We start from the raw sequence: 110,034 nt of genomic DNA on the forward strand, positions 1-110,034 counted from the left end.
ACATAAATTACATGGGAGGGTTTTTAATGCCCCTTGTGACCAGAGAATCCAGAAATTTCCTCTGTCTCAGATGAGTCCTGTGCATTCCTGCTGATTACTGAAGATGTGTTACTTTTACACAGAATTCAACAACCCTGGGACACTAAGATGGGAAGTGCAAAAATTTGAGTGATACATTTCAAAGAAAAACAATGACTCAAAACTCAGTGCGCACTTGGAGATGAGCAAGGCTTGAAACTACAGCTCTGAGACATTTTTTATTTTAAAGTATTTCCTCACTTGTCAGGATCCTACTTTGCCTTTGCCATTCTGGCATCTCCCAGCCCTCCCAGTTGTTTTCAGCTGCTGTCACAAGCACTCATCATGCTCGCTCAGTCATGCTAAATTTTAGGTCAATATGATGCAGGCCAGCAGAGTTGCTACTTCTCATTTAAAGTGCAGATGAAATGGCAATTATATGTGCTCAGGTATTGCTTGGTCATCATTAAATAATGAAATTTAACAAGGATTATGAAGCATAAAGCAGTTTTTAACCCCAGTTTGCAGACAAGAGTATTCACCTCTACTCAGGACATCAGGTGTACAATTTTTGGAGCAAATTTTGCATCCAGCTTAGTCTCCATCTCCCAATGTGAGGTAACTGCATGTGATAGTGAAAATGGAGAGCAGAGGGGAACTGGGGGTCTTACCTCTATGGAAGTAGCTGTTTGCCAGCATCTATTTTCCTCCCTGAAACTTTGTTACTTGGTTTTATTTTAAATTGCTGGAAAACTTCCCCAAACAGTCCTATTTGTGTTGTCTTCCCGTCCAACTGCCCTGGTGTGGTTGTTTTCCTTTCCTTATACTTAGTGCTGAAGTCGAATCTTAAGAATTTTTCTAGCTTCTCTCCCTCCCAGTAATGGTCTTCGTGCCCAGAGCAGTCATCTGTCACTGTGACTCTGTGAATGGAAATAGTTAAAAAGGCTGCAGAAAGGCATCTGAGTTGAGGTCTGAGCTTGTCTGGTTTGTGTCTTTAAAGAGATATTTTAATGGCAATTCTTCATCATAAACAAATGTGTGTTATATGTGAAATAATAGCCAGGGTCCTTCACAGAACACTTTGAGATTTATGTAGAAGAAATGGCTTCATTAGCTAAGATAAATTTGATATTGTTCTGTTTGTTTTCCAAGCTGCAGTGAGATCTTTTGATCTAACTCAGGCATTCCCAAATATTTATGTCTCACTTTATGTTTTAGTTTACAGAAGTAAGAAAGAGGCTTTGCTTTTACGGTGCCTCAGAAAGCTTTGGATATTTTGGTTACACGACTCTTTAGTGTCTCTCACTGGTTTTTCTGCTACACTCTTCATATGTGTTCTTACTTTACTTTGCAAATCTTGTGATGAGAGTTAATTAAATTAATACTGGCTGAGTTCATTGAGGGGACCTGAGTGGGCAGTGCCTGAAATGAGTACCAGCTTTTCTGTGAGTGGTTTGAGGCCATGTGCCTGGATGGGAGATGGCTTCTCTGTCCATTTGGGAGAGCTGTTTGTGGGGACACCCTGAGTGACATCCCTGGATGAGAGATGTGCAGGTGTGCCAATTCCCACCCCGAGTATGATGGTTTATTCAGGAGATCATGGAAACTGGCGAGAAACCCTTCATTCATTTATTGCTTTCTGATGGTGAGGGGAAGACTGGGGAATGGTGCAGGGCTGGAGAATCCTTGGAGTGTTTAATGAGCAGCTTTATGTACTTATAGATGAGACTGCCTAAGACTGAAACCGTCCAGGAGACACAAAAGGTTGCTTCTCATTGGATTTAAAAGGAGAATAACTTTGATCATTTCAAAAGCAATGAAGCCTGATGCTCCAGCGAGAAAGGAGAGTGGTAATTTATAGCTGCCATTAAGGAAACAAAGACAAAGACTGAGGGAAAGTTTCATTCTGAAGATTTACTAATGTGTATAAACCGCCCTTGCAACTAGAAACAGCTCGGTATTTCTCACAGAACAAAACAAAAGAGAGAGGGCAGTGAAATGGGGATGGGAGGGAGGGGTGGAGAAGAATACTGCCTGCTTTTGCTCCCAGCCCGAAAGGTCAGACATTATTTAGGAAATGATAATTTCAGTGAATAATGCATGAGCCAATTTTACCTGCCAAAGGAGCGACAGCTGTGAGAAATCCCTGGCTGGGAATGGAGGTGGGCTGGGGCTGCGCTGGGGGTGGCGTGATGCGTGGGCCTTCAGCCGGGGATTCACGCTCTGCAGTGGGCTGTAATTACCCGGTAAAAACCTCAGTATTGTACTGCACCGACCCAACGGAGGCCGGAGCGCCTCGCGTGTGCCGGGCAGCCACATGCTCCGTGCTCAGGGATGCTTCCCGGGCGGCGTGCGCGGCATTCCCGCCCCGCGGGCACCTGCGGTCGGGGCGGGCAGGTGTGCGAGCGCCGGGGCGGGGCCGGGGGAGGCCGCCCAGCCCTCGCCTGCTGCTCCTGCTGCTGCCCGCGCCGGCCGGCCCCGCCGCGCTGCCCCTGCCCGGTGAGTGCCCCCTGCCCGGTGAGTGCCCCCGCTCCCTTCCCCTGCCCGGTGAGTGCCCCCTGCCCGGTGAGTGCTCCTTGCCCCGCTCCCTGCCCGGTGAGCGGCCCCGGTCCCCTGCTCGCCCCGCGGGCACCGCTCGCTCCCGGCTCTCCTCTCCGGCCCGGTGCCGGTGTGAGGTGCGGCCGTGGCGGTGGGGCTGCCCGAGTGCTGCCAACGCCGCGTTCCCGGCGGTTCCCGCTGCTCTGGGAGCGGGGAGAGCCCCGGGACCGCGGGTGGAGCTGCCTTCGGAGCCCGCGGAACCAGCCCCGGGACTCTCCCGCCGCCGCCGCCTCCTGCCAAGTTGAAGGCTGCGGTGTTTGCTCGCAGTCTCGTTCCCCCAGGGTCTCTCTTCTGCTCGTGGTACTGTCACTGCAAGGGGAAATACCTCTCCGTGTGCCTAGGATTTTTCCAAGCCCTTATTCCACGCCTTTGCATGCATTAGTGATGCGGCTTCTTGTTGCGGTTCTTCACCGCACGCTGCGGATCACAGAGGGGCGGTGTAAAATAACCCAGCTGAGCCACGAGCTCTGCTTGATGTCTCTGTGTCCTGCCTTAGAGGGAAGCCCCCTCCTTGCCATGTGTTTTCTGGGACCCCTCTTGCCGGGGCAGGTCTGTGCCCCTGGCTCGGGCAGGGCAGAGCTGACGGTGCCAGGGCACACCGTCTGCTCGTGTGGCTGCTGCTCCTTTATGGCTGTCTGTCCTTCCCTGCCCATCCCTTCTGTCTGCCCCACTAGCTGGAGACCCCTCAGCTATTGCCCGCGCCCTTCCTTGCATGACTCCTTCAATTCACTGCCTCCCACATTTTTTAATGGCTTTACTTCCCTCCCTTGAGAAGAAGCCAATTCTGCTGCTCTTCCCAGCTGCTTCCCACTGTTTGGCACCTTCTCCTCTCTTGCTGGTGGCAGTATGTGGGGACCCCATCGCTGCTGCTGGAGCTGTGTGCACCTGAGAGCCAGGAGGGCACTGCTGCTCCAGCACTGGCTCTTTGCCTTGTTTCCCACTGCCAAACCCCATTAGGAGTTAAAACCAAGTGAACACTTTCTGCAGTTGGCAGCTGCTGCAGTACCTACAGGCATATTTTGTGATTGGGGGAAAGGAAAAAAAAAAAAAAGAGCAGGATGAATGCTATAATTGTAAATGGGAGAAGTGCTGGCTGAAATTTCCATTTGGAAAGTGATCCCCACCATAAAAAGTGGCTGACTATTGAAGTAGTCTCTTTCTGCTGATACTCATGCACTACTTCGTGTTTTAGGAGGCACTTCTTGTACCTGCATGGGGTGTTGCTCCTACAATTATCCCTTTTAGCCAGTTGCTGGAAATCTTCCTGTTTCCATGCTTCAGTTTTCTTCTGCTGTGTGAAAAACTTGTCCTGATGTCTTCTACTGCCTGTAACTTTTCTTCCTCTTCTGTCTACACTTCTTCATCTCCAGGACTTCTTCCTGTTGGTGTTTCTCTTTCTCTTCATTTCCTCTTCTCTGAAGTTTCCACCTGGATATTTTGCTTCAGTTTGCTGTGCTATGAGATGGCTGGCCAGGTGATTTGGCAGTGCTGCTCCCCAGATACAATTCTTGTATTAAAAACAATTATTTTACAATTGTACATCTGTTTAATGGTAAGTCAGTCTTTTAATTTGTTGGTGGTGACTTTGAAATAAATTTCAATCCTCTCCCCTTGTTATTTTCAAAATCCTTGGGCTTTCTGCAGGTGATGCATGGATGTGATCAAGAACTCTTTCAGTGACTGTTTTTTTTAATCAGAAAGATTAACAATCTCTGATGAATCTCTGTGAAACTATCAGCTGAATTTCATAGAGTATCCAGTCCTTATCAGATTGTTTTGGATGCATTTATAAACATGCACAACAGCTTGCCCTGGGCTCATCTGAATTGCATGCAAATATATCCGTCTGCAGGTAGAATGTGACAGAAGTTGCAGTGCAGATGCTGTCTCTGCCTCTGTCTGTCCTGACACCCAAAACCACACGATATTCTCGTGGGCAGCACAGAGAGGTGCTCAGCCCTGTCATCTCCTCAGGGATGTGCTCAGGGCACACGCCCTGTTCTCCTCCTGCTGGCATCCCTCCTGAGCCTGCTGTCTTTTCACAGATGTGGACGAGTGTGCCCTGGGGCTGGATGACTGCCACCCAGATGCCATTTGCCAAAACACCCCCAAGCTGTACAAGTGCACCTGCAAAATGGGCTACACCGGCGAAGGGAGGAAATGTGAAGGTAAAGGGACCAAGCACAGCGCTCTGTCTGTGCCAGCCTGGAGCATTTCTAAGGAAATAGAGCCACTGAAAATAACAAAGGATGATTTAAAAATCAAAATAGTGATTGTTTCATCACGCGATATACTTCTTGTTTACAAAATCAAAGGCAAACCTTGTATGGATTTTCACCTGTTCATTTCACTCAGCCTGATAATGAGTTTGTTGTTTATGGCCTTAAAAAACATAAGGTAAGGCTGCAAGGGGGTTTCAGGGTGTTTTCTCAGTGATTCAGCAAGAAATGCATTAAATATAGTGTGTTTGCAAGACAATGATGATTTTGGACAGCAGTTGCTCACATTTAGGCAGACACATCCCTGTCTGTAACACTCAGGCATCCATCATACTGACTTTTGCTTTATTCCTCAGACATTGATGAATGTGACAACGACTTCAATGGGGGCTGTGTCCACGAGTGTTTCAACATTCCAGGGAATTACCGCTGCACTTGCTACGACGGCTTCATGCTGGCTCATGATGGCCACAACTGCCTGGGTAAGGAGTGTGTGCTGTGGATCTCAGCCCTGTGGCTGCACACATGGGGAACCCCATGCCATCTCTTGGGCTCAGTCAGCTCAGAGAGACAGAATGTTGCTGGTGAGTCCAAGGATTTTCAGGTACTGAGGTGTCATCCCAGTGTGGCTCTTTCCCCCATCTGTAAGTGAGGATAACTGTGCTATATTTCTGTGGAGTGCTTTGGGTTTAAGTGTGCCAAATGCCATCTATTATTATGCTGAGTGAGTTTATATAAAGGAACGTGTGCTATCACTGTCCTCTCTGTCCCACAGTTAGGTTAGGATCAGTTGTCAGGTGTGTTTCCAGGCTTAGGGATCTTCTCTCTCAAATCTGTCTGTAATGTGGGGGCTTTCACTGTGAATATTCCCAAAAGGAGAGGATGTTGGGAGTGTGCAGTAGCTGTGTATGATGGAGGCCATTGAAGAGCAGAGGGGCTAAGCCTCAGGCTGGTGAAGCTGTCCTGCTCCCTGGACCCCAGCTGGGCAGTGGCTCACCCTGTGCCACCCGTGCCATTTGCTTTTTCAGGGATGGCTCAGTTTTCCTCTCCTGCTGCACCCCGTGTGGATGTGACTGGACACACCTCCACACCCATGGCAGTCAGAGGGAACCTTGCCCTCCCTGCAAAATTGGAGCTAGTTTGGCTGGCTATTTCCCACTGGTGTGTGGCACATCAGGTGGGGCTCAGACCATCCCCAGGCTGTCTCTTCTGCTGGGACAAATCAGAAAACTCTGGAATATTCAGTGGTTTTGTGCTGGGTTTTACCTGCTGGGAACCTGTTGCATGCCCAGCTTTCTGCAGTGTAGGTGGAGGAGAGGGAGAACTCCACTCCCCAGGTTCCAAATATTTAAATAAAGTAGAGAGGGAAACAAAATATCTGCGGATGCTTTAAAATAACAGATCATCCATCTTATTTTTGCGTAAACACAGAGTGGAGTTCAGCTGAGGTTACCATGAAGGGTGGATGTGAAGGAGCACACTGCCTCCAACAATGGCACCAAAAGGCATGTGTGCATTCTCTTTGTAGCCAGGGCATTCTTCAGCTGGGCTGTTTGTGACCACTGACACAACTTAGACCAAAATCTACCACCTGCTGTGTCACTGGGAAGCTGCTCAGCATTGCATGGCAGACCTATAAAATAAAATAAAACAAAATGTCATTGACATACAGTGAGGTTTTTTACCACTGATGTGCCAATTTCGAGTTGCGATGTAAACGTTAAATAAATATTTTGGCATGCAGCAAATTGGATCACATCTTCTCTTAATCTGTTTATTTACTTTGTTCACGCCAGGGTTGCCCTCCTCTCACCCTTATTTTTGAAGATCTCTGCTGTGTGCCTGGGTTTAAGCCAAATAGACAATTACTTGTTGGAAAGAGATGATTTTTTTGAAAGCTTTCCAAGGTCTGTAAGACAGAAACATCTGCTGGAGTTCAAATCTGTAGCACTAAAGACTCGTGGTGGCTGTTTATTCATGATTGTTTGCACATTCACATCACTGCAGAACTCTAAAATACTCAGCTTCTTTGTGATGGAGATATGTCAGCCGCTCTTTTTCTCCAGCAGGTCACATTCTTTTGCATCCAATTGGCTTACTCACTGCCTTCAGTGGACATTAAATCTGTTGTAATACTATGTTATGCTTCTTACTAAAAGCCTCTCTTTCTCCTTTTTTTTTAAAAGACAGCTGTTTTCTGCCAGAAATGCTACAATGTTAAATTAAAAACATTGTACTATTAGCCAGGAACAATGAACAGAAGAGGGAGCAAACATGGTGTTACAGATGAATTTGCAAATGAGACCAGTGCTTTGCCTCAGCAGAGTTTTGTTCTGTTTTCAAGGAACTGAGTGTTTTTTAGTTCCTATTAAAATTTCTGAAAATTAGGCTAGGAGAAGTATTTGGCACTTGTGATTACGAAAACCTGTGCTTATTAAGGGGTAAAATTCCCAAGAATTGGAGATTGGGATTGGCATCCTGTTATTCAGAGGCTTAGCTGAAGTTTTCCTACTCTTTGGTTATCCAAGCAGAGCCCTTCTGTGTTCTCTGGTGTTGTTGAGACTCTGAATGTGGCAAAACCAAGATTAAATCTGCTTCCAGAACTTCTGCTCTTGTCCTTGACTGCAGTCAGTCAGCACAGCAGCAGCCCTGATGATGAGTGATGATGTCCTAGGCTTGAGGGAGGAGGATGACAAACCAAGCAGCAGAAGAGATGTGGTGTGTGAATTCTAGCTAGGGTGAAATAAGGAGCAGGGGCTTTAGCTGAATTTCTTTTGAGGCTTGTATTTCTCTTCTTCCACCTTTGCTTTAGGATGTGGAGCTTCCTGGGGAAAAAAAATAATCTCAAATTAATGAACCAAAAGCACTACAACCTTTAAAGCCCGGATGGGTTTGGGAGCAAAGGGTGGCTGTCCCATTGAGGCAGCCGTGTGGTTGCTGAGCTGGGTGTGCGGGGCTGTGGGGTGCACTGGGGACAGGGAATGTTCCCCTGGGTGCTGGGCTGGCTCTGCCGAGGCTGTGGGGTGCACTGGGGACAGGGAATGTTCCCCTGAGTGCTGGGCTGGCTCTGCCAAGGCTGCGGGGTGCACTGGGGACAGGGAATGTTCCCCTGAGTGCTGGGCTGGCTCTGCCAAGGCTGTGGCCATCAGCTGTGCTTGGGAGCCCTGTGCCTCGGGCTGCACACACGGCAGGAGCAGCAGCAGGAATGCCCTTGGCAGGGGTGACAGCACCCACAGGACAGCCGGGGTGTCCCAGCCCAGCTGATGTCTGTCTGTGCCGCGCACTGGTGACGGCACAAAGCTCATCTCCATCTTCCCCCCGCTCTCTCTCAGACACAGACGAGTGCATGTTCAACAACGGCGGCTGCCAGCACGTTTGTGTCAACACCGTGGGGAGCTACGAGTGCCGCTGCAAGGATGGCTTCTTCCTCAGCGACAACCAGCACACCTGCATCCACCGCTCCGAAGGTACCGCCCGCCCGGCGCCGGGCTCTGCCGGCGGCAAGAGCTCCACACCGCCTTCAAAAGTATCTCTGGGCTGATGTTTTCAAAGCTGTGAAGGGTCTTGAAGTCCTCGCCGCTTTTGAAAAGGAGCGGTGTGTCAGGATCTTCTAAGCGGCTTTGAAGGCGCTGCATCCCTTCCTGCCCTTTGATCCCGGCTGCGTGGTCTGTCAAAGGCTGGGCTGCTGCACCCCTGGTGCTCTGCTGGGCAGCAAAACCCTGTCCCAACCCAGGGGATGGCCACAAACACAATTCTGGGCATTTTCACTGCCTTTAGTTATGGGGCAGTAGCTGCACTGCCTTCAGATACCTTTCAGATTCCCTGTACAATGTTTAGGTTTCAGCTAGGAGATTTATTGTTTGTCAGCCCCAAAGGTATTCAAATCTCCTGCTTTGTTTTGAGTGAAACCTTTGTGAAGCGACCTTTGAGAGATCAGAGTCTTGGATATCTAATTAGACATCAGATGGAACAAAATTATTTTGGATGCCCTTAGGGAATGCTTTAAAGTGGTTGCTCAGATCAGGGAGTTGTCCATTGAACTGTACAGTGAAAATCTTAGTAAGAAGTGCTTAGAGCTGCGAGGCTTTCTTTAATCTATGGCTTATTGTTGGCATAACTATAAGAGGAATCTGAGCATGAATAAACAAATCTTACTCTAAAAATCCCCAAAGTGAAGAGATCAACATTTACAGACATATATGGCCATCCAGAGATGAGGGTGCTGAGGTGGCTGTCATCTGACAGAGCTGAACTGCTCTTCTGTTTGGACTGAGAATTTGTGTCCTCAGCTCCTCTGGCCCTGGGCTTGGTCTCACAGGGCTCTGGTGGCTCCTTGGGCCATGGCTCAGGTTGCCACTGCAGGGCTGGGCCAGGCAGGGGGGCAGCAGTGGGGGGACAAGGCACAGCAGGGATGTGAGTTTGTGCACCCCTGGAGGAGTCTGAGGACTGAACCTGGTTGCTTGAACTCCTTGTCTTGTCTGATGCCAAGAGAGGAAAAACTTCCAAATCTTTTTTCATACTTGCTGCTACTTGAGTACCTTCTGCTCTCTTGAACTGACAGCAGCAGCATTCCCCGTCACCAATATTTACTCCCTTCTTTGTACCTTTGGAATTCTGTCTCCCTTTTTAAAGATGCATTTAATTTCTCTTAATATTTTTTTTCCCTAAAAGGCCCTTTTTCCATAGCACCAAACATCAACTAAACATAGGTATTTTTCCTTGAAAAGGAAAACAAAGAGGACCTTCCCCCCCCCAAAAATGGACATTTTCTCCCCATAAAATCTATCTAATAAAATACATCTTGATCAAAAACAGGCTTAAGAAAAAACCTCAGCACACTGTTTTGCCTGATACCTTTTTTTTCTTCTTAGAACATTGAAGTGCTTGTTTTGCTTTCTTTAAAAGCCATTTTTTCAGGTTTCATGCTGTGACTGTTTCACTTCTACCTTTCCCCCTCCCCCCTTCATTACTGTAAAGTGCTGCTCAGGATTCCCCACCTTTTTTTAAACTTTTTTTTTCCCCTTGGGTGGGCATGTCTGTTGTAAGCCAAATCTCTCTTCTTTATCTTTCCCCTCACTTTGTTCTCTGCTTTTCTGCTCATTTCTGGGACTTCTGTTCTCCGCCTTGTGTATGCATGGCTCAGTGTTTGTACTTTGCTGGTTCTGAGACCTCACAGCATTGATCAAAGCAGATTTTGGCTCCCATTGCCTAGACCATCTACTCAGTTTTGCTTCTTATCTGTAAAATGAGGGAACATTTCCTTCCCTGTCTCCCAGCCCCATTAAGATTCTTCATATATCACTGCCTGAGAGCTGCAATCTTCAATCCCTGTGGGCTGCAATATTGGCCTTTAAATACACAGAAGCAGTGACCTGGAGTTTAAACCACAGGAAATGAAGGTGTTCTGGGAAGTTGTGCACAGTCCTGGTTTTTATCCTTGCTTTCCTGCTGGAATGAGCTGCTCTTCATCTGTGTGGAAGAAGGAATTACCTAGGGAAGCTGTTGAAGTAGCTGGCAGGGCAGCCATGCATGTGCACCTTGTTTCTGGGTTCCACTTGCTCCATGTTAGGGAATACAAAAACTTGAGGGGAAACAGATTTTTTTTGTGAGTAAACACCAAGTGCATCTTTGTGGCTGCTGTTGCTCTGCATGGCAAATCTTGCTGCTCTCCCTTGTGGAATCTCACAGTCATAGCTCTGCTGGCTGGGCTGAATTGGTGGGAATGAAGGGTCTGGGGGATGAAAACCACCTTTGAATCCTGTGTGAGCTCACACACAGGGCACCATCCCAGTGCCACTCTTGGAGCCTTGGCTGCAGAGGACAGGGATAGCTGGAGAGCTTTGGGGAAAAAGTTCCCTTAGCACAAAGATGTAGACAGCATGATGAAAGACCAAAGCATTCCTGGGGTGTCCTGCTCTGCTGGCTGTGCTGGTGCTCCTCACCGTTTTTCTGTTCTCTCAGAATGCCTGGTAGCTCTTTGTACCATTGCCTCCTCTCTCTCTGTCCTACAGTGCTTGAACCTGCCCTAAATGGAGCCTTAGTGCTCTTAGCAGATTGGGAATATTGTCCTGACACCTTCTGTGCAAAAAAATATAAATATTTAAACCCAGATCATATATGTAAGAGATTAATTTAGTGTGACCTGATAGGGAAATGCTGCTGGCTTGTTTTACCAGTGGCAGGAGTGCTCAGATCTCAGGTTTGCTGGGTAACTTCAAGAAGGTCCAGCCAGAAATGTCCCATCTGGCTCAGGAACTGTTCAAGCATGTAGGCACTGGGTTCACCTCTCTTGGCTGAGTGGGACAATCCAGAGCCATCCATCCCAAGACATTTGTGGGTCAGTAGGCCAGGGTACAATAGAAATTGTGTGTCTGGGAAGCGTGTGGGGAGATTTGACCAAAATTTCCCTGGGTTTTGTTTCTGGAACACAGTCTGCCATTGCAACAGCTCTGGAACAATGTGATCTGGGAGACCCTGTGTCCACCAAGGAGTTTGCAGCCACACAGCATTTATGGCTTTACAGACATCTCTTTAATACATCCTTGTAAAACAGGGCTGAGAGAGATCTACCAGCTTGGGAAACAAGCAGCAGTCCCAAAGTAAATGCTGGAATGGGTGGATGTGTGTATCTTCTATGAAACTGCCTTTTAGGTCAGCTGGATTTTGGTGGGTTTGGTGGAGTTCCTTGTTCCACAATGGATACCTTATTATTAAAATGCATCCTGGTCTGGAAAGCAGTTTTAGCTTTCTGTGGAGTCCTGATTGAAGCCTGCTCACTCAGAATGGAACAATCCCAAATGGAGCATATAAACCATTTGTTTGGTGCCAGTGAACTTTACCAAAGTACCTGCTTGAACAGTTTCCTCTTTGGTAGCTCAATAGAGACAAAAGAATAACTCTGTTGACAGAAACTAAGCTGATAATTCTCTTAATGCTCTCTAACCCCTCTGAGCTAACAGACCAAACTATACTGCATGCTTAAGACCAGAACTTTCACAAAAACACCAGAGCTAATGAGGCTAATTTGTGGCCTCAAAAGTTGTCTCCTTCCTTGACTGACACAATAATGGGTGATAGCTTTCCTGTGGGCTCCTTGGGCTGTGCCTGTGTGCTGCAGGATTTGAAGTCTCATTGTCTTGTGGGACTTCTGGAGAGCCCTCACTGTGGGAAAGGAATCAAAAAGCCAGTAGAGCAGAATAATCTGGGCTCTGCAATGTCCATTCTTTTGTTGCTTAAAGCTGTCTTAATAGAGAAAGGGTCCTGTAGCTGGTGCTGCAGGGGGTGAGAATAGCAGTGTGGAAAAAGGACCTAATTGAAGTGAGTGGAATAATGGTGGTGAGCTGACCTCTGCCTCACAGTGCAGTGGGCTTGTTTCACTCAGTAGAAAGGCTGGAAAAAGGGCTGTGTAAGTTTAAAAAATATATAGGGTGTGGAATTGACAGTCCCTTTTCTGCAGCGTGGTCACCTTTGCTCTTCTGCTCCTGATTGTGCATCTGCTCAGCTCCAGAGATGTTCACTGGGGTGGTGTGGGATGAGCCCTTGCAGCCAAAGAATGTTCCCCTTGGTCTTCATAAATGGAATGTTCTCACTGGGAAAAAAAATAACATTTTGGTGTAACTTGTCCTTTCAAAGCCAAATGTGCCCAGGCAGAGAATTTGATGGTAAGGGTGTGCTCTCTGTACACCCAAAGAGAGCATTCAGACCTCTTCTCTTTCCTGGTTTTGTAGCACTGTAGAGGACTTCATCAAAAACCTGTGGTATTCTTTTAAAAGAAAACCTGTTTGTTTAATTTGGTCAGTTGATCCCATTGGGTAACTCAGGCAGCTGCCCGGTGTTTTGTGTTGTGTGTGCACAGGCTGTGCCACCTTCCTGCAAATGGCCAAGACACTGATTTGTGTCTGAACCATGGAGCAAGAGGAAAGAAGCTTTTGCAATAATTTTAGAAACTATTCCTCCCTGTTTAATTTGCTTTATATTTTTTGCAAGGGTCAGGAAAACACTCTGGCAGTCGAGTGCTGTGCAAGAGCTGGCAGAGATAAAAATGACAGAATGCTTTAGGAGGTGTAGCAAAAGAAATCCAGTCATTAGTGTCACACTGGTTCTTCATTTGGCTAAAGCAGACACTGGCACTAAATTCTATCTAACTGGGAAAGTGTGTAGAAATACAGAACACTGTGATAAAACTCAGTGAGGTTATCTCGGGTGGTGTGGACTGAAATCAGGAAAAAAAAATGAAAACAAAATTGTTAACAATAAAGAGAATTAATGTACAGCGTGTGAGCAATCTGCACATTGGCATGGTCTGAGACAGGACCCAGCACTTGGTCACAGCTGAGATAGGTTATGACTCTGGGAATCTGCTTTGTAAGCCAGGAATTGAAATTGGGATGACCCTTGTGATTGCTGTTCTAAACATTTCTGTGTATGCTGGCTGTTGTTTTAAGTAGAGAAATAAGAACTTCATTTTAGACTTGGACACTGCCACTTTTATAAAAGAAATGAGGGGGTTTTATGAACATCTAAAAGTATAAAGTGAGAGCATTGGATGAGAATGCAGGTGCTGTACAAATCTGTGAGTGTTGCTCTTTGGCCTTGCAGTCAAAGAACAGGCACAGAAAAGGTCACAGAAGGAGAAATCTTGGGGCCGGGACTGGACTTGCTGCCTTTCCTCTCTGTAAGCTGAAACTTCTTGTCCCAACCCTGCAGAGTCTTCCCAGAGCTAGAGGCTTAGTCTGTGTGAGTGTGTTGAACTGACCTGGTTGCCTGCACCCAGAGCCCTTGGGGCCGGGACTGCACTCGCTGCCTTTCCTCTCTGTAAGCTGAAATTTCTTGTCCCAACCCTGCAGAGTCTTTCCAGAGCTAGAGGCTTAGTCTGTGTGTGTTGAACTGACCTGGTTGCCTGCACCCAGAGCTGCTGAGGATGCTGATGCTCTTGTACCTTTCCTGTTTCACAGAAGGCATGAGCTGCATGAACAAAGACCATGGCTGTGCCCACATCTGCAGAGAAACACCCAAAGGAGGAGTTGCCTGTGAATGCCGACCAGGATTTGAGCTGTCCAAGAACCAGAGGAGCTGCATTTGTAGGCAACATTCTGCATATGCTTATGGTTTCCCAAAGTGAACAAACAGCGTTCTGTTTGCAGTGAGATGGGACTTGGGGTGTTTTAGCTAACGTGGGATGGCACCCCTGGACTGTGTGTGTTTGAACTGAACCAGAGTTGGTGTGTTTTCTGGACACTGTCACACAGGTCTGTTGATTGCTGCAGTGTCTGCAGTTTGGGAGTTGTGCCATCATCCATAACCACTGAAGCTCAGCTCCGCGAAGAGCTGTGCAGTGTCTCACTCTCACAGAGCCCTTCAGGACGGGGGCACCTTAGGAGGGTGCATTGGATGTTCAGGACTGCACACTGTCCTTCAGGGGTGCTGGAAGGGCTTGTGAGAGTGCCCTGTGTTTTCTCCCTAGTGACGTGCAACCACGGGAACGGGGGCTGCCAGCACACGTGTGACGATGCTGACAGCGGGCCCGTCTGCGGCTGCCACCCCAAGTACGTCATGCACCTGGATGGCAAAACCTGCCTGGGTCAGTATGCTCTGCAGGGAAGTCCTTTGCTGTGGATGGCCAGCTCCAGGGGGTGTGCTGCTGCTGTGTGGGCACAATTAATGCTCCTCGTAACTGTGGCTAGAAAATGTCAAGGAGTGCAAAATTAAGGAACTTGCTGATTCCAGGCAAGTTATGCTTCCCTATTTAAGTAGCTACCTAATGCTGTTGCAACCTGTAATTATCACTGGTCCCCCTGAAACAGGAGGCCTGTCACTGACCAAAGCAGGCTTCCTTCCCTCTGGGATACTTTAGGTTCAGTTTCTTCAGCAGCATGAGCCAGAGGGTGTAAGCAAGGAGTAATCTGTAAAAACTGGGACTCTGAAATCAATTAATGTATAGTTTTGGCAAGGCAGTTATCTAGTAAAGAAAGCACTTAAGATTTATAACTCTTCCAGTCGCTGGAAGAGTTTGTTGTCTGTTGATTGAAATCAAATGCTCAGGCATGACTGGCTGGTTGCTGTAATTAGCCTGGGATGGATGGTGACAGTGCACTCCTAACAGAGCAGTTCAGTTAGCTCTTTCATCTTGCTGCTCTTTACTGCATCTGCAGCACATCTTTTGTTTTGTTAAGGATACTGAAGCAAACATGACTTGTAAGGAAGCCACAAAAGCAAAACATTCTCATGGTTTTGACTGAAGGGTCTTCACGATTTTTATTACTACTTGCCCTTTAAAAATAGCTTATTTCTGCCTGATCAGTTCTGATTGTCTCTAATTCAGTGTGTGATGCAGCTGGTTGTGTGTGTTGGATGTCAGATGAGGGTTCTGGTCAGGGCACCTTTACTCACTTGCTTTTTTCATGTTCCTTACAGAGAGGGAAGAAGCTGTTGAAGTTTCTGAGGGAAACACCACAGCAGCAGCTGATGTGGACAAGAGAGTGAAGCGACGCTTGCTTATGGGTAAAAGTGCTGATCCAAAATAATTCTGCTGCTCGTTGAAACCTTTTAGATTGATGAATTAGTGGGGGGCTTTTTTTTTTGTTTTTTTTTTTTTTTTTTTAATGGTAACCTTCAGCTCTGGGCTGAATTCTGCCTGAGATGATCGACTTTCACTTCAGGAAATAGTATTATTCCCTAGTGTTCAGACATGTAATGAATAGCTTTATTTTCAAAAAGAATGGCAGAGGAAGAAAGAAGATGCACTGTGTATTCTCTTGGAGGTTGGGCACAGCCTGCCAATACTGTGTGTGAGATGAGAGACAGGGAGGGAATAAACCAGTAAAGCTCTCAAAACTTGACAATAAGTAGCATCTGTTTGATGCTGCAGAAAACAAGCATACAGAGCTAGAAGAAAGTAGATTTCAAAAAGCAGACATTAAAAAAGCGTTCTTTGCAGCTCTCTCAATCAACACATGCCATGTAAAATTGTATTTGTCCAGCCAGTAAAAAGGCTGTTAGCCTGACTGAGGTGGTTAGACTGATGACAAGAGGATGAATGCCAAAGAGTGAGTTATTTCTGTTTGTAGGATGTGTAGAACTGTGTTTTAGGAGTGGTCACTAGCAAGGTTTGGTGAGATTTAGGCATAGCTTGCATAGCAGGGAGTTAGAGGAGCAAACTTTGGTTGGAATGGCACCTGGGTTCTCAGGCTGAGGGAATGCTCAGTGAGGGTGTTACCCACCATGACTGGGAGCACAGGTAGTAGGGAAGATGAGTCAGGAGGGATTTAAGAAAACTCATTTAGTAGTGCTGAGTGTAATCAGGTGTCTCGTTGGTGGGAAGTGTCAGGGCATCAGCCAGGATTCACTGTGGGTGTAAGGAAACTGACTGGCAGTAACAGATTCATCATCAAGGAGCAGGGATTTGTGTTTAAGACACAAATGGAATACCCAGAAGACAGCATTTTGGTTTGTAGAGTTTCCACAAAAAGCCTGGAAATAGCTGAGGCAGGGATTGTGCCAACACGTGTATTTAGCAGTTGCGCGTGTGTTCTAGGCTGAATGTTTGAACAGCAGTGTGCTTGGGGCTGTGCCTTGTATCCCATGATGTTTTTGGTCCTGATTTCCCCGGGGAAACCTGAGCTCTGTGTCGTTGCCAGAAACGTGCGCGGTGAACAACGGCGGCTGCGACCGCACCTGCAAGGACACCTCCACCGGAGTGCACTGCAGCTGCCCCGTGGGGTTCACCCTCCAGTTCGATGGCAAGACCTGCAAAGGTGGGCTGCATACTCCCGCACACCCATCAGGTGTTACCAGGTCCTGTAAGACACAAATCTCCAAACAGGGGCAGCCCAGTGTCCAGGGGGAAGCCGGTGTGTGCAGTCTGACCGCAGGAAGGACTGCACCAGGGTGGAGGCTGTGGTTTCCTTCACATCAGGTGTATCACGTGCAGAGAATCTCTTCTTCTCTGCCTCCCTGCTCTCCACTTCCACCTCCCGTGCCTCGTTTTCCAGAGGTGAGGTTTGGGAGAGCTAAACCAGCTCTGTGTTTGAGCACTGAGGCTGGCAGGTGTGTGGGTGCTCACAGGTACCCAGCCCAACAGCCTGGCTGGGCATCAGGAGCCGTGGTAAATAAACACCCGTGTGTAAACAGGGATGTGTTTCATAAACATACACTGCTCCAAGCAGCTCTAATGAGAGCTCTGGCAAGGAGCAAAGGCACGGTTAAGTTGTATATTATATTGCTTTTCCAGTAATTAGATGTTAAGGCTGCTCTGCTAAGTAAAAATGATGAAATCCCCAGGCCTGAGTCAATTAATATTAGATAAAGGCCTCATTCTAATGTTGCCATGAAAAGGACAGGGTAGTGCAGGAAGTCTCTGTCTGAGATTTCTGCAGGGCTTACAGAAAGGAAATGGAGAGAATGTTTAAAATACTAAAACCTCTTAGAGAGCCTTGGAGCCAAAGTGTTTCCAAACAGAACTTAGGGAATGGTCTTTTATGAATGCATTGCCCAAATGCAACTGACAGGGATACATTAAATGAGAACAAATAACTGTCCTGGGGCTGAATGGGCTGGATCATTCTTAAGAGTTGGATCTGATCTTCCTTCCTTCCTTACTTTGTGGTAGTCTCACTAGATTTTGTTTCTGGGCTCCTCCAGCTGACTGGACGTGACTATTTTCTGAATCTGGCAGTGGGAGTAGGTTGTGTGCTGAAGCTCTGTGTTAATTTGCTGAAGGCTTTTTATTTTTTTATGTTCCAGATATTGATGAATGCCAGTCCAATAATGGAGGCTGTGATCATTTCTGTAAAAACACTGTTGGCAGTTTTGATTGCAGCTGCAGAAAAGGATTTAAATTATTAACAGATGAGAAGTCCTGTCAAGGTATGTGCACTGGAGAGACAATGGTACAACAAAAGTAGGACAAATCAGCGTGGCTTGGACATCTACAACAATGATGAAGTGATAATGCACTCCAGAATCATTTCCATTCCTCAGATAAGATTTTTTTCTTCTGAAACAGCTGTTGAGTTAATACAGTTGGCTTGATGCTATTGTAGTAAATAAGTTTAATGGCACAGTGAGCTATTATCTGGAAGAGACAGAGGCAGCATCGTATCAAAACCTCTCTATGAGGTTAATGCTTCCCCCTGCCTTGATGATCTTAAAATAATTTACAGGGAAAATTAGGCAATGTATCTCTCTCAGTCTTTCTGACTGATTCACCATTGCAGTGAAAGTATTATTTCTTAATGGGATATTTAGTTGCCATGAGCTCATTATTAAAGGAAAAAGATATAACGTGACCTCTGAAATTATAGGTCTGTAGACAGACTGGAATCTGTTCCCTAAAACACCACGGAGCATTTGCTCTTGAGGATGACATGGATTTCTCCTGTGAGACCTACAAAGCATGTTTGCTTTGCTCTATAGTGGTTTGTACATATAGATTTAGCAAGTCTATTTAAGCTGCTTAAATGCAGAAAAAATCAAATGGTCTGTGGTTGTGGAAAAGCAACAGGCTGAAACAATGTCAATTCAGTCAGCCAAATGGTGAATTATGTGATTTCCTAGGAAACCAGCTGACATTGAAGGTGACTTTCAGAAAACTTAACTGACCAAGAGAAAGTAATTTTCACCTGGGTTTTTTTGGTGCATTTTTATCCTTTATAAATAGGCAAAGAAGGCCAACTATTTATATGGAAAAAACTTACTGTACAAACATCTGATTTTCAAGATAGTTTGGGGTTTTATTTAAATGAAATCTGTTTATGAATGCATCTTAAAATCTTGCACTCCTTTTTGCCCTTTTGCAACCTCTGTTTCTTTCCCTTGTTTCAAAAGTGATATCATGCTGCATGTCCAAGAAAAAAGACTGATGAAAAGTGCTAATGAAGTTGATGTGAACTTTTTTTTGTCTTGCAACATTTTTACCTGGCATGCAAAATGTAATGGCACAGAAATTTTAGGTGCTTTTGATGGTATAATGAATGTTCATTCTCAGAGAACACTGTGATTTTCAGCAGACCTAAATCAGGTGCTGGACATTAATACAGAGCTTCATTTAGGGAGGAAAAAACAAAGGCAATGCTTTCCTTCATACAGTTAATTTCAATGGAGAGTAATCCTAATGAAATAAGAGTTTTCTCAGCAGTTTTCTTCTCCCACAGAAGAGAAATAATTCGATTTAAACATAATTGTAAAAACGTAACAGCAGTGTTTGTGCTTGCCAAGGAAAAGCTTGTTTGGCAAACCGAGCATTCTTTAAAAACTGTCATTTCATTATGTTACACGACGTGCTCTGAAAGGATCTGCCTGGCTCACACAAATCTGCACATCCCTGCAGTGGCTGGCTCCTCAGGGCTCCCTGGGCAGCCCGAGGGGTGCTGATGGCTCCCTTTACACCTTGCAGACATTGACGAGTGCTCCTTCGAGCGGGCGTGCGACCACACGTGCACCAACCACCCCGGCACCTTCCAGTGCTCCTGCAACAAGGGCTACGCCCTGTACGGCTTCACCCACTGTGCAGGTGAGTCACACACACTGCCCAGCCCCCTGGCCTGCTCACAGTCCCTGCAGGACACAGACTGAGGCAGAGCCAGAGTAAATTTTACACCTGGCTGTGATAATGAGACCCAGGGAAAGGAGAAACTGATCCTGCTTATTCCTGTCTTTGCCCAAGTGATTTTGAGCATGCAAAAGGGACCTGTAACTATTAGGACAAACTGATGGAGTTTGTTCTTGGATCTGAAGTCCATAATTCAATACAATTTCCACATGCAAGAAGAGTCACTAACTTGGGTAAAAAGTCATAAAGTAGGGCTTGAAGAACATGAAGCTCTGAACAACTCTGAAAGCTGCAGTTCTGCAGGTGCACATGTCAGATGCTCATGTGATGTAGGTTGGAATGCAGTTGATGTAGTGCCACTTTGCACTGGCCAAGGTTAATACTCTTAAATTTTTATGTCTTTCCTACAAGGAAGGAGAAAGTTGTTCGTAGAAGCTCGACATTTGACAAGTTCCCAGAATTAACATGAGGAAACGTGAATAACTGGGACACTAAATGGAATCAAGCTTTAGGCAAGACCTTACTGAGTCCAAATTTTACTCAATTCTGAGTAAGACCTGTTTATTTCTGAGGCAGAATGAGCACAGTTGGAGATAACAATTCAGAAATCCCTGTGTGCCTGTCTGTTCTACCCTCTGCCTCTAGAAATTCTGCAAATGAGGTTACAGAGCTATAACATCACTGTGTTTTATCCTGATGAACATGGGAACTTATCTGGATGTGGAATAACACTGTGATGTGCACTACTTAGTAAAAGACAACTTCTGATTAATTCCTCTGCATTAATTCAATTTCTTTTGGCTACCAGTGAGGAAAATGAGCTGTAATTTTGCTGTTGGCTGCTAACTGGCCTTTTCTTGTCATGCAGAAGATCCTAATTAATCCTCATACCACAGTAAGTCCCTCGCTGACTGGCAAATCACAGGCTGGTCAGAGCTGATAGGACACTGAGAATACACCTTCTGACCTCTGGGGGAGAAGTCAGTAAGTGTTGTAGATAAGAGGTTGGCATCCTAAGAAAAGGTCAATGAAAACCAAAGATTTGTGGCATTTTAGGCAGCAGTACCAGTTTAAGGTGTTGTCTTCTTTCTACATTATTCCTCTGCTGCCTCAGTTCTGTTAAAAGTACATTTCCCCCCCAAATCAGACTGGTTTTGTAACGTGCTTCACAGTGTTTTCTAACAAATTGTTACTTAGAGGGTGTCTAGTCTGGGGACAGCAGTGACAAGAACTTACTAGCATTGAGATAAGTGTGTGTGGCAGTAGGCACCCTCAGATGAACAAACTTGATGGGACTTTCAACAGGTTTCCTGATGGCAGCTTTCTGGGTTTATGTACACTTAAAGCCATAAAGCTCTGGGAGAGAAGTGAAGCCCTCCTCAGGGCTGAGGAGGATCTGAGCAGCAAAGACAGAGACCTTTGCATTTCCCTTTGTTGAAATTCATGAGATTCCTATTGACCCATTTCTCCAGGCAGTCAAGGTCCCTCTGAATAGTGGCACAACCATCTGGTGCATCAGCCACTCCTCCCAGTTTTGTCTCATCTCTGACCTTGCTGAGGGTGAACTCTTGTCCCACCATCCAGGTTTAATGAAGAGGATAAATAGTTTTGGCCCCAGTGCTGACCCTGGGCTGCAGCACTGCTGAATGGTGCATTCTGCATCAGCATGCAAGTGTGCACCAGAGGCAGCATGTGCTGTGTTGGTAATTTCTACTCCTGTTGGCATTTACTGGGCAGGACAAGGCTCCAAAATTGGATAATTGGCCAAAAGAGACAAGGGGGACACAATGGTGGTGTTTGGTCCCAGAGCCAAAGTGTTACACAGTAATTGCACCTATCAGAGCACTTTGGAGCATTGGTCAGTATGAATCCTGCCCTGTTCTCTGTTTTTATTTAAAATTAGAAATATTAATTAACCAGACAAAATGCAACACAGACTTAACTTGGTCTGCTTTTCTTAATGTTGATTTGTTATCATATTGCTGAGGCTGGATATTGTTTAATTATGAGCCACCAGTGTTTGGTCTGCTTTGACATTTATCAAGGGATTTCCATGAAGACAAACTGATTCAAGCTGGGTGTCCAGGTAGCATCCCTGAAGTTTTTCAAGACTCTACTGAGTAGTATTTATGTCCACACTTACCTAGTGCAGTTGGAGTGCATAACTTCATGAAGAGCAACTTTAAAAAATGTCTTTACCTTTCCTCTGCAGATATTAATGAATGCAGCATCAACAATGGTGGTTGCCAGCAGCTGTGTGTGAACACGCTGGGAGATTATGAATGCCTGTGTCAGTCTAACTACAAGCTACACTGGAATAAAAAGGACTGTGTTGGTAAGGTGTCTAATAAATACATTTCTACTCCTGATGTGTCTGGTGGGCCATATGGTTACAGTCAAATTTGGTGGTCTGTCCAGTTAAGTGGTATGAGTCATTGTTCCTGGTATTCTGCTTTCATTTTTAGCAAGGCATGATGGTAGTGATGTTGAAACTCGTAAAAACAAACAGCAAACCAACCCAAAAACAGGAGATACTTTGAGGGATTTTGATGCTTTCTTTCCTGTGCTTTTATCTAGCTGTTCTTCTATTTCCTTTTGTTCCTCTGCATGAGAAGGCTTGCTCATGATAAAGGAAGTTACTTTTGTGGTGTGATCTTCCAGTGATTTTATTTGGCTTGAATTTTCTGTCTAAACAGCATAATAATTGCATGGGTGCTCTCAGGTACTGGCTACAAAAGCAGCTGTGTGCTGATTTATTGGTAGGGTGAAGGTAGATGTTTTAATGCTGTGAGTGTTTGTTTTATCCTGTTTAGAGACAAAAGATCCCTTGTCTGACAGTGTGTCACCCAAGGTGTTGCTGCACTGCATTAAGAGTGGTGGGAGTGATAGATGCTTTTTGAGCTGCTCTCCAGATGTCCAGGTATTCTCTGGTAAGTCCCAGCTAACAGAACTGAGCACAGAGGGTAAGGGTGGCCAACCTCCTCACTGTCAAGAAAGCCCCAAGAAGCAGTCAATAAACAGAGACCTTTCCTCTTTCACTGCAGATAATAAAGGGCCATATCCCTGGCAGTGTCCAGGAAAGCCCCTCTTTCCTTGTCTTTTATAACCACTCTACCCTCAGATTCCCTTCTCACAACAAGTCTCTTTTTGAAGCTGGGGAGGACAGGGAAGAATTCTCTGTGCTCCCTGGGCCATTCCTTAATTGGCCCTGAGAGGCACTGGTGAATGGGCAAAGGCATTCCAGCCCTGCGTGGGGTCTGGGATTGTGCCCACACAGCCCCTCCATCCCACAGGACTCAGCTGCTGCTTGTGGGACTGATGCTTTCTCTTCCTGAATCCTTTGAGTGGCTTAGGAAGAGGCAAGCTCTAATGTGGAGTATTTTATGAACAGCATTGTGTGTTGATGCCAGTCAACAAGTTTAAAATGTGTTTTATGCTACAGGAGTCCTCAGTGTGTGCACTGTGCCTGTGTCTTTACTGTCTGTCTGTCTGTTAGGAACACAAGATGCCTACACCCTCACCTGTGGCAGGTCCTCTCAGCTTAAGAAAAAACAGCAAAATGCAAATGCTTCCAGCTGGCTGGGTAATCACCATATTTACTGTTACATAGTTTACTGTTTTATTTTCATTGATAACTGTGAAACAAAGGTATTTCTGTTGACTTCCCCCCTCCCCCCTTATAATTTATCACTTTTTTCTTCCTTGTGATTGTAGCTCATTATTGCTGCAGAAAATTCCCTTATGTTGCTTCATAAGCATCATTCAAACTGAGTCTTAAAAATAAAGAAAAAGATCAGTAGTGAAATAAACACTTAGCCCAGGAATTATGTCTCCTTTTAGTCATCCAAACCTGGACAGTGTTGGCAACACACAGTGTGTTTAGGTTGAGCTGTTGGACAGTAATGTTTAGAAGGCATTTACAGCCATAGACATAAACTACTTTCTGAAATTACTTGAAATACCTCCTTTGATTTCAGCCAATAGTAGATCTGGTCTTGATCTCCTTTCTCTGTCTCTCTCTCTCTTTTTCCCCCCCCTTATAAAATGTACTACACTTCATTCTCATTCCAGTTGTGAACTAACTTCACAGCAGGAGGATTCTGACATCTCATTAGGTTTTCTGTGATGATCACTTCATGTCGGCATACTTTTTGTTGTCATCATTGTGGTGTGACATTAGGGCTATCTCAGTTTTCTACTCCTTTTTAAAAAATAACGTGTTTCATTGTTTCTTCCTGAAGATGCTTCAGCCATCAAGATAAGCGTAACCTTTAAATTAAATGAAGGAAAATGTAGTTTGAAAAAGACTGAGATGTTTCAAGAAGGTCTGGAGCAGATGATACCAGGTATGAATATAAAAATGAGGTAAGCAGGTTAGAGCCATAACTCAGGGGTTAAGTGCTTTCCAGATAAGAAGAACACCACAAACAAAGCACAGAGGACTGATGGTTTTCTGTTCTTCACTTCTTCCTGCTTGGCCATGACTCCTGCAACAGTTATTTCAGATCCCAGGATTTCCTTGTGGCATCCTCACAGTCTTGCTAGGAAAGCCCTTATCATTTTTTTGTTTGTAATACTGCTAGTAAATTCTCAGTAAAATCAACCATTCTTTTTATTAATTTGATTCCTTCTTTTTCTTCCTCTTTTTGTCTTTCTCTTCTTTCCTTTCTCACCTGCTCCTTACTGTCTGGTGCCTCGTTGAAAAATCTCCTGACCTTTATGCTGACTCTATTGTCATAGGGTTATTCCTCTTGTCTCTTGTCTTCCTTTCATACTTCAGCAGCCCCAGATGGATGCAGTGAGGTCAGCTCTTCCATCTGTTCCAAAGCAGAAAGAATAGCCTGGGAATTTACAAAGTCAGCAGAAAATGAGGAGGAGTATGTAAAAAAAAAAAAAAAAAAAAAAAAAAAAAAATGGGGCAAGGAGTCATTAGACAATATGACGAATCAGTGTGTCTGATTGTTTGTCCTTAGCAGAGTGACAGTGAGGGACTGAGCTGAATGCTCAGTGACAAGTTATGTCCTCCAGAACCAGAGCTTGTTCTGGGTGTTTCCTTTACCTAAACCTTATCTCCTCATTGAAACCAGGAGAATGGCCATGACTCTGTGTGAGGGGGCACCAGGTGAGAGACTGCCCAAGCTGCTCTTTCACTGGCCTGTGGAGGTTTGCTCCTCTTTAACTCTTCACGATAACCCACGTGCTGAGCACCGGTGAACGTCCAATAACAGACCTGGCCAAGCTTTTGCTTCCTTTGGTTTTGTTCATACAGAGAGACAAAACTCAGTAATGGAGAGCTTCCACTATGTAAACCTAACATGCAGCTCTGGCAAGAAAGTTCATGGAGCCCTCAGTAGACTGGCAGCGACTAGAGAGATTTTTATCACTGCGGACTTTGAGCTGGAAACGAGCCGGAAGGAGGTGACAGGTTGGTTGGAAAATAATTCCAGGTGCGCTTTGAAGCTTCTTGCCATTTGCTCCTTGATTTCTGTATTTTTCACTTCTGTCTGTATGCAAAATTATGAGAAAAAGTATCTCCTGTTTTGAACACTAATTTCACTGTTTCAGGAAGAGTGAGGGATGGAGATAGCTCCAAAGGTCAAAGAGCTGCTCAGTGTATTTGTCCTTGAGGATTTCAGACTTGTTCCCAGAAGTCGCTTTCTCAGTGATTTGAGTTGGTTGGTGGGAGCTGGGCGGGATTTTGTGCACGGTCACTTAGGGCAGCTTTCACCCCTGGTGCCTTTCAGACACGTGCGACGTGCGCTGCGCCCGCAAGAAGACGGAGAAGCGGTTCCGGAAAACCATCCGCACCCTGCGGAAGACGGTCAGCAGGGACCAGTTCCGCATCCGCCTCTCGGGCACGGACCACGAGCTGGCCAGGAAGGCCCTCAAGCCCTCAGAGCCACAGCAGTCCTGTGGCGTGGGACAGCTGCACCCGGGGGCCAGATGTGGTGAGTTGTGAGGGAGCTGGGATGGAGCACCTCGTGTGTTCCACGGTTGTGCTCAGGCATCTCACAGGGATCAGGGTTCTCCCATCCAGGAGAGAGCAGGGCTGGGTGTGCACAGAGGGGTGCTGTTAGTGCTGCTGAAATTCTCTCTGTGAGTTTATTGTTGGCAGTTGATGTGTTACAGAGTAGAGCAAGGGCTCACTGCACTGCACTGCAGCTGATGCACAGCCTGCAACAAGCTCGAAGCCAGAAATCCTGGGAATAACATCAGGCACCGATGGCCTTGGCATCACCAATGTTACTTTTAAGACTACATTTAGTATACTTTATTAATTTAGTAATGCTGTGTTCTTGAGCTTGTGCACAGCTCACTTCTCCCTCGTCCCAAGGAAAAGGCTGCTCAGAATTTGATACAGTCACACTCACTTTGCTGATTAAGCTCAGAGTCCCAGAGAATCTTCATGACAGAGTTATAAATTCATGGTGATTTTATGGGCCATCACTGAGAAAAGTCTTAATTATCATGGCACTGGAGGGCACCACCATAATGCAGCCAACAGTAAGTGCTTCCAGAGCACAAAAGTTAAGGAGAAGGGTCAGATGTTACATCTCCACAGAGGCCTAACAACCATGACAGCTAATTCAGGCTGCACGGGGTAGGCAGCGTGTAGGTGGATTGTGAATCAGCAAGCCTTTAAAATGCTTGTCACAGTGAATTAGTACGTCTTCCAGCAGCAGCATTTGGCCTAAGAATAGATTTTCCAATCCAGTTTTGCTAACTCTAGAAAAACTTGGGTTCGTAGAACAGGCAAATAGTTTAAAACATCTGTGCAAGCAAGCAAGGAATTACTCAGGAGATCTCAGAAAAAGCTGTAAGAGTTCTTTTTTCTTTTTTCTTGGAACATTGCAATAAATCTGAAAGATTTTGGAAAGTTCACCAAGATGAGTTTACAAGGATATTTTCAAGCTAATTTGTTGGATGCTAGAGAAAGGCTTTGAAAAAAATCTGTCATTCCAATTGTACAGAGCACAGTATGACTCCAAAGATATTTGTGATTTCATCTGGAGAAAACAGCAATGAGTAAGCTAAAAATGTTGCAGGTGGAGAAGGCAATGTGAATTGCAATTAGAAATTGGAACAGAGAATAAGCACAATTTTTTTTAGATAGCTGCAGAATCAGTTTAATGTCGCAGCACAAACGAGAAGCATACGTGGCATTTCTGTGCTAGTTCAGAGAGAAAAGCGAATTTTGGGCAATGCCTGCTCAGAAGGCTCTTTGGTGGGGTGAGCACAAACAACCTGCCCATGGTTAAACCAGAGCCACTGAGCATATGAAGATGAAGGTTTTGAAGAACAATTTGTAGAAGTCAGGCCTCTTCTGTTGCCGAATTGGTGCCCCAGTTTGTTCTGGACACCCTAACAGGTGTGAGCAGTGGAATGATCCTGTGTGTCTTATGGTTTGATTTGCTCGTGCTTAGCAAGGTGCAAGCACTAAATGAACCTTCCTTTCTTCAGCTGAGTTACTCATTCCATGTCCTTGTGCAGATTCCCAGTGATCAAACAGGAGGTGAAGCTCACACCGCAGCCTTTCCCTTGCACCGATGTTAAGGGCTCTCTCCTTGCACTCGTTCCCCTGCTTATTTTCATTAAATGTACAGAAAATTAGTATCTTTGAAACCTCCCTACACCGCTTGTCAGGCTGCTGGGAGCTGGGCAGACAGCTCCCTGTTGCTGAGAGGACATAAAAGCACATGCAGGGACAGCGTTGTTAGGAACGCCTCATTTCCCTGGAAAAGGCTGATTGTCCCAGGCTGAATGGCTAAGGTGGGACTGGGGGCTGTGCTGCTTGGGCTGCCAGGCAGAAGGAGCTGAGAGACAGGCTGGGGAGAGGAGAATAGAGTGGGAATAGTGGGAAGAAAGGCAAGAAGCTAGTGCAGGGATCTGTGTGGGAGAGGATGTTGTGGTTTTTGTTGCTTTGTTTTGATCTGATGGTTTTGCAGAGCTGCTTCTGGATGGGATTGAGGCTCTGCTTACCTACACGTGCTGGTGGTTCTGGGCAGAAAGTGGCTCCACAGCAGGAGATGCTGGTCAGCAGATGGATTCAGTGCAGGTGGTGGATGTGGCCTCTGGACAGCAAAGGACTTTTGCTCAGTCTGGCCAGAGGAGTAGGAAGCAGTGAGGGAACAACGCAAGTCAAGGGACTTAGAAGTCGTCTTTGATGCAGTTACTGAGTAAAATGCAGGTTTTAGTTTATTGTTTTCAAATACTTGGAGAATGGCTAGGTTAGATACAGTTTTGGTCCTCCTGTAGAATTCCCCTGGCACAGCACTGCCTGAAACATTATTTATATTTGAGCAGTGTCAGAGGGAAAGTCTAGCTTCTGCTCTGGTAACTTTTGTGCTGGGTAATTGGCCTGCAATTGCAGCAGCAAGATAAATTTCATTTGGTTTCACACTTCTGGTGAGGTAGTTCTATCCCTGATTTTCCTGTCTTAACTCCTATAGTCTTGAGTTGGGCACAGCACAGAAGAAAATCTTTAGAAAGACAGCAGGAACAAATTGCATGTGGTTTCCAGGGTATTTTATCATTGTTAATGTGCTGGATGCTTGCACTTGTGTGCCTGCTGTTCTTTAAGTGGCTGTTGATGGTAAAAGGGAAATCACTGCTGATTGCAAGGGATAGTGTGGTTTATTTCAACTTCACTGTTTATTGTACAGTTCTGTTTGTGATTTTCTGATGCTTTAGAGGCTCAAATGTTGCATTTTTCTACCTTGTTATGTGTGAGTTATGTATCTATGATGAGCCCTTTCAGCACTGGCTCATGTTGGTTAATCCCATGAAGTCCTGAGTGTGGCTTCCAAGGAGCAACCAGTGATAGGTCCATAACCATGGATATTCCATAAAATGCAAAATGGAACTTTCATCAGCCTTCCCAGAGACCTGGACTCTCTTAGCAGAAGTATGATTTTTCTGCCTTGAAGTAGATCTTAAGGAAACAGAGATCCCTTTTGGAATGTCAGTGCATCAAGTCTATGTGTGACCCCTCTGAGCATGCTGGAAATGCTACATGCTGCCTTGAAAGGACATTTGTCTTGGGGAGAATGCAGTCTCACTCACTAGCCAGGCTACAAGTGTTCCTGCTCCACCATGAGCTTGACTTCAGAGAGATTTAGCAGCCAAAGACCAATTGTTCCTTTTCAGAAAGTGATTTGCCAGAAACCTCTGTACTGAAAGAAAATAAGTTCAAAGAACACGCACTTTAGCTGCCCTTCCAGTGCTTAAAACTCTGTCATACCTTGATCACATCCATGGTGCCAAAAGCACACCTTGCCTGTCCTATTTTTTTTCTTTTTTTTTTTTTTTTTCTGTGTTGGCCACACCAATACTTTCAGAGGTGGAAGGAGGCACTGGGAATTACCATTTCCTGAAATGGATGCACAAAAGGATATGACAGCATATCCTTGCACCACAGTAGTTGCAAATGGGTTTCCCCAAAGAGCTGTCACCTCAGAAAACAGCAGGCATGAGCAGCACTGGCACAGGCACTGCTCTGATGGAAATGATGAGCAGCTTCATCTTGTGTGGGAGGTGTCAGTGCATTTCATTGCTCAGCATTCAGCAGCTTTGTCCCCTCAGCTGAGAGGATGCAAACAAGATAATGCAATTTCATCCAAAATGATGAACCATGGTCTGAAAGGTTTGTATGTGGTATGATACTGGCATTATAAAAGTATGAGAGAGGAAGCTAAAAGGAAAAGCAAAGTGCTGTCTGCCTTTGCAGTCGTTATAATTAATAGTTGTGTTGCACAATTGTTGTTTGGGTTTTTTTTTTTTTAATTTTATGAAAATCCTTTATAATTAATAGTTGTGTTGCACAACTGTTGTTTGGGGTTTTTTTTTATTTTTTTTTTTTAATTTTATGAAAATCCAAGAAGAAGAAATTAATTTATCAAATGGGGGAAAATGGGACTGTTTTTCCTGGTAACCTGTTTGCCCTGAAAATCATAGACTGAAGGCATAAATCCTTCGCGTGCGAAACCATCTCATGTGACCTAAATGTGTGACCTGCTCCAGCACAATAACTTAAAGGATGCCGCTTCAGAATCCATTTGCATCACTTGTTGGTGATTTTCCTTATAAAGTCAAGGCATCATTCTTAAGAAAATGGTGAATTGGTGGATCATGACCTCCTTTATGAGGTTCACCTTCTCAGCCCCTGAGATACTACAGTGTTTGTCTATAGGAGCAAATGCTCAAAGGCTAATGTGCTGAAAAGAGGGGAAGAGCCTTTAAATGTCTTTGTAACTGTTAATCCTGGTTCCCTGTGGGCCCCTCTCTTCCCCCCCACCCCCCTTTTCTTCTTGTTTTTGCATCAGAAAAGCTTTCACTTTTTTTTCCCCTTTAAAACAGCTGCATGAGACTCAAGACCAGGTTTTTAATGGGCATTGAAGATAAACAAAGACAGTGGCTGCAGAAATGAAGTCTACTAGAGGCAATTGGTTCTTTTGTTCATTTGGAGAAAAAACAATCAAGTTTCTGAAAAAAAGAGCAAAGCCAGCCAGTGGAATTGTGATTTAATGTCATTATTTGCAAATCTTCAGATGTGGTTCTGACTGGGTATTTCCCACATGTCACATGGGAGCATGCAGTTTCTAATTTTGAGAAATGAAGATCATAAACTTCTGTACTTGTTTTCTTTAAGCAAATATCTGGAGAAGTTTAACTTCCTAGAGGTGTTTCTTGCGGATTTTTGGTTTTTGTTAATTTTGTTTGGCTTCCTTTTAAGAGAAGGTTCATCCTAATTTTATGCACAGTCCTATGGATCTCGGTGGGATGATTTCTGGGTTGAAATAACGCCCCTATTATTAATGTTACTATAATTGAATGTAACACTAAGTCTTATTTGTTATGCTAAATTGGGCCCCTGTGACTGCTGTGAGTTTCTGAACAGGCTTTCCTCACTACCCCAGCTCTGTGCTGCAGTGGGGCTGGATGAGTGGCCTGTCTGAAACATTTCTAGGTGGAAGATGAGGAGGAACTGGGAGCAGTTTACAGGGAATGTGTTTATGGATTGAACTGTCTGGACACTTCTACCACTGCGCCTGATTTGATGTAGTCATGTGAAGAAACAGATATATTTGTGAGTTTGAGGCATTAAAACTTGGACATGGCATGGAGAAATCATGATATTAGCATTGAATATTGAATAGTTGTTAGACTGTAAATAGCAAAATCTGTATGTGGCTATACTGACCTCTCTTCTCAAATGCACAGAGGATCAATCAGAGCCTGAAGTGTTTGGTGTGTCTCAGAAGTCAGAGCTTTTTCCAGTTGGTTTTGAACACCCTGTTATAGTGGTGCAGTGGTGGTAGCTAGACAGCCTTTTTTCTGTCTGTTGTTGCTACCTCTCAGGAAAATCAGAAGGAAATACTTGACTCAAATGGTTCAGATTTAATGGAAAAGTTCTCCTTTGGCCCAGATGGAGGATCTCAGTGATGTCTGAGGAGATTTTTTTTAAGCTTACTTACGCAGTGCAAATTTTCAAAAATTAGGCACTTTTTGCTAAATAACCCAAGAAGATTTAGATTAACTCAGTTGTGTTCCACAGGGACCTCCACAGTTTTAACAACATATGGTTTCAAGACAAGTAAGATACAGATGGCAAAGTTGTCAAGAGAGATCTGATGGGATAAGTTCTCAAATGCAACATTTGCACACAAGTTGTGGGTTTGATTCCTGCCCGGGGCAGGTTTCCTTTGAGCTCTGATAGATGTCCTGCTGTTCTGCTGGACTCTGAGCAAGTCTAGGAAACCTAAAGTACAGTTTTAAGACTGAATTTGTAGGGTTAGTGTTTCCGTTTGAAGCACAGAACAGACACACCCCTTCTCCCAAATGCAAAAACAAAACCAAACCCAAACTAAAAAACCCCAAACTTGACATGTGGTTAAAGTGAATGGAAAAAGACAAGCTAAGGGGAGAGAGCAGGTATTTTCTAGCCAGGCCACTGAGAGCATTGATTACCCCTAGAGCCATGGAGTTATATGAGGGAAGGAGATTTGCTCAGGTCTTTCCATTTCTTCCAGGTTTCTGAAGTCAGTAGGCACTTTTCAGGATCACCCTTCCTAACCCTGAATTGTCTTTCCTTGTCATGGAATTGTAAATAGTGCTCTTTCCTTACCTTATTAGGAGTGCTGCAATGAAAGCTTGAATTCATTCATGTTTGTGGAAGTGCACAAATTGTACAGAGATGAGTGTTCTGTAGGAATGTTTATAAAATGGAGAAAGGCTTGAAAAGTGTGGGAGCAAATGAATGTGTGGCCTTATGAGGGCAGAAGTGATGTGTGGTGGAAAAAGTTGGAACCAGGAGCTCAGACTTCCTCACAAGCTTTCATTGATAAGCCCCAGAGCATTGCTTAACCTGCTGCATTTTATTTTTAAGCCAAGGAGGAGCACTCAACGATTCCTCCTGGTGTATCAGCCATAAACAAAACTCTTCATCATTGATCATGACCGGTAGTTAATGCCCTGCTTGTTGTTAGTCATATATCCTGAAACGAAGCCAAGGCCAATTTAACTTCCTAACAAAACAGCTATTCACCGAGTGATTTATTGGAGCTATAAACTAAAACTAACAGTTTATTATCGTAACAGGTCTTAAAAGGACAGAATTTTTCAGCACAGCTGAACAACTGCAACAGTGTTTTGTGCCTTTCCAGAGCAGGGTAATTATTAAATACTGGCACTGAAGCCAGTTCTTTTGTGAAGAGCTTGAAAACCAGAACTTCTCAAAGATACTCATGAATATTGCTGAGCTTGCTAGATAATACTGAGGTGTGTGATGAAGTAAAATCAGTCAGTTTGGGTTAGTGCTGTCTGTGCACCATGCAGAACGCAGCAGCCCAGTGCACAGATAATCATTACCTAAGATTATCAGAGGAATGGTAAGAGTATTTTTGCTTTAAAAGTCTTTGAGACATAATGTTTGGTTTATTGAATTTGCACAATTACTTGCTGCACTTGAGGTTTTCACACAGTTAGTAATAGTAATGGCCATGAAATATGGATATTCAATAATAAGATTAAAGTACTTACAGAAGTCTGGAAGTATGTTTTTGGCATCTTAGGTTCAATACTAAATTATTTTATTTGGGAGGAATTCAAGAGCTCTCTAGCTGGACTGAGGAGATAATCACTACATAATTGCACTGTAGAGAGGAGCAGAGAGCCCTGGACAGGATGAGTGTCCAGTGTGAAATCCGTCCCAGCTCCCAGAAGGGCTCCCTGGCCCCCAAGGCTGTCAGTGTCTGCTGCACAGTGCACTGGAGGTATAAAGCTCCAGCTGTTGCCTGTGCAGGCTCACTGACACTCCTCCATCTCTAATGTGTGCTCTCCCTCTCCTAGATCAGTGCTCCCCTGGGGAATACTCTCCCGATGGCTTCAAGCCCTGCCTGCCATGTCCCCTTGGCACGTACCAGCCTGAGGCTGGCAGAGTGTCCTGCTTTCCCTGTGGAGGAGCTCTCACCACGAGGCACAGCGGGGCTTCCTTCTTTCAGGACTGTGAGACCAAAGGTGAGGCCGGGGTTTGTCTGGTGAACTGCACTGATCCGGGCCAGACTGAAATGCTGCTGCTCAGGTGGGGCATTCAGAGAAGGTCCTTTCTCCTCCTGAGGGGCAGTCCTTCCAGGAGTCCCACAGCAGGTTGGCCTGGCCTGGCTGCCAGGAAATTCAGTAAAACCTCAATTCTTTCTAAAAGTGATTACCAAAAGCGTGGGTAAAAGAAAATTGCGTATATAAATCAGAAGGGAACAAAGTCTTTAACAGAAAATCTACTGCTGCAGAGCAGAAATAAGGGATAGAAATAAGGTCCTGATGCAAACATTTGGTAGTGGTTTGGATGAAGAGATCTCTCTCATTTCAGTTGATATGTTTATTGAGAATTACAACATATTGTAAGAATTCAGCAGTATCATTGAAGAATTAATATTACTGGTAGTAGTGTGATATCTAATAGTTTCCTTCAGTGTAGAATCACTGAACCCACAAACACTGCTTTTTCATACTTAATTTTGTGAAATTGAAATACTAAAAAACGATGTTAAAACTCTGGATCAAGATAAGAGGAGCTGATTTCAGTTTTATTTAACATAAACAAAAACAAGTCTATAAATGAGGTTCAGTTTTCAAATTGGAGTGGAGATTAAAGGAATTCTTTCTATTAACTGGAATGAAGAGCTCAGGAATTTGCATGTGGAAGAGGCCACATGAGACGTGGAATCACAGATGCAAGAACTATTTGGAGCTTATCTGAAGCATTTGGGTTGGGGCAGCATGTAGGGAAGGACTCCTGGCTGAGCTAGCTTCCAAAACATAGCAAGAATTATTTGGGAGTAAGCAGAGCTTGAAATGAATAGGAAAAAAAAGGGACTGTGCAGCATAGAAAACTACATTTGATAGTAGATCTTTTTAACTTGCACAAAATAACCTGATAAACTGAAGTTGTTTTGTTTCCCTTGTTGTTTATTACTGTGGTTTTATTTCTGCTTTCACATAGAACCACTCTACAGTGTTCATTTGGGAACTTTGAACCTGCACAGAATTATTTGATTAACTAAAATTACCTCTTTTTTGTTACCCCCACAGTTTACAAATATGGCATTTCAGTTTTTGAGATTACACTAGGTCTTGCACAAATGTATAAAAGCATATTCTAGTATTGCCTCTTTTAAACCATGATTATCTAATTACTGTCCAGTTCAGTGTTCTCCTGGCCATTTTTACAACACCACAACTCACCGATGTATTCGCTGTGCAATTGGGACATACCAGCCTGAGTTTGGACAAAATTACTGCATTTCCTGCCCTGGAAACACCACTACTGATTTTGATGGGTCAACAAACATAACACAGTGCAAAAGTAAGTACGGCAAGATGGTTTTGATCCTCTCTTGCAAATAAAAAGACTGGGCCATTAATGTTTGGAGCGGCCCTAAGGGCAAAACTCAGCTTTGCTCCAGGGAGCTGGAGAGAAGGCAGAGCTTGCTCCTCTTTGGCTGCCTGCATCTCACCCCACATGGCTCACTGAGGTCTGTGAGAGACCATTTCTGCAGACTGGCTCCATCAGCCTTGTCAAGGTCAGGGATGGCTGTGTTCTACCACTTGGTGCTGGATTACTTGGGGTAATTGCTATTAAATCTTTTCTCTCTTGATGGAGCAGAGTTTGTGTTCGCAGCACCCCGATTTGTTCCCTCCTATTAAGAGGAATGGAAGCTGGCTCACAAAACTTAATAGCTCTAGTAACCATTTCTTGTTAATATCAACCTTTGAAAGAGTCCATTACAAAGGGAGCCACTGTTCTGGATTTATGGTAGCTGAGGGCAAATTAAAGAGGGAGAATGGAGGGCAGAGAGGTGACTGCTCAGAAGCACCTCTGGAGTGCCTACACACACACAGACACATGTAAACACACCCACACAGGAATGTCAGAGGCTGGCAAGGAGACCTGTACCTGCAGCAGATGCAAAAAGGGAAATGTGACTGTCACCCGTGCAGGAGGGCTGTGGGGTGTCCTCTCTTTGCCTTGTCCTGCATAGTGTGCTCCTTTTCCAGACAGGCAGTGTGGAGGGGAGCTGGGAGATTACACTGGATATATTGAATCACCCAACTACCCTGGGGACTACCCTGCAAACACCGAGTGCACTTGGAACATCAACCCACCGCCCAAGCGCCGCATCCTGATCGTGGTCCCAGAAATATTCCTGCCCATCGAAGACGAGTGTGGAGACTACCTGGTGATGAGAAAAAGCTGTGAGTCTGAAACACCCACTGGGGCACAGCTCAGGGGGAAACACAGGGCTCTCACAGGCATTGCTGTTTGCAGAAACTGAATGTAGCCTGCCTGGCCTCTATTTAAGAGCAGAAATTTCTTTAATGGCAAATGAAGAAGTCCTATTTGGCAATGCTGCCCCAGAGTTTTCAGTGAAATTCAGAGGGTGCAAGGCCACGATGTGCCAGTGAACTGAGAGAAATATTCTTAAGAAGGGGTGGATGGTTCAAACTAACCAGTCATGCATTATGCTAAGCAGTTCTAGGCTGGGTTAGCAAAGAGGAAATGCTTGCTAATCCTTACAGGTGCCTGATGTGTGGATAAACAACCTCAGTTTCTAGTGTAGGCACGTCCTTCCAACAGTAGACTGTTATTTTAGGAAAAAGGAAAATATTCCCTCACCAAGAAGTCCCTCATTGATGGCCTGCCATCCACTGATGGCCTGCTACATTTTGGGGAGTTTTCTTAACACCAGCAAGCATTTTTCTCATGGTAACAGAGAAAACAGCTCTGACATCTCTTGAGAGGGAAGCATTGTCACAGAGCTGCCTGTTGTGTGTTTGCTTTGAAAGCCTCTTCCAACTCGGTGACCACGTATGAGACCTGCCAGACCTACGAGCGCCCCATAGCCTTCACTTCCAGGTCCAAGAAACTGTGGATCCAGTTCAAGTCCAATGAAGGGAACAGTGCCAAAGGATTCCAAGTTCCCTATGTAACCTACGATGGTAAGTGGGAGGGAGCAGCTGGGCTGATGTGGGCTGCTGCAGCTGCAGCAGGGCAGAGCTCCCCTCCCTAAGCAGCAGGGCAGCCCAGTGCTCCCAGCAGTGTCACCAGCAGCTGCTTCCAGGAGCTGCTCCACTGAAACCTAGTCTAAGGAATTCTGCAGTGCACTGCAGTCTTTTAAGTGCCACCATTGTCTTTCAAACAAAAATCTGGGGTTCTGGGCTCTGGGCTGCAAACTACAGAGCTCAGACATAGAATCTAAGTTTCATGCACTTCTGTGCCTTTCATTTTCATTCGTGTGGCCCCAGTTAGGAATTAGGTAGAGCCAAAGTACCTGTGTTTTATGGTGTTTGTGCTACCACTTGTGGCTTAGAATCAGATGGCAAAATATCTATATTGGAAAGAAGCTTGAGGGGAAAGATTTTCACCTCACCCTTGTCAGAATCACGAGGTGTGAAACTGGAGCTGAGGATTTGCACTTCAGCATAAGTGAAGTGATATTGTATGTCCTGCTCACACTGGATTTACTGTGAGGGAGTCATCCCTGCTGTGGTCTGCAGAGTTTCACTAGTGGTGGAAAAGTAATTTTTCAGGGGAGACCTCTCCTTTTGAAGAATTTCAGGTTATGATTGACCAGGGGGATTGCTTTTAAGAAAGCATCCTCTTACATAATATTTTTATTCTTTCTTCCTGTAGAAAGAAGTCAGTAACAGGTTGTGGGTTCCTGCAGTTCAGCTGGTTTGAAGAAGGTTACTTGGTTACCATATACACTCCAGTCTTGGGTGCTTTATGATTTCCTTTGCTTTTGACAGATTGATGCTGAGCAGCTCAGCAGAGTACACTGCTCTCATAATAAAAAGAGAAGTGTTAGGAATAATTTCTGACTGCCAATATGAGAGTAAATTACTACTGTTTCGTCTGAGGGCAGGGCTTCTGTGTGTAAGCACAGGAGGTATTGAGTATGTAAGTGAAGTGAAGCTGCAAATTACTCTTTTGTGCATTCCCTACAGAGGATTACCAAGAGCTAATAGAAGACATTGTTCGGGATGGCAGACTTTATGCATCTGAAAATCATCAAGAAATACTTAAGGTACATTCCTTCCACTAAGCATGTTGGTTTTGGTTGGAAGTCATGTTATTTGGTGCAAGTGAGTTTGCTTCCTGCTCTGCATCAGGTCTGTTCCTTGGTGCACCAGGCATGAGCTGCTCCAGGGAAATGGGGAGCATCAGCAGTTCCTGGTTGTGCAGAGCAGTGGATATAGGGCACCCTTTGCTCAGGGGGACTCAAGGTGGATCAGAGCTACCAGGGAAACTGATTTATTGGGAAAGCACTTGGTGCTGCTCCTTGTATCCTGTAGATTAGCAAAGGCTTTTCCTCCCTAGGCAAAGCAACCTCTTTGTGAATTTCTCCGACCTTGGTTAGGGGACTTCCATAGGCAAGTTGAGTGCATGCCTTTGTTTGCTGGATATCAGCTCAAGTGTGGGTTCATTTTGTGGTTTGTTTGCTGTTCTTGGATGTATGAGGAGGGAAGAAATTCTGGAGCTGCTGATGTGGAACACCAGTGACTTCCCAGGAGCCTGAAAGTCAGCCTTGCTCTGCTATGTTTCCAAGCCCCTGAAACAATTGAAAAGTAAAATGCACCATTATCTTTTTAGAGTCAGACAGGCATTAAACTTTGGTAATGCTGACCATAACTCCTCTGTGGAGCTGATGTAAAATCTGCTTCCCTTTTCCCAGGACAAGAAGCTGATAAAAGCACTGTTTGACGTGTTGGCACACCCGCAGAACTACTTCAAGTACACAGCCCAAGAATCCAGAGAGATGTTCCCAAGATCCTTCATTCGGCTGCTGCGCTCCAAAGTTTCCAGATTTTTGAGGCCTTACAAATAGTTGGCACTGAACTTAAAGCTAAACCAGCCCTGGGCATGCACAGAGGGGCTGTGGTAGGTGGGGCTGCTCTCTGTGCTTTACACACTGGCAGAGACACTCCAGGGAAGCTCGCCAGCTCCCTTCTTGGCAGAGTTTGGCTTTCTCAGCTAATATAAATATTTTGGTGAACAGAATTTTGATTCCTTTCCAGATAATACCTTTTGGGTACCAAGGGATACCTCACGGGTCCCTGAATTGGAGACTGACCATGATTTCTGTAACTGAAGGGCGCCAAGCAGAAGTTTGTGGAGCTCTGCCCCGTTGCTTCATCAGCACCTGTAAAAGCTCCTGAGGACAGACAGGCTAAGCAGTGTGGTTTGGGATGAACCCTGGGCTGCCATTAATGCATGTTACCTCAACAAAGCTGGGTTCATGCTGGGTCTCACTGAAAGTGAGAGCAGGATGGATGACTCTCTTAATGTTTGCTACGCAGGAAATTCAGAGCTAAGGCTGACATAGTTTTAATTCAAACCAGTGAGGCCAAGAGCTGCACAAGGTGCACATTTTCTCTGAACTACACGTGGCATGAAGCAAAGGGTTGAACTTCAGCTTGAATGTTCAGGGTCTGGCTCACACAGTGTCTATGCTAGTGACCTATTGGCTTACGTGGAGTGATACCAGAATAAACTGTGGGCACCACAGCAGTGGGAAACAGGCTCTGACTCACGGGACATTTCCATTTTGGGCTGTCTGCAGCTGTTAGAGCAGATCAAAGTATTTCCTAAATCCCAGTTTTGTCCCCATGCACAGGCCTGGGACAGCAAAAGGCATTTTCCAAGTTGTGTAAAATTCTGCCCTCTGAGCACCTGCAGGTGGACATAGAAGCCCCATTTTAAATGCAGGCTTTGCATAGATGATGCTCTTGGTACAACGCTGTTTAAAGCTGATAAGGTTACTGTATGAGCCCCAGCTGTCATATTCTCTACCTTTTCTGAGCACCTTGCAATGGCCTTGTGGAGCAGAGAAGAGCTGCTTTCCCTGTCTGGCTGGAGAGAAGGAGAGGTACAATTCAGCCAGACTGTGGCCACAAAAGCTGTCTATGGCAAATTGTTCCTCAGGATCCCCAGGCTGTGTCCTTCTCCTCTGGCTGTGTTTCCTACTGGAGACAAGGCCTGATAGGGCCTGTAGGGAAACCTGTGCTGCTCAAAATGTTGTCTCAGTGCTATTCTGCCCATACCTACATCTCCTCTGGCCATACAATCCATTCTCTCTGAGCAATGTACCTTGAGGACCTTCTGCCTTGAAGGGAGATAGCCACAGTCCCATCCATTTGGAAATGGACTCAGGACTTCTGTCCTTTGGTCACTGGCCATGCCAAGGGGTGCAGTGGGCACCAAACTCCCTCTCTGTGCCATCTTAGGAGCAGTACTTACATTTCACAGGGTAGCCAGGAGCAGTGCTCCCTTTCCCAGGATGTGGAGTGAGTTTCCCTGCCTTGGCACGTGGTATTGAACTGCTGAACGTGAATAACACCAGTCCACAGTGTGACAGCAGGAGCTGGGCTCTGAATCTCTGAGCAAATGGGTGCTCCTGACTCAGCCTTGCTGAGCTGCTGTGCCACGCTGCGTGTGGGGCAAGGACACATCCTGGCCGTGGTGTGACAGGGAGGGACAATGGCTTTGGCCACAGCTGGGGAGCAGAGCCCCTCAGGATGGGGCTGCGGGGTGCTGTGCCCCTCTTGCTGCTGGGGAGGAGTTGCCTCAGCCTGGCCAGAGGTGGGAAATGGTTTGTGCTGCTGCCAGGAGGGAGAGCTGTGTCCCCCTGCTGCACTGGGGCATGGCTGGGCAGGGCAGGGAGTGCCCACCCCAGGCACAGGGCTGCTGCAGGAGCAGCGAGGCACAGGGAGAGCTGGCAGGGCAGAGGAGGAGGAACACACTCCTCATGTGTTCCTGCAGCTGTGCTGCATCCCAAACAGGGCCCTGCTGCTGCCTCTGGAGTGGGGAGCAGAGGACAGGGACACCTGGCAGAGGGAGGGAAATGGCTGAGGAAGGCCAGAACAGGAGGAGGGGTGGTGAGAGGCTTTGCTGCCTCCCTGCTGGAGTGTACTGCTGTGCAGAGAGCCAGGAAAGCATTCCCAGAGGGTTTCCCTTTGGCTGCACAGCCCCTAGCCCACGCTGTTGGAGGCTCCCCGTGCCAGAAGCAGCGTGCCAGCGAGCCACAGCCACCTCTGTGTGGCACTGGAGCACTCTGGAGTGGCCAGGGTGCTGCAGTCCTGCTCTGTGGTGGGTGGGCACTGTGGGCAGAGGCCATGCTGTGCCAGGTTCTGGGCCAAGCCCAGCAGAGGGGCTTTGCTGGCTGGCTGCCAGGGAAAACAGGGCAGTTCTTGGAGTGCTCCCTGCCAGGGAGGCTGCAGGGGTGAGCAGCCCTGCCCTGTGCTGCTGCGGGACACACAGCAGTGGTTGGTTTCAACCAGGGCTCGAGGAAGCCAAAGTTGTGAAGCATCCCAATGTTTCTAATGGGTGAAACTGGGCTGTGCTGCTCTGTGTGTGAGTTACTGATCTGGGTTTGTCACACTGCAGCTCCCCTCCTAGTCCTGCTCTGCACAGCTCTGCAGAGCTGCCTGGGACCCACAGGGATCTCAGCCTTGCTTCTCCTGCCCCACCAGCACAGGCCATTTTCACTGCTGGGAGGAGAGGAGTGTGCCTGCTCTGAGGCTGAGGAGACAGCCTGCCCTTCCTCAGAGGAGAATCCTCATTGTTCCACAGCCCTGCTCGCTTCCTACTTACATAGCAAATGACTCAGAAGCACTTCTGTTACCCTTGACCTGACATTGTGGATCAAAATTTCCCCTTTTACTGTAATTCCTGTGTGTACAGTAAAAAGTGAAGAGGGAATTTTTGCTGCCTTGAATGCTGGGAGGAGTGATAACTCGCAGAATGTTGTAAACACTTGGCATTGTATCTTCATAGTGATGGTAGTGGCTCTGTAGAAATTTCGATTTCTACTTTCTGTGTGATTGTAGACTGATGATGTGTTTTGGCAACAAATGACTTAAAAATGTTTAACCTTATAAAACAAGATGGAATTTTTGGAATAATGATTAGCGCTAACTGGATGACTCAGTGTCACCTGTGTGAAATAAACATAAGGATCTCTTTGATGATTGTAAATTAATGTAAAATATTTCAGACTGTTATTCTTGATAAGAGAAATAAACCAGTGAACTTTTAGCTGCATTAAGTTCTTGGGTAATATTTTTAGTTATCTTTCTGTGCTAAATAACAGTTTTGACAAATTTAATGGTTGTTTAACAAGTTATTGCACATCAGATACACTTTATCCTGGGAACATCTGCTTACCACAGCATTCTGTTTCATGTAATACATTACTAGCCTGCATCTATACACATAAAGACACAATTCTTCACATATTTAATGGTGCACATAATTCTGGCCAGTAAAATACCAGAACTATCATGGTATTAATTCTAAAAATTATTCTAAAAATGTCTCCTATATGATGAGCTGGAGTCAGTTAGTCTGTTGTAACAAGCTGCATGAAGATAGGATAAACAACTTAAAGTACTCCAAAGTGTTTCATTACTTTGTAGATCCATCTGATTATTTTTCCTAAAAAACAAAACCAAAAAAACCCCACACAAACAAAAAACCCACACACAAACAAAAAAAACCAGCCCAACCCCAAACCACATGGTTTAAAATGAAAAATAATTAAAAAAACCCCAAACCAAGGAAAACAAGGTGAAAGCCTATGTTAAGACACAAGTTGCCAGAATGCTTTTAAGATTATACCACAGTGTCGTTGAAGTCACTGGCTTAATTTCTTAGAAATGAAAAGTAGAATTAGGTCATAGGAAACTGAAAATAAGTCAATCTATAATAATTTTAATACTGTTTTTCTGGGGTTTTTTTGTTGGTTTTTTAAAATTTTAATATTCTGTTCAGATTTTTAGGTTTAGTCAGTCTATCAAACTTTTATAAAAGTAATCCAAATATCTTCTCCTGAATTTATTCAACTGCCTGTTTGACCCTTAGCTTCCTTTGATCACAGTGACAAGAACTGATTTGTATTTCACTGAACGTGTCCACCCAGGCTCATTTGGTGTGGTTTTGGAAGACACAGCTGTGTCACTCAGCTGTTTGCTGTGGAAAGCTGATGGTTTATGTGGCAAGGAGTGAATGACATGCAGGAGTATAGAGGTCCTGGAAGAGTATGGTGGCTACAGGCTGATCACAGCAGAAAACTCTGTTATCCAAATATTCTCTCTGGTTCTGGAAATGCTGCCAGTGCTGGTCTGCAGTGATGGACACGAGTGCTCAGACACCCCCTGGGACAGGGAATGTCAGTATGAGCTATCCTGGGAACTCCTGAAATTCTGACTGAGACCTTGTGATGTTCATATAACAGAAACAATTAATAGGGGAATTATTGGAGCTTGGAGAGCAAGACTTGAAGCTTATTTAAATCCAAGGAACCAGAGGAGGTCTGGTGTGGGTAAATAGGAAAGAACAGCATTATGATAATCCTTTGTAACAGAATGCTGCAAGCATAGTGATCCACAAATATTTCTAAATTAACAACCTGAAATGCAAATTCTTTTCCTCTGATGCATATAGGTGGCATCATGTAAATGCAACAGATGTGGACTGAAAAACCTGTCACAACAAAAATGTCAACCCTTCCACTCCTCCTTTGGATGCTGCTCCACCCAAACCACGTTTGTGCCAGGCTGCTGCTGGAGGAGACAAACAAGTGTTTCTTAAGGAACTGGAGCCAAAGTTGGGTTTGTTTCTGGGGATCCCTGGAGAAAACCCATCCCACAGCACCTCTTGCTGCTGCCCGTTTAATTTGAACAAACCTTTTGCACAGAGGCAGATTTTCCTTCTCCCTTGTGGAAGTCTGCTTTCCACAGGGCATGTTCTGTGGGAATGTAGGGAACAGCCAGGAGCAGCGATGGAAATGAAGCACCCGTAGGGACAGCAGGAGCCAGAGAGCTCAAGGGACACATTCCACTCAGTAGGTAAGTCCACCTAATTTTTCTCTAAGTCAGAGCAAATCATATATGACATTCTTATGCTGCTCTTATTAAATCACTTTAGGTGTTAAAAAAAGGAAAAAAAAAGTATCCTTCTCTGTTTAAATATATGTTAGTGGAGCTTTTTCTTTGATTAAGCACATTTTGAAGAGTAGGTTTTCTGAATTCCATGAAGCAAAGCCTGTTTAGTACACAGTGAGAAAAAAATAGGTAAGAAAAAAAGACCTTGAAATCTTTTTTTATTATTGGAGAGGTGTATAATTACAGAATTCATAAAGGAAACTCCCTCACACTGTCCAGCTGATAAACTTGATCTGATGTAACCCAAGCCTTCTTTTTTTTCCCACTGGGAAATTTATTCAACAGGCTATGTAGGCTTACAAATCATATACCATGGAATCTCAGTTTTGTCATGAATCTGGGGATTAGAACATCAAGGGATCATAGTTTTAAGGAGAGAAAAATTGACTTTGGAAGCTGAAATATTCTGAAGTAGTCACTTGAGGTGCAATTTGTTGTTTAGTTCAGGTGTTGCCTGTTGTGCACACTGCAAACAGCCATGAAACACTTCTGTACTGGACAAGTTTATGCCTGACAGGAGGAAGCCACATCCTCCTCTGTGCCACAGTCAAATACAAGAGTGGCAGCTGTCACCTGGCTCCTGGAGGGGCTGCCCAGAGTAAAACCCATCCACAGAAAGGGCAAAGGAGGGGATGGTGATTTTTGTGATGTTTAATGTGGAAATTGAGGAAGCATTCCAGAAAAGTGGGAGTTCAGGATCTCTGTGTCCAGTGCACAAGCCTGTGTGTGACACATTATGTTTAAAGTGGAAATTGAGGAAGCATTCCAGAAATCAGGATCAGTTTTTCTGAATTCCAGTTCAGGATCTCTGTGTCCAGTGCACAAGCCTGTGTGTGACACAGCACTGCTCCTGGATTTTGGGTGGCCCCAGTTTGCTGTTCCTGGTGCAGTGCTGGTGTGAGGGGCTGTGTGGAAAAGCTGAGACCAGTTACTAAAAACAGGACTACAGAAAAGTGCTCGGGGGGCCTGTCTGGCTTACATAGCACAGCTATTGTGCCCTGGCTCCCGTAGGTGCTAATTCTCTCAGCAAACTTACAAAAATAAAACCCTGAAAAGGCTCATCCATGCTGAGAACAGCAACCTTATTCAGTGGCAGAAGGAAACTTAGCTCTAGGAAGGGAGTGCTCCACACTGGAGGCATTGCTGTCTTCCCCTGGGCTGTGCAGAAAGCCCTGCAGCCAGTGTTGCTGGTGTGAGAGGGATGCAGCCCTGCTGGAATAAACACATCCCAAATGCCTGTCCAGCTCTGTGCAGGACACGAGTCCAACCATTTGCCAATGGAGTGGATAAAAGAGGCCCATCCATCCCAGCAGCATGTTTCCTCAGGCAGGACTGGAGAAGCCAAACCCCATGAAGAAGACAGTCTGGCTTAGGGATGCTCTGGCATAACTTCATGTGAGATGCTGGAGGCTCATCCCTCCCTCGGACACCTCTCAGGGTCTCTTCTTGCCTGGGCTGTTGGGAAGGGGCTCAGATAAGGAGGTTTTTGAGGGTCTGGGGAGCTGAGGCAGGGGGGCTGTGCTGGTGTGTGAGCTCCCTGTGGTGCTGTGTCTGGGTACCATCCTCAGGGATTCATTCCCACGAGAGGGCAGCATGTGGCCCCAGCAAAACAGATCCTGCTCCAGTCCCTGCTGCAAGCAGCGAGGGGGGTCTGTGGGGCTTCTGCAGCAGCACCCCTAAAGCAGAGTCGGCTGAAACTGGGGCTTGGCAGCTCTTGGGCCTCACCACAGCCTCTGATCAGTGCTTTTGGAGGGGATGGGGTGATTCATAAATGACCTTGTACTTTGAGTTAATGTGTTTTTACAAGAGGCAAATATGGGGCCTGGAAGGACCTGTGCTGCTGCCACTTCAGCTTGGAGTGAGAGGAGACCTTCTGAACTGAGTTCTGACCACTGGTCAGGGCTGTTCCCCATCTCTTCCAAATTACTGGTGAGGAAATGTGTGGGTTGAAAGCTGTTGATTTCCAGGCAGAATAAACCTCCAAGGAAGCTGGAGGAAATGGGCCGTGAACGTGTAACTTCAGTTCTGTTTGCTTTGAGAACAGTGAGCCATCCTGGCACTCTGCCTGGCCCCATCACCCTGCGACTCAGTCCTCACAGGTGTCAATAACGGACTTTGAACATTTGTCTTTGCAAATGAAGTTGTGTGTGTGGTAGTCAGCTACTGATTCCCTACATCGTTTGGTTGCTCAGCTTGATCACAGTTTGACTCCTGTCGGTGGCTGGACAGATGATCCTGCAGGAAATGACCCCCAAGGCAGGGCAGAAACACCCCCAAGTGCTGTGTGCCTCATCATTCCTGCCCACAGTGCTCATGCTCCTGCTCTGCTGGGGCAGCTGCCTTCCCTTTGGGGCACAGTGTGAGCTCCAGGGTCCATCAGCTGCCTGGACTTGAAGGTGGAGGCATTTAACCAAATCACAACATGGCAAACACAACCTCTGTGTTAGGAGAGCTGCATTGAAGCCCTGTTGATGATTTTGTATGTAAGCAAATATTAGCCCTGAGTATCCAGTAACATTTCTGACTGATTCTCACCCGGCAGGAGCTGCTGCAGCTCTGCATGGGCTGTGGCAGGAGGGCACAACGGGAGCTCACTTGTGCTGGAGAGCCCTGGAGTCCTGACTTCATAAAATAAACATGAGGGCTCCACAGAGGTGAGAGATCCTGTGTTTGACTAACACTGTGGGGACCCTCCCTCTAATGATGATGGAAAAAATATTTTTATCTTAAATGGGCGCTGCAAATATCTTGGGTTCAGATTTGGATTTATCTCAAAGTTCCAAAAGAAAGGTGTTTCGATGCTTTCGATGAACTCAGGATTTGAATGTTTTAAATTCCAAAATTTATGTGTCTTTAGCTTATAGCATTTAAACCCTGAGTCCATTGAATATTAGTCTGTTGTGAAACCAGATCAATTTCAGACTTCACATACAAAACAAGCTGCCCCCTTCTCTTCTCCTCTGCAGGAAAGGTGCAAAGCTGTCCTAGATCCAAGCTCCATAAGAAGGTGGAAATATCTGTCAAATGAAATCCTTCTATGAATACTCCTTTAACTGGCAGTGGCAGGAAAGGTTCACAGTCAGTCTTTTAAAGAGCATAGTAAGAATGTTGTTCCTTGGTGAATCCCACTTTGGCATGAGTTGAAATAAGCACCTGTTCTTGGGGCTTTTGCAAGAGAGCTGGGAAATTCCAGTTTTGTTCAGCTCGCTTGCTTACTGCATCACTGGAGTTTGTTATTTTTGTCACAATCACCTGGTGAACTGGGTAAGCCATAGAGGAACCCTTCAAAAGGCAGCTCTGTTTCAGAGCTGACCTGAATTCATCCTGTTCCAGAGGCAGAGTGATCTTATTTTTGCAAGGTTTTAAATTATGTTCTGAGATTTGTCTTCTCCATGAGGTAAATTCCACAGGGTTTGCTTGAGGAGTTCCCCCTCCCTCTCCCCAAATACTGCTGTTTAGGAATCATTCCACTCCAAAGCATCTGGAACGAGAAATGCCTCTGCAGCAGATTTATACTTGGCCAGAGGGAAGTTCTCTGGCTAGAAAGCCAGAAAAAGCAGAAGGCTTTTAAAGACTTTGCATAACTCCTTTCAGGACTGAGAGTTCCCCCCTGTGGCAGGGAGCTTTCAGATACCTGTGCCAGCCCTAAACTTGTCACTCAGAGGCAGGAGATGTACAGGACCCTTTCTGCTGTGTAAGCTGCTGGACTTTCCTGATCTTGCTCCTGCTCAGGCTGCCTTGGCTTGCTCTCATTCCCAACTCAGGTTTCTGCAGTTGCTTCAGTTGTGGAGAGGGCAGAGCACTGAGTCTGTGGCCTCACACACTCCACAGCTCCCATCTTTTATCCTAGAGCCAGTGTGCATTTCACACTGATGAAGACACAGGGTTATGGAAAAGAAAACCTTGGATATAAGCACCTGGGCTAGCAGGATCCCAGTGGAAAATGATTGTGGTGTGATGTTCTCCTGGTCCATTGTGGGCATCTGCTCATGGCTCCAGTTGTTTCTGAGGATAATTTATTGGTTTGAGGAGAAAGTAAAAGGGAGAAAATGACAACCAGTGTTCCATGCTTGCACCAATCAGGGGGTAATTATTTAAAACATCTTGCTGCCAAGTTAGGATGGGGTTAGGGAACTACTTCTGTGTCTGCAGCTAGGCAGGGATGTCATTGTGGGCACCATGCATCCTCACTGTACCTCCACTAATGCTCAAGGTGTTGACTCAAGGAAAAGTTTGGCCAGCTGCCTTATGGTTGATTAGCCACACAAATGTAAAAGCAAACACAGATGTCCCAAGTATCCAAGAGAAATGTATACCTACTGCACATGATTTGGTGTGCATACTGATATTTTATTTACTAAGGAATGACTTTTCACCATGCTGGGAGGGAGAAATTTTCATATTCTCAAAAGCATTTAAGCAGGTGCTTAAGTGAGTTGGTGAATAGAAATGGATTGTTGTACTGAAGCATTTAGACCAAGACTGGACTCCTTTGTATCCAGAAATCATGGTGCTAGCATGGCTGGGTTTTGTCCTGAGTGCTGTGCACAGCCTTTGTCCCTCAGGCAGAAGAAAGGGCAAAAATTACTAATGGGACAAGGAAAGTATGGGTGAAAACCATGGCACGTCTCTGTTGGAGAAAACTGGGTGCTGCTCTTGCTCCTGCAGTGGCTGTTTCTGCACGTCTCTGGTTAGGTGACATTAGTCCAGTGGCTAATGACACTGAAAGCATCCTGCAAGCTCCCCTGATGGGGAGAGCCCATAATCCCTTTGGTAGGGACAGCTGGGAACTATTTCAAGAAGAAACCAGGAGCAGCCTCAGCAAGATTCTGCCTGTGGGGTGGCTGCTGTTCAGGAGGTTGGGTAAAAAACACCTCTGGTTTTCACAGCTCGTTGTGAAGCTCTGCTTTGTCGAGGTCTGGGGAAAGACACTGCAGCAATCCCACAGCAGCATTCTTGGCTCTAGGATGAGCCAGGAAATCCCAGCCCCATTGCTTGAGCCCACCTGTGATCTTTTTCACTGCAGAGCCCAGCGGTGAGCCTGTGTCTCCTGTGTCTCCCTGCCCTCTCCCACCCCTCAGAGCCAGGATCTCAGCCCAGCAGCCGCTGCTTTTCCAGAGCAACAGGCCCCCGGGTATTTCTTAGCAGCTCCTGCTGGACTGACATAGAACCTGATGGGAAGAAGAGCAGCGCCCTCTTCCTCCTGGCTTCCAGAGCTCAGAAATCCCGAGCAGCAGAGGCTTTCCTGAGTGTCCTGCCTTGCTCCTCCTTGGTCTCCAGATGTCAGGCTTCTGGAAAGTTAGACAGGAGTGAGAAAACTGTGTTTGTGTAGTGTGAAGTGACTCGCCCTGGTTTAGCCTTAACAAGATCCCTCCTATATATTTAATGACCTGAATGTAAAATTTATGGCTTGGAATGCCCCAGCAGCAGAGGAAGCCTTCAGCACACAAGCTGCCTTTTGCAGGGCAGGAGAAGTGAAATCCCCTGAGGTCTGGGAAGTCTGAGTGATGTAGTTATGGTTGGCACTTTGAATATATGTGTAGACTACTTCAAAATAAATATTTGCAGTTCAACTCTAACATACATCTGGGAAGGTGAGAACTAGCATGTATTAATGTTTCTTCAAATTAATAATTTTGAAAATTTTACACTGAAATAATTTTGCTGTTGCACATAATAAACAGAGGTTGGTGTGGGTACATACTGGAGAGAAAATCACCTGCTCTCTATGCACACCATTTCCTCCTGTTTTAAAGAGAATCAGCACTTCTCACATTTCAGCCTCTTTAAAGAAGGGAAAACAAAGTAAGGGAGCTCTTGCAAGACGTGCCATTTTAATCTCTTGTTTCGACATGTGCAGCTTTAGTGCTGCTGAAACTCTCGTTCACCTGCTGCCTCTGTGTATGAGAGATAAATTCACTTCAGTCTCCTGGGAAGCCATGCAATGTCTGATTCCTCTCCCAGTGTCATCTGTGCCTCTGCTCCGTGCTTGATGCCACCAGCTCAGGCACTGCACAGACACACACTGGGCAAGGAGGCTGGAGCTGCACCCAGGATAAACACGGAGAGATGCCCTGGGAATAGTTGTGTCCATGAAATGCCTGTGATGGGGCCCAGATCCCAGCCCAGGAGGTCCTTTCCCTTGGTCAGCACTGGAAACACAGAAGGTGAATGTGGAGCTGCTGAACAAGATGGGCTACATTTCTCAGGAACCTCAACCTGACCTCTACCTTTGGTTGTTAGAGAGTTTCTCCAGCTCTATCCATAGTCTTTGTCTAGCTATAGATGATAATTAAGTAGCTCAGTAAATGCTTCTGGATTTTTGTATCCAACGTTTTTAGAAAGGACTGGTTTGTGGTCTCCAAATTATTCCAGTTGTTTTCTTGATTATGCTAGAACTGACCCTTACTAATGCACTGATGGACTGAAAGCTCATTTTAATACAACAATTATTGTGATTTCATTTTCTTAAGCTCTCCACAGTCTTTCCTCTGGAAATGGATTCTCTAAAATTTTCTCTTTGTGCTGTGTAAATTATTCCTTTCAGACCTACTGACTGCTGCTGTTTCTGTTAAATTATACCACTCTGTCCTTTCTTCAGAGTTTTCTGGGGCATCTCTGCATTTCTTCACGATATCTGTTTCTGTTAAATTATACCACTCAGAGTTTTCTGGGGCATCTCTGCATTTCTTCACGATATGGCAACCACTAACAAATCACTTGTTTTTACGGAAAGATGGGAAATCAAAGAAAAGGAGAAAAAAAAAAAAAAAAAAAAAGGACCGACGACCCACTTCCTGCGTTGCCTGCTGCTGCTTTGGTGCTTTCATCTTCACCGGGAGGGGCGGTGGGACCGGGCTGTGAACCGGAGTCCGCAGCTCCTCTTCCCTCGCTCTCATAAAGCTGCAGGCGTGACTGGAGACTGAGGCAGCACAAACCGGCTGGAAACAGGGATATACCCATCGGAGGTAAAGGAAATGCCATTTGAAAGCAGGGCATTGTCTGCCCTGGACAGTGGCTGACAAGGTTATCAAAGTTGTGCATCCTCTCCCCTCCCTCCAAGGGCAGCCGCGCTGCCTTCCCTGCCCAAAGGGCACCCTGGAAATGCCACCACCGTGTCCCTCTGTTTGCTCCTTGCAGTGGGTTTGGCCACCGAGGGGGGAAAAGCTCTGGGGAAGATGCCCGGGCAGGGGACAGAGCCCATTGCACTGCTGCAGCTGTGCTGGCAGCTGGCAGGGCCAGCAGGCTCCGCTGTCCTGCAGCCTGTGCCTGTCCCTGTGCCTGTCCTGTGCCTGCCCTGGCACCTCGGCTTCCCTCAGGGCCAGGCTGGACAGGGTTTCTCCAGCACAGCCCTGAGAAGACTCTTTTTGACACCGGAATTGATTTTATATGGAGGTGAGGAGGAACATTCCGTGCTGCTCTGGAGGCGGGAAAGAGCAAGAAAAGTGGGTTTGTCACTTGGAGCTTTTCTTGAGTAAGGGACAGTGTCACACACAGGGTTGTCTCCGGTGAGTGGATGGAAATTTTTCTGAAATGTGCCCCTATTTAGATACATTATAAGGGAAGGAGGAGAAATACCACCAGCTAATCTGTGCAAACAAGTGATTTAGCCACTTAACCAGCTTAACCCCAGGGTCTGAGCTGTCCAAACTGGGCCCCTCCTTCAGTGTGGATCCTGCATCATTTGAGCAGATGATTTACTGCTTCTTCCCCTTTCCTCTTTCTCAGGATTAAAAACCAAGAGAGGAATTAGGCTTTTATCTCATTTGTTACTCTTGAATATTGAGCAGATTTTCCTCAGAGCTGTTGGCACAAAGTGCATTTGTAACATACAGCAGAAGTGAAATTACAGAGCTCAGATAAAATGCTTGTGTGCTGAATGGAAACCCAGGCTGCAGCCTCGGAGCTGCAGTGTGAGGGGGCTTTTCATGCTCCACCTGTGCTTGCAGCTTTAGTCCTTGTGAAATAAGCCAGAGCTGACTGGGCATTTGTTAATACATTGGGCAGAGTGCTTCTACTCCATGAAGCTTTTATACTAAAAATTGCCTCCTGGTTTCAGTGTCAGCCCTTTTGCTTCCTCCTTGCCTTTGGGAGAGCATGGATGCAGTCGTATATCTTTATTTAATCAGCTGGAAAAGTGCCAAATAGCTCCCAAGGTGAAAAACAAGGTGCTTTTATCCTCCTGGCCCCGTGTGCCAGAGTGGAACAATGGTCCTGTCGTGTAATGAGCTGAGTCAGCATAGGGAATAAAAATTATATCTCCCCTTCAGACTGTCAGCCCTGTTATCCTTCTGCAGGCTGACACGTTCACTGAGCTGGGCTGGCTCTGTGTCGTGGCCCTTATGTGAGCCTGTGAAATTTTGTGCTCGGGTTTTATGGCATTCTGACTCATCAGCTGATTTTTTTCCCCTCCTCTCTCCCAGGTCACATGAGAAGGGGCTGAACACACATGGTCTGTCCTGGCTGCAGAGCTCAGGTGTGTAAGTTCACCCACAGGGGTTTGCTGCTCTGGCATCAGCCCTGCTCTGTGCCAGCCCCACTCCCCAGGCCAGGAGCAGGGGCTGCAGGGTGCCAGTGGTGTCTTGGGATGCAGAAAGTGTGAGCCCAGGCTCAATTGGTGGGGGAGAGCAAAGGAGAATCACTGTCTCAGCTCTGGAAGGCAGGCAGTGCCCTAGAATCTGGCTTGGCATAAATGCTGGGCTAAGCTCTGCTTTTCTCGTGCTTTGCCTAGCACATCGAAGGTCTCTCTTGGTTTAATAAGAACCAAACCCATGTGCAGTGTTTACAGACCTGTACTATCTCTCTGAGGCAGAGCTGCATTTCTTCTGCACCTATTCCACACAATAAATTACTTGGAAAGCAGGAAGTTCAGGGAAGCACCTGCTGCCCTCACCTGCTGTTGCAGTGAGTGAAACCCAAGTATGCTATGAATTCTGATAACAAAATTACCTTCTGTAACTATTACATTAATCAACCTCTATAGTATGAAACTCTATTAAAATGGTTTGTTAATGCGTGTTAGTTCATATTGTACACTGTAATGGAAAGAGGTATGGGAATTTTACTGGAGACTTTTGTTTCATGCTTAAATAAAACAAGTTAAAGGACAGGACAGTCCCAGAAAAAGGGACTTTGCTTCTGGGAAGCCTAGAGCTGCCCATGAAGAATAAAGGGCACCTCTAGCGAGCCGAGGTAGTGCCAGCATCCTCTAACACATCTCCCAGCTTTGTCTGGGATCAGAGGCAAGTAACTACAGCAACAGCTGGGTCATTAGGCAAGCAGCACAAAAGCTGTAAAACCATAGCTGCTTTTCCAAGTTTTGCTCTGATTAACAATCACTTGTGTGGGTGTTGGTGATTAGTCACATTGTGCTGTTCCTGGACATTTGATGGGTACAGAAACCCCGTGTAAGACCACATTTAAGGTGCCCCAGTTTGGCTGGGACAACTTTTGAGACAGTTTTCCTGGGCACTTGAGTGGGCAGTGATGATCCAGATTGCTGCTAGCCATGCTGGAAGGAGACTTAAGGCAGTGTCTATTTCTTTCTTCATGCTGTTTTTTCTGTTAGGAGGAGTTGGTTGCGTGTGGAAACTGAGTGTAAAAAATGCAACTTTTGTATGTAAATGGAAGGGAGTAGAAACATGAGGGTAGTTATAGCGTGTAAATGGAAGGGAGTAGAAACATGAGGGTAGTTATAGCGTGTAAATGGAAGGGAGTAGAAACATGATGGTAGTTATAACCACAGTTGTTTTCTTCTAGTAAGTACTTTTAGATGCCTGGCATTCAGAGTAAATAGCATTTAGTTTCTTTTTTTAATTTTTATTATTTTTAAGTTTTGCATGAAAATGGCACTCTGTTTGCAGTACAAAATTCCTCTCTGGGTCAGAGCAAGTCAAAATGGCTTCATACAATGCATACGTACTCACACATGTTGGCCTGTGATCTACAGATACACACAACACATAATCATAGCGATTCAGTGAAGTGTGCTCACTGGTATTTCAAATATAAAACTCTCAAGATCGCACCGTGGCCAGTGGGGCTGCATGACCCCGGCCGGGGGAGCAGCCAGGAGCGCAGGGGTGTGTGCCGGGCAGTGTCACCTGCGGCGACACCTGGGCTCCTGCGGGCAGGGCAGTGCCTGCGGGCGGCTCTCGCAGCCCGGCTCCGCGGCTCTGCTGTCCGTGCGGTCTCCGCCGGCGGCAGGAAGGGCGGGGATGTGCCGCGGGCTGTGCTTTCCCCGCGGAGCTCCCCGCGCTCCCCGCGTCACCGCGCTCGGCTATAAAGCGCAGGCGGAGCGCATCCCCCGGCAGCAGAGATGTTCTACTCGGGCATCCTCACGGAGCCCAGCAGGAAAGAAGTGGAGATGAGGGAAGCGGCGTCTCTCCGGCAGCAGAGGAGGATGAAGCAGGCGGTTCAGTTTATCCACAAGGATTCGGCGGATCTCCTCCCTCTGGACGGGCTGAAGAAGCTGGGGACGTCCAAGGATACTGTAAGGCTCTATTGTGTTTATTGGAAGGAGACTTAAGGAGCTGGTAGGGCAGCATCTATTTCTTTATTCACGCTGTTTTTCTGTTAGGAGAAGTTGGTTGCGTGTGGAAACTGATTGTGAAAAATGGGACTGTTGTATGTAAAAGGGAGTAGAAACATGATGGTAGTTATAGCGTGTAAATGGAAGGGAGTAGAAACATGATGGTAGTTATAACAGAGTTGTTTTCTCCTAGTAAGTACTTTTGGATGCCTGGCATTCAGAGTAAATAGCATTTAATTTATCTTTTTTTAATTTTTTTTTTAACTTTTGCATGAAAATTGCACTCTGTTTGCAGTACAAAAATTCCTCTCCGGGTCAGAGTAAGTCAAAATGGCTTCATACAATGCATACGTACTCACACATGTTGGCCTGTGATCTACAGATACACACAACACCTAATCATAGAGAGTCAGTGTAGTCACTGGTATTTCAAAATGTAAAACTCTCAAGATCACACTTCAAAGAAGGGTAATGCATATATGGGGGTTTTTAAACTGAAGAGACATAGTTTTAGGTTTAAATATTTACATATGCAATGATCTATGTGATCCTGTACTTGGTGTTATTCACCATGTCTGGGGGCTGGAGAGCATTTCTAAATACTGTACAAATGTTTCAGCTTTCTCTACTGGGAAAGGATACTTCAATGTTACATCAAAAGTTCTGACAGAAGAACTAAAATTTAGAAAACATATCTACCAGGGAAAGCTCCTTTAGCTTTTTTTTGCCCACGTGTTGAAAAAAATCTTGCACCTTGTATAACAATATTTGGTTTTTTTTCCAGTGCTTGATATGGGTTTTATTGAAAACCAAAGTCAATCTTTTTATTTTTAGTGTTTTGTTTTGTCAGAGCCTTGCTGCTCAGCTGGGTTAGGCTTGTCTCTGCCTGCCTGAGACCAGTGGAGTGAGTTGGCTGTTCTCTGCAGAGCACATGGAGGTGATTTTTTTTGATATCCCAAGGGTTTTGCAATTGTAGGAAGTGAAGCTCCTGCACAGGGAAAGGCTCAGAAGGAGCTTTCCTGGTCACTTCTGAATTGCAGCTCTCCAGCAGGGAGTTGAAGTGCTTTTCAGGGAGGGATGGCATTATTACTGTTTTCAGCAGATTCTAAAGGACATTTTGTGGCTCTGTGACCCCCAGGGAGCAGGACTGAGTCCCTGACGTGGGTTCTGCTCTGCCCAGACAAGAACCAACAGGCAGCAGGAGCCAGGGGCACTGAGCACTGAACTCCCCTGCCCTGCAGAGTGAGGACCAGGGGCAGAGCACGGGGCTCCTTGACAGCCCCTTGGACACAGAAGTGTCACGCGAGGTGTCCTCCCTGCTCCTGTGCCATGGCTGCAGCACCATCCCTGCTGCACCTGCAGCCCTGCAAGGGGGATCTGCACGGGGGCTCTCTCCAGGGATGTGCCAAAGCCCTGGGAAGGGCTACAGCTCCCAGTCCCCTCCAAGAACAAAAAAGAAGGTGCAATGTGGCAAGGGTGAGACGCCCATCTGGCTGGTGGGGTGAGGTGAGACCCCAGCTGCTCTGGGCCACCCCACTGCAAAATGCCCCTTGTCCCCATGCCACAGTGAGGGTGATGGCACATGTGGCCAGGGCTCCCTTGGCCACAGCCTGCTGCCCCATGGGGTGTGCAGGGAGTCCCCAGAGTGGGAGCACTGGCACTGGGCTGTTCCCACAGCCACTGAGAGGATCCTGTGGATTTCAGAGACGTGTCCCTGGGGTGTGTTGCAGTGAAGTGATGCTGCCACACTCACCCCTCACACAGCCAGGGTGGGAAAGGGCACTGCTGAGAGGACACACTGTGTGTCCCCACTGCCATGGCTGCCTGGATGTCACAAGGGCTGTCCCCAGGAGGAGCAGGAGATTGTGCATCTCTGAGACTGGACACCCTCCAGAATATGGGACTTCACTTTGGCGTGGCCCCAGATTGAGAGGCCCGTGCCCAGACGGACTGAGCTGCATGATCAGGAGGCCCAGGGCATCAGAGCTCTTGGCCCAAGGTGTTTGCATGGCTTCCTTGAGGATGATTGTGCACGTGCCCCCCAGCAGCAGGTTCCTGTGCCCAGAGCTGTGTGGCAGCCGTGCTGACGTGCACGGAGGGGCTCCTGGCGTGCCCGTGGTTATTAATGCAGGGTTTCCCCTGAGGGTTTTCCAACAGCCTTGGCAGGAGCAGAGATGAGGGAACAGCTCCTCAGAGATGGCGACAGGTGGTGAGAACAGATCCTGTCTGTCACTGTGGCAGCTGGCAGCAAGCACTGCAGTTTTGGGGAGAAATCCCCTTCCTTGTGACCTGGTGCGGGGGTACTGAGCACAGCGAAGCTGCAGCAGCTCACCAGGGTGGGTGTGCTGGCATCCCCCAGTCTGTGTGCCACCACCCAGCTCTCCTGGCGATGCTGTGCACAGGCAGGTTTGAGAAATGCTTCTTGTGATCATCCATTTCAATGCTGTCATCATTCCCAGTGAATGACTCTGGCTCAGAACTCCAGCTCCTCACTCCCTTTATGTACTCCCCTCTGTCCAGTATGACACCAAGCTATTGCAAAGCATAAACTGAATTAGGCAAATGTTATGCTGGATATAGAGAACAGAAATGGCTTTGTTTTGATGACTCTTCCCTCTATTAGCCTTTTTCCTGAAGCCCAAAAAACTGGCACGAGATGGTGTTTAGCTGGGATGGGGGCTCCCTGACAGGGTAACCATGGCCCCCTTCCCAGCCTGGACAGGCTGTGCTGGCTCTTGCAGCTCCTCCTGGTGCTCTGACACTTGTCCCTTGCCCCCAGAGCCACCAGACCAGTTTGGAGCAGCTTTATCTGGAGCAGTCCCGCATCATTTGACAACCTGGGAAGCAGAGTTATAAATAGTGGCAAAAGCAGCAACAGCAACAAAGCATTTCCCATTTCCATCATGCCCTCAGACCTCCCCTGGGCACCCTCAGCACAACACTGGGTGTCCCATGGCCCAGCCCCAGCTCCCCATGGCTGGGGCAGCACTGGATGAGCTGCAGCATGGTCGGGTGTCCCCACTCCCCTGCTGTGCACTCCCAGAGTTTGGTGAGAATAGCCTGGAATGCACAAAGATGTGCTGCTGTGTGCTCTGCCTGCTGTGCTGCTGTGTGCTCTGCCTGGGCACACGGGGGCAGGGGGCAGCTCTGCCCCCCTCATCACCCTAAGAGAGGGGCTGACAGCACAGGATGCTGTCAGGGACATGTGAGTTTGGGTGAAGGACGGGAAGAAAAGAGAGAAATTGATTATTTATTGGGATTAGCTCTGTCAATGCATTAAAACTCTTTTTTCCCTCCCCCCCACTGTCTAGGTACAGAAGAAAGGGCAAACCTCCAGAGATGGGTTTGTGGAGGAGGGGAGCTGGTGTCTTCCCTTTCACCTCCACCTCAGTGCAATTGTTGATGGGTCTTGTTATCCCCAGATTTAGAAGCCAAATAGAGGGAAGCCTGCCAGAGAAATGAATACTGCAAGCTGCAGCAATGCACTTGCTTACAAATCACAGAGGAACAAAGCTGGGCAGAATTATTTGTGCTTTTGACAGGCAGTGGTAAATAAGGTCAGCAATAGATGGTGTCTCCAGTCACTTCTTTAGGTTTTCACTGTGACACTTTTAGGGGATCATAGCTATTTGCAAATCTTGGGGTTGGAAATTGATCTATCTTATGAAAAAATTCTGATTTGTATTTATGCAGTGCTGAATGATACAAGGAAAACTTCTTTTCTAGCTGAGACAATGAAATGTAACATTCTATACTTTTATAAAACTTTCAAGAGTTTTTTGCAATGCAAAGGAATATTGTACCAGCTGATCTGGGTTCCTTCAAGCACTGCCAGGCCCACACTGGAGGGAGAACACAGCTGCCTTCCCCACTGCTCTCAGGAGGAGGTTTTCCCCCTCTCCCTCCCTCCCAGACACGGTCTGCTTGCAGTTTGCCAGCAAAATATGCATTTGCAAATGTCCCCTGGCAAATTATCCATCTACCAAGTACGTATCCATCACTTGAGTCATGTCCGTGACTAACGTCCCTCACTGTGGTGCACATGAGAGTCAAGGGAAATCCAAGTTAAAGCAAAGTAATTAATAGCCTGAGACAGGATGGTGCTGCAGGGAACCTTTTCAGCCCTGTCCTGCCAGATTATTGCTGTATTGGAGCACAGCATAAGGAATATTTGTCTCCCTAGAGGCAGAATTTGCTGTGGTTTTCAGAAGGGCAAGTGTCAACAAAAGACAATCCCATTTGTGCTGGTGACTTGTGACTGCTGAGTGATGGATTTTTTCCTTTTGGTGATGGATCCCATGTAAGATTCATAAAAACCAGGGCTTGAGAAAACCCAGATATGCTACTGATTAACAATCCATAGGAGAACTTGTAGTTAAATATAAATAGGTTGAATTCAATGGTATGTGCCAGTTAAAACAGCAGTGAGGAAGGTGCTGGAGATTGAGGCCAGGCAGATCAGAAGAGCACCCACTGTCCTGGATGGCATTCAGGAATTTCTCTTGGTGCTGCCTGAGTGGGGCTGGGCACAAGGAGGTGACCACTGTGTGACAGGCTGTCTTCTGGGTGAACCTCATCATTTACTCCTACACTCCCCTATCCTTCCTTTTGTTGTTTTTAAATGATGTGAAGAATTACTGTTCCAGCTGCGTTCCTGAGCTGCAGCCAAACCTAAAGTGTGAAAAGGACATCCCATCCACTGTCAGAAAACCCTGGCCTGCATTTTTGCTCTGGTGAGGAGCACTGGAGGTGATCACAGTGCTCACTGTGCACCTACTGCTTCTGCCTCACACAAGGGAGCCCTCGCTTCCAAACTGATCTGTTTGTCCCTCCACACAGGGCTCAGCAGCAGTGCAGCCTGCCTGCTTTTAGTCCAGTTAAGTACTACTGGTTTCTGCTGTTTGGCCTCACTGGGAAGGCAGCACAGAGTCAGTTCTGATTCCTCCCCACCAGGAGTTACTGCTTAGACTCAGGGCGTGCTCAGTAGCAGGCTGGTCAGACACATCACCTGCAACCCAAAATGGCCATGGGATTTTATTTCAAGCAGAAGAAAGCAGGAGGGTGGAAAGTGGGGATGCGAGGAGCTGAAGTGTCCCAGTGACCACTGGTGCTGCTGCAGCTGCCCCAGCCCATCAGCCTGGCCCGGCTCTGCTGCCTGCGCTGCGCCCACAGCGCGATCTGAAGCACCAGCCTGGCTGCAGTTATTTTAGGATGGTGCCAGGTTGCATCAGACTCCTGGAAGTGGTGTTATTTAACATGCTGTGCACAAGGGTGGGCACTGGCCAACATGGGGAGCCACGTTCTGAGGTTTTTAAAGTTATCCTGACTCTGATATTCCCTTGGGATAAGGAGGTTTGCTGGTTCAGATGTTTCTGCAGACACACAGGCAGGTTTAACATAAATGCAAAAAATCAGGGATAAGCCAGTAAAAATGTCTCACCATGGAGAAATTAAAATCAGAAGGAAAGGCATTAATGGGGAGGGCAGATTAGCCAGGCAGAGAAATGAGCAGATAATCAGGCAGACTCATTTCACCTCCAGCAGAGTGTGTGCATCCATCTGCAATGAACATTAAACATTAAAAAGGCTTTTGGGAAAGAGGTTGGAGGAGATCTTGAGAGGCAACATGCTTCTGTCAGAGCAAATGGAAATAACAGAGGAAGAGAGAAGTGTTGGGAATTCTGGGAGGATACCTACCTGCCTCAGATGAGCTCACCTCTTTCCTTCCTCTCCCTTTCCTCTTGTGGTATGACACTCAGGATTGGTCCCATTTAGCAGCTAAATAAAAGTACAGGGAAAAGAGGCACAGAGGGCAATTTTAGACTTTCTTCATACTTGGGTGGTGAATATCATTGGAAAGGTGATTTGTTACATCCTAATTTTTCAGATCACTACCGAATTCCCAATGTCAAGAGATGAAGGCAGTTGTGGTTGAAACACCAGCTTGAAAAGGCCAGACTTGTTTGGATTCCTATCTGCAATCGAACCTTGAATTTGAGTTTGGTAAAAGAAAGGCATCCCTCCAAGGTCTCAGAGGTTAACAGTTTGAAAGTATTATTTTCTTTGCAAAACAAAGTTCTTTTTAGTCAAAGACAGGTAAGCCAGACCTAGCTAGGAAGAACAGCTGTAGTCTGGGAATTAGGGAGAGTGAGACCTCACAGCCTCCCCCCTGTGAGAGCAGCGCTGGCCCGTGGGCACCACAGGCAGTCTGGTGGCACAGGCCACTGTGTGCCTTTCCTCTGACTTCACCCTGCTCTTCTGTGTGTGTTCTTCCCTAAAGCAACCACATAACATCCTGCAGAAGCGCCTGCTGGAGACAAATTTATCCAAGTTCCGAGGCAGCCGAGGCAGCTGGGCTCCCAAGGGTGATCTCTCTTCACAGACCAACAAGCTGAACCAAACCAAACTGGGCAGCTCGGGCAAAACTGAGGATGAAGAGCTCATAGTGGTGAGCTGCCAGGTAATAGTCCCTCCACAGCCTTTTGTGGGTTTTTTCTGCAGATTTTATTTCCCACAGTCTCAGGCTGTGCTTTTGTTCTCCATGTTTCCCAGTCAGGTTTGTGCTCCCACAGGACTGTCACAGCTCTGGGGATACACTCTCTCTGTAGCTCCAGGCTGCTGTGGCAGAGATGCCCACCAGGGAATCACAGAGAAAACTGGTGTGATGGGTGTCTTCCCTTACATATCAGGGCAGAGGGGATAGCTAAGCTGGGGCAGCATGCTGAAATGCTGGGGTATAATCCCATGGCAATTTTTGTGTTTTTTTTTTTCTGCAGATTTTATTTCCCACAGTCTCAGGCTGTGCTCTTGTTCTCCATGTTTCCCAGCTGGGTTTGTGCTCCCACAGCTCTGGGGATACACTCCCTCTGCAGCTCCAGACTGCTGTGGTGGAGATGCCCACCAGGGAATCACAGAGAAAACTGGTGTGATGGGTGTCTTCCCTTACACATCAGGGCAGAGGGGATAGCTAAACTGGGGCAGCATGCTGAAATGCTGGGGTATAATCCCATGGCAAATCCCTGCGCTCACAGACTGCTTGTTTTCCTCAAGTGCCATCACTATTTTCTTTGCTCAAGGACAGTTTCACATTTCTATTCCTTAGCCCCATGCTCATTTGTTTTTCCCACTCTCCACAGCATTCCCTCCTGCCTGGGCTGCCCCATCTGCTCTCTGCAGGGGCAAATGAGCCAGGAAGGGCTCAGGACCCCACGTGCATCTGAGCATGCAGGGGGGCAGGGATGAGCTGGCATGAGGAGAGCTCATGGGCACCAGAGTTCCTGGACACTCTGGTGCTCATCCTGCATCCCACACATCATTTCCCATCTCTTCTTGCTCTTGCAGTGTGCGGGGAAGGAGCTGAAGGCCGTGGTGGACACCGGCTCGCAGCACAACCTCATGTCATCTGCCTGCCTGGACAGGCTAGGGTAAATATCCAGCTGGATTTCTGTTCTGCAGGAGCATGGCACCTGGCAGCACAGGCAGCATCCTGGGGCTGGGGCTCTGCCCATGTCACTGATGGTCATTCTAGAAGGGCTGGGCAAGCCCCTGCCCCTCCTGTTACAACCAAAAACTGCCCCAACCTTAAATGGCAGGGAGGTGGGATGGAGTAGGGTGCCACCCTACTCACCTCTGAGGGAATCCCATCAGAGGGTTGGATGCATTTGTATTTTTTCACTGCCTGCTTGTCACTCAGTGCCTCATGAAACAACAGAACCTTCCCCAGCCTTCTGTGTCCCCAGGGCAGCCCAGCCCAGCTCCTGTAGGCTCCCGTGGCAGGGCAGGGACCAAGCTGCTGAACATGCCCCCAGCCTGCTGGCCCAGGAATGTATTTACATTTTCCAATGTAAAGAAGCTGTGTTCTCAGAACTGGGTGTCTGATGCTGCTCCCAATTACAAATTTCTCCTGGTTGAAAGAAAAGGAAAGGCATTTAGGGATTAGAGGTGACTGACAGCCATTTGCAGCAAAACTCTCTGTCATCTCTGAGGAACAGGACGGGCATCAGTTCACAGGATATCAAGGAGGTTTTGGCAGTTTGTTCCCATGGAGTCATTGCTTTTTGCAGCTAACTTGCAACAATTATGAAAAAAAAAATTACCCCTGCTCACTGAGCACTACTGCACGGCCCTGACTGAATGGTGCCTGTTCCTGCCCTAACATTAATTACCTCATTGCACAACAGTGCTCAGTGACTGGAAGGTGGCTGTGCTTAATACAACCTTGTCACAACCTGTGGAGCAGCTCAGGCAAGCTCAGGATGGCCACACGATGGCATTTGGAGGCATTTCATGCTCTGGGACAGTTCCTCTGCTCCCTGTGTTACATGTGTCCAGTGCAGTTCTTGCTCTGCTGCAGCAGCCCTGTCCTTCAAAAAGCACTGAAGAAAGAGGTCAGAGCCTGTTTTTTCTGCTGCCCAGGTCTCGGGGCACCTGATGCCTCAAAGCAGCACTTGTGTCTCTGACGCTCAGGCTCAATTCCTCCTTTCTTTTTCAAAATTTTTTTTGTGTCTTGTCATGATGCCAGTGACTCTCTCCCCCTCACCCTGAGGAAAGCAGTGGAGTAGGCTCACAGCTTGCCAGCATGAGAAATCCCCTGTGGAGCTGTAGGAGGTGCAGGAGGCGGCCAAGGAACTCATGAACTTCTGGTTGATTCAGAAGTTGATTCAGTGTTCCTGCTGATTTTTAAGGCCAGACTCCAAGAAAGCAGCAGAGGGGATCCAGCTCCTTTTCCCTGCCACCCCTCACAGTCCTTGCACCTTGCTAAAGGGTGTGGGCAATGCTCACCTCAGTCCTGGAGCCTCTGAGGGGGCTGGCCCCCAGGACAGATGGACAGACAGACACGCACAAGCACTGCTGCAATGCGGCTCAGCAGAAAGCTACCTCAAATAGCTGAAACTTGATCTGGCTTTTATCTGAGAGAGAGATCAGCGCCTCAAACGGCCTTTCCATTAGATTCTTGCTCGGTTTAAAAGAGAAACTGAAGCTAAATATTTAATTAGTATTGTCAGACTGCTTCAAAGGGTCTAGATAGAAACTGTACCCGAGGCATCTCTGACACCCTTTTTTCTTTTCTTTGGGCTGAATGTGATTGATCTGTCCCCATTTCCTCAGAACAAAGCCAGCAGCAGCAGCTAACAAACATGGATTGGGCCACCCTGGATGTGAGCCATGTTTGGCATGGAGAAAAGGGGACCCAGGGGGTGCCTTATTGCTCTCTACAACTGCCCAAAAGGATGCTCAAGTGAGGTACTGAGTGACAGGACCAGAGGAAATGGTTTCAGGTTGTGTCATGTGAGGTTTAGTGTGGGTATCAGGAAAAATTTCTTCCCTGCAAGGGTGGTCAGGCCTTGGAAGAAGCTGCTTAGTGAAGTGGTGGCACCACCCTGCCTGGAAGTGCTCAAAAGATGTGTGGGTGTGGCACCTGAGGACACAGCTGGGCTCGATGACCTTAGAGGTCTGTTCCAACCTCAGCATCTCTATGATGCCATGGGGACACAGTGTCAGCTCCACTCGAGGAAGCTGGAGTGAGCTAACCCTTCCTCACACCCACACTGCATTAGAAGCAATTCTGTATTCCCCATGTCTCAGGAAAATGTAGGAAAAAAGATTCCCCTGCTAAAACAAAAATGCAGCACAGAACTGTGCTTGGGCAGCTCTGTGGGTCATGCTGTGATCTGCTGGCTGCCTGCAGAGCAGCCACACAGAACCTGCCAGGGAAGCAGCTTTCCAACAACAGCAAATGAGCAAGCTAAGAGCACTTCAGCTGTAAGCACCCTCCAAACACCAACTGCTCCTTGCTGCAGCAGCCAAGCCATGGCCATTTGATGTTAGGAGTGTTCTCAATGCCCACAGGTTAAAGGAGCATCTCAAAGCACTCCCTGTGGAAGAGGAGCTGGTTTCCTTGCCCAACAAGGTGAAAGCCATCGGGCAGATCGAGTGTCTGTCCCTCACGGTGGGAGCCGTCCCCGTGGAGTGCGCTGCCCTCGTCGTGGGTGAGTGCACAGCCCTCTGCTCCTCCACCCTGGGCTGGGGTCTGCTTCCTCTCACCCCAGCAGGAAAACAGAGCTTTAGGAAGATGTTAAAATTAAACAAAAAAATTAAAATTCTTGTTTGGCCCCCCAGAGGGAAGGGGGAGGATGTGTTCACAAGCTTGGCTTTGCCATGCTGATGGAGAAACCACTGCAGGCACATCTGCCTGCCCTCCTGTGCCCTCCTGTTCTCCTTTGAGTCAGTCCCTTTATAAACAGGGTTTTGTTTAGCAGAGCAACCCCGATGGAATCACTGACAAAAAGCCCAGGAGGGCATTTTGAATGTATAAATCTGAAATGTCCTGTTTTTTTCAGAAGACATCGACCAACCCTTTTCCTTTGGGCTGCAGACACTGAAGTCTCTGAAGGTAGGAGTTTTCCAGCAGGATGCTGATGGGGGGAGCTGGAACCACTCTAACTTGCAGTTTTCCCTCTTACCTAAAGTCATTTATTCTCTACAGTGTGTCATAAACATGGAGAAGCACCACCTGGTTCTGGGGCAGATGGACAGGGAAGAAATCCCATTTGTGGGCGTTGACAGTGCTGAGGCAGGAGAGCAGTAAGTCTGGGGAGGTGAGCTGCATGTGCATCCCTCAGCCTGCTGCCAGTGCCCCCTGGCAGGGCCACACAGAGCTGCCAGACCCTTTACTGGAGGTGCATGAGAGGTCAATGGCCCTGGCAGAAATTGTTTGCATCAGCTCATCAAATTTTGAAAAGGAGTCCTGAGTTTTCGGCAGGCTTTGTCAGCTTTTACTGTTTTTTTTTTCCTAGTAAACATTGTGCATCAAAGCGGGTGTCTGACAAGACATGCACAGGGGAATGCCTTAGGAAATGTACTTTTTGGAGGTCACCAAAAAGACTCCTTGATGCTGCTTTGACAGCATTCGCAAACAATTTTTTGTCTGGAAAATATTTTTGAAGCAAGGCCAACAAACCCTCATAAATGTTTGAGAGAGAGATCCTGCCTGGAGATAACGGTGTTGCCACTTCCTCCCCATTACCCCAGCAGCCCTCCTGCCAGCTCCTCCTGGTGTCCCAGATTTTTCCAGCCTTATCACACTAAAGAAAGATAAATGTGTGCTGCACCTCTTAAATGTGTGTAGCCGTGGTGGCTGATTCTGCAGGCAGGACAAATCCTTCCTCCCAGGCACTGCACGGGGAGCCACGCAGGAACCCAGGCTGGGCTCCCTGTCTCCTTTGAAACAGAGATGGACAAGCACAGTGCGGCTCTGTTACCACTGCACTGATAAATTATTTCTTAGAACTGCTTTCAAGGCCAAATTATGATTTTTTTTTTTTCCATGAAAAGCACCTGTTTTACTAAATGTCTTTTCCTTCCAGTTTCAGCAGCTTGGAGGCATAAAGAGAAATTGAAACACCATCCCCACGCAGGAGCTTGATATCAAAGAAATCCTGTGCAGCTGTTCCAGATGAAACAGCAACGTGCTGCTTTGAAAACATTTATACTAGGCTACAGCTTGAGTAGAGCTAAATGAAATCCTGTTTGTAGCCAGTAATTTAGAGATATTGTCATGTTTATCTATGGGTTTTAAGAAACAAATGTGTTCTTATTTTCTGGACTTTTCTATATTGTGTCCTCTTTATTACAAACAGTTGGGAAAACCTTATAAATTTCTTCTGATCAGAAAAATACTTTTTATAGTGGCCTCATATGAGTAATTATACTTAGCTGAGATTAGAGGCTATCAGAATGAGATTTTTATTAATGATTTTTCCAGGGGCTAAGCATTTATATTCACTTAATTGATATTGCCACATTCAAATGGCCATTACCAGGAAGTTACTCAGAGTAAAATAACAATGTTAATACCAGCTAGGAATTATAGCTCATCCTGTTAGCATAGTATTGTTGCCACGTAATTATGGATGCAACTGCTGGCTTGATGACAAAGAGCAATTGCAGAATTATTAATGGTTACAGGCTTCTCTGCAGTGGCGTGGCAGAAGCACAGGGACAGGGTCTGGGAAGGCTCCCAGGGTGATCTCCCAGTGTGGGGTTGGCACCAGTGCTGGGGCTCAAAACCCTCTGAGCAGGGATCCTCTGGGCAAGTCTTGGCTGCCTTCCTGTGGGGGTAGTCAAGTAAATCAATCATTACACGGGGCCAAAAAGCAACAAAGGAGCACAGAGGTGTGCTGTCTGGAAAGCAGCAGATGCAGTGCCCTTGGCTGTCCCTGCCACCAGGAGCTGTGCCTCTCCCTGCCCACCCAGCAGGGAGAGTGAAGCCCCTGCAGCACCCCTAATTGTATTTGTGGGGTTCCCAGACGAAGTGAGGAATGATGAATCTGACACCATGTTCTCAGAAGGCCAATTTATTATTTTATCTATGTTACATTAAAGAATACTAAGCTCAACTATACTAAAGAATACCGAAAAGATACAGACAGAAAGCTAAAAGAAACTAATGAAACTCGTGACTCTCCAGAGTCCAACACAGCTTGGCCATCATTGGCCAATAAGTCAAAACAATTCACATGAAACCAATGAAACAATCACCTGTTGGAAAACAACCTCCAAACACATTCCACAGGAGCAAAACACAGGAGAAGCAAATCAGATAATTATTGTTTTCCTTTTTCTCTGAGGCTTCTCAGCTTCCCAGCTGAGCAAAATCCTGGGAGAAGGGATTTTTCCAGAAAACATGACTGTGACATGCCCGGCTGGTGCAGGTTATTGACTCCAGCTGCACTGCAGTGCTGCTGCCAGAAATGCCATGTTTTTTATACCTATCTACAAATCGCTTGGGTTCTCAAGTGCAACCCCTGATGACGCTCAGGGGAGGTGGGAGTTTTTGCCAGGAGAAGCACTTCATTTGGTGTCACTGCCCTGGAGCAGCAGGGTTGCTGCTTCCCCTGCCACACGGTATTGCCTGGGGGAGCCTGGCCTCACAAAAGCAGCTTTTTATGTTTTCAAAACCTGCTGGGAATGAGTCGCTGTCATCCGCTGAAGAGGCATCTTTAAAATTCAGAATAACCTGCTTGTGATGATGTGAACTGCTGATGGCCAGTCCTGCTGGATCCTTAAGGGATGCATTGTGCTGCTCTGGCAGCTCTGACTTACCAAAAGCGCTTTGGCCCCGGATCAGCCGCAAGCACCGCCGGCATTCCCGGCATCCTCTTGATGGTTCTGGCTGAGAATCAGAAGGTTCTGTCATCTCATGGCCTTTGGCAGCCAGGCTCCTGCCAGCTGATCCAGTGTGTGCCCACCCTGCCATCCCATGCCTGCCAGAGCATCTCAGCTGGAGTTTTATCTCCTGCAGTGGGTTTGAACCTCTTTTCCATATTGCGTCTATCCAGCAAACCTGAACTATCTGTATTTTGAGCTATTTTCTATTTTGGTGATAAGTTTCAGTGCTTTCTCTACATACAGTATTTTATATAATACAGCTATAAATATAAAAATATATATATATTTACAGGGTTGGGCTGCCCAGGGTAGTCCCACTGATGTGTTGTAGAAATATTTCACTAAATATTAAATATATTTGATTATTTTATATGCTATGAGTTTGGTATTTTGGTACTTTTTTCTTTCTGTGCATATTACTGTGCTAAATGTCAAATTAAATCTAAATAAAGTTACACCATTATCGCTGTTTATTTGCTTGTGTGCTAGATAGGCTGGTTTGGTTTTTTTGTTTTCAGTGCATGTCTCCGTTAAGAAAAGGATTTGTTTTATTCTTAGATCTGTTGGGGCTCTACAGTGCTTTTGGAAATGCTGTTGGGAATTGCCATTGAACTGAGGGAGAGTGGCATTTGGGATGAATTAACCAGGGCAGGTTAAAAGGCACACAGCACTTGGGCTAAAAGGTGAGCACTTCTCAACCTTCTGTGGCCATGGCTGTCCCTCCCGAGGGAGGAATGAGATCTATGAGATCCTGCTGCTTCCAGGTTTACCCTTTGGACAGCTGTTTAGGTGTTTATGCTGTGTTCAGCTAGCTTGCAGGATGGATATGAGAGTCCTTTGTGAACTCTGGAAAGCTGGGAAAAGAAACAACATGAGAGAACACGAGAGGTGAGGCATGAATACAACAGCTATGTGACCACAGGCAGAGGTCAGGGTCTTCCCCCAAAGCTTTGAGTCCAGATTTAGGGACTCCTGTCTCTGCCTGGATGGGCTTTAGGATGCTTCAGCAGCAGTTGAGTTCTGTCTTACTGATGAGAAATTATCCTTTCACCCACTCCAAGTCCCACAGCAATAACTTTTGGTGGAGCAGGAATATTCCACACCCAGTGAAATTGGTCCTCCTCAATGCTGGACTGGTATTTTCTCTGAGCATGGAAAGAAACCAGGCTCCAGAAATAAAATGGAGGAAAAAATGAGAAGAATCAATGTACAGGCAAAAATAGTGTCTCATGCTTCCTGGAGCTGCTACAGGATTCTGGATTTATTCATGGTGCTAGAGAGCAGAGTCCCAGCACACACAAACAGAACATCAATGGGCAAAATTCCATCCTTTCTGCACAGTGGGGCTAGCTCTGGACTGGGGGCCCTTCAGAGGTGGCTCCTGTGAACAGGATAAGACAGGAGAGCTGCTATGGGAGACAGGCATTCACCTCAGTCTAGAGGGATTATAGAATAGGAGAAGTGATATCAGATCTCTGTGTCAAGCACTTGCATGGTCACAGGGCTAAATGGTACAGCAGCTGAGTGATGCAGACCAGCTCCATAAGCCCTGGGTGCCTGCTCCTGCTCCTCTTCAGCAGAGGTGTGTGCCTGTGCCCCTCTGGCAGCCTCTCCCTGGCATAGGTTTGCAGGAAGGCCTTGCAACCAAGGGACCTTGGCAGGAGGCAGGGGCAGAGAAGAGGCAATGCCTGCAGCCATGTGGGACGAGGAGGACTCAGGAGATAAAGACACAGCTGTAAGAGGACATTATGAGAAGCCTCTGGGGTGGGAGAGGGTTTTGTTGAATGTTTTACTCAGCTGGTTAATGTCACCATGCTGCACACAAACACCTCACAGGTGAGGCGAAGCACAATCCCCTTCCCAAGCAGCCTCAGGGAAAGTGAGCCAGCTGCTCCTTGGCCAAAGCACTGTCCCTTGTGCTCATGTGGTCAGCAGAATGGGGTGGGACAGAGTGCCTCTGCTCCCTCCAAAGACATCTTGTCTTTGTTTTGGTCATGCTTAAAGCCAAGACAAAGCACTCAAAGAAAAAGACGTTAAACAGAACCCTGGTGAGCCCATTGCAGAGCTTCAAAAGCTGGTGGAACATGCAGGATCTTGATGCTTGGGCCCTTGCAATTAAGATGGCCCATGTGGGCAAGGCATCAACACTTGCTGAAAATTTTAGAGACCTGGAGATCCGGTGGAGAGTGGCTGTCAGGCTCCCAACCCATGTCATTGCAAGTGATGCAGCCGAGGGCATGTGGGCAGGCAGCAACAGAGGAGGAGCACCCTGGGGCTGCAGAGAGGGGGTCACCCCCCAACCCCACCTCCTTCCACCACATTTGCTACTAAACTCCTTCTGGGCTGGCCACTCTGCAGTGGAAAGTCAGAGGCCATTACCAGGAGCAGCCCTACAGCCATCACTTACATGTACTTTGGGTCCTGCTGAGATCCACTAACATTTGCTCATCACCAGCAGGGCAGCTGACTAGATGAGAGCTGCTGGGGTGTCTCTTCACAGTTATCTCCAGGGTAATCTGTTATCTAATGGCTCTCCAGGGAGGTTGTTTTTACAGGCTTTTCTATTACTGATGATGCAGTGATGCTCAACATGTTGTGAAAACAAATCTAATTCTTATGTCTCAGAAGCAAATAACTTGATGACTTATTTCTATATAAACATGTGTCTTGGGGCTGTATATTGCTGGGTTTATTTTATGGGACAAACATCAGCTGAGGCCTGTATTGCTTTTTCAGCTGCTGCTTAATAGATGGAGGTAAAGTATCAGGTTTCCATTAACTGAAAGTCTGCTGCTTTTCCTAAGCTGAGATTCCTCTAGTTTCTCTTTTCCATGGGCCCTGCACTGCTGGCAATAGCTCAGCCATGTGCTGGTCTCCTCCTCCTCCTCTGTTAACAACCACATGGCTGAGGAGAGGCTGCAGGCTCTGGAGATGACACTGCAGGTATCAGTGACATTTCACCAGAGATGCTTTGCTGCAAAGGCAATTGATTTAATGATTTTGTTACTAGAGCGCTGCTGCAACCACTTCCCCGGGATGAGATCTCATCACTCCCAAAGTGGGTGAGAAGACAGTCGACAGCCTAAAAATATAGTGAGTTTAGGAATAACAGGAAGCCATGGCAGCAGGAGAACTAGCTGGGGAGAAAGCTGCAGGGACTTTCTCTCCTGCTTTTGGCTGTGGTGGGATCGATGGATGCCCGGAGCTCGTGGCTGCCCCCGCAGGAAGATGCAGTTGGATTCTCCAGAAAAGCACCTTGGCTCACTCAACGAGAGGTGGTGTAAAGTCATGGCTCTTTAAACCTAATCCTGCCCAGAACCCAGACGCAGGTGGGGGATCTGCAGAAGGTGGGGAGCTCTTAGTGCTGTTTCAGCCTGTTGTGTTCACAAGCCCTCTGAAAAGAGAGAGATGTAGCTTTCTTAGATTTCTCCTGAGAGATGCTGTGAGGGAAGCAGAGAAAAGAATTATCAAAACAATTCTTATCTCATTTGCTGCTCCTGTGTTTGTGCCCATGTGGAATGTGTTCTGGAGATTGTTTACCCGAGGTGATTGCTTGATTGGATTCTGGTGATGGTGTTTTGGATTCATTGACCAATTGGAACCATGTGTGTGTGTTGAGACTCTCCGGCAGAGAGTCACGGGTTTTCTAGTTAGTTAGTGATAGTCCTTGTTAGTGTAATATAGTTATAGTATCATATAGTATAATAAAGTAATTAATTAGCCTTCTGATGTCATGGAGCTCTGCACATCATTCTTCCTGCCCGTCGGGCATCACAACACCGATATCAGCCCCTTGTGCCTCCACCTGCTCCCTCTGGACAGTGCCAGGGCCAGCACTGATTTACTGCTCAGCACCTCTCACCTCTCTGGGAGACCAGGAGAAACAACCTTGTCCCTCCGGTGGAGCTGCTGCAATTGAGGAAACCACTGCCCAACACCTCGAGGTGCCTCTGGGGTTTCACTGCCTGTGGGGCAGGCACAGCCCCTGTGCTCTGGAACCCAGCCAGAGCACAGGGACCATGCTGGGGGCCATGGGCTCTGCTGTCCCCATGCTCTGGCTGGCAGCAGCCCCACAGGTGGCACGGGGGCTGCAGAGAGCCAGTGCCCTGCCTGGTTCTCCTACCAAGGGATGAAGCACTAAGAGTGGACTGCCAGCAAGACTGGGGAAGGAGACCAGGAGCCAGCCATCTAAAAACTCTCTCTGCTGTAAGGAGAAGGTAGGAGGGTCAAGTACCTCTGTACCTGCAACCCAGGGAGGCACAGCTGGCCATGGAATTTTCCAGGTGTTGCCAGCTGGGAAGCATCTCAATGGCAATGCTGGCAAAGGCAGCATTGAAAAATGCTGTGTAAGGGAAGGAACAATATTGAGATCTCAGTGAGAAAAACCAATATATTTTAAAGTGTTGCTATAAATCTCAGTCCTCTGTTTCTCCACAAACAAAATCACATGGAGAGATCAGGAGAGTGATCAGGCACTTGACAGATTCAAAACATACTGAGTCATGGAGAACAGGGGCAAAGAGAAACTGTGCAACACCAGACGGCACTGGCTATTAATTTGAAAATAAAAATGTAATTGGGAGTTAATCATTGGTCTTTCCTAGATCACAAAACAAAAACCATTTCAAAATCCCTGGGTGGAAGACCAAGCCCAGGATGAATGAGTTGCAGCCCAGTGACCTGGTTTTATCCAGGCCAGTAGTGATCAGGACAGATAAAAATGCTCAGGACTTTGCCACTAGCCTTTTTGATTGCTGGTGGGGAAGTAGAAAACCCAAAATTGGGCAAAATGTGGCTTGGAGCTGGAGTAACAAAGAAACCGGGCCTCAACAGTGCAGTCATATGAGAATCCAGGGAAATGGGTCTGCTGTGAGAGGTGCCCTGGGAAGCCTGTTCAGCCTTCTGGTTTGGCAGGCTTGGAGAGGAAATCTGTGGATTTTAAGCTCCTACTCACAGAGAGCTTCTCTACTGAGAGCATCGTGATGCTTCTTGGTTTAGACTTCAATGGCATTTTTCAGACTGACTTTTAAGCCTAACAGAAGGGGAAATGGGCTCTTGTTCCTTCAGGAGATGACAGTGTATTTTTAAAAACAATTTATGCATGAGGACTAATTAACTTGGCATTTACAGCTTAGCATTCTCCTGGTTAAATCTGCTCCAACTGAGACCACATTTTGTTGCAAGAAAACTTCTGCCTGGCATTTCCTTCCTTCCTTCCCCCTGCTGCTTCATATGCTGTGACATTAAGGTCATGAGTCACCTTCCAATGTCCTGTTCAGTGACTTCTAATGAAGGAGTGAGTAGAGTGAAGATTTCAGGTTTGGCTGAGCCATGTCTCAGTGGGGACATCTCTCTCATGGTTCTGGTCAATGTTTTAACAACAAGAAAGTTCCTACTGGGTTCACCTGTACCTATCCAGAGGGCATCTGGGCACAGTGGCAGCTGCAGAAAAGCTACTTGGAGAAAGCTCCAGCACAATGAATCCCTGCAGTCTGTGCAAAGGGAGTTAATAGGATGCTCTCATTCACAAATTGTATTAGAAGACACTGATGACAATGAGCCCACATCAGCTGCTCACGCTGCACTTCCGCTCTCTGCCATCCCAAATCAAGTTAAGGTGATCTAGGTGTGCCTCTTACTGCTTCAGGAGGAAAATGTGTCCTGTTTGCTCCTGGGGGGTCACAGGTAACCAACACAGCAGAGGCCAGGCACAGCAAAGGCACAGCCCCATCCCTGGCACTGTGAACTGCCACGCTGGCAGGGAGGTCAGTGGGTCAGTCCCAAGGGCCAACCCCCAAAGCCCAGCTTCAGGAGAGAAGCTCTCAGGGCTCTGCAGGACAGGATGAAGGGATAACATGCACCAGCCTTAAGACTGGTTTGTGGGAGGGCTGCAGGTCTACATCACGATGTGCTCATGTGAAAACACAAACCTTGAGTTTCTCTCACTCTTTTAGATTCTTTTATCTTGATTTTTAAGCCTGAACTGACAAATCTTTGCCCAGCAAGGGCAGTTATTCTTCTTCCCTATAATTCCTACAATATGAAACTATAAACATAAGTGGTGGTGGTGGGTAAACAACCAGATCCAAAGGACACAAACACAAGTCCCAAACAAAACCCTCAGTTGCTGTAAAGCTCAGAAGCTGTAACCAGGGGTCCAGTGTGTTAAACATAATACAAATGGAAGGGACTCAGTGTCCAGATTTTGAGGCAGATGAGTTAAAATTAGGGCAACTTGGAGGATGCAAAGGAGAGGCAGGATGGCAAAAGGAAGGACACGAGGTTTTGGCAGAATTAACTGTGTGCTAAAATAATCCTTAGGAGACTGGTATTAGTAACCAACTCTCCTTTGCATGGAATATGCTGCTCACCCATCACAGCTGCATTTAGGTGTAGGAGCAGCCTCCCAGGGAGCACTGCTCAGAATGGAGGGAAGCCTCCAGGTAAGTCCAACTCTATGTGAGGAAAAGCAAGGCTGTGTATTTAGTTGAATCACCTGCATGCACTTACTGACCTCCCCAGAGATCCTGGCTGCTCACCAGAACTAAGCCACAGGCTGGCCCAAATGGCTTGCAAAGAAAGCCACCCAACTCTCTTTGAATAAGGCCCCAGATTTTAATCTTTTAATTGTTGCAGCAAATCTCTTTTCTGCCCTTGAGCTGAAAGAAGTGGGTGCTCTTGTCAGGCAGAGAACAACCAGAAGCACATCTCAGAAGCACACGATGTACTGAACTCTCTGGAGACTGCTAATGATGTTTGATTAATTTTCATTATCAGTGTGAGCAAGCTTTGAGCTCTCTCTGCATCTGTCTTATTTAGAGTTGTCTTTTCTTTCTTAGTTAAATAGCAGCTTCTACAGACAGTGATCTAATTGTTCCTCAGCACCTGCTTGAAGCCATCCAAGTTAAGGATGGACATTGTGTAATTTGCAGCACATGTGATTTGGTCTTTAAGGCTCAGATCAAATAAAATGGAATAGCAAATGAGGCAGTAACTGAGTTAGGGGGAAGGTACTGTGCAGGCTGATGCTGGGGTCACAGAAATGCTTGGGCTGGACAACAATGACAATGGAACAAATCAAAACACGTGTGTTGTGGCCACCCAGCAGCAGGATGAACAGCCTTCCAGTGGATATCCTGAACTCAGTAACCCACAGAATTTTCTGTCTACCAGGGCAACTGGCTTTTGTAGTGGATTTTATTCTGAGTCTTTGCTGTGTTTCAGAACTCTTCAGCCAGGGCCCAGTGAGTTCAGGTGCTGCTGTTAAGTGCCCAGGATGAGCTGTGTGCTGTCACCTGTGGGCCTGTTACCACCCTCAGGTGCAGTGCAGGGAGTCCCTGTCACTCACACCTCCCAAAACTTGTCCTGGGTATGGCCATGGCCATGCCAGGACAGAGAACTTCATGGTCACAGAGCTGTTCATGTGGCAGGAAGGGGATAGATAACTCTATCAGCACTCAGCTGCAAGCTCCTCTCAGTTGTGCAGTCCTGGAGGAGTCCTTTTGTGGGTCCTTTGGTGAGCCCTAGTAAGGATCTCAGCTATCTTTTGGTTATCAAGCCTAATTTTGATTCCCTCCTAGCCAGATAACGACATGCATGTTGAGGCAAATATGGAGCAATTCGGAGTGGTACAGCCAAGCCACAGACTGAGCTCTCAGTCTGCATATGAAAGCTTATGATCTGTACAGTAAGAAAAGTTTGGTTTTTTTTTTTAAATATCATCCTCTACCTCACTACAGCATAACACTGGACTGGAAGGCAGGAAAACTTATCCTACTTTCTTCCACCCAGCTTCAATGCCCTGAACTTATCTTTATGCTCCATATTTCTCATCTGCTCCTGCTCATTTGCCTGGCTTGATCAGTCTCAAAGTTTTGCTCATGGAATGCCAGAAGGCACCCAGCTTTTGGACGACTGGCAGGATAAGGCTCAGCCCCAAGAAAAGCAGATTGTTTTGTTCAGGACATTAGTCCAAGCAACTATTTGCCATCTACTACACGAAATCGAGTTACGTGAAGTGCTGTTAGATATTAATTCACTTCAGCACGCAAGGAGAAGCAGCACTAATGAAGAAAAGAATATAGTCCTGGAGCCAAGCCACAAGTCATTCCTGATTACATTCCCGAGGAGCAGCGTGCAGCAGGAATGGCAAACCAAACTCAGCCTTTCTCCCTGTGTCTGGGTGCTGGGGAGCTTAATACCTCTGCTCTGACGATCAAAACACCATTTGCTATTTCAAACAGATCTTTCCTCCTCGGAAAAAGCTTTTGGCAATTAAAGGAGGAGGCGTTGTCTGGGTTGAAAGCCGGAGCCTGGGCACGCTGTCGGGCGCGATGAGGCAGTCAGGGGGAAGCTGGCAGGAGCTGCTTTGCAGGGTGTTGTCATGGGAACAGAGCAAGTAGGGCAGGAGCTGCTCCGCATCCTCCTCCCAGGCGCGGTGGCACAAAATCGATGCTGTTTGCAGCGCCGGCACAGCCAGCTCTCTGGTTGTCTTCAGCAGGGATTGAACCTGAATGAAATCTCTGGCAAAGGGCAGAATCTCCCTTTGTGAGGAAGTGGTGTCACTCCTGATTTGAGTGGAAGACTTTGGTGCACGTTTTAGCTGCATCCATAATGGTCAGTGGCAGCAGACAAAGGGTTGACCTTGGTCAGCGAGTGCATCACCACGGTGGGCAAACTCAGAATATAAAATATTGCTATAATGTCAATGTTTGTGGTCATCTGAAGTACCAGACTCACCTTGCACAATGCTGCCTTTGAATGCAGCTTACTTCCTCTGTGCAGGTCTGTGTATGTGGAATTGTTGGAATTTTCTTTATGAGAAATACTTTGTGTGATGCTGTGGTTGCTAGGGACAAACAATGGTAGTGAACGGTTTCCTGGATAAAGAAGAATGCAGAGATTCCTGCTCTTTCAATTATTAGGAATATGTAAATAAAAGGAAAAGAATACTGTTAATGTGGCACCAGTGGAAGCAGAATTAAATGCAATATGTAAGAAAAGATCTGACAAAGGATGAAAATGCTAACAGAAAAAAAGAGCAAAATGTAATTCATTGCCTCCAAGATTTCATTTTACCCAGGTCTGCTGGCAAAGGAAAGGTCTCCTAATTAAAGCAGGCATCTGCAGGGTGACTGCATTGCTGCCACTGACCCAGACCAGCAAGGTGCTGAGTGAACACTCCTCATTTCCTATCCACAGCCAAGTGTGAATGAGGGGCCCGCAGCTGTCCAGGGCTTGCTTGATAGACGCTTTGGAAAAGTGACCAAAATAGCAGGCAAAGGAAGAAAATGGAGCCAGTGCATGGAGGGCTTCCCAGTTTGCTTGTTGAGGTCATTGAAAGCCCCCTCTGCTTAGCAACAAGTTTGCTGCAAGTAATGATAAACTTAGTCACAAAAAAGCTTGGAGTTGTATCATAAACATAACCTTACCTTGCCTTTAACCTCCCTCTCCCTGGCTCTGGTGTTTCCATGCAGGCTGCAGCCAAGGCTGGAGTGAAATGGCTGGCACTGGGCAGAGCACATTCTGGATGCACAGTGACTTTATTCTAGTGCTGATCCCTTTGAACATAAAACAGGAAGCATGAATGTATTAGAGCAATCCTCGTGGATTACTCTGTATGAGGAAGAAACTGTGGTTCCTTTTTGGGCATGTTTGCCTCCGTGCCTCTAGCAAAAGCTCTCTGGGGTGGAACAAGGAGCAGCAAAGTGTGTGGAGCAGCACTGACCTTGTCTCCCCCAGGAGCAATACATGCAGGGCATCTGAGGTCTTGCTGGGTCAGGGCTGGCAGAGGCTATTTATAAGTTTTGGATTAAACAAACAAATGCAGAAGCTGTTATTTGTGCTGCAAGGGATGAAGCCAGAGTTGTGGACTTAGAGATTGTGGTTAAAGAGCTGAAGCCCCTGTCTCAGCTACAAGCTGCTGTTCCTTGTATTTGCAGCATTGTCCTTTGTTGAAGGAAGGGGAATGCAGCAGGAATTGCACTGATAAGGGCATGACATATGTCACAAATTGAAAACATACACAGAACAGGGCATTCTCTCCATGTGTGTGATGTGGGGACTCAGCTGCTGCAGTGTGTAAGAGCCCTGACTGACCTTGCATTAGCAGAGAGGGACCTTGAACTCTTACAGCCTGCAGAAAAGTCAGGAGTGGATTCACTGAGACAGAAAGATAAAATAAATGCACGTCTCTTTCAGCACTTCCCTCCATTTGCTTCATATCATAAATATCAATACAAATATAGAAATACAGAGGTAAACAGTTTGCCCAGCCTGCCCTTTCCATATGCATGCATTTCTGCTGTGAAAGGCTTTATGTAACTCCTGACAGCAGATTGCAAAATAATGCCTCGGTTATGGAAGGAAGCCATGAGCCATTACATTGCATTACTCTAATGTAATGGGTCCCTGAGATGAACCAGATTTGGAGAGCTTGCTTTTATTGCAAACCTTGTACCCCATCCAGCCCACTGGCACTGATTTCTCTGTTTTCTCCAGGGATCAAAGACCACGAGGCCAGAATAGCAGCTAGACCGGAACTGAGCCACTGGGGTTTTGGCCCCAAACAGAAGCTCATGAGACAAAACTGCGCTGTTTATTTGAAGGGATGCAATTCCAGTGACAGAACTTCTTCAGGTGGATGCTTCTGACCAATCTGCTGAAAGGTGAATTTCTCATTAGCCTAGAGAACTGACATTGTAATAATTAATCTCTTCCTATGTTTCTTTGCTAAGTAAAGGCTGCTGTGACAAGTGCTGCCATCATTTTAATTTTTCAACTGAACGTAGGGAATAGACAAAAAAAGAATCTGTATTTACTTTGTTTTTCTCCTGTGCAAATGTCACACCACTTTCATGTTGGCAGTAAATGCAGAAATGCTGATTCAATCACTTATTTGCATAATCCCTTCAGATTTTTCTTTTATATCATTGTTGATAATGAAAAGATTTTCTCAGCTGGGAAAACAAAGAGAAGCAGGCAAGTTCTGAATGTGAATAGGGTGAAGTGACACAAAAAGATGGTAATTTGCATTAGTAAAAATGATCAGAATGTGGATGATTGAAATGATGGCAAATAGCATCTATCCCTACCTACCCTGAGGAACATCCACCCCGTGGCAGCTCAGCTGCAGCGTGTGGAGCAGCCCTATACGAATTGAGTCCAGTGTAATTAGCACAGAGCATGAAGGAACTTTGCAGGGAACCCTTTTAAAATACCCACATTCACATGTGAATCAGTGCAGCACAGGAAGGAGGAGCAGAGGCACAGCTCAGGGCACTGCTGGCTACAGAGACTGTGTGCATTTGGGAAGGCTCCTGCAACAGGGAAGGAAATGCAGGAGCTCGCTCTGCACACACAGTGCCTGGAAACATAGAGCTCTTGAGAAGCTATTTTTGTGAGATGACTGAGCAGGAAAGATGTGGCCCTGGAGCAGCTGCCCTGCCTAGAGATGCAGTCTGTGCTGTGTTTTTGTTGCACAGCCTCGGCTCTTGTTCCCAAAAGCCCGGCTCAGGCTGTGCCCAGCAGCTCAGGAGGATGCACCTACATGGCTGGGGGATACCAGGGCTGCCTCCTCCCCAGAGCCTCGGAGGCAGAGCCCTTGAATGACCAAAGACACTCCAGCAGCTCTTGGGGGCACTTGGTGTGTGAGGATTGCTAATGGAGACAAACATGAGTGCAAGTACCAAAGTGTCAAACCTGACACAGCACGCTCACAGCAAAATGCAAGGTTTAGCTTAGAGAGACCTAAGAGCTACAACTCTCAAACAAATCTTTTTATTAAAGCAGGGTGTGGGTTATTTTTAAAAAGCAAACTGGATGAGAGAGCTCAGCTCCATTAACTTGAAGAGGATTGGTCCAGTAAGGAGAGAGTTAGCAGTACAGGGAGCAGCCTGCTGCCACTGAAGCTCAGACTCTGATAATCCAGTGAGAGCTCTGGAAGATGAAACACATCTTCAGCCCTTCTGGAAGATTAGCAAGCTGGAAAGCAATTATAGTCACCACAGTGATTTAATAATTTCCTTAAAATCAAATTAGTATACATTTTTTAGCTGTCTCTCCCCTTTTAAAAAACTGTAGTTTAACAGTATTGCTTCTGATACTGGTGTGCTGACAAATACATTAACAATTTAATTGAAACAAAGCTGAAAAAAATCTAAATGTTAAGACAGAAACTCCCAGTGTTCTTTTCTTAATAATTCTTTCAGGAGCTTTGCTTACCTAATTAATTATTATTGTTTTCTAGGGGAAGAATGGACTCATCTTCTGGAAAATGTAACCTTTACCTCCTGCAGCACCAAGAACCTGTGGCCCACAAGATCCTGTTTCGTTTTTTTTTTTGGTGTTTCTGACTTTGAGGAAGCTCCAAGACTGGGCTTGAAGGTCCCAAAGGCTGTTCCAGCCACCTAAATAAAAGCACATTTATTACCTGTGCATCAGAACTCTCTGAGTGGATAACAAAAAGTTGAGTTTATCAGGCTCTCTTTTCCTACACCAAACTCTTCCAAAGGCAGTGATGCCTCTGAAACTGTGTATTGTTTACTTCAGCTCAAAATGTGATCTGTGTTTTTCTAAAGATTCAGCATGTTTTTCAACTAAGCAGTCAATCTGCCCATTGTAGACTGTGGCTGTGGGTGGTGGGGAAGACACAGAGCCACGTTCACATTTCAAAACACTTCCATTGCAGACCCAGCCATTAAACAGACAAATTGTTTGGCTCAGGCTGAAACCTGATGTACTCTCATTAAAGTCTGCTGGCAATTTTCCCTGAATTTTAAAGAAAGGTGTTTTGTGTTTCCATAGTAACTCCAGCTCCTTTCCTGAGCTGTCTGATGCACTGCTGGTATTACACAACCTATTGTATGAGGAGGGAGTGAAGAGCAGTGTGGAAAAGTCTACTGAATTTCAGGATTATGAAATTACAGCCACTGAGTGGGGGCTGGGGAGGGAGAGGGAAAACAGAGCAGCTTTTGGCCATGTTTTGTTACTTGGGAGTTCAGACAGAGAACCATGGAATTGTAGAATGGTTTTGGTTGGAAGGGACCTTGAAGATCCTCCTAGTCCCAATTCCCCTGCCATGGGACAGGACAACTTCTACTAGAGCAGGCTGCTCAGAGCCCCATCCAACCTGGCCTTGAGCACTGCCAGGGATGAGGCATCCACAGCTTGTCTGAACAACCTGTTCCAGCCTCTCAACACCTTCACAGTAAAGAATTTCTTCCTGATATCTCATCTAAACCTATTCTCAGTCTGAAGCCATCCCTTTGTCACTGCTCCTGTGAAGAGTCCCTCTCCACTTGTCGTGTAGGCTCCCTTCTGCTGCAGGAATGGCTGCAAGAAAGACAGAAGGAATGGAAAGGAGGAGAAGGAATAAGCAGGCTGAGCTACAGTGCCTGCTGCTCCTCTGTGGAGCTCTCAGAGGGGCTGAGATGAGCCCGAGCTGTTCCCCAGGCTGGGCTCAAACCTTTGCTCAGCAGTGCCAGGGTCCAGCCCTGGCAGGGCCAGGTGGGTTTGGGGTCCCTTGACAAGGAGGGAAAGTCATAGATGGCTTCATCTGCCACTCCTGGGGAGCACAGCTGGAAATGCTGCCTCTCACCAAGGCTGCCTGCCCTCTGCAAGAGGCAGATCACAGCTCCTGGGTGGAAATAATTAATCACCTGACAAACGAGGAACATTGCTGGATTGTAGGGATATCTTCTCAGAGAAACAGCTGTCTGTAAAACGCATGAAGATTTATATAACTGTGTGTCCAGAAGTGTAAAAAGTGGATTATGTGCTGCTCACACACCTCGTAGAGTGGTACATAATCACTTCTTGGATTAAACCCATTCCAGCAGGGCCAAGATCAGGGGAGCTATGGAGCAGTCAGCCCTACCTCTCTTTAAAAAAAGACATGTTGATATAAAGTGTGTCCAGAGAAGGGTAATATGGCTACTGAAAGGAAACAAGTCTTCAAAAATGTGTTTTATGAGGAGGGAGCTGGGTTTGTTTAGCCTGGAGGAGGCTGAGGGGAGAGTTTTTCACTCTTTACACCTGCCTGGATGGAGGCTGCAGGGAGGCGGGGGCTGGTCTCTCCTGCAGCGAGAGGACTCCCAGAAATGGCCTTAAGCTGAGACAGGGGATATTCAGTTTACAAACAAATTCTTTCGCTGTCAGCGTGGCCAGGCACTGCAATAGGTTGCCCAGGGAGGCGGCGGAGTCACCATCCCTGGAGATGTTCAAGGGGTTTCTGGATCTGGCTCTGCGTGACACGGTTTGGTGGTCACAGGGCTGCATCGGTGGTTGGACTGGACGACCTCGTAAGTCCCTTCCATCCCTGACGATCCCAGGAATATTTCCAGGAATATTTCTGTGCCGGCCGGCCCGGAACCATGGTGCGGCGCCGCCGTTCCCGCGGGGACGCGGCCACGCGCGGACGGCGCCTCACGTGAGGGCGGCGGCCGGCGGAAGTGATGGCGGCGGGGCCCCGGCGCGGCGGCGCCAAGGTGAGGGGTGGTCACGGTGGTGCTCCCGGTACCGGGCCCTCCCGCCGGCCGCTCGGCTCCCGCGGGTGGTTCCGCCTTCCCGGCCCCGCGGCTGCAGGGGAAGGCCGGAGCCGGTGGTTTCGTGCGGGCGCTGCCCTGCCGCGCCCGGCGGAGGAGCGGGGCCTGCCCCGGTCCCCGCGCTCCCCGGCAGCTCGCAGCTGTCGATGTCGCTCTGCCGCGGTGCCCGGGACACCGTCACGCACAGCTGCGAGCGGAGCTGCCGGGGCTGGGCTCCGCTCGCTGCCCGGCTGAGTGCGAGCCCTCCCTGCCGCGGCCGAGGCGGGGACTGTCACGGCGGGCAGGGAGCAGCGGCTCTGCCTTTGGCTCTCCCCAAACACGCGTGGATGTTCTCCCTATTAATGGGAATCAGCGGCTTGACTCCTCCGCGGGGAGAGCAGCAGGTTTGGCGTGGGCTGGGGTACCCGGTGTGGGGTGGATTCTCTCTGCTCTCCTGAGACCCCCCCTGCACCCCGCTCTGGCTCCCCAGCACAGCCAGGACGTGGAGCTGCTGGAGCCAGTCCCAAGGAGGCCGTGGAAGGGATCCCAGGGCTGGAGCACCTCTGCTGTGGGGAAAGGCTGAGGGAATTGGGATTGTTTGGTCTGGAGAAGAGGTGACCTAATGCAGTACCTGAAACCCTTGCAGTACCTGAAACCTGTAAGAGAGATGGGGAAGAGCTGATTACATGGGCAGGTAGTGTCAGGACAAAGTTTTACACTGAAAGAGGGTAGGGTTAGGTTGGACATCAGGAAGAATGATGTCTTCTCTGTGATGAGGGTGGTGAGGCACTGGCTCAGGCTGCCCAGAGAAGCTGTGGGTGCCCTGAGCCTGGCAGTGTTCCAGGCAGCTTGGACAGGGCTTTGAGCAGCCTGGGATAGTGGGAGCTGTCCCTGCCTGTGGCAGGGGAGTTGGAACTGGGTGATCCCTTCCAGCCCAAAGCTTTCTGTGATTCTGTGCAGTGCAGTCAGGGTTTCCCAACTGACCTGTGCTCGGTGTTACTCTGCCTTGGCTGCTCAGTGTAGGAGTTCATTACCAATACTTGTTCACACATTCCTTTGTAATGCCACTAGAAATTGCCTTGAACTTTAGATAAGCCACTTTTATCCTTTGTCTCTTATTATTTGCTAAAATAAACTTAGCATTCTTTCATCCCTTTTAACCTCCTCACTTTGTCTGACAAGCAGCTGTCCTTGTAAGCTGAGCAGCTGAGTAATCAACATCAGCAATTTCTGCATGTGTGGTTTTTCTTGGAAAGAGGAATGAGCTCAAACTCCATTTTTTCCCCTCAAGAATGTGTTTCTATCTCAAACAGTAATGTTACTTGACAAATTGCTCTGCTCGCTTGGTAATTCTGAAGGGTTGTTCTTAAACTTGTAGGAAGTCCTGAGTAAGACTGTTCAGAGGTACTTGCAAGTTATTTGTGTTAAATATTTCCAGTCATATGTGAAGATAATATAAATTATATGAAATATAAATGTAATATAAATTATATAATAAGACTATTTGTTCTAAGTGTGTTGTTTGCTTCACTTCTAGAACTCTGAGGATGTCCGGTGTAAATGCATCTGCCCTCCTTACAAGGACCACTCAGGCCATATTTACAACAAAAATGTTTCACAGAAAGACTGGTGAGTGTGTGTGGCACATAGAAAATGATAATAAATAAATAATCTTACTGGTTAAAGCCTTGTTCTGTAGAGATTACATATGAATCTCCTGTGGTGGTGCCAGGACAAAGCAGAGCATTCCCATAACTTACTGGAGCTTTTCTTTCAGAAGTACTCCAGAATTCAGCTCTGGCAAGGGACAAGGCTTAATCCCTGTAGTTTTTGTCCTGTCTTCTCTTTTGGTTTGCTTGCTTGCATGTTTAATTGTTTATTTAGATTTGGGAGGGGCAGAAGGGAAGAAAGTGATGGGTTTTGAATCCAGTGACTTGGAATGGTGTAAAGGCAAGGGAGCACAAACCTGGAACTGGGGCTTGGGAGTATTGTGTTTGCTTGCTCTACTCTTGAAAACCAGCCCATCATTTAGGAACTGTTGTTTCTGGGCTTTGGTGAGGTTCCAGTAGATTTTGCCCTTTCTAGCAACTTGGAGAAGAAAAAATGCTGATATTAATATTTCTTATATTCTCAGTAAGAGACTTACTCGTGTACTTAACCAACATGCAAGATTTCTGCAGTACTTGGGCAGTGTGTTGATACAGTCTTTCAGTCACAGATTGCACAGATTGTGCCTGGCATGTAGTTTTGATTTTTGTAGCTTGGATGCTGCATTCTTCCACAGAGCAAAATGTAGCTCTGCTTTCACATAAATGAGACAAACAAACCCTCCACTCCCCTCCAGAGGCTGTGAGGTGGCACTCAGCAGTTGCAGCTGTGAAGATGAAGTACAGAGAAGACAGAAGAGATGAGCTGGTGCCTGGCTGAGTGTTTGCAGCATTTAGCCCAGTCAAGTGTTGGGTCCCAGGCTGCTGCTGTCACTTCAGGCCTTGTGTTTCACTACCTGCTGCTGCCTGTGCCAGCACTGAGGTTACCAGGAGAAAGGTGAATCAGGATTCTGGTTCTGTCAGTGCTCTGCAGGGGCCCCAGGGCTCTGAACTCTGAATAAGAGCCTGACTCAGCAGGAAGACCAGCATTATGTAAGTGGTTGATGGAAGCAGTTGTTTCATGGCAGCTGGGTTTTAATGCTGTGCTATAGACAGCCCATAATATTGTCAACCACACTTTTGCACAGGGGACTGACTTATGTTTGGTAATCTTTTAAGTCAAATGCTCTTTATTCACTATCCTGCTGCTTAGAGAAACAATCCATCTGACTTCCTTTTTTCCCCCCAATGTCTGTACCTTGTGATGACAAGAAAAAAGAAATACAGTTCATGAATGTCAGAGAGAGGCTAATCTCCCTTCAGACAGTGAAAGGATGGAATAAGGCTCTTCTGAGTATGGTGAAGAAAGAAGGGGAATTAGTAGCTGAAATTTACTTTTATCCTTAATGTCAGTGTCAAATGATGCATTGTGCTGGATTCATATCCTTGGATTTGTTCTGCTAAAAGCTTTAATACCTTCTCTGAAAAATGAAGGCATTGTATTGAGTTAGGAAGATCTTAAATCTTGTTTAGCATCTTGTCAGTAGCTGAATTTCTCGTTTAAGTGACATAACTGTGGTGTAATGATTTATTTGTACCTGCAGTTTAGAGCAACTGAACTTAAGCAAACTGAGCTTCTCAGCTCCTGCAGCAGAGTGGAACAGCTCAGCTAAAGCCAGCTCAAAACTGACTGGGCAGTTTCTGTGTTTCCTCAGTGATTGTCTCCATGTGGTGGAGCCTATGCCTGTTCCTGGACCTGATGTAGAAGCTTATTGCTTACGTTGTGAGTGCAAATATGAGGAGAGAAGCTCAGTCACAATTAAGGTAAGAAGTGTAATTCTGTTGGCATATATTAAAGACTTCAGCTGTTTAGTAAACATGTCTGTTGTCTTTTAGAGAAATGGTATTTTTAAAGGGAAAACTGTTCCAAGGCAGTCTAAAATGTCACTTTTTTTGTAGTTGTTGTTCACAATCTTGAGCAGTAACAATAGCATCAACCTTTAGCTGAAGAGACCCTTTATTGAAGATCTCCACTTCTGAGATCAGACTTTACACCTTGCTAAAATTCCGAGTGTTTTAAGACATTTTATCAGGCTTTGGGCTCTGTTTTCCTTATAGTTTCAGTGGGCCTCTCATTGCACAGCTGCCTTATTTCTTCCTATAAATTTTCTTTATCTGTGTTTGTACTAACAGATGTTTTCTGTGCTCTTCACATTCTTGTCCCATTGGAGCCATTGGGGCCTGGACTGCTGTGAATAGACTGCGGAATGTCTTTTGGTTTTTGACAACACAGACTACTTTTTTTTTGAATTTTAGAAGTTTGGTGTTTTGTTTTGCTTGGCGACTGAATTTGGGTCTGTGCTAGACAGTGAGAGATCAGTGAGGGATGCCCCAGATTTGTCACTTGTTTAATGGTCAGGCTGAGCAGTTGTCTTGGTGAAAGTGAGAGTCATAACACTGAATTGTTTAAAGAGGCATAGCATAAGATTCTTTGCAAGGTCTTACTGTTTCAAGCTACCCCAAACCCTTTTTAATACCATGTTGTAGTTAGTTTTCCTGTCTTTCTGGGTTTAAATCATCTGGTGACACTACCAAAGATCAAACTTCGCCTTGTACTCATCTTTTGGTCTTTGCTTCCTGTTGTGAGACGTGGGGGGAAATGTCACAATCTTGGCATAAACTGTGCTTGCATTATGTAGGTGACAATCATCATATACCTGTCCATTTTGGGCCTGCTTCTTCTGTACATGGTGTACCTTACCCTGGTGGAACCCATCCTGAAGAGGCGCCTCCTTGGACATTCACAGCTCATACAAAGTGATGAAGACATTGGGGTGAGTTCACCAGAGTCTTTGTGCACTTAGTTAGCATGAAAATTGGGGTGGTTTGTTGATAATTAATTATTTGGGGTGAGCAGCTTTTTTGCCAGGCAGTGTAAATGCCTTTCCTGCTGGGAGAGGAAAAGAAATGACTTCTGTGAAGCCACTCTTTCATTTTTCTCTGGGCTGGAAAGCAGTGAGAACTGCTTCAGTTACGCCAGCTCTAGGCACAGATTATTTCCACAGAGAAGAAACAGTGTAGGAATGGAGGTAAGAATATACAGGAGTACAGCTTTTTTGGAGTTAATGATCCAGCATTGCCAGGCATCATTTTTATGGGAAGTGTTTACTGCTTAGTTTACCCTCTACAAAAAGACAGTATGGACATTGCATCTTCTATTGTTCCAACTGGAGTTTCTTCATGCTAAAACTTCAAGGAGAAATTGCTATAATGAAGCAGAATAGTAATGGATGATGACATAATTTCTTAGTATTACAGCCAGAAATCAAAATGTGACAGTATATTCCAACAGGTCAGAAGAGCTTTTTTTGGGAGAAGAAGGGGAGCAGTCCAGTAGTGACAGGATTTTCTGTCATTACTGGCCTTTCCAGTCTCTAGCACTGGGTAATAATCACATATTTTTGTTATGAAAGCAGGGTACATAAAGCATAGCTGATAAAAACTATTATCTGGGAAATTGCTGGATTTTGAATACTTAATTATCTCCTTAGCAAACAAAAACACCTTTTTAAGTGGAGATTGTCCCACTGTTTCTGAAATTCCCTGTGTATTACATGTAGACATGTTTCAACTGTCTTTGTATTGACAAAGTAAGATTTTCCCAGTCACCTCTAGGAGGACTTTGGGTTTTGTTGGGGTTTTTTATTTATTTTAAATTTTTTTTTAAATGAAGTATTTGAATGACTCTTCCTCTGTGTGCATTCTTGTAGCAAATTGGACAGCTCCTGCTTGAATTAAGTGAGCTTGTGCTGTATGCTATATCTCAAACAAATGTATAGCTTAGATAAACTATCTTAATGCCTCCAAATGTGATTTAGTCTTTTGATTGTAGATGGAAGAAGTGAAATAAGTCCCATGGCAGAGTTCAGGTTAACTGCAGAATGGATTTACCTCAAAGTCTGGGTCCATCTCAACCAATGTTATGTTTTGCTGTAGCTTTTCTGTGAACATAACATAATTTGAGGTCCCTTATGAGTTATCCCCATTCTTGCCTTCCCTCTTGCAAGTTCTTGAGATATTCTTGTCACACTTCAAAACGACCATGTCCATGGATTTTGTGGCTGAATTTCAAGGCAGTATGTTCACTCTTTCTTGTTGCCCATTGGTGACAGTGGCAACTGATGAACGTAAGCCACTTCCTTGGTCCTTTTGCTTCTTAAATTATTTTTTCCTCTTTGTGTCACATAGAAATTGGCAGTATCTAGCCTTGGAGCTGAGAATTTTGTTTGTGAGGAAGACCAGTATGATCTAGACTGTCCTGTGCTCTCCCATGTGTTTTACAGTAGCAAACCATGTGTTGTTATTATGATTTTTTTCCCCTGTGAATGAAATGACCTGTCCCCTGTTAAATGCCCATTCTAGATATATCCAATTGTATATATTTTTTTGTGAGATGACTGTCTGTTGTTCTCTATAGGAATATTTCTTTAATGCTCATTGTGGCTTTGGGACTCAGAGCAATCATTTCAATAGATATCATTAATGCTAATCTATGTAGAGCTGACACTTGGCATTGAGCTGCTCTGCACAGTCATATCACAAAGTATCCATTGATATAAATGTCTTCAGAAATGTTCTGGAAAAAAAAAACAGAATGTGAAATGTAGGGATAGAAAAAGACAGTTATTTAATATAGGAAATAACAATGTTATTTTTCATTATGCATATGATACTTTCTGATGTAGCTTTAGCAGCATGACTTTGATCAAACAGTTTAATAGCTAAACGAGAAGTTCAGTTCCAACTCTCTCTGTTTACACCTTGGCTATATTTGCTAGCAGAAAATAAAGCCTTGCAGGTACTGTTAGAAAACAGAGAGAGTAAACATTAAACAAGCACTGGACTCTTATTGAGCTCTGTCACTTAAACAGCTGTATTGACACTGTGCTTTCAGACAGCTCAGCACAATAGGCTTAGTTTGGTAAACATCAGGGTGTGTTGGTTTGGTATAGAAGCTGTGTGTGAACATCCTGAACTGCCTGGCAGAAAGGGCCAGGAGCTGGCAGGGAACTGACCCCAGTTCAGTTGTGAAGTGCATTCATCACAGTCACGGGGGTGCTTGGGTCTGCTCTGGGCTGCACATGGATGCAGGACTGCTGTGATCCTGCAGCTTACCTGTGCAGCACCTAATTGACAGTACAATGAAGTGTGGTCTGTTGAGAAGTCTGTGGAAGTTCCTGTCAGTGAGAAATCAAAGTACAGTTCCCACAATTCAAAAACCTCCTTGGTCATTGTCACTGACCAGCTTGTTGGGACATTTCATTTACCTTAAAGAAAGACAAAACCAAACCAGCCCCTGAGTGGTGTGGAACATAAGGACCCAGCAGGCTCGGGGCTGGACCTTGTGAGCAGTGACAGTGGCTTTTTGCCCTTGCAGGACCACCAGCCCTTCGCCAACGCCCACGACGTGCTGGCGCGCTCGCGCAGCCGCGCCAACGTGCTCAACAAGGTGGAGTACGCGCAGCAGCGCTGGAAGCTGCAGGTGCAGGAGCAGCGCAAGTCCGTCTTCGACCGGCACGTCGTGCTCAGCTAAGCGGGGCTCGGGCAAGGAGCCCCGGGGATGCAAAGAGCTGACAGAAGTCTTCCTGATCCTGCCAATTCAGAAGAGTTTTCTTGAATGATTTGTTATTGATTTAAAAAAAAAAACAAAAAGCAAACAACAAATTAAAGGAGTGTTTGAACTTTGGAGGGATGTACTGGAGTGGAAGGAGTTTAAACGGATTAGTTAATCAAAAGCTTAAATCTTTACGTTTTCAAATGGCTTTTACTAACAAAACTGAAAAGAAAACAAACCCTAAGATACCTTGGGTTGCCACTGTGGTACATTATTTACAGTTGTGACTTTATGGTGATTTTTAACTATATATTTCTCTCTATTTATGTGGTTAAAAAGTACCTGGGAACACAGTAATAACTTGCAACTCACTAATCACTTTATGTAAAGACCTTTTGTAAATATACTTGGATTTTCTGCTGATTGATGCTAGGTACTGGAAATCAAAATCTTACAGTGCAGTGTTGGTCTCAGAGAATGAAACCCTGCTGGCTGTGTTCATTTGGTTTCTTGCACTCATACTTTCAAGATGCTTGTATGGCAAGTGATGTCTGCAGACTTGAGGCAAAACATAAGTGGACACTGACTCCTGGAGCTGCATATTTCAAGTACTGTGATGTAGATAAATTCAAATGCAGTGCACATTCAAGCCAGTGTTGATATTTTGTTCTATTTTGCTTTAACAGCTTAATATATTGTAGGTGTATGATAGCTCTTATAAAATCTTTCCCTTTCTTTTCATGGGTAAAGTCTCAGGAGTTAGTATAAGATGAAATATTTATTATAAAAACCTTCCTGCATTTGTTTGGATTGATGGTGTAAGGCACATACTTTCTCTAGCACCTGTCATCTTGGGAGTTAGGTGTATTTTTTTATCTGTGACTCTGTACTCATCTCTCTTCAGAGGTTATACAGTTGCTGGATGACTAACTTTCATATATCCCCTTTGGAATGTAACAATTAAAGATAAAACTGATTTTTGAAAAATGGATCTGCATTATCAGTTTGTCATCATTTTTCTCCCTCATTATCCTGCATGTAAATCCATCTATAAAAGTGCTGTAAACACACTTCAGAGAAGAAATGTGCACTTCTTCAATGATTAGGTGAAGAAAGGCTCATCAGATTGTTAATTGAAATAAGTTTTTAATCCCTGACTCAAGTGTAGCTGTGCATATGTAGTTGCATTATTGTGTGACAGTTTTCAGTTCGGTGTGGAAGGAGGTGGTCCATGGATGAATACTCTGTTTCTGGGTAAGTTTTGGCTTGCTTAGTCCATGCCTGGTACAGGGCTTTGTTTCCATGTCAGTCCTGTAGACTTCCAAACCTGACTTAACCTGGAGTGATTTAAAGCAGGTGGTGAATTGGTGGATCCACAGGATTCTTGCTTTAAATTAAAAAAAACCAAAAAACCACAAGGATTGACAGGTCAAGAAAAATAAATTCAGGCTTGGATTCAGTTTTGGTGTTCAGCATGGCCCCAGTGAGTGGGAAGTGTTTAGTTGTGCTGTTCAATTACTGGTTGTGACACTTAGGGTCTACTAAAGAAAAAGAATGCAACTTGTTGGTGGAATACATGCCTTGATTGTTGAGTATCCCAGTCCTGGGAGTTGTTCTACCTCTTGGCTGCCTTTCCCATCAGGTCTGAAGCTGGTGTGGGAAGGGGGATGTTGGATACAGCACTGTGGCTCACACAGGGGCAGCAGAAGGTGAAGCTTTCTTTCCTTGATGGGTGACAGTCACAAGAAGCAGGACTGAATGTATGTCCCTCTTTTGCTAGAAGTATTTCTGATCTTACAGTTATAAGCTAAACTGGTTCAGGTTTGAATTTTTTTGTGTGGTTTTATTTTGATTGATAGAAGAGCCAAACCATGAGATAGTCCTAAGTGTCAATCCCGTAAAATGTGGGAATTCTGAAGATAGGTGTCTGTTTTCTTGCAGCTGTAGAATTGGACAGCTATACACTGATATATGTAGCATCTAAGTACATGTATACATTGCATTATCGATTCTGTACTGTCTGTCTTTCTAAGCAAAACTTGTGCTGCTGCTGTTGGCTCACTGTTTTCAAATCTTCTCTTATATATATTCACCTTTTATATGGTGTTACACTCAACTCTAAAAGAATTTCCCAAAATTACAGGTATAATGATTAAATTTAAAGGCCTTAAGCTGGCTAATAATATGTGTCCTCATCTGTAGTGGAGAGAAATCTATCACAAATTTCTAAATAAATTCTGTTTTTCTGTGTTTAAAATGAAGCTATGGAAATTAGTTTGCTTATGCCTTGACAGTGAATATTTACCTAAATTCTAGCCAATTGTTCTATTTAGATATTAGAGTACAAAATACCAATAAATGAAAATACTGCTCTGTATTTTCAGTACTATACTGTAGGAGTCTGCAGCAGAAGGCAAACAGGAAGTGAACAAACCACATTCCTGATTACTTTTTCAGGTAATCTGGATATGTTCAATAGCAGTTTCAAAATTTCTAGCCCTTAATGCCAAGTTTTGTTGCCATCATAGCTGTGGTGTGGGTGGAAAAGCCCAACCAGAAATGAGCAGATCTAACTGTAAGCTACTTTGCATGTTGTCAATTGACTATAAATTGCAGCAGTCATTGACTCAGTGGAACAAGCTACATAATTCAGGTAAGAGACCTGCATGTTGCTGTATCTAGCCATAGATCTTCTCTGAATATCAATGTTCTTGTAAATCACTTCTACCAGCCATTTACTAACAGTGTTCTCATAGCTTTTTAATGAATCTTGTTTAGTGTGATCTCTTATTTAATAAGGTGTAAGAAAAAATGGAATGTTAACATCTTTTTTTTAATATCACTCAGATATTTTCAGGTATTCATCACTCTTTAAACGGCACATCTTGTTATCCTGGATTTTACTTTCATCTGAAGATTGGTGAGTCTCTAGCCTAACAAGAAAATGTTCCTAACACTTTGTGCAGGTGTTGAGGCAGCAGGTAACTGTTCTATGTAACCTTGTTGCACAGCAGAAGTGTTGGTACTAAGTAACAAATACTGCAAGTATCTCTTCTTGAGGGGTTCTGTTGGTTGTGGTTTCTTCTCTAGAGTGATATTGTACCATAATTTTTTTTTTTTGCTATGTGGCAGACTTCTCTTCCTCAGTGTTTTTAAGTTGTTAGCAGCAGAAAGCTTTTTTGGGCAATAAGCCAACCTGTATAAGTAGAAAAGGGAAAGTTGACTGTCTACTATTTTCATTTTATGAGGACTGTATATTCACATATGTAAAAATATGTGAGTTTTTTGCATGCATATTAATGTGAAATACCACATTCAATATATCATCTTAATAAAATGGAAAACCTGTGCAGAGGATGGATTTCAATCTTAATTCCATATCTGTCAGGTGTTACGTCCACTCACACAAAGATTTACAAGAAGTTTAGAGATGAGAAATTTCCATGTGTGTTCATGCTTTTAGCCTACCTACAGAAGTACCTGTTTAAGATGCATGGGACTCCCACTCATGCCTAACAGCTGTAAATTAATTCTTCACTCACAGGATTTCTGTTTTGAAATCTATGTGCATTAGAAAAAGAGAAAACTCTGCATACAGAGGCATTTTGACACACTATGTTGTGAGAACAGGTCCATACCAATAAATATTCTCTGTGTAAATGTGGCAGGTATGAAGTCGTTAGGAAACATTACATTATCCCTGTATCCTTGTGAAGGATTTATGTTATGGAACTGTGATTGGAACATCTGAAGCTTTGCCAGATTTTTGTGAGTATGGAATCCAGCAGTTTCTGGTAATCTAGTTTATTGTTCAGGTGTGGATTCCATTTTAGAGGATGCAGTAGAGTCTAAGTGCTTTAGACAACAATGTAGGGATGTACAAGTAGATGGTGAGTAAGAGCATTTTTGGATCAACTCTGTGTAGTCAAGTATTGGTTGCAACCTGTGAGGGTGGCTCACAGTGGTTCTTTAAAAATCAGCTGGTTATTTCAAATGTATTTAAAGAAGCTATTAGGTAACAGTCATTACATTCTCAGCAGTTAGGCTGATGTTTAGCTGTTTGAATAATGATATTGGGAAGGCACCACAATGCAGCTTCTTATAAACCACTGCAAGAGTATCTTTGTGATTAATGTGTCAGGGAGATTTGAGTAGTTAGACCTGCTGTAATGCTGCTCTGAAGAGAGGGTGTGAGGGTAGGCCAGTCTGACTTACAGGTTCCCAGCAGGGCCCCAACAGCTGTGTGCCATCCCTTCTTTGTATTAGTAGGACATGCATTTGTCCTTTAATAAAGTGTCCATTTCATAAATATGAAATATTTAATGTTTAATTTCTAGCAACAGGATTGTTTTTAGTATTTCATGTCTGTGTTTAATCTGAAGGTAGGTGGAGAAGGAATGTGAGGAGGACCCAAGGAGGTGTTAGATTTAGTGGAAATTCTCTTGTCTCTCTAAACTTCTTGTAAATCTTTGTGTGAGTGGATGTAATACCTTTCAGACATGGAATTAATATTGAAATCCATTCTCTGCACAGGTTTTCCATTTTGTTAAGATGATGTATTGAAGCAAATCAAGTGAATAGACAGAAAAATAATTTGTCTTTGAAGGCTCTTTGGTATGAACAGGGGGTCTTTTACTGGAATTGTAGATGTAGTTTTTTTCAGGGATGGGAAGGGAGTGGGGAGAATGCCACAGATGTTGGCCTGCTTTATTTTTTGTTTGTAAGTTTTGGTGGATTTGGAGCAAGCTAGAACTATGGGAAATGCATGTACGTAGAGTCTCTTAATTTCTAAAGCTGAGGTGAAAGGAGGCTGCTTTCTCTTTCCTTCAGAGTCTTTTACTGGAACTGTAGGTGTAGTTTTTTTCAGGGATGGGAAGGAAGTGGGGAGAATGCCTCAGATGTTGGCCTGCTTTATTTGTTTGTAAGTTTTGGTGGGTTTGGAGCAAGCTAGACCTATGTGGAATGCATGTAGGTAGTCTCTTAATTTCTAAAGCTGAGGTGAAAGGAGACTGCTTTCTCTTTCCTTCAGGAAACTTTAGTGGCTTTATATTAATATCTGTTGTGTATTAATTTAATCAGTGTGACCGACTTGCACTTTCTTGTACTTTTCAAATGGGATGTCTTGTTCTACCTGGTCTTCTTACATCATTCTGAAATGTCACAAATGCATTAAAAAAATCTCTTCTGGAAAATGTCAGCAAGGTCTAGAGTTGCTAAGTCCAGGTGAGTTTTTTATACTGCTCAGTGTGAGTTGGTTTAAGTATTCTGTAATTATGTGTTCCCAGGCTAAATGCAGAACCTGATGGATGGCAAAAGCTACTGTAACCTCATCTGTGCTGAGGCTCAGCACATCCAGCTGGCAAGGCCTTTCTGTGCAGACCCACTGGTCACGTTTCACGTGTACCCAGAAACACCAAACCAGGTCCCTTTGGCTGAAGATTTGGCATTCCTTCCTTTCATGTCGGAGCATCTCATCACAGAGACCTTCTACAGCGAGCCCTGCCCCTTTCCCTACCAAATGCCCCATTCCAGTCTCCACAAAAGTGAGTATGGGTCAGCTTTCATCAGGAAGAGGAATGAGAGGGAAAGGCAGCGTGTGAAGTGTGTCAATGAAGGCTACGCCAAGCTGAGGCACCACCTGCCCAAGGAGTACTTGGAGAAACGGCTCAGCAAAGTGGAGACCCTCCGTGCTGCTATAAAATACATCAGGTACCTGCAGTCTGTGCTGTGCTCTGACTCTCTGGTGGCTGGGAAAGGTGTCACGGAGCCAAACCAAGCACCTAAAGCCAAACCAACCCAGTTTTTGAAGACCATCTGAAGTGTTCCAAAGGCATCCTGTCTGGGAATGTAGTAGCCGCTGTGTCAGTGACGTGTGTGTTCCTGGCACTTCTTGGGAGCAGATCGTGGCGCACGTCAGTATCAGCCCACACAAGAGCTTTAACGTTGCAGATAGTTACTACACTTAGATATCAGAGGGACAACTGGGAAAATCTCAGCTGAATGACTTAAGTTAATTCATGAAAATCAGAACGACTTTCTAAATTTGTCACCAAGCTAAAAATGTGACAGCTATATGTGTGAAGTAACTGTATGTATCATCACAACTTCATTGCTTTAAAATAAAATCTCTCTGCTTATGGGACTGAGATTCTTCTCATTTTCTGTCATGTTATTGGTTTACTCTCACATGCACTTTCTTAAAATATTCACTCTAATTGCCAGTGTTTCTTTTAAAATGCCTTTTTAAAGGTTCCAAGGAGGGTTGTTAGATACCAAAAGAAAGGATAATTTAGTTTAAAACTGAGAAAAATAGAGTAGGGTAGGAGCTCTCTGAAGTACAGTTACTGAACATAGGAAAAGCATAAAGTTTAGTGAGTGCTCTTCCATCATTTTCTTATTAGTGAACATTTTAATCACATTGAAAACTTTTTGACATTGAGAAATTTCTATTGAAAATTGGATTGTTGTACAGATGCCAGTGCCCTTAAAAAATACTAGGACTGCTTACAAAATACTCTAAACAGGACTAGCAAGGTTTTAGTCATCATCATAAAAATAACCTGCCATATAAATTTTTTTGGCCTTTGATAATGGTCGAGGTCTGGAGTGGTCTTCCCCAACCTCCCAGTCGGTTCCTCTGTACTGCTGATGGTTTCAGTTAAGTGTGATAAAATAGAACTGTGTGAAGATGATGAAGAGAGATTAGCTCATAACCAATAAAATGTCTTAACATTTACTCTGTGCGAGGGAATCATTGATGCTAAATAATTCTGCTGATAGCATGAGAGCTTGTAAGCTGTCTGTGCAGCAGAAGGCACAAAAAAATGGTTACAGACTTCCCAGGTGATGTATCCTTTTCCCTTACTGCAGTTATCCCACCCTGTTACTTGTTTTTATAGCAGTGAGTTGAAACATGCCTAAAAAAAGGCAATTAAGTGTTCCAAGTACCACCTTCCCCCACAAAAAAACACAAACAAAACCAACCAAACAAAAAATCAACAAATGTCAACTTTTTGTCTTTCTTTTAAGGAGGATGTGAAAATTAGGGATCTCAGCAGAGATTAACAGGTAGGTTTCTGCATTATAATATGACATAATTTTGATAGGCACTTTGTAAGAGAGGTGTAGAATTCATTAATCCTTCCCACTTATTGTGAAAGGAGAAAGTTGTAAAGTGGTTTGACCTTGGTTTGTCTCAGCTTCAACCTTTCTGTGCACATTTCAGACATGTTTATTTGTCACACCCTGTGGTGGGAAGCTTTTTTTAAGATTTTCCTTAACCTGAGCTGTAACTTTGATGTTGGTTTTTGCCCTGCAATCATAGGCAGGAGCCTAGAGGACACTGAGCTATCTTAAAATTGCTTCCCTGTGGTGCAGGAGATCCACGGGGAGCTGAAAATTGAGCGAATGTGTGGCAGTCAGGCGGTCCTCTCTGAAGTCACATTCTGCTGGGTTTTAACCAGTCAGGTCAGGATGTCGTCCAGCCCTGGGGATAACAGCTGTGGCAACCTCCCTAGCAACTGGGAAACACTGGCAGCAAAAGGCTCCCTGTGTCCAACAGGCAAAAGGGTGGCATTTCTGCATTCAGGCTAAATCCAGGTGGTGTATTGTTACCAATAGCTGGTAAGTATAAAATACTGCTGTGCCAAAGTACTTGGAGTTATCCAGAACAAGCAGCTTAATTGCCTTTGTCAGTGCACTGGTTTGTGTAGAAACAGAGGTGTTAAAATGTGCTTTAATGTAGAAATGATAGTTGCCTTTCTTTGCAAGGTATTACTGATTCCATCCTGTTTTGGTTTATAACAGCAGTTTGTGCAGTCATGAAATAAATTGATATATTGTGCTGATTTTCTGACTTAAATATGAATTTTGCAGCAGTTAATCCACTCTTCTTGCTGGATTTGCTGTGCTAGTTTTCTGAAATTATGTATCTATCTGGGAGTCTCCATAAAAAAGTCTTCCAGATCATATTTCTTAGATAAGAGACAAAATACCATCTAAACATGAGTGCTTAAACTGCATTTTGTAAAATAAATTAAGCACTTAAATTTTATAGGTTGTTGAATTTCCATGCAAGTGTTGTCATAAGTGTTTCTAAGCAATATTTAAAAAGAAAAAAATTAATGGAAGCTTGTCTACTACATCTTTTGAAATTACCAGAGATAGCATCACATCATTGATCTTACTGTGACAGCCTCTGAATAGTTATCACTTGTCACATCTGAGCATCTCATTCTTTCTTGTTGCAAGCCATAATCCTACTGTTAATAAAACATGACAGGACAGCTGAAAGATCAAAATATTTCCTCTTAATACATCATTATAAATAAATAACAGGGAAATGTAATCTAACATCAAGTTCAAAACCTGTCACGTTTACTCAGCTTGTCAACTTCAGCTGTAATTTGTGTCTCAGCTTGTAAAACAGGGAAGGTTTGGCTGGCTCTGTACAAGAAAGCTTTAAAGGAAGAATGTATGTATAAGAAAAGAGAGCTGGAAACAAAGAGGGAAACAAATGTTGGAGGGAGGTGAAAGTTATTATTTTCCTGGGGATTTTCACAGCATTTATAGTTTCCTTGAGTGTTTCTGCCCTTTTTCCAGGTTAGGATTTGGGTCAGTGAAGATCACTGAAGTTAGTCATGTGGGCTCATCTGGCCAAATGCCAGTCTGAATATTTTGAATTCAGTGCTTTTAAACAAAAATAAACAATTAACCAAAATTACTGTGTTCTGAGGTACACTGGCCAGCTCTTGCTTGTCTCTTTTCTTCCAACAGGTCACGGCTGAGTCCTGCAGGCAGCAGCTTTTCCAAGTATGGCTCGTTTGGAAGGGTCCCTGCCCAGGGGTCACAGGTATTGCAGTGTGAGGCCAGCTTTGGACAAGTTTTCATGTTCCACTGTCATATCCACAATTAATCCCTGCTGCAGGAACTCTTTTGTTGTGTATCCTGCCTGGATTGCTGAGCACCTTGACCCCAAAAGGTAAAATCAAGTTCCTGCTTAAGTCTGTGATTTGCTTTTTGTTTATCTAAAGGGATAAACCAGGCTGGTATATCAGATTAATAAATTAGCAGCTTGAACATCATTTGAGCTTTCCCACCCCTGCACTGGCAGTTTTTTAAATGTATTAACTAAAGTTATTTGCTGCCTTGGAGATTATGAAGAGCAAAACCTGAGTAAGCCTCCTGTCAAAGAAACATTCCTTTAATATTATTGGGATAAATAAAAGCATCTTGCCCTAACAGTCATCTTCCATGAAATGTTGCCAATGCTTTGTGACAGGGGATTATTTTCCCAGTTTTGAACTAGAAGCTGTCATCAACCAGCAGCTTTGTTGTTTACTTCTCTGCTTTGCTGTTCCCTGAATGCTGCAGTGTAAACCATCAGCTCCAGCACTCTGGAGTGCACCTACGCTGTGCTCTGTGCTGCAGATGGATCTTTTCTCCTCATCTGAAGGGTTGCATTGTCTTGCCAGGTAAACAGCAAAAGGGCTGGTGCAAGTAATGCTGACCAGGGTACCAGCATGCTCCTGGTTCACTTCCTGTAAACCCTAAAGCAAAGAAATCTGATTAAAATTGGGCACTGATGTGTTTTTCCCTGGATCAGGGAATTATCCCAGCACAAACAAGTTTTCTGTTTCTTCCCACACTATTTGGCCTGTGGGAGTGCTACAAAATGAGGTGGAGTGTTCCAGTTCTTAAACCTTACAAGATGATTTTTTTCATGACCTGCAGAATCTATTTCTTTCAGGGCTGACCCGTTTTCTTTTCTTCGAGGTGCCAATGGATCAGCCACTGCCTTCCCTCCCTTGGCCCAGCATGGAAGAGCCTGGGGGACTCAGGGGGCACAGACTGCAACGTGCCTGTGCTGGCTAGAGGGGAACAAGATGGATTTTATTACCCTGGAACAGTAAAAGAGGAGATAGAGGTGAGTGATGGTTGCTGTGTGGGCATGTGTAACAGGGAGCAGCCCTCACACACCACCTGAGTTCAGTGTAGCAGGTTTTGGTTCGGTTTTTGATAAGATTAGAGTACAGCTCACCAGGGCAGCAGCCTTGTGCTGGCTACTGAGGCAGACTGAATCAGCCCCAGTGCTGCTGCCAGCAGTGTCGGGGCTGCTGTTGTGTGTAGACACAGAAACAAACAGCACAGGAAAAGGGTTTGTGTTTTATGTACACATGTCCAGCTTGAGTCAGCCACAGACCAGGCTCAGGGTCTTTCCAGAAGGGGTAGTGAAAGCTTTAATTAATTGGTTTGTTAGCACTTCAAACTTAAACACAGAAAGGAGCCTGTTCTTTCTCAAGAACAGGGAAGTACCTCATCTCATTGTTGATGGAAAGCCTCTTGACAGGCCTTAATAGAAAATAAAAAAATAGAAAAATAGAAAACAGAAAATAAAAATTCCCAACAACCCCTCAAGAAGTAGAGCCAGTGTTGTATGTAATGAGGAAGGACTTGGGCATGAGAGATGAACAGGTCTGAATGGCTTTAGTGACCCCTGTTCCTTGGCACACACAGCATGGTTTGGGAAATACACTTGTCTATAGCTTTTTCTCTTGGGAAAGAAAATACAGTGGTGTGAATCTTGCTTTCAGTCATCTTGCTTTCAGTCATATTGCTTTCAGGTGAGCCTCACTGAGCTTTTTTTGGGCTGTCTCAATGCTGAACTAACACCACACACCCTAGCTGCTGTTCAGGCTTGTTTTGCCCTGGTCATATAGGCCCAGGATGGTCTCCCAGCAAAAGCTGCATTACCTGGCACATTATGGAGTGTTTTTCAGTGGAATTGTTATTTTTTTTCCTGGTAACAGAGTGAAAGAGGCATGTTCCTAGTAGAGTTTGCCAAACCACTAGTGTCACGTGGAAGGCATCCAGTGTGTGTGCAAAAAAACAGCCCAGGATGGCATCCTGGAATATGTGAATGGGATGAAGCACTCCTTGCTCCCTGGAGACAGAGTGCTGGCACCCTGGGAGCCAGACAGGGCCAGGTATGGCCCAGGAACTGTCCTCAGAGGCATTGAGACAAGGGATCCCTTACGAGGTAAGAAAAGTGCTGCTCTCTTCCTCCTCTTGTTCCTCTGGAGCACCAGTGAGGATCAACTCCTGTCAGGGTGCTGCTGCCAGAGAAATAACAGAGCACAGACTACAGCTCAGTGTTGCTCCAAGCTTGCAGGGGCTGATGGATATCTGTGTGTAACCACACCAGTGTGACCCTAAGGAGGCTGTGACTCAAAAATGTCATCATCTTTGTCCATGGGTGTAGCTGGGACAAGGCTGTGGCTGCCATGTGCAGGACTGTGGCCTTTTCATGACAGACACAAGTGAGACAGCTTCCAGGAAGCATTCATCTGAGCTTAAATGCTCACATTTGTACCAAATGGTACATCTGGGGGTGATTTTATCACCCAGACGTAGGAGCTTTCAGCAGCTCATTCATTTTCCCTGTGTCTGACAGTCAAGCTCCACTGACATACCAAAATACCATTCTCAGAGCAGTACTGCTAAATTTGGCAGCAACAACAAAAATTACTGTCACAGTTTTCTTGTTCCTCTGATGACAAATTGGGAGGAAAGATGCTGCCAGGCCTGTTGTTTTAGCCACGGTGTCCAGGCTACCCACTCACCTCTGTGACACTGTGGTGGGGTGTTAGAGAAGGGCAAGAGTTGATCCTGCCTCTTGACAGGAGTAGAAAGTGCATAAAGCTGCAAAGCCTGATCTGTCTGTGTGCACTGCCCAGGCAGGCCAGCTGCTTAAGGCTGCTTGCTTTTTCTCTTAACAGCCTCAGAAGATGAAGAAATTACAGTCCAGTTCTGGAATGACAAGCAAGTGAAACTCCCACGTGGTGTGGCTCTGTGGATCCCTCCTAGCCTGTGGGAGAGGATTGTGGAGATGATCCACATGCCCTTCACCAGCAGGCTGAAGCCCAGACCAAGCCAGGACTCTAACTCTTCTATTTTCCCCTGCAGTCCTAAGGCAGCCCTGATTCCTGTTTGTGCTCTGTGTAGCCTTGCCAAGCACTGCTTGCTCTGCTCTCCCTGCTGGCCACATTTCCACCACCATTGTGCTGGTGGTGTCTGCTGTTCATTAGCCTGGGGAAGGTGCATCTGCTGCTGCCACCCCTGTGCTGCTGCCTGGTGGCCTCTTCCCTCCAGGTCTCTGGTCTTTCAGGACAAAGCTGAAGAGGCAGAGTCCAGCAGTGAGCTCTCTCCAGGCCTTCTAGAACTGAAAGGCACAAAAGAAGGAGAAGCTGCAGCTGTGGCAACATCTTCTCCCTCTTCTGATTCAGAGAGGGACCTGAAGCCATCACCCACTAAGAGTACTCTGGGGGACAGTGCTGCTAACACAGGCTCCAGCTGTCTTGAAAAGTCCAGGCTAAGGAATTCTGCCAGACCTGAGGGGGAATACTGGAAAAAAAACCACTACAAGTCCCATTCCAGTAATTCAGGTACCTTCAAACAACCCCACAGGGAAGCAGATGTGGAGGGAACAAAACCAAAGGCTTCTGGGCAGGGCAGTCACTTTGCAGGTTATTTGTATTGATACTGTAAATTTGCATATCAGACTGATAAAATTCTTCCCCCTCCTCGGTGTTTCTGCTGCCTCATCTGGCTCTTCTTTTGGCCACTCATCCCATGGAAAACTACCAGAACAATTAACTGCATTTGGAAGCACAGCTATTCCTCTCTGTTTCTTGTGATTTTATGCCTTTTATGATGCTAACATCTTCATTAACCTGCACAGCTCACCCATTCAGAATAACCAGAAAAAATTCCTTTCAGGTTTAAAGTGCATTTTTCTCTCTTCTGAAATGAATGTTTCTCCATTTCAGTTCTGGTTTCACTCTTAGATACAATTTCATTCCTTCCCAGGACCTGGAAGTTGTACAAAGGACCATCTGGAATCCAAAGTCATCTCCACTGGGGACATGTCCAGTGTGGCCCCAGCTCAGCAGAGTGCAATGTTTGAAACCACTGAGCAGACTCCCAGAGGGCAACTTACACGGAAAAAAATCCTAAGAAACCAAGATTTCAAGCCATCATTGAGGGTAAGATAATCTGTATTAATTCTGTAGTTATGTAAGCAGGAGGTTTGTTTGGATGGAAAAAAATCTTGTAAATGGTTTGGAACCTGGCAAGAAAAAGGCATTGTTTGTAACTGCTTCCTGAGGCCATCCACCAGTTCTGTGATGGGTAGGAAAGTTCTCCACTAATGAAACCCAAACAAAAATCCCCAAGCCTTAAGGAAGGGCTGAAGCTACTTGGTAAAATGGAAACAAATGTCAGTAGCCATGTAAGCATTCAATAATACAGATTTCAATTCAGAAACCTGCCAAATGTCCACTGACATCTATCCAAAGTAGTCCTGTGTTAAATCCATGGAAAGGTGCTGAGCTCTGCCTATCAAATTGTGATAGTCACAATTTCTGTCTCAGAGATAAAAGCAGATTCTTTGGTAAACAGTCTTTGCTGAGTTCTTCTCTTCCTCACTAGAGGCAAGCAGTTTAAACGGCAGATTCCTGCTGTGAAGGTGGGGGATACAGAGTAAGAAAACTGTGTCACAGCTAGGAACAGCACCACCACCCTGGTTTTTAGGCTGGTTTCCCTCATGCTTTAGAAAAACTTGAAAAAAAATCATACCATAAATGCTAAAAAAAGCAAACACAGAATGAAGAAAAACCTTACAAGAAGAAGGGGAAGATGAAAGAGAATGTCAGGATGAAGAGAAACAGTGCTCTGCGCAAGAGCATCAGGGTAGAATTAATAAATTATATTCATGAAATCAAATATTAGCTTCTCTGTACCTTCATGCTCTTGGCACTGTGAGCTGACTGCAAAGTAAAACTTGAAATGTGCTAAACATGCATGTTTAGAGATGAATCCATTAATAACATGTCTTGGTGAACAGAGAATATACAGGAATGCATCTTGTATTCTCACAATTGCACTCATTCATTTTAAGCAGATGCCAACTTATCAACTGTATGGTTCCTACTTTCTATTCTACTTTATTGGTTAAATAATCTTAGTTACGTAACTACACACCTTTGTAATTGATTTCCTAGGAATTTTCAGGCCAGTATGGAGCTCCAGGCAGGCATGCTCTATGTAAGCAGTGGCAGAGCTGTGCACTGAAGTGACATGAGTTGCCTTTTGGTAAAACTAATAAGAAAGCAGAATTGTTTCATTCCAGCCCCAAAGCAGCAGCATGAATCACAGTAGTGGATGCAACGTGGCAATACAGGGCATAATGACAGAATTTTATTCCTGTAAAATAGCCCCTTGGTGATTTTAAACCCAGAAGATCCATTGCTACTCTGAGATAGCTGAAGCAGTTTTATCACATGCTGCAGGCTGCATCAGAAATGGCTTGCAGCAAACAAGTGGAGTGACAGGACAGGCTTCCCAGAGGTACTCTCTGGGGGGCTGATGCCCCCTCACTGCAGTCAACAAAATCCTGACTTCTGAAGTAGAAAAGTTTTAAATCAAAGCCTAGCAGCTTCTGAAAAATCCTTTGGTCTTGCTGTCCAATTGTGTGTTTCAGCAGTAAAGTTTGTGCCAGCCCAGAAAATAGACCAGTATTAAAGCTATGTGAGGCAGAGGTACAGCCAGCAAAGCAGCAGTTAACAAAGACACTGATGCTTTTTTTAGACCAGACTTCTGAGGGATTTGTTTTCTGTCCTCCAGGAAGGCTTTGCAGCATCAGAAGAACAAAGATACAAAGCAGCATCAGATGATAAATGTGAAGTGACTTGTGCTGGAGCTGACAAACCTGATGTTACAGAATCTGTCAGAGCTCACTTGCAGCAAAGCAGAGAGAGACATGATCAACCAGAATTCAGTACATATACTACTGATCAAGTCAGGGGCTGAAATTTCAGGTAAACTGCTTCTACTCTATCAGTGTTATATTTTTTAAACAAATCAAGTTCTGCTTTAGGTACTGTCTCAGTAGAATATCTTTATGGATGACTATATAATTTTAATAAGTGAGAAACTCTGCTTTTACCCACATTAAACTTGAGCATCCTCATTCTTTATTCCAAAGTGCTACAATAAATTCCTAACTATTTGGACTTGACTTTACAATTCTGGAGAGATCAGATGAGCTGGTAGGAGCACTAAAAGCCTGAATAGATGCACAGCCAGAGTCCAATAAACCTCCCATTTGTCTACAGTTCTCTGGAGTGAGCCACAGAAATTCATCAAAGCAGTTTCTGTTTGTAGAAAGCCAGGAGGAATGGAGAAACAATACAAGCTGACAGCTGAAAGATTTTTTTTTTGGGGAATAAAGCACAAGCAAAAGTAGCCAGAGGCTAAAGGACCTGCTACTGTAGATATGAACAACAAAATGATTAGCATTCAAGCTACTGATTTTTATATTCTGATGAAAATGAATGGAAACCTTAATACTATCGGCTACAAAAAGATGACAGATTACATCACTAGTTCTAAACATGGAATCTGGTCCTTTGGCAAAGTTCAGCATCCAGGGAGTTTTGTTATGGGGACTGCTTGTGTTTAAAGCATATGAACTTGGCCATGAGATGCAATTTACTGCTAAGATGCTTAGCAGTAAATTGGAGAATTTAGGGTACCTCACAGCCCCCAGAAAAGGGGTTTAGCATGGTCTGCAAAGAGACAGAACCTGAATCAATAGCTCATGTGCCTAGACTGAACACCTGACAAATATTTCAGCACCTTTCTGAATTGGGGCTCTAGGCAGTGAATTCCATTTGCATTTCATTTCTTTACCTAGAAAAAGTACAGATAGGAGAGTGGCTTGTGAGCCAGCTGCTCTAAAATCAGTGCCAGCCTACAGAAGCTAATGTGCACCCATATTCATATCACATGGATCATGCTCTCTCTGGTCAACACTGTGACATTGGGGTTCTTTCTGAGGATAATACAACAGAAACTGTCATCACAAAGGCTTGATCATATATTTTATTTCACTGATTGTATCTTTAATTGTTTAGAGCAGAAGAATCTGGAATTACACAGTCACATAATTGGATTTAAAAGGCACACAATGTACAAATATTTATAAAAATCAGTGTACAAAGTGAGCTGCATATAATTGCATTAGCTAGAAAACAAATATACAGGCCATAAAAATGGAGTCCCAAAGAGGAAGGTACTATTAAAGTGCTAACAAGAAAAAGATATTTATAGCTCATTACACTCATTAAAAAAAGCCTCATGTTTTATTCCTGCTATTGCCAGGAAACAACAAACATCACAGAACAAAAGTTAAATCAACACTTTGTCCTGCATTGACATCTACTATATGGGTTTGTTCCACCATGTCTTCTGAGATTGCTGTGACAGAATAGATGCCAGGAGAAACTTCAATGTAGAAATCTTTGGAAGGTCTTCTAGGCTTTAATTAAAAAAAAAGAAAGAAAAAAAAAGCTATGTTATTGGTTAGTTATATTAGATTTCCCAAAAATAATTGTGTTTGGGTAAAAAAATTACATTTCAGCTGCTACATAAATATATGAAGATTTTTCTAAATATACAGAAGGTAGTGCAAACAAAACTGTGGAATGTTTCTATCAGTACAAAAATTAGCAAGTGCCATACTCAAAGTATTCCAGCTAATGTTTCAATTGGTGCAAGTGATCACTGTGCTGTAATTTATGTCTTACAAAACTGAAATGTACCAGCCTAGACAGTTCTGAACATTAACCGGGGAATTCCCATTCCCTATACCAAAGGTGCTCTCACTAATTAATACTGTGGTACAGATTCAGTGTTTCTCAACTTTTGTGGCTTAGAAGTTCCTGAAATTGATTAGCTGAGGTGTTAGGCTTTGAAAAATAAAACCAGTTTTCTTCTCCTTGAGGAACAGGAGTCTTCAGAGAGCCTGTGGGAGGGCCAAGTGCAAGAAACAATCTGGTTTCTAACAAATTGTGCAAGTCTCTGTATGGCCATTTGCCTGTACATATATTCTGATTGTGAATGCACCACTGGTTAATCTTCTGTGCCATCAAGGTCTCCAGATCTGTCACAATTTCTAACAAGCTTGATTCAAAATGATAAAAGAAATGCTAGCAAATACCTCCACTTAAAACCAAAGTGTTCTATACACTTACCCTTTGCTGGCAAGTTTGAGCTTGACTAGGTTCTACAGAACCTTCAGTCCCCTGGGAAGAAAAAGAGAATTATTTTCTAATGATCCAGCACACAATGCAAATCCAAGAGAGGGGATGCTTTAGGTGCATGAAGTTTTCCCCTCCACAAAAGGATGGATAGGACACTGACTGGTGCCACAAGAAGTGACTCCGCCTTTCCCCAACCCAGCACAGGCTTGGATCAGTCCAGGTGTTTTTGTGTCATAAGGTCAACTCACACCCATGAGTCACAGACATCAGGGGGATAACAAATGCCCCACAGCAAGGGAAGGAATAACCTTGCATCAAAACCAGAAGTACCTACTTACCTCTTCTTCTGTGGGATCCATCTTTCTTTCTACTGACTTGCCATGGTATTTGCAGAAGTGTTTGATTTCATTCTCCTTGCACTTGTTGGCTGCCATAGACTCATAGCACTTCTGGACAGAAACAGAAAATATCATGTGGGAGGTATCAAACCATACTTGCAGCCACTGCAGATTACAATTGAAAGTAGAACTACACGATTACTGATGCTGTGTACTAATTGGCTGGTTTGTTCTCTCTGAGGGTGAAAACTATGCCTGTACCTCCAAAGGCCACCTGCCTTCTGCTACAGGACTCTCCCAAACAGGCCTGATTTTAGACACCTGATTCCTAACACAATATGTAGGGCAGGGACTCTTGACACCTCAGAACTGAATTAATGAAAATGTCAGAAGGAATACTCTGGAAATGCCTCCCTGATCAGGCTGGTCAAGAAAAGCCCTGGTGGAAGAAGGCATAATTTATGGGTCCTTAAGAGGACATGTGTGCAAGCCAGGTGCTCTGCAACCCAGTCAGTGAAGATGGGTTCTGCAGGATAAGTGCAGCAGCAGTGCTCTAAAAGCAGAATATGTTAATACTGAAAAATGAGTCAGTGAAGAAGCTGAAGTGTCTAAAAGGCTGGTACCATTTTCACAGCAGTTTTGGGAAGTATATTTAAGCACACAGCAGCCTCCTGCTTGCACTGCAGATGTACTGGCATCTTTCCCACTGCAAATTAATCTCTTGAGTACAGCTCTGCTGCCATCTGTTGTCAGAACAGAACTCCTCCCAAGGTTACTTTTTGATCACAGGGGCCAAAAAGACATCTCTTATTTCACTGGTGTTTTTCTTGTCCCTTCCAAGAGTAAATGTGACAAAATTAAGGCAAACAACAATTCTCATTTCCAAATCTACTGCTGTGTTTATTCCTGGAGCTTCTGCACAAATCAACAGATCTGGTTGCTTATATTGCAGTTTTTGTGAAGCTACAAAATGTATCAAATGCTCTGACCTGGTGCATAATGCTTCACAGAGAATCTCTTTTACATGATGGCACAGAGCAAAAAAATGACATCCAACTTTTGGTGAGAAATGAGTAAATTTTGATCCCTTAGTGAATTTTGATCCCGTAAACTCCAAGTTTAATTGTTTGCATTCAAGTGCCTAAATGGTTCTGTTCAGCTGTGGATTTTTATTTGCACTTTGTAAAATTTACCCATGAACTTATGGGTCTGACATTTCCCCCTTTTTATGACTCTTCTTTTCTACAGAAATGACTGAAGCAGTACTGTCTTGGCTGATGCATAAATGTGGAAGTCATCCATTGCTCGTTCCTACTTTAATAGTCTTAATAGGACACAAGATAGACCCAAAAAATAATTTAGGTTGGAAGACACCCTTAGGATCTACAGTCCAACTGTAAACCTAGCACTGCCAAGTCACGGGTAAGGATGAGCCTGACTACACTTTGTTTTGTCTTGTGTAAAACTCTATTCTGCCCCAGTTGTTCTAGGATTAACTGCTTACTGTGTATGTACTGCTTTGAAATTATAAAGGAGCTGCTTAAGAGCTAATCACTTGGCGTGCTGGAGTACTGTTTTCTCTAATTTAATTGCAGACTTGGGCTCTGTATTAGCCCTGCAGGCAGTGAGCTCCCTGCTGAGTTAGGATAACAGATCCCCAAGGGCACAAACTGAATGGAATTCCCAGAGCTCAGAGCAGTAGCTGTGCTCACAGGGATGGGCTGGCAGAGGCTGGCTCCAGTGTGCCCACCCAGCAGAGCAATGGCACCTGCCAGCCAGAGCCAGCACGAGGACAGTGGAGCTGGGCACCTGCACACAGCAGCAGCATCCCAAATCCAGTCTGGCCTGGTTTTGCCTGGGATAGAGCAAGTTTTCCTCCTAGCAGTTGGCAGAGTGCTGTGTTTTGGAGTTAGTAGAGTACAGTGTCGATAACAAACTGATGTTTTGGTTATTGTTGAGTAGTGCTCACCCTAAGCCAAGGACTGTTCTCATGCTCTGCCAGTGGGGAGCTGCACAAAAAGCTGGGAGGGAGCAGGGCTCTGACAGCTGACCCAAGCTAGCCAAAAGGAAATTCCATACCATAGAATGTAATGTAATGTGTATAAACAGGGAGAGTTGCCTGGGCACTGGTCAGCGAGTGGTGATCAACTGTATTGTGAATTTCTTGTTCTTCTTAGATTTTATTTCTCTCTCCCTTTTTCATCACAATTATTACTGTTATTACCATTGATATTATCATATTTTGTTTCAATTAATAAACTGTTCTTATCTCAACCCATGAGTTTTATATTCTCCTGATTCTCCTCCCCATCCTGCCAGGGGAGGAGGGCCGGGAGTGAGCTGTATAGTACTTAGTTGCTGGCGGGGTTAAATCACAACAGCAACACTAAATTCAAAACAAACACAGGACACAAAGCATCTCTGCACTCGAGATTTAAACTCTCCCTTATTTCTGGCACCCAGAACAGGATATCAGCCAGCAGGAGTGGCTCATGTTCCCCAATAACAACAAAAGGTTCCTATGTCATAAGGCCATTTCCCAGCAGAGATACTTTGGAGCACTGGAAACATTCCACACCTTGTGACACAATGTATTTTGTGGTGCCACCTGACATTTCTGTCTCTCTAACCACACTGCCTTTCCACCAAGAAATGCAGAAACCTTCTGCTAAAACCTGTACCGGGCTATTGGTGGTGTGTACAGAAAATGCAGGCAGTGGTGTTTATCAGCCAAGGTGCAACCAGCTCAGCCGGCCAGGATGCTGAATGCCCCAAACTGCATCCCGGCCGGCACCACAGGCTCGCTGCTGACCCCCTGCCGTCCAGGAGCACGCCTGAATTCTCATTTTTGCAGCGAATTAGCGCGGCCTGTGGCAGGCACATTTGAACGGGCCCGGGGGCGGCCCCTCACCTCGCACTCCTTCGAGACTTCTCTCATCAAATTCAAAACCGAAGCGAACGCTGCATTGAGGCGTTCCCGGTCTCGGTCCTGCAACGAGAGACATTGCTGGTCACTCAGCGTGCCGCTCAGGGCCACAGCCCGTGTGGCGGGCACGGAGCCGCCCGGGGGCACCGGCCGGGGCGGCTCGCTCAGCGCGGCGGCGTGTCCGGGCGGGCCCGCGGCCCGTACGGAGCTGTATCCCCGTGTATCCCCGTGTATCCCCGTGTATCTCCCGCTCTCTCTGTCTGTATCTGTGTGCGTGTTCCGCGGGTGCGCGCCCGGCACTGACCGGGCCCGGGGCCGCGCGCCGCCGCGCCCGCGGCGCACCGGGGCGGCTCCCGCCGGGCCGCGGCCCCGCCGAGCGCTCCGGGGCGCTGCTCGTGCCTCACGCCCGCGCCCTGCCCTGCCGGAACGCAGGAGGGGCGCGTCCGGGCAGCCTTTCCCGGAAAGGTGCCCCCGCATGCTGCTCGCCGGGTGTCGCCGCTGTGCGACGGCGGGGAAGAGGCCGTGACGGGCGGAGGTGCGAGCCCCGCCGTGCCCCGTGGGCTCCCCGCCGCCTTCGGTTAAAGTTTGGCGGCTGGAGCTCACGGCGCCGGCAGGGGGCGGTGGCCGGCCGGGGGAGCCGTGCGGATCCCGGGGCGGTGGCAGAGCCGCTCGGGCCCCGGAGCGGCGCTCGCCGAACGAGCTCTGTCCGCGGGAGCGGGTCTGTGCCCGGAGGGCAGCGCCGGGCTGCGGGCACCGCTCGGAGCGGCTTGGGAAGTGGCGGTGGCTACGTGGGAGCAGAGCCGCTCTGAGCCTTCGCTAACCCCGTGTGCACCGAGGGGACGGGAGTAAGGAAAAATAAGCATAAAAACTTTCTTTACGTCCCATATGGCCAAGGTTAACGTGGAGGCCCTGATCCTTCAAGTGCTTCATTCTTGTTGAGGGCTTTGCTAGCTGTAATCTCTTTGACAAGCGTGAAAAATAATCCTCTCCTAGTTTATATTTTATTGTCATCTCCCAGTTGCTTAAGCAGAGCAGCAGCCAGCCCCCGCAATAAACAAGCCCTTCACAGGCTGCTTGCTCATTAAGACATTGAAAGCCCCCATTCAGTGTTCAAATCCAGCTTAACTTTAAGTTTGGTCTCCTGTACTCAAAAGAAAATTTAGGCAAGTTGCTGGAGTGCTTGAGGTCTGGGGAACTGAATGCAACATAAAGGGGGAGGGGGGAGAAAAATAATATTTGATGAAAGCAATGTTAGTGTGTTTGATGTGGTGGAGAAGCAGCCAGAACAGACCGCTTCCTGCCTAATTGGAAATTGAACATCTTTGCATCATGCCTTGTTAGCAATGGTCTCCTGCAGAGGTGA

General features: G+C 45.7%; 6 protein-coding genes and 1 long non-coding RNA gene across 10 annotated transcripts; 6 read left to right on the top strand and 1 right to left on the bottom strand.

The window, feature by feature from the left end:
- Window positions 1-2,210: 2,210 nt before the first annotated feature.
- SCUBE2 (signal peptide, CUB domain and EGF like domain containing 2) lies at window positions 2,211-39,646 on the top strand. Its single transcript, XM_039706795.1, has 22 exons — window positions 2,211-2,517; window positions 4,662-4,784; window positions 5,192-5,317; window positions 8,168-8,302; window positions 13,790-13,915; window positions 14,299-14,415; window positions 15,249-15,335; window positions 16,472-16,588; window positions 17,577-17,699; window positions 19,228-19,344; window positions 21,596-21,718; window positions 22,197-22,313; window positions 22,880-22,966; window positions 23,625-23,729; window positions 24,653-24,808; window positions 25,128-25,331; window positions 32,731-32,898; window positions 34,082-34,243; window positions 34,936-35,133; window positions 35,725-35,877; window positions 36,886-36,965; window positions 37,614-39,646. The coding sequence occupies exons 1-22, from the start codon at window positions 2,211-2,213 to the stop codon at window positions 37,764-37,766; spliced, it is 3,084 nt and encodes a 1,027-aa protein (XP_039562729.1). The 3' UTR covers window positions 37,767-39,646.
- Window positions 39,647-53,072: 13,426 nt separating this feature from the next.
- Window positions 53,073-65,721, top strand: NRIP3 (nuclear receptor interacting protein 3). Of its 3 annotated transcripts, none has more exons than XM_039707813.1 (7): window positions 53,073-53,374; window positions 59,694-59,873; window positions 60,755-60,837; window positions 63,263-63,402; window positions 63,757-63,806; window positions 63,900-63,997; window positions 64,780-65,721. In XM_039707813.1, the coding sequence occupies exons 1-7, from the start codon at window positions 53,201-53,203 to the stop codon at window positions 64,799-64,801; spliced, it is 747 nt and encodes a 248-aa protein (XP_039563747.1). In that variant the 5' UTR covers window positions 53,073-53,200; the 3' UTR covers window positions 64,802-65,721. The 3 variants fall into 3 exon arrangements, with proteins under 3 accessions (XP_039563747.1, XP_039563745.1, XP_039563748.1); XM_039707811.1 differs by having other exon boundaries at window positions 53,078-53,374; window positions 63,754-63,806; XM_039707814.1 differs by having other exon boundaries at window positions 53,079-53,374; window positions 63,754-63,806; window positions 63,900-64,011.
- Window positions 65,722-68,962: 3,241 nt separating this feature from the next.
- Window positions 68,963-79,280, top strand: LOC120501400. Its single transcript, XR_005627272.1, has 3 exons — window positions 68,963-69,094; window positions 77,084-77,250; window positions 78,831-79,280. It is a non-coding gene; the product is annotated as an uncharacterized LOC120501400 (long non-coding RNA).
- A 1,756-nt stretch (window positions 79,281-81,036) lies between these two features.
- TMEM9B (TMEM9 domain family member B) lies at window positions 81,037-89,294 on the top strand. Its single transcript, XM_039706796.1, has 5 exons — window positions 81,037-81,069; window positions 82,643-82,734; window positions 84,407-84,515; window positions 85,391-85,525; window positions 88,129-89,294. The coding sequence occupies exons 1-5, from the start codon at window positions 81,037-81,039 to the stop codon at window positions 88,282-88,284; spliced, it is 525 nt and encodes a 174-aa protein (XP_039562730.1). The 3' UTR covers window positions 88,285-89,294.
- Window positions 89,295-89,425: 131 nt separating this feature from the next.
- On the top strand, window positions 89,426-94,453 carry ASCL3 (achaete-scute family bHLH transcription factor 3). Of its 2 annotated transcripts, none has more exons than XM_039707512.1 (3): window positions 89,426-89,559; window positions 91,153-91,225; window positions 93,591-94,453. In XM_039707512.1, exon 3 carries the CDS (start codon window positions 93,596-93,598, stop codon window positions 94,121-94,123), a length of 528 nt encoding a protein of 175 aa, XP_039563446.1. In that variant the 5' UTR covers window positions 89,426-89,559; window positions 91,153-91,225; window positions 93,591-93,595; the 3' UTR covers window positions 94,124-94,453. The 2 variants fall into 2 exon arrangements, with proteins under 2 accessions (XP_039563446.1, XP_039563445.1); XM_039707511.1 differs by having other exon boundaries at window positions 89,435-90,762.
- Window positions 94,454-96,978: 2,525 nt separating this feature from the next.
- On the top strand, window positions 96,979-108,013 carry CUNH11orf16 (chromosome unknown C11orf16 homolog). Its single transcript, XM_039707742.1, is given in 8 exon segments — window positions 96,979-97,285; window positions 98,080-98,230; window positions 99,114-99,188; window positions 99,190-99,343; window positions 100,083-100,748; window positions 101,173-101,348; window positions 102,988-103,181; window positions 106,994-108,013. Coding segments are annotated over 7 exon segments (1,575 nt in total). The 5' UTR covers window positions 96,979-97,118; the 3' UTR covers window positions 103,174-103,181; window positions 106,994-108,013.
- On the bottom strand, window positions 104,230-109,014 carry AKIP1 (A-kinase interacting protein 1). Its single transcript, XM_039707743.1, has 5 exons — window positions 108,976-109,014; window positions 108,657-108,734; window positions 105,746-105,856; window positions 105,399-105,449; window positions 104,230-104,683 (listed from the first exon to the last, which is right to left on the bottom strand). Exons 2-5 carry the CDS (start codon window positions 108,681-108,683, stop codon window positions 104,540-104,542), a joined length of 333 nt encoding a protein of 110 aa, XP_039563677.1. The 5' UTR covers window positions 108,684-108,734; window positions 108,976-109,014; the 3' UTR covers window positions 104,230-104,539.
- Between the last annotated feature and the right edge of the window lie 1,020 nt (window positions 109,015-110,034).

Source organism: Passer montanus, unplaced genomic scaffold, assembly GCF_014805655.1.
Source record: "Passer montanus isolate IOZ18808 unplaced genomic scaffold, ASM1480565v1 scaffold2, whole genome shotgun sequence".
Classification (NCBI taxonomy): domain Eukaryota; kingdom Metazoa; phylum Chordata; class Aves; order Passeriformes; family Passeridae; genus Passer; species Passer montanus.

Coding starts and splice junctions, on each gene's coding strand:
- SCUBE2 (XM_039706795.1), top strand. CDS start 2,211: ATGCGTGGGCCTTCAGCCGGGGATTCACGCTCTGCAGTGGGCTGTAAT. Junction 16,589..17,576: donor CGATGGCAAGACCTGCAAAG/GTGGGCTGCATA, acceptor TTTATGTTCCAG/ATATTGATGAATGCCAGTCC. Junction 32,899..34,081: donor TCAGGACTGTGAGACCAAAG/GTGAGGCCGGGG, acceptor ATTACTGTCCAG/TTCAGTGTTCTCCTGGCCAT.
- NRIP3 (XM_039707811.1), top strand. CDS start 53,201: ATGTTCTACTCGGGCATCCTCACGGAGCCCAGCAGGAAAGAAGTGGAG. Junction 53,375..59,693: donor TGGGGACGTCCAAGGATACT/GTAAGGCTCTAT, acceptor TCTTCCCTAAAG/CAACCACATAACATCCTGCA. Junction 63,807..63,899: donor AGACACTGAAGTCTCTGAAG/GTAGGAGTTTTC, acceptor TATTCTCTACAG/TGTGTCATAAACATGGAGAA.
- TMEM9B (XM_039706796.1), top strand. CDS start 81,037: ATGGCGGCGGGGCCCCGGCGCGGCGGCGCCAAG. Junction 81,070..82,642: donor CCCGGCGCGGCGGCGCCAAG/GTGAGGGGTGGT, acceptor CTTCACTTCTAG/AACTCTGAGGATGTCCGGTG. Junction 84,516..85,390: donor GAAGCTCAGTCACAATTAAG/GTAAGAAGTGTA, acceptor TGCATTATGTAG/GTGACAATCATCATATACCT.
- ASCL3 (XM_039707512.1), top strand. CDS start 93,596: ATGCAGAACCTGATGGATGGCAAAAGCTACTGTAACCTCATCTGTGCT.
- AKIP1 (XM_039707743.1), bottom strand. CDS start 108,683: ATGAGAGAAGTCTCGAAGGAGTGCGAG. Junction 105,857..108,656: donor AAGTCTCGAAGGAGTGCGAG/GTGAGGGGCCGC, acceptor GTTTCTGTCCAG/AAGTGCTATGAGTCTATGGC. Junction 105,450..105,745: donor TGGATCCCACAGAAGAAGAG/GTAAGTAGGTAC, acceptor TTTTCTTCCCAG/GGGACTGAAGGTTCTGTAGA.